This window comes from Chiloscyllium punctatum, chromosome 37 (genome assembly GCF_047496795.1).
Source record: "Chiloscyllium punctatum isolate Juve2018m chromosome 37, sChiPun1.3, whole genome shotgun sequence".
NCBI classification, from domain to species: Eukaryota; Metazoa; Chordata; class Chondrichthyes; order Orectolobiformes; family Hemiscylliidae; genus Chiloscyllium; species Chiloscyllium punctatum.
The window spans coordinates 56,101,679-56,223,574 of NC_092775.1; the positions used below are offsets into that span (position 1 = coordinate 56,101,679).

The window sequence follows — 121,896 nt, forward strand, 5'->3', positions numbered from 1 at the left end:
CAGTATCCGGTGGGGACCTATGCTCCATATCAATACCCCATCAGCACCTATGGCAAAACTGCATACTCAGTGAAGATGAATGCTACATCTCAGTATCCTCCAAGCAACTATGCTATGTCTCAATATCCTACAAGCATTTATGCTGCAACTCAGTATCCTGTGAATTCCAAGGCCACATCTCAGTATCCCATGGGGACATATGCCACACCTCAGTATCCTGTGGGGACATATGCCACACCTCAGTATCCTGTGAGCACTTATGCCACATTTCAGTATCCTGCGAATGCCTACGCCACATCTCAGTATGCCCCAGGATCCTATGCTACACCTCCGTATCCTGTAAGTTCTTACGCCACATCTCAGTATCCTGTGGGATCCTATGCTACAGCTCAATATCCTGTGAATTCCAAGGCCACATCTCAGTATCCTGTGGGGACATACGCCACACCTCAATATCCTATGAGGTCCTATGCCACATCTCAGTCTCCTGTAAGTTACTACACAGCAAATCCATATTCTATAAGGACCTACCTCCTTGGTCAATATGGCATGACTACCTACAGCTTACCTCCATATCATATACGGCGATACATTACAGATCATTATCCACTGATGACCTACATCATACGACAGTATCCTGTGAAGAGTGACCAGGATCCCACACCAACACCTGAAACTCCTAATGATTCTCAGAGAACAAACAGCATGGATCAGTATCCTAAAATAATCGTTGATACAGTGCAGGATCTTACAAGTACTAACAGTACTGACCAGGATCTTGAAACAACTGACAGTGCAGATCAGGATCTTGACAGGACCAACAGTGCAGACCAGGATCTTGACAGGATCGACAGTGCAGACCAGGATCTTGAAAGGGCCGACAGTGCAGGCCAGGATCTTGAAAGGGCTGACAGTGCAGACCAGGATCTCGAAAGGGCTGACAGTGCAGACCAGGATCTTGAAAGGGCCGACAGTGCAGACCAGGATCTTGAAAGGATTGACAGTGCAGACCAGGATGCTGAAAGTATTCTAAGTACAGACCAGGATCTTGACAGGAACGATAGTACAGATGAGGATTCTAAGAATGTCTATTGCAGGGATCCTAGTAAAGTCAATAGAAAAGATCAGGAATTTCTGAGTTCAGGCCAGGACATTTTAATGACCAACAGTACAGACAAAGATTTGGAGAATGTACAGTTCAAAGCACAGTATCTGATGGGAACATACAGAACAACACCTCAACATACAGCGGACATCTACCATAGAGGCCAGTCTCCTGCGATGGTCAGTGATGCAGGCCAATACCTTATGAGGGTTTATTCTATACCTCAATATCCCGTGAGAACCTATATTTTAAGTCCAGTTCCTCCAAGGTACTATGTGGCAGTCCAGGATCCTGAGAAGACCAGAAACTCACCTCTGAGTTTCACAAATGTCATAAGCCCATCACAAAGTCCTTCAAAGACTGGAAGTCCATCACAAAGTCCTGCAAAGACTGGAAGCCCATCACAAAGTCCTGCAAAGACTGGAAGCCCATCACAAAGTCCTGCAAAGACAAGAAGCCCATCACAGAAAACTGCAAAGGCAAGAAGCCTACCACAGAGTCCTACAAAGACCAGAAGTTCATTACAAAGTCCTGGAAAGTCCAGAAGCCTACCACAAAGCCCTGCAAATGCTAGAAGCTCATCACAGACTCCTGTGAAATCTAAAAGCCCAACTCAGAGTCCAGTAAAGATCAGAAGCTCATCCCAAAGCCCTGTGAAGAACTGTACCCCAGATCAGAACCCCGATATGGACAGAGTTCCAGAACCTGTAGACACTTTTGTCTCTTTCCAATATCCTATGGCATTCCGTTTTACAAACCTCTATCCTATTAGGAATTATGTCACAGCTCAATATCCTTTCAGCACCTACGTTACACCTCAGTATCCTATAAGAAACTGTGTCACGCCTCAACATACATTACAGACCTATGTACAACATTCCACGATGAACTATGGTTCACCACACTTTCCTGTAAGACTATACAAACTTGCTTCAAAAATCAGCAATGAACCCAAGTATCCCGTGAGGTCCATCAGTGTTTAGACGTGGCAACTATGGTCTTATGGACATACATCATACCTCAGTATTCTGTGTGTATCTACCTCACAGATCAAACAAGCAACAACCATTAATAAAATCAAAAATAAACTTACTGCAAGGTCCTGACCACTCCACCTGCATGTTTGTTTTTAATAAATGTTATGCTTATTAAAGTGAAGGATGCTAGTTCTGTGGAATAGAACACTCTCCCATTACCATTCTAAGTATCTATTGGTTCCAACTTTGGCAATTACATATTAAAGATTTCACTACATGAGTACAACATTTATTCATTTGTCCTTTAACACTACTGAATGAGCTTGTTGATTTAATGTCAAATCAGGGAATATTTTGTGTTTTACTTTAGAGAACCTAGACTGTCCAAACTTACTTCATATAGAAATCTTAGAAGCAAAGGACAGAGACTTGTATCCTCTGTTACTAGTCGGTGGCTGGATATAAGTGTTGACATTCAGAACTATCTCAATGCACTGCATCTCCTACAATCTTGTCAAATTCCCAATCCTACAGAGATTAAAAGTCTCATCTCTTTACATGTATGATAATTCTACAGACCAGATGAGCTATCTTTTCCAAAATCTTTCTTTAAAAGTGCTCGTGAAACACTTGCATAGAGGGTGACCTTTAAAGAATACCAATTTGGGAAATCTCTCATGGGTTCACTTGATTGGCTATCATATCTCTAGTGCAGTTCACTTGAAGCTTTGAATACAGAACAGAAATGGCATTTCCGCTGAACTTACATTGTCTAAGAACTGCCAAGAAAATTCAGATATTGTGGTGAACACGAGTATGTGGCATAGCAAGTGATTAAAATAACAAGGAAAATGCATGCAGAATTGGCAACAGACATATATTGATATAGTTTCAACTGGAGTACTGAGTTCAATTCTGGGCATCACATTTGGAAAGGACATGAAAGCTTTAGAAAAGATTTCCAAGATTGATTTCAGTATGAGATTTCAGCTTTGTGGATAAATTTGAGAATCTGTTCTCAGAGTCATAGAGGTGGATATTTCTGATTACAGATATTGAGTTGCAGTTTATAAATAGAATCATAGAATGGTTACACTTGACTCATTCTGTCAATCATGGATTTCACCAAAAAAAAATCAGCTAGACCCACTTCCTACACCTTCCCTGAAGTCTTGAAAGTCATAATAGACTCTGATTCCACCACATTCCTAGCTCAAAATAATGTTTCTTAATTTCACTGCTGCTTCTTTTGTCATCCATCGTGAATTAGTAACCTCTGGTTCTCAATACTTCACCAGCAGGAGCAGATTTTCCCTATTTAAACACTTCTAGAAAATCTTCCCTCAAACCTCCCTTGGGAGAGGGGCATAGTCAGGGTAGACAGGAAGGAACATTTCTCTTTGGTGCAAGGATGAACGATCAAGAGCTTAGATTTAATATAAGGGCAGGAAGTTTAGAGGAGATGTGAGGAATTTTTTTTCACCCAGAGATGGTAGTAAACTGGAACTCACTGCCTGTAAGGGTGGTAGAGGCAGAGGTTCTCATATCATTTAAGTAGCATTTAGCTGTATACTTGTGATGCCAAGACAAGCACAGCTATGGGCCAAGTGTAGGAAACTGGGATTAGAATAGTTAGGTAGTTGTTTTTGAATGGTGCAGATCTGATGAGCTGAAGGGACTTTTTCTGTGCTGCAGACCTCAATGACTCTATAAGAACAGGTTCTCAAATCTATCCACATAGCTGAAATCTCTCACTGAAATCCATCTCGGAAATCTTTTCTAAAGCTTTCATGCCCTTCCTAAAACGTGGTGCCCAGAATTGAACTCAGTACTCCAGTTGAAACTAGACCAGTATTTTATAAAGATTTATTATGATCACTTTGATTTTGTCCTCTAAGGGCACAATTTTCCATTTTTACAACCAAGTGTGGGGGTGGGCACAGTTAGTTTAAAAACTGTTTAAGGGTTTCAATCAAAGCCCCTCTGATTACCTGTTTTCACAGCAGGTGAGATAGTTGGCTAATCACCATAGATTCCCTACAGTGTGGAGATAGGCCGAATAAGTCCACACCGACCCTCCAAAGAATAACCCACCCAGAAGCATTCCCCTACTCTATTACTCTACATTTACCTCTGACTAATGCACCCTACACATCCCTGAACACCAGGGGCAATTTAGCATGGCCAATTCACCTAACCTGCACATTTTTGGACTGTGGGAGGAAACTAGAGGACCCAGTAAAAACCCACGCAGACATGGGGAGAATGTGCAAACTCCACACAGACTGAATTAGATCTGCCTATTGGGTTGATGTGATCACTGCACTCATACTATATCATCAAAATTCGGTCTGTAATCGAGAACAGGAGGGGTGATTGTGGGTGAGGCAAGTATGGGGACTAAAGACGCACCTGTTGAGGAACCTCTGTCCCTTCAATCACCCAACAATTACAAAGTTCTTACAACCTGTGTGGGTGAGAGTAGGGACTCCAGGAAGGAGAAGTGAACTGACAACGAGTCATTCAAGTTGTGGGAGGAAATAGGAATATAACAGTGCTTTGGCACAGTCTATTTAGTAAGGTAGATGTTGTTCTCTACAGCAGTGAGTGTGAGTCTGAAAATTTACTATGTCTGCCTGGTGCCAGAGTTAAGGACATCTTCTCAGCATGGAGAAGAACTTGGAATAAGAGTAAGAGGTCCTGGTATTTTCATCCACATTGTTACCAATAAAGTGAGTGGAAGGGAGATTCTTTTGAAAGATTTGAATAGTTGGAAGCTAAACTAAAAGGCAGAATCTCTAAAATGATTACTTAAGCATGAACAAACTGGGATACGGTAACTAAAATTAAGGAGTTAAATGTGTGACTTAAAAGTTGGTAGTGAGGAATGTGTTTACAGGCTTGTGTCCTGGTGAAATGAACAACTAGGGCCAAAGAGGGTACTTTAAACTAATTAGAGCAGGGAGGATTCAGGAAGGGGGCTTACCAAGCAAAATGATATGGCAATAAAAAAACTGAAAGAACCATGGATGCTGTAAATCAGAAACAAAAGCAGAAATTGCTGTAAAAGCTCAGCAGCATTTGTGAAGAGAAATCAGAGTTAACGTTTCAAGTCTGGTGACCCCTCCTCGATGTGGTGGTATTGTGGAACAATGATTTTGATAATCATATCCAGAGTGGGACAGAAAGGGACAAAGTGTTCAAGTATATGAAAAAACAACAAGAGTAATATGGATCAGTGGTAGGATAGAGAAGATAAAAAGGCAGTATTATTTTTTCTTTACTTAAATGGGCATAGTGTTCAGAACAAAATTAATGAATTAATGGCACAAAAAATAAAAATGGATATGATTATAGAGACATGGTTATAAGGAGATCAAAACTGAGAACTCAATATTCTGAAATATGTGACTTTCCAAAAGGACAGGCAGGAATGAAAGTGTGATGGGTAGCTTTGTTAGGACAAATTAGATTAGGTATAAAAGCAAGAAGTGATGTTGGATCAGAAAATGTAGCATCCATATGCGCCACATGGTGGTTAGCACTGCTGCCTCACAGCGTCAGGGACCTGGGTTTGATTCCTACCTCGGGTGACTATCTGTGTGAAGTTTGCACATTACCACCCCCCTCCCCCACACCCCCCCCCTCCCCCCCACCCTGTGTCTGTGTGGGTTTCCTCCCACAATCCAAAAGATGTGCAGGTCAGGTGAATTGGCCATGCTAAATTGCCCATAGTGCTAGGTGCATTATTCAGGGGTAAATATAGGGCAGGGGAATCAGTCTGGGTGAATTACTCTTCGGAGGGCTTGTGTGGACTTGTTGGGTCGAAGGGCCTGTTTCCATACTGTAGGTAATATAATCAATATGGGTGGAGGCAGGAAATAACAAAAGAATGCTGGTTAAAGCAATCATAGGGAAATCAGAAAATCAAAAGCCAAGTACATTAATCATTGGTGACTTTAATCTTCATGTAGATTGGGAAAATCAAATTGGCACAGGCAGCAATGAGGAAATAGGGACAGGAGTAGGATATTCAGCCCCTCAAACCTGTTCCATCATTCAGTTCAATCATGGTTGATCTATGGCTGAATTAGGTAGGTAAAAACAATAACTGCAGATGCTGGAAACCAAATACTGGATTAGTGGTGCTGGAAGAGCACAGCAGTTCAGGCAGCATCCAACGAATGGCTGAATTATATGTACAGAGGAACCTTGATCATCTGGCATTCAAGTAATCAAATTTCAGATTATCTGAACAAGATCGCAAGGTCCCAATGCTTGGCTAACTACGTTAGCCGGCAATCGATTAACTGATCGAAATACTCCTCACCCATGCCCTTTGGAGAATCGAGGTTCCTCTGTACCTGCCTTTGGCCCATTTCCCTTAATAGTTTTGCTTAAAAAACGTTTATCTATCTCAGATTTAAAATTAATAACTGATCCTCCACTGCTATTTGTGGAAGAGTTCTAAATATCTTTGACCCTTTATGTGTGGATGTGTTTCTTAACATCTCTCCTGAAAGGTCTGGTCCTAATTCTCAAACTATGCTCTCTAGTTCTAGAACCCCCAAACAGTTTATTTTTATCTATCCTGTCTCTTCCAGTTAATATCTTGAAGAAGAAATGCATAGGCTAATTTGGGATAATTTTTTTAGAACATATATGTTGCAGATCTAACCAGAGATAGGTTGGATCCGATCATGATTAAAAATGACCCAAGAATAAAAGAACCACCAGGAAACAGTGACCATAACATGATAGAATTTAGCAGGCAGTTTAAGTGTGAGAAGCTTGAGTCGGAAACAACTGTTCCAAACTTAAATAAGGGTAAAGATGTAGGAATGAGGGCAAAGTGTTTAGCAGAAAAGAACATTGAAGAACAGTGGCAAATGCTTAAGAAAGTAGTTTGTTATTCACAGCAAGGATATATTTGAGTGAGGAAGAAATATTCTAGAAAGGGGATAAATCAACCATGCTCAACTAGGAAATCAAAGGATAGGATCAAATTGAAAGAAAAATACATACAAAGTGACAAAGGTTAGTGGTGAAGCAAATTTGTTAATGCCATCAAAGATGGCCCAAAAAAGTAAGATAGAAATGGGACAGTAAGATTTTATATATATTTTATGTCTTCAATATATGAAAAGAGACGGGCCACAATGAACCTCAATTCTTCAAAGGATTAGACTCAGAAAATAACAATGGGGAATGGTGAAGTTGAGGACGGATTTAATTTGCATTAATCATCACGATACAGAACACTAATAGCACACCAAAAGGCAAAATAATCAAGAGGCTAAAGGGATAGAGGAGGACATAAACACTTCAACTGTCACCTAGAGAAAGTACTAGTGTTGCAAATGGGACTACAGGCCAATAAGTCCCTGATGGCTTATTTCTGAGAATTTTAAAGGAAGTAGTTGTCGTGATTGTGAATGCACTGGTGGTAATGACTCTAATCTTCCAAAAATTCTTAGATACAGAAAAAGTCCCAGAGGTTTGAAAAACTGCCAATGTAAAAAGTTATTCAAAAAGAGAAGACAAAATCAAGTATCATTAGAATGTTTAGCTTAATACCTGTCATTGCAAACATGACAGAGGATGTAATTGCAATTCATTTAGAAATACATAATAAAATCAATCAGACTTATCATGAAGGGGAATCCATGCCTGACAAATTTATTAGAGATCTTTGTGAAGGTAACAATCAGTATAGATTAAGGGGATGCAATATATTTAGATTTCTAAAAGGCATTCAAAAAGGTACTGCACGTAATGCTACTTAAAGCGTTAATGGTGCGTGGTGTGGGATAGTGCTTTGGCATGGGCAGAGGTTTGGTTAACTAATAAAAGATTGAGAGTTGGGCTGAAGAGGACATTTTCAAGAAGGTAACCTGTAACTAGTGGGGTTAGGGTTAGGAAGATGAGGTGCAACCTTTAATGAAACTTGCAAGATTCTTAGGGCAATTGACATGGTAGATGCTGAGAGGTTGTTACCCCTCATGGGAGAGCTTAGGACTAGAGGACATATTTACCTATTTAAATATCACCTAAGAGTCACCTATTTAAGACAAAGGGTACTGAATCCGTGGAATTCTTTACTACAGAGGGCTGTAGAGATTGGATCATTATGTATATTAAAGGCTGAGATAGACAGATCAGTATGGAGATTAAGAATTGGGGAAAATGCAGGAAAGTGAAGGTGAGTATTATCAGATCAGCCACTTCTCTACATTAAATTCCATCATGTGTCCAAACATTCCTCCAATCCGACTGTGTTATTTTGAAGTCTATTATTATCTTTATTTTAGTTCACTGCATAGTCAAAGAGATGTACAGCATGGCAACAGAAACTTCAGTCCAACTCATTCATGCCAACTAGATATCCGAGGTAACTCGAGTCCCATTTGCCAGCATTTAGCCCATATCCTTCTAAGCCCTTCCTATACTTTTCCCATCCAGATGTCTTTTATTTATTGGAATTGTCCTAGCCTCCATCACTTCCTGAGACAGCTCATTCCATACACACACCACCATCCATGTGAAAGAGAAACCCGTTAGATCCCTTTTAAATCTTTACCCTCTGATCTTAAGCCTATGCCCTCGAGATTTGAACTCCCCCACCCCAGGAAAAGACCTTATCTGTTTATTGTATCCATGCCCCTCATGATTTTATAAACCTCTGTTAGGTCACCCCCTCAGCCTCTGATGCTTCAGGGAAAATACCCCAGCTGTAGCTATCTCCCTATAGCTCAAACCCTCCAACCCTGGCAACATCCTTGTAAATCTTTTCTAAACCTTTTTGAGTTGAACAACATCCTTTCTATAGTAGAGAGATCAGAATTGCACAGTATATTCCAAAAGTGGTCTAACCAATGTCCTGTACAGCCTCAACATGACCTCCCAACTCCTAGGAGAAAATGAGGACTGCAGATGCTGGAGATCAGAGCTGAAAATGTGTTGCTGGAAAAGCGCAGCAGGTCAGGCAGCATCCAAGGAGCAGGAGAATCGACGTTTCGGGCACGAGCCCTTCTTCAGGAATGAGGAAAGTGTGTCCAGCAGGCTAAGATAAAAGGTAGGGAGGAGGGACTTGGGGGAAGGGGCGTTGGAAATGCGATAGGTGGAAGGAGGTTAAGGTGAGGGTGATAGGCCGAGTGGGGTGGGGGCGGAGAGGTCAGGAAGAAGATTGCAGGTTAGGAAGGTGGTGCTGAGTTCGAGGGTTGGGACGGAGACAAGGTGGGGGGAGGAGAAATGAGGAAACTGGAGAAAACTGAGTTCATCCCTTGTGATTGGAGGGTTTGTTTCAGAGAACACCTCTGGGATGCCCGGACCAACCAACCCAACCACCCCGTGGCTCAACACTTCAACTCACCCCCCCCACTCCACCAAGGACATGCAGGTCCTTGGACTCCTCCATCGCCAGACCATAGCTACACGACAGTTGGAGGAACAGCGCCTCATCTTCCGCCTAGGAACCCTCCAACCACAAGGGATGAACTCAGATTTCTCCAGTTTCCTCATTTCCCCTCCCCCCACCTTGTCTCAGTCAAATCCCTCGAACTCAGCACCACCTTCCTAACCAGCAATCTTCTTCCTGACCTCTCCGCCCCCCACCCCAACTCCGGCCTATCACCCTCACCTTTACCTCCATCCATCTACCGCATTTGCAACGCCCCTCCCCCAAGTCACTCCTCCCTATCTTTTATCTTAGCCTGCTGGACACACTTTCCTCATTCCTAAAGAAGGGCGCATGCCTGAAACATCGATTCTCCTGCTCCTTGGATGCTGCCTGACCTGCTGCGCTTTTCCAGCAACACATTTTCAGCTCCCAACTCCTATTCTAGATTAGTGGTGCTGGAAGAGCACAGCAGTTCAGGCAGCATCCAAGGAGCAGCGAAATTGATGTTTCGGGCAAAAGCCCTTCATCAGGAATAAAGGCAGAGAGTCTGAAGCATGGAGAGATAAGCTAGAGGGGGGTGGGGGTGGGGAGAAAGTAGCATAGAGTACAAGAGGTGAGTGGGGGAGGGGATGAAGGTGATAGGTCAGGGAGCAGAGGGTGGAGTGGATTGGTGGAAAAGGAGATAGGCAGGTAGGACAAGTCCGGACAAGTCATGGGGACAGTGCTGAGCTGGACGTTTGGAACAAGGGTGAGGTGGGGGAAGGGGAAATGAGGAAACTGTTGAAGTCGACATTGATGCCCTGGGGTTAAAGTGTTCCGAGGCGGAAGATAAGGCGTTCTTCCTCCGGGTGTCTGGTGGTGAGGGAGCGGCAGTGAAGGAGGCCCAGGACCTCTATGTCCTCGGCAGAGTGGGAGGGGGAGTTGAAATGTTGGGCCACGGGGCGGTTTGGTTGATTGGTGCGGGTGTCTCGGAGATGTTCCCTAAAGAGCTCTGCGAGGAGGCGTCCAGTCTCCCCAATGTAGAGAAGACCGCATCGGGAGCAACGGATACAATAAATGATATTAGTGGATGTGCAGGTAAAACTTTGATGGATGTGGAAGGCTCCTTTAGGACCTTGGATAGAGGTGAGGGAGGAGGTGTGGGCGCAGGTTTTACAATTCCTGTAGTGGCAGGGGAAGGTGCCAGGATGGGAGGGTGGGTTGTTTGGGGGCGTGGACCTGACCAGGTAGTCTCGGAGGGAACGGTCTTTGCGGAAGGCAGAAAGGGGTGGGGAGGGAAATATATCCCTGGTGGTGGGGTCTTTTTGGAGGTGGCGAAAATGTCGGCGGATGATTTGGTTTATGCGAAGGTTGGTAGGGTGGAAGGTGAGCACCAGGGGCGTTCTGTCCTTGTTACGGTTGGAGGGGTGGATCTGAGGGCGCAGGTGTGGGATGTGGACAAGATGCTTTGGAGGGCATCTTTAACCACGTGGGAAGGGAAGTTGCGGTCTCTAAAGAAGGAGGCCATCTGGTGTGTTCTGTGGTGGAACTGGTCCTCCTGGGAGCAGATCCGGCAGAGGCGGAGGAATTGGGAATACGGGATGGCATTTTTGCAAGAGGTAGGGTGGGAAGAGGTGTAATCCAGGTAGCTGTGGGAGTCGGTGGGTTTGTAAAAAATGTCAGTGTCAAGTCGGTCGTCATTAATGGAGATAGAGAGGTCCAGGAAGGGGAGGGAGGTGTCAGAGATGGTCCAGATAAATTTAAGGTCAGGGTGGAATGTGTTGGTGAAGTTGATGAATTGCTCAACCTCCTCACGGGAGCACGAGGTGGCGCCAATGCAGTCACCAATGTAGCGGAGGAAGAGGTGGGGAGTGGTGCCGGTGTAATTATGGAAGATCAACTGTTCTACGTAGCCAACAAAGAGACAGGCCTAGCTGGGGCACATACGTGCGCCCATGGCTACGCTTTTGTCTGGAGAAAGTGGGAGGATTCAAAGGAGAAATTGTTAACCCTGACTACCTGGTCAGGTCCACACCCCCCTACAACCACCCTCCCATCCTGGCACCTTCCCCTGCCACCGCAGGAACTGTAAAATCTGCGCCCACACCTCCTCTCACACCTCTTTCCAAGACCCTAAAGGAGCCTTCCACATCCCTCAAAGTTTTACCTGCACATCCACTAATATCATTTATTGTATCCGTTGCTCCCGATGCGGTCTCCTCTACATTGGGGAGACTGGGCGCCTCCTAGCAGAGCGCTTTAGGGAACATCTCCGGGACACCCGCAACAATCAACTACACCGCCCCATGGCCCAACATTTCAACTCCCCCTCCCACTCTGCCGAAGACATGGAGGTCCTGGGCCTCTTTCACTGCCGCTCCCTCACCACAAGACGCCTGGAGGAAGAACGCCTCATCTTCCGCCTCGGAACACTTCAACCCCAGGGCATCAATGTAGACTTCAACAGTTTCCTCATTTCCCCTTCCCCCACCTCACCCTAGTTCCAAACTTCCAGCTCAGCACTGTCCCCATGACTTGTCCGGACTTGTCCTACCTGCCTATCTCCTTTTCCACCTATCCACTTCACCCTCTCCTCCCTGACCTATCACCTTCATCCCCTCCCCCACTCACCTTTTGTACACTATGCTACTTTCTCCCCACCCTCACCCTCCTCTAGCTTATCTCTCCATGCTTCAGGCTCTCTGCCTTTATTCCTGATGAAGGGCTTTTGCCTGAAACGTCAATTTCGCTGCTCCTTGGATGCTGTCTAAACTGCTGTGCTCTTCCAGCACCACTAATCCAGAATCTGGTTTCCAGCATCTGCAGTCATTGTTTTTACCTCCCAACTCCTATACTCGATGTTCTGACCAATAAAGGAAAGTATACCAAATGCCTTCTTCACTATTCTATTTACTAGAAACTCCACTTTCAAGGGATTATGAACCTGCACTCCAAGGTCCCTTTGTTCAGTAACACTGCCCAGGACCTTACCATTAACTGTATATGTCCTGCTCTGATTTGCCTTTCCAAACTGCAACACTTCACCTATATCCAAACTAAACTCCATCTGCCACTCCTCAGCCCATTGGTTCATCTGATCAAGATCCCATTGCACTCTGAGGTAAACTGCACACGGCATGCTTTCCTTCATCAGACAGGGCATTGAGTACTAGTGTTGGAAGGTCATGTTACAATTGTATAAGACTTTGGTTCAGCCACATTTGGAATGCTGTGTACATTTCAGGTCACCACATTACCAGAAGGATATGGATGCTTTGGAGAGGGTGCAGATGGGGTCAACCAGGATGTTACCTGATATAGAGGGTGCTAGCTGTGAAGAGAAGTTGAGTAGATTAGGATTATTTTCATTGGAAAGAAGGCAGTTGAGGGGGGGGCCTGATCTGAGGCCTACAAATCATGACAGGTATAGACAGGATGCATAACAATAAGCTTTTTCCCAGAGTGGAGGACTCAATTACCTGGGGTCTCAAAGTGAGAGGGAAAAGTTTAGGGGAGATATACGGGGAAAGTTAAATACGCAGAGAGTGGTGGGTGCCTGGAATGCATTACCTGAAGTGGCAGGGGTGGGAATGTTAGCATCATTTAGAATATAGAACATAGAAAAATACAGTGCAGTACAGGCTCTTTGGCCCTCGATGTTGCGCCGGTCCAAGCCCACCTAACCTACACTAGCCCACTATCCTCCATATGCCTATCCAATGCCCGTTTAAATGCCCATAAAGAGGGAGAGTCCACCACTAGACCGATACATGATTAGGCAGGGAGCAAAGGGATACAGATCCTTAGAAAATAGGCGACAGGTTTACATAGAGGAGGACTGAAGCACCTGTTCCTGTGCTGTAATGTTCTTTGTCCTTGGCTGTCCACTGCAGCTCCAATTTTGTTGTTATCTGAAAACTTATTAACCATATCTCCTATGCTCACATCCAAATCCAATATAAATGACAAAAAGCAGTGGACTCAGCACCAATCCTCACGGCACCCGACAGGCCACAGGCCTCCAGTCTGAAAAGCAACCCTCCACCACCACCCTCTAACTTCTACCATTGAGCCAGTTCTGTATCCAAATGACTAGTTCTCCCTGTATTCCATGTGATCTAACCTCGCTAAACAGTCTACCATGAGAAGCCTTGTCGAACACCTTAGTAAAGTCCATATAGATCACTTCCGCCACTCTTCCCTCACTAATCCTCTCAGTTACTTCTTCAAAAAACTCAATCAAGTTAGTGAGACACAATACCTCAAAATTTTATACTCTCCGTACATTTTGAAATTGTGCCCTGTGTGCCTGTGTTTAGGTCATCAGTCTAGATCAAGAAAAGCAATGCTCCAAGTAGTGAATCCTGGGCAACGCCATTGAATAACTTACTCCTGTCTGTAGGCCAGACCAGGTAAGGATTGCAGTTTCCTTCCCTAAAGGACATAGTGAACTAGATGGGTTTTTCACCAATAAACAACAGATTTGTAGTCATCATTAGATTCTTAATTCAAGGATTCTGGGTAATCCAAGATGGAGGATGGGAACGATTTCTGGCTGTAAGAGCTGGTCCTTTTTGTTTGAGGTATTTTAGGTGTTGGAGGTGATTTCCTCAAATTCCAGGAGCAGCAATTACTGTTGCATTGTTTTGGAACTTAGGGAAAAAAAAAGTCAAAACAACAGCAGACATGGTGAGGTCAGTGCAGGAGAGAGAGAGAGAGAGAGAGAGAGAGAAAACCTGCACAGTTACTGCCTTTGCTGTTTGAATTGGTGTATCGCTGGACATCAGAGTGCATCTGGGAAAATTAACAAACAGTGAAATTCACAACTAATCTTGGAGGAACTGTTGGGCGAAGTTCACAGCACAGAATCAGATAAGTTAATTGTTGTTTTAAGTCTGTCCAAGAGAAAGGCTGCAGTAGTGAGTACAGTGGGTTCTTTCTTGATTATATGTTTTTGGAGATAGGTTTCTTGATTAAACTTAATATATAAGCCATAGCTATTAATTTAACCTGGGGCAGTGTTTGTAGAGGAATAAGACGGTGTTATTTTCTGGGTCTGTAGATTGTGAAGGAGCAAAAATGGCCTTTGCAGTGATATGTACTTCTTATCAGATGTGGGAGTTTAAAGAGAGTTTAAGGGTTACTGCGGATTATATCTGCCATAAATGCTGTTGGATGCGAATCTTATCAGATTGAGTGAATCGGTTGGAGAGACAGATAGAAGTGATGAGGAATTTGCAACAGCAACAGTATGTGATGGATGGCAGTTATAGGAAGGGGGGAAAAGTCTCAGATGCAGTCACATAGATGGGTTAACTCCAGGAGGGTGAGAGAAGTCGGCACCTATGGCATTTGTGTATATACCCATTTCAAACAGGTATGCTGTTTTGGAAAATGTAGGGGGTGATGGATTCTCAGGGGAACATAGCGCAAACAGCCAAGTTTCTGGTATTGAGACTAGCTTTAATGCAATGAGGGGTACGTCGGCTTCCAAGAGATCAATTGTGTTAGGGGATTGTGTAGTCAGAGGTACAGACAGACGTGTCTGTGGCCAGCAGAGAAAAATCAGAATGGTGTGTCGTTTCCCTGTTGCCAGGATCAAGGATGTCTCAGAGAGGGTGCAGAATGTTCTCACGGGGGAGAGGGGCCAGCAGGAGGTCATTGTCCACATTGGAACCAACGACATTGGAAGGGAAAAGGTTGAGATTCTGAAGGGAGATTACTGAGAGTTAGGCAGGAATTTAAAAAGGAGGTCCTCAAGGGTAGTAATATCTGATTACTCCCAGTGCTACGAGCTAGTGAGGGCAGGAATAGGAGGATAGAGCAGATGAATGCATGGCTGAGGAGCTGGTGTATGGGAGAAGGATTCATATTTTTGGATCATTGGAATCTCTTTTGGGATAGAAGTGACCTGTACAAGAAGGAAGGATTGCACCTAAATTTGAAGGGGACTAATATACTGGCAGGGAAATTTGCTAGAACTGCTTGGGAGGATTTAAACTAGTAAGGTGGGGGGGGGGGGGGGGGGGGGACCCAGTGAGATAGTGAGGAAAGAGATCGATCTGAGATGGATACAGCTGAGAACAAGTGAGTCAAACATTCAGGGCAGGCAGGGACAAGGTAGGACTAATAAATTAAATTGCATTTATTTCAATGCAAGGGGCAGATGAACTCAGGGCATGGTTAGGAACATGGGACTGGGATATCATAGCAATTATGGAAACATGGCTCAGGAATCGGCAGGACTGGCAGCTTAATGTTCCAGGATACAAATGCTACAGGAAGGATAGAAAGGGAGGCAAGAGAGGAGGGGGAGTGGCAGTTTTGATAAGGGATAGTATTACAGCTGAGCTGAGGGAGGATATTCCCAGAAATACATCCAGGGAAGTTATTTGGGTGGAACTGAGGAATAAGAAAGGGATGATCACCTTATTGAGATTGTATTATAGACCCCCTAATAGTCAGTGGGAAATTGAGAAACAAACTTGTAAGGAGATCTCAGCTATCTGTAAGAATAATAGGGTAGTTATGGTAGGGGATTTTAACTTTCCAAACATCAACTGAGACTGCCATAGTGTTAAAGGTTTAGATGATGTTAAAGGTTTAGATGATTTCTTATGTACAAGGCAATTTTCTGATTCAGTATGTGGATGTACCGACTAGAGAAGGTGCAAAACTTGACGTACTCTTGGGAAATAAGGCAGGGCAGGTGACTGAGGCGTCAGTGGGGGAGCACTTTGGGGCCAGCGACCATAATTCTATTTATTTTAAAATAGTGATGGAAAAGGATAGACCAGATCTAAAAGTTGAAGTCCTAAACTGGAGAAAGGCCAGTTTTGATGGTATTAGGCAAGAACTTTCAAAAGCTGATTGGAGGCAGATGTTCGCAGGTAAAGGGATGGCTGGAAAATGGGAAGCCTTCAGAAATGAGATAACAAGAATCCAGAGGAAGTACATTCCTGTCAGAGTGAAAGGAAAGGCTGGTAGGTATAGGGAATGCTGGATGACTGAAGAAATTGAGGGTTTGGTTAAGAAAAAGAAGAAAGGCATTTGTCAGGTACAGAGAGGATAGATCGAGTGAATCCTTCGAAGAGTATAAAGAAAGTAGGAGTATACTTAAGAGGGAAATAATGAGAGCAAAACGGGGACATGAGATAGCTTTGGCAAATACAATTAGGGAGAATCCAAAGGTTATTACAAATATATTAAGGACAAAAGGGTAACTAGGGAGAGAATAGGACCCCTCAAAGATCAGCAAGGTGGCCTTTGTGTAGAGCCACAGAAAATTGGGGAGATACTAAATGAATATTTTGCATCAGTATTTACTATGAAAAAGGATATGGAAGATATAGACTGTAGGGAAATAGATGGTGACATCTTGCAAAATGTCCAGATTACAGAGGAGGAAATGCTGGATGTCTTGAAATGGGTAAAGGTGGATAAATCCCCAGGACCTGATCAAGTGTACCCGAGAACTCTGTGGGAAGCTAGAGAAGTGATTGCTGGGCGTCTTGCTGAGATATTTGTATCATCGATAGTCAAAGGTGAGGTGCCAGAAGACCGGGGGTTGGCAAATGTGGTGCCACTGTTTAAGAAGGGCGGTAAAGACAAGCCAGGGAACTATAGACCGGTGAGCCTGACCTCGGTGGTGGGCAAGTTTTTGGAGGGAATCTTGAGGGACAAGATGTACATGTATTTGGAAAGGCAAGGACTGATTAGGGATAGTCAACATGGCTTTGTGCATGGGAAATCATGTCTCACAAACTTGATTGAGTTTTTTGAAGAAGTAACAAAGAAGATTGATGAGGGCAGAGCAGTAGATGTGATCTATATGGACTTCAGTAAGGCATTCGACAAGGTTCCCTATGGGAGACTGATTAGCAAGGTTAGATCTCATAGAGTACAGGGAGAACTAGCCATTTGGATACAGAACTGGCTCAAAGGTAGAAGACAGAGGGTGGTGGTGGAGGGTTGTTTTTCAAACTGGAGGCCTGTGACCAGTGGAGTGCCACAAGGATCAGTGCTGGGTCCACTACTTTTTGTCATTTACATAAATGATTTGGATGCGAGCATAAGAGGTACAGTTAGTAAGTTTGCAGATGACATCAAAATTGGAGGTGTAGTGGACAGCGAAGAGAGTTACCTCAGATTACAACATGATCTGGACCAGATGGGCCAATGGGCTGAGAAGTGGCAGATGGAATTTAATTCAGATAAATGCGAGGTGCTGCATTTTGGGAAAACAAATCTTAGCAGGATTTATACACTTAATGGTAATGTCCTAGGGAGTGTTGCTGAACAAAGAGACCTTGGAGTGCAGGTTCATAGCTCCTTGAAAGTGGAGTGGCAGGTAGATAGGATAGTGAAGGCGTTTGGTATGCTTTTGTTTATTGGTCAGAGTATTGAGTACAGGAGTTGGGAGGTCATGTTGCGGCTGTACAGGACATTGATTAGGCCACTGCTGGAATATAGCATGCAATTCTGGTCTCCTTCCTATCGGAAAGATGTTGTGAAACTTGAAAGGGTTCAGAAAACATTTACAAGGACGTTGCTAGGGTTGGAGGATTTGAGCTACAGGGAGAGGCTGAACAGGCTGGGGCTGTTTTCCCTGAAGTGTCAGAGGCTGAGAGGTGACCTTATAGAGGTTTACAAAATTATGAGGGGCATGGATAGGGTAAATAGACAAAGTCTTTTCCCTGGGTTTGGGGAGTCCAGAACTGGAGGGCATAGGTTTAGGGTGAGAGGGGAAAGATATAAAAGAGACCTAAGGGGCAACGTTTTCACACAGTATACGTGTATGGAATGAGCTGCCAGAGGAAGTGGTAGAGGCTGATACAATTGCACCATTTAAGAGGCATTTGGACGGGTATATGAATAGGAAGGGTTTGGAGGGATATGGGCCGGGTGCTGGCAGGTGGGACTAGATTGGGTTGGGATATCTGGTCGGCATGGACGGGTTGGACCGAAGGGTCTGTTTCCATGCTATACACCTCTATGACTCTAAGTTTCAAATGATTTCGAATTCCACCATCTGCCAAGGTGGGATTTGAACTTTAGAACATTACTTGGGTCTCTGGATTAACTTAAAATGTGTTGCTGGAAAAGCGCAGCAGGTCAGGCAACATCAAAGGAGAAGGAGAATTGATGTTTCGGGCATAAGCCTACAATGCGATAGGTGGAAGGAGGTTAAGGTGAGGGTGATAGGCCGGAGAGGAGGTGGGGGTGGAGAGGTCAGGAAGAAGATTGCAGATCAAGAAGGCGGTGCTGAGTCTGAGGGCTGAGTCCCACCCCCTCTCCGGCCTATCACCCTCACCTTAACCTCCTTGCACCTATTGCATTTCCAATGCCCCTCCCTCAAGTCCCTCCTCCCTACCTTTTATCTTAGCCTGCTTGGCACACCCTCCTCATTCCTGAAGAAGGGCTTATGCCCGAAACGTCGATTCTCCTGCTCCTTGGTTGCTGCCTGACCTGCTGCGCTTTTCCAGCAACACATTTTTAAGCTTGGATCTCCAGCATCTACAGCTCAAGACTTCATAACAGGCATTTTAAGAGAGTAATAGGGGCATGGAACAGTAGTAGACTCACCAACTTTAAGGGCATTTAAATGGTTAAAGGATAAACATATGGATGAAAGTGGAATCTGTAGGATAGACAGGTTTCACAGGTCAGCGCGACATCAAGGGCCGAAGGGCCGGTACTGTGCTGACACAGATGAGGTGCCGGAAGACTGGAGGTTGGTTAATGTGGTGCCACTATTTAAGAAAGGTGGTAAGGAAAAGCCGGGGAACTATAGATCGGTGAGCCTGACATCAGTGGTGGGCAAGTGGTTGGAAGGAATCCTGAGGGACAGGATTTACATGTATTTGGAAAGACAGGGACTGATTAGGGATAGGTAACATGGCTATATGCGTGGGAAATCATGTCTCACAAACTTGACTGAGTTTTTGGAAGAAGTAACAAAGAGGATTGATGAAGGCAGTGTGGCAGACGTGATTTATAAAGTTAAATCTCATGGAGTACAGGGAGAACTAGCCATTTGGATACAAAACTGGCCCGAAGGTAGAAGACAGAGGGTATTGATGGACAGTTGCTTTTCAGACTGGAGACATGTCACCAGTGGAGTGCCACAAAGATCGGTGCTGGGTCCACTATCTTTTGTCATTTGCATAAATGATTCGGATGTGGACATAGGAGGTGTGGTTAGTAAGTTTGCAGATGATACCAAAATTGGAGGTGCAGTGGACAGCGAAGAAGGTTACCTCAGAATATAACAGGACCTTGAACAGATGGACCAATGCGCTGAGGAGTGGCAGATGGAGTTTAATTTAGATAAATGTGAGATGCTGCATTTTGGGAAAGCAAATCTTAGCAGGACTTATAGACTTAATGGTAAGGTCCTAGGGAGTGTTGCTGAACAAAGAGACCTTGGAGTGCAGGTTCATATTTCCTTGAAAGTAGAGTCACGGGTAGATAGGATAGTGAAGAAGGCGTTTGGTGTGGTTTCCTTTATTGGTCAGAGTATTGAGTACAGGGGTTGGGAGGTCATATTACAGCTGTACAGGACACTGGTTAGACCACTTTTGGAATATTGTGTGCAATTCTGGGCTTCCTCGTGTAGGAAGGATGTTGTGAAACTTGAAAGGTTTCAGAAAACATTTGCAAGGATGTTGCCAGGGTCGGAGGGTTGGAGCTATAGGGAGAGGCTGAACAGGCTGGGGCTGTTTTCCCTGGAATGTCGGAAGCTGAGGGGTGACCATGTGGAGGTTTATAAAATCATGAGGGGCATGGATAGGAGAACTAGACAAAGTCTCTTCCTTGGGGAGGGGGTGTCCAGAACTAGAGGGCATAGGCTTAGGGTGAGAGGGGAAAGATGTAAAAGAGACCTAAGGGACAACTTTTTCACACAGAGTATCTTGCATGTATGGAATGAGCTGCCAGATGAAGTGTTAGAGGCTGGTACAATTACAGTATTTAAAAGGCATTCGGATGGGTATAGGAAGGGTTTTGAGAGATATGGGCCAAGTGCTCATAATTGGGACTAGATTAGGTTAGGATATTTGGTCAGCATGGATGAGTTGAACCGAAGGATCTGTTTCCTTGCTGTACATCTCTATGATTCTATAGGTGGCACACTGCTGTCCTCTTTAAGTAACCCTAGCAGGGGTTCGTGGTCTGTTACTATCTATACATGCGTAAAGATATCGGTGGAACTTTCTCACAATGAAAATGACTGCCAAAGTTTCCTTCTCTATCTGGGCATATCTTCGCTCAACATCAGCCAAAATCAGAAAAGCAGTCGCTATCAGGCATTCGTCCCCACTGGGCCACCAATGAGCCAAACTATCCCAATATCATATGGAGAGGCAATCTATGTCAGCACCACATCTCACTTGGGATCACAGTATGCCAATACGTTTAACAAGGATAGCTGCTTCTTCACTCCCCTTTTTCATTAGGAAATGGAAGGTTGCCAGGCTGGAGGCCAGGTTAGGTGTGAATTAACTGTACTAATTCACCAACCCAAGGAAAGACATATGTTCCAGTACTAATGTGGAATCAGGGTATCTTTGATTACCCTCGTCTTCCAACGGGTGTAACCTGGCCTTGTCAACTCTGGAGCCCAAGTAGGTGACTTAAGGTGCCTTTAACTCACAATTCTCCCTCCTAAGGTGTATCCTCCCCTTGGAGAAACATTTAAGCATAATATCCAAGTTCTCTAAGTACTTCTTATTGGTCTTCCCAGTTATTAGTACGTCATCTAGACGATTGGCAACATGGGGTAGACCTTGTAAAATGTTGTCCATTGTTCCCTGGAAAATGGCACAGGCTAACAATACCCAAAAGGCAGTCTTGTATACTAGTACAAACCTTTACAAGTATTAATTGTAGCATACCTCCTGGAATCCTCATTTAATCACAATTGCAGGTATGCATAGCTCATGTCCAGCTTCATGAAGGACAAACCCCGTCCAGTTTTGTTTTTAAGTCCCCTGTGCAAAGGATTGGGTACTTATCCAGCTGCAAAAAGCAGTTCACCATTTATTTGAAATCCCCATGAAGGCAAACCAACCTGTCGGGCTTCACAATTGGTACAACTGGTGCTGACTGTTATGCTATCTGGACGGGTTTGATGATTCCTTTGCCTTCCAAACTCCTTAATCCTCCGTCTTTTGCACATTAGGCAAATGGCACTCGGCGGGCCTTGCAGAATCGTGGAATTGCTTCTTGGTCAATATGTAATATGGCCCCTTTGATAATCCCTGGACCTCCCTGAAAATCTTTCGGGTATTCAGTTAGAACTTCACTCAGGCAGCCATTTTCTAATCGAAAGTTGTTGAGCCCAATCAAGTTGAATTTTTCTCAACCAATTTTGCCCCATCAGGTTAGGCATGAGGCTTCTACTACATTCAGTGGTAATTCAACCAGCTGTTTCTCATAAGAGACCAGAACTGAAGTTGTACCCTTAATCAAGAGGAGCTCCCTGGTATAGGTTCTCAGCTTGTGCATTTGGTGTGTGATCTTGCAAGGTGAAGCCCAACTGGACTTCAAGCATACACTAGAAAATGTAGCAAACTTAAGGGTTGAAGTCCAGAGTGAATTTTGGTAAAGACCGGTTCTACAGTCACTGATAGAGCTGCACCTGTATCAACCTCTATTCAAACTGGGTGATCACTTAACCAGACATTTACATTGATTGGTTCTGCTTTGGATGTTCCTAAGCAATGTAACTGTTCTAAACCAGCTGAAGGTGGACTTTACAATGTGCGCACTCTCCTGAATACCGACCGATGAGTTCTTTTACTCAATTTGGGCTGAGTGGGACTCTTTTTCTGTCTCAAGTCTGCATATTAGTAGCAACCACAATGGCCTGCCGACCTAGATCCTCAACAAAATTTTAACCATTTGGCCAAGATTTGGCTTTGTTTCGGGATTTTGCTGTAAGCTGACTTAGAGTCCCTCTGTTCAGGATTTGTCCTGTGTGAGGCTATACAATTGCCTTCATTCAAGTGGCGTTTCATCAAGCTCAGTTAGCCTGGCGAAGGTGTCCTCTTCCATCAGCACACCCAGTAAATCATAAGCTCGACTGGACACATTTTCTAGTGCCTGTTTGAAATCCAGTTGGGCTTCACCTTGCAAGGTCACATACCAAATGGTCTCTTAGCATCTTATTTAGATTAAACCAAATTCATATTCATCTGCCAGTCATCTTAACCTCATCAAAAGTCCTGATACCGATTCCCCTGGCTCTTGAATTGTTAGTAAAACTGATAATGTCTCAGAATTAGCGGAGGATTGGGGTCACAATGTTCCTTAGTTAAGTCTGCCTACTTTTGAGAAGTTTAATTATCTGGTGCTTTTGGGCAAGTTAGGCTTCTACTAATCAAAAATGCTGTGGGTCCACGTGCTATCAGAGGCTTTGTCTGACCCAATGTCATTTGCCCAGAAGAAATAACACATTATTTCCATATATTGGGCCCAGTCTCCAATGGCAGGATTAAACAAGTCATCCTTCCCAAATAGCAGTATGATGCCCAAAATGGTCACCCCAATTCAAAGACGTCTGTTGCGAGTGAATCACTTCAGGGCATGTTTTTCTCTCATCGCCACTGAAATAACTCCAAGAAGGCCAGTACCGCGTCAGCAAGTCACACTTTATTTACACATGCATAATATATGACACTGACCCAATTTGTACAGAGTTGGCTCCTAGAGTGAGCAATACCCCTGACACTCCTGCTTATATCTGTCAGCTAGGACTCCCTGATTGGACCAGATTAACAGCCCCAATCAGGGAACCCATATTCTATGAGATCCACCTAGCTGATGTTCCAATTACGGCAACCATGTCTGTGTAATCGTTAAATATTTTTATGCCACTAGTTCATTAATCTTATTCAGATGCTTTCTGTATTCAGATAAAGAACCTTTAATTTTTACTACTATTCCTTGTCTGAACCTCGCTCACTGATGCATGAGGACTACAGAAACAGGATTAGGCCATTTGGCCCTTTGAGTCTATTCTATCATTCAATAAGATCATGATTGATCAAGTTTTGGTCTAATTTGCACTTTGCTATGGCCCTTGACTCCCTTGACAATCATAATCTATATAACTCGACCTTGAATATATTAAAGACACAGCCTCCACTACCTTCTGGGAAAAGGAATTGCACACTTTTTACAACTCTCAGAGAAAAAAGTCTCCTCCTCTCTGTCTTAAAGGGTGACCTCTATTCTTAAACTACACTTCCAAGTTCTAGTCTTCACGACAAGAAGACACATTCTTATGGTATCCAGTCTCCTCATCCCCCCAAAATTTTATATGTTTCAATAAGATTACCTCTCATCAGTCTATAATCTAATGGGTAAAGCTTAAATATGTTTAGTCTTTCTTCCTAAGATAAGGACATCAAGAGACAGACAATAAATACTGACTAGCCAATGTCACCCACAGCCCACAAATGAATTTTAAAAACTTCATCCCAGGAATGAGTCGAGTAAACTTTCTCTGAATTTCTTCTTCCATATTTACAGACGCCTTTGAATTGGGGTGACCATTTTGGGCATCATACTGCTATTTGGGAAGGATGACTTGTTTGATCCTGCCATTAAAGACTGGGCCCAACATATTTACATATTTTATTAAGAAAGGTAGCCAAAATGGTACAGCAATACGGTCTCACCAATTCCTACTTTAAGTTCCATTCCACTTGCCTTCCTAATCCCTTACTGTATCTGCATAGTCAATTTCTGTGATTCACATACTGGACCCCAAAACCCTCTATGCCTCTCTTTTAGTTTCTTTTAACCTATGTTTCTAATAACCTGTTCAGAGATGTTATTACAAATCTTTGGAGTGTATGAAACTTGAACCTAGCCCCCCCCCCCTCCCATCCCAAGTCTGGGGTTAGGGACATTACCACTGTGGCACAAGAGGGCCCTGTACCTCCTTCTTATGATTATTGCTGTTGAACTCCATGTGTCTACCCAAATCATTACACTGTTCTACTGTCTGACTTTTTATCTTTAGATTTATACATTTCCCTTCATCTGAACCCTCTCTTCTCTTTTCTCAGTTAAGTTCCAAGCCCTTTGAACAGTCCTAGTTATACAATTCACCAGTTTAACCGGAGCCCATCCAAAACAAAACTCTTTTCTTTCCTGTGTATTGGCAACAATGCCCATGATCGAAATTCATTTGACTCAAACAAATGTACTACCCATGCCTTTAATTCTCTAATCTGCTTGACTTTTTTAAAAATGGTAATTGGAGTATACAGTTCCAACAACCAACAGGAAGCCCAACACCATCAGACAAAGCAGCCTGCTTGTTTGGTACACCACCTTAAAACTTCAGTCTCTCCACGCACTGTGGCCACAGTGAGTATGATATACAAAATGTACAGATTGCAGCCACTCACTGTGTCCCGACTGACAGTATTTTATTTGGCTGCAACCTACACCAGCTGAAGAACAAGGCTGGAAAGCTGAACACTTGAGTCCACACACCAACTTGACATGAAACTATTAGATTCCATACAGTAAGGAAACAGGCCCTTCGGCCCAACAAGTCCACACCAACCCTCTGAAGAGTAACCCACCCAGACTCATTTCCCTTTGACTAAGGCACCTAACACTATGGCCAATTCACCAAAACCTGCACATCTTTGGACTGTGGGAGGAAACCCACACAGACACAGAGAGAATGTGCATAACTCCACACAGGCAGTCACCCAAGGCCAGAATCGAACCTGGGACCCTGGTGCTATGAGGGAGCAGTGCTAACCACTGTGCCGTCCCCAATATTCGCTGTCACTGGGTCAAACACCTAGAACTGTCTCCTAACAGCAAAAAGTGGCAGTTCACCATCACCTTCTCAAAGGCAATTAGGAATCAGTAAGAAATTCTGGCCTTGGCAGTAATGCTCACATCACATGAATGGACTGTGAATGGTAACTTGTCACTCTACGTAGCGCATGCAGATGAGGGTAACAAGAGGAGTGGTTAACAATGTACCTGTGTAAAAAGGGAAGGTCACCCTTTTGTTATCTTACTTTTGCTCATCAGAACATTAAAACTAGGAGGCAAATCCAGGGGAACATAGCACAGCGACCTTCTTGAATTTGTGATTCTAGGGGTAGATGTGGTAGTCATAGGTAGGATGATATGGACATTGTCTAAAGGAAGATAATCCTTTGATCGATGACAGAATTTATTCTAAGAAAGAGTGTTGAGATAGTCACTTGAATAAAAATCACAAATGTTGGTGCTTCACTTAGTCCAGATCCTAGGCCCTAACCCAAGCAGAGCAGTCTTAGAGTCATAGAGATGTACAGCACGGAAACAGACCCTTCAGTCCAACTCGTCCATGCCGACCAGATATCCCAACCCAATCTAGTCCCACCTGCCAGTGCCCAGCCCATATCCCTCCAAACACTTCCTATTCATATACCCATCCAAAAGCCTTTTAAATTGCCTTTTGTCAAGGATAATAGTGGGAAGTTGCGTGTGGAGGCTGAAGAGATTGGGGAGACACTGAATGAATACTTTTTGTCAGTATTCACTCAGGAACAGGACATTGTTGCCGATGTGAATACGGAGTTACAATTAATTAGAATGGACTGCTTTGAGGTATGTAGGGAAGAGGTGTTGGAAATTCTGGAAAGGGTGAAAATAGATAAGTACTCTGGGCCTGATGGCATTTATCCCAGGATTCTCTGGGAAGCAAGGGAGGAGATTGCAGAGCCATTGGCCTTGATTTTTATGTCCTCATTGTCTACTGGAATAGTGCCAGAAGACTGGAGGATAGCAAATGTGGTTCCCTTGTTCAAGAAGGGGAGTAGGGATAACCCCAGTAACTATAGGCCAGTGAGTCTCACTTCTGTTGTGGGCAAAGTTTTAGAGAGAATTGTAAGGGATAGGATTTATGAACATCTGGATAGGAATAATGTGATCAAGGATAGTCAGCATGGTTTTGTGAAGGGCAGATCGTGCCTCACAAACCTTATTGAATTCTTTGAGAAGGTGACTAAAGAGGTGGACGAGGGTAAAGTGGTAGATGTGGTGTATATGGATTTTAGTAAGGCGTTTGATAAGGTTCCCCATGGTAGGCTACTGCAAAAAATACGGAGGTATGGCATTGAGGGTGAGTTGGAGGTTTGGATTAGGAATTGGCTGGCTGGAAGAAGACAGAGGGTAGTAGTTGATGGTAAACGTACATCTTGGAGTGCAGTTACTAGCGGTGTTCCGCAAGGATCTGTTTTGGGACCATTGCTGTTTGTCATTTTTATAAATGACCTGGAGGAGGGGCTAGAAGGTTAGGCGAGCAGGTTTGCGGATGATACGAAAGTCAGTGGAGTTGTTGACAGTGAGGAAGGATGTGGAAGGTTACAGCAGGATATAGATAAGCTGCAGAGCTAGGCAGAAAGGTGGCAAATGGAGTTCAATGTGGGTAAGTGTGAGGTGATTCACTTTGGTAAGAGTAACAAAAAGATGGGGTACTGGGCTAATGGTCGGATACTTGGTAGTGTGGATGAGCAGAGGGATCTTGGTGTCCTTGTACACAGATCTCTGAAAGTTGCCACCCAGGTAAATAGTGCAGTGAAGAAGGCATATGGCGTACTGACTTTTATTGGTGGAGGAATTGAGTTCCGGAGTCCTGAGGTCATGCTGCAGTTGTATAAGACTCTGGTGCGGCCGCATCTGGAGTATTGTGTGCAGTTTTGGTCGCCATACTATAGGAAGGATGTGGAGGCACTGGAACAGGTGCAGAGGAGGTTTACCAGGATGTTGCCTGGTATGGTAGGAAGATCGTATGAGGAAAGGCTGAGGCACTTGGGACTTTTCTCATTGGAAAAAAGAAGGTTTAGGGGTGACTTGATAGAGGTGTACAAGATGATTAGGGGTTTAGATAGGGTTGACAGTGAGAACCTTTTTCCACGAATGGAGTCAGCTACTACAAGGGGGCATAGCTTTAAATTAAGGGGGGGTAGATATAGGACAGATGTTAGGGGTAGATTTTTTACTCAGCGGGTTGTGAGTTCATGGAATGCCCTGCCAGTAGCAGTGGTGAACTCTCCCTCTTTATGGGCATTTAAACGGGCATTGGATAGGCATATGGAGGATAGTGGGTTAGTGTAGGTTAGGTGGGCTTGGATCGGCGCAACATCGAGGGCCAAAGGGCCTGTACTGCGCTGTATTTTTCTATGTTCTATGTTCTAAATGCTGTAATTGTACCAGCCTCCACCACTTCCTCTGGCAGTTCATTCCGTACACACACCAGCCTCTGAGTGAAAATGTTATCCCTTAGGTCTCTTTTATATCTTTCCCCTCTCACCCTAAATCTATGCCCTCTAGTTCTGGACTCGCTCACCCCAGGGAAAAGACTTTGCCTATTTACCCTATTCATGCTCCTCATGATTTTGTAAACCTCTATAAGGTCACCCCTCAGCCTCTGACACTCCAGGGAAAACATTCCTAGCGTATTCAGCCTCTCCATGTAGCTCAGATCCTCCAACCCTGGCAAAACCCTTGTAAATCTTTTCTGAACCCTTACAAGTTTTACAACATCTTTCCAATAGGAAGGAGAACAGAATTGCACGCAACATTCCAAAAGTGGCCTAACCAATGTCCTGTACAGCCGCAACATGACCTCCCAACTCCTGTACTCAATTCTCTGACCAATAAAGGAAAGCATACCAAACGCCTTCTTCACTATCCTATCTATCTGCGACTCCACTTTCAAGGAGCTATGAACCTGCACTCCAAGGTCTCTTTGTTCAGCAACACTCCCTAGGACCTTACCATTAAGTGTATAAGTCCTGCTAAGATTTGCTTTCCCAAAATGCAGCACCTTGCATTTATCTGAATTAAATTCCATCTGCCACTTCTCAGCCCATTGGCCCATCTGGTCCAGATCCCAATCAAGATTTGAGAGGGAGTGGGTACAATCTGAAGTGACAATATTTCAGTTGAATAAAGGGAAATATGGAGCTATGAGGGAGCAACTGGCCAAAGTTCAATGGTATAATACCTTAACAGGGAAGACCGTGGAGGAACAATGGCAGATATTTCTGTGTATAATGCAGAAGATGCAGGATCAGTTCATTCCTAAAAGGAAGAAAGATCCCAGGAGGAGACATGGGCGGCCGTGGCTGACAAGGGAAGTAAAGAAGCATATAAGGTTAAAAGAGAAAAAGTATAACTTAGCGAAGATAAGCGGGAAAACGGAGGACTGGGAAGCTTTTAAAGAACAACAGAGGATTAGTAAGAAGGAAATACGCAGAGAAAAAATGAGGTACGAAGGTAAACTGGCCAAGAATATAAAGGAGGATAGTAAAAGCTTTTTTAGGTATGTCCAAGGCAAAAAAATGGTTAGGACAAAAATTGGGCCCTTGAAGACAGAAGCAGGGGAATATATTACTGGGAACGAAGAAATGGCAGAGGAATTAAATGAGTACTTCAGATCTGTGTTCACTGGGGAAGACACAAGCAATCTCCCTGAGGTAACAGTGGCTGAAGGACCTGAACTTAAGGGAATTTCTATTTGCCAGGATTTGGTGTTGGAGAGACTGTTAGGTCTGAAGGTTGATAAGTCTCCGGGACCTGATGGCCTGCATCCCAGGGTACTGAAGGAGGTGGCTCGGGAAATCGTGGATGCGCTGGTGATTATTTTCCAGAGTTCAATAGAATCGGGGTTGGTTCCTGAGGATTGGAGGGCGGCTAATGTTGTGCCACTTTTTAAGAAGGGTGGGCGGGAGAAAGCAGGAAATTATAGACCAGTTAGTCTGACCTCAGTGGTGGGAAAGATGCTGGAGTCTATTATAAAGGATGAAATTACGGCACATCTGGATAATAGTAACAGGATAGGACAGAGTCAGCATGGATTTATGAAGGGGAAATCATGCTTGACTAATCTTCTTGAATTTTTTGAGGATGTAACTCGGAAGATGGACGAGGGAGATCCAGTGGATGTAGTGTACCTGGACTTTCAGAAAGCTTTTGATAAAGTCCCACACAAGAGGTTAGTGAGTAAAATTAGGGCGCACGGGATTGGGGGCAAAGTACTAGATTGGATAGAGAATTGGTTGGCTAATAGGAAACAAAGGGTAGTGATTAACGGCTCCATTTCGAAATGGCAGGCAGTGACCAGTGGGGTACCGCAGGGATCCGTGCTGGGACCGCAGCTTTTTACAATATATGTAAATGATATAGAAGATGGTATCAGCAATAACATTAGCAAATTTGCTGATGACACAAAGCTAGGTGGTAGGGTAAAATGTGATGAGGATGTTAGGGGATTACAGGGTGACCTGGACAAGTTAGGTGAGTGGGCAGATGCATGGCAGATGCAGTTTAATGTGGATAAATGTCTGGTTATCCACTTTGGTGGCAAGAACAGGAAGGCAGATTACTACCTCAATGGTATCAAATTAGGTAAAGGGGCTGTTCAGAGAGATCTGGGTGTTCTTGTCCACCAGTCAATGAAGGCAAGCATGCAGGTACAGCAGGTCGTGAAGAAGGCTAATAGCATGCTGGCCTTCATAACAAGAGGGATTGAGTATAGAAGCAAAGAGGTGCTTCTGCAGCTGTACAGGGCCCTGGTGAGACCACACCTGGAGTACTGTGTACAGTTCTGGTCTCCAAATTTGAGGAAAGACATTCTGGCTATTGAGGGAGTGCAGCGTAGGTTCACGAGGTCAATTCCTGGAATGGCAGGATTGCCTTACACGGAAAGACTGAAGCGACTGGGCTTGTATACCCTTGAGTTTAGAAGACTGAGAGGGGATCTGATTGAAACGTATAGGCTTATGAAAGGATTGGACACTCTGGCAGGAGGGAACATATTTCCGTTGATGGGGGAGTGCCGAACCAGAGGACACAACTTAAAAATACGGGGTAGACCATTTAGGACAGAGATGAGGAGAAGCTACTTCACCCAGAGAGTGGTGGCTGTGTGGAATGCTCTGCCCCAGAGGGCAGTGGAGGCCCAGTCTCTGGATTCTTTTAAGAAAGAATTGGATAGAGCTCTTAAAGATAGTGGAGTCAAGGGGTACGGAGATAAGGCTGGAACAGGATACTAATTAGGAATGATCAGCCATGATCATATTGAATGGCGGTGCAGGCTCGAAGGGCAGAATGGCCTACTCCTGCATCTATTGTCTATTGTCTATTGTCTATTGTCTATAAGATTGGGATACTGGGTAATCCAAGAAGGAGGATGAGAAAAATTTCTGGCTGTCACTGCTGCTCCTTTTTTGAGGTGTTTTATGTGTTGGAGGTGATTTCCTCGAATTCTAGGAGCAGAAATTACTGTTTTGTATGCTGTTGCATTGTTTTGGAAAAAAAATCAGTTTTGCCCAATCCCAAGGATAGCAGTCCCCACAGAACCCTGGAGACCTGGCTACTGGCACTGATATATATACCCTGTGACTCAGGCCCTGGGAGGAGAGTATTCCCAGTATTCGAGGTGATGATCCTGTCGGGTGCATATAATCCCAGCGGACTGGTAGAGTGTACAATTCTAGACGGAGCAGATGGGAATGTTTTAGAATTGGAAGATGGAGGTGAACTCGGTGAGGATTCGTTAGGAAATTTATGAAGTGGGTACTGGAAGTTATTTTGGGGCAGAGTTGAATCCAATGGTATCTGTAAAGCAGTCGGTAATCCGACGGAAAGGAAGGTGGAGATGAGATTCCAAGAAGAAGGTGAAGGTGAGGATACACTGAAGGTGATCTCATGGATGTGATCTCGAATTGGTTTTCATGGATGTAATCCATGATGGATAGAATGAAGTTAAAAATTGGGGAAGGAAGGCAATACCAATGGGCATGGGAATGAAATTATTCTTGGAGGAGGAACATGGAAGAATCCATGGAAGTAAATGGGGACTGGATTTGAAGATGACCAAGAAGGAAGAAATTACATAAACATTGGGAAAAAGAAGCAGTTATGGACCTATCTTTGCTTCATAGTGTGGCCATAATTTTGCTTCACAGGCCAACATTAACTTCCCTCCCCTGCAGTGGTTAGATCACTGTTGGTCGTCCCTTTCTTATACCTTATACAGTCAAAGGCTATCTTTCTTCTGTCTGTATCATCTCCTGATATTCCCTGGACTGATTTGTGGAAGGTTCAATATGCACAAATCACGGTTTTGGCTGTATGTGAGAACATGTTTGGTGCTCCAAGATTACTACAGCTCCAGTCTGCATCTGAATCAGGGCTCATTCATTCAACAAAAATATATTCAAAGAAGGTGGAATTGCATAATGCAAACAACAAAACTTTGGTAGAAGTACTGATGTTTCCATGATGGATTTAGATAGAGAATTCCAGAATTTTGACTGTGCAGAGATAGAGAAACCATGTTATAGGTCTAAGTCGAAATGTATAAAGTACACACAGACATTATGAGGCTGGAATCCAATCCGGGTCTCTGATGCTATGAGCCACCATGCCACACTAACTGCTTTACTAAGTGCTCTCTTCAATTGTTTCTTGCTGTCCCTTCAGGCTAACGTTTTGTGATTTGATGTATGAAGACATCAGGCTACTACTGCAGGCTCGTCCGGTCTGTGTTCATTTAAATAGAGCTCTTCATTTCTATTCTTCCCATTAATATATTTTCCCATCTTATATTTCCATCTATTGAATGACTTCATCTAGGTATACCCCTACTTGCCCTTGAATTGAGTGGCTTACTATGTCCAGTGGACAGTTAAGAGCCAATTACATTGCTGTGCATCTGGTCAGATTGGCCAAGCTTGGTAAGGATTGCATATTTCCTGACCTAAATGAAATTAATGGGTCAGATTGGTTTTCACCAAAGTCAATGGCAATTTAATCCTTGTGTTTACTGAAACTAGCTTTATATTTGAGAATCATTGATTTAATTTATGTGGCCTCCTCTATATTGGGGAGAGAGGCCGCCTACTTGCGGAACGTTTCAGAGAACACCTCTGGGACACCCGGACCAACCAACCCAACCACCCCGTGGCTCAACACTTCAACTCCCCCTCCCACTCCACCAAGGACATGCAGGCCCTTGGACTCCTCCATTGCCAGACCATAGCAACACGACGGCTGGAGGAAGAGCGCCTCATCTTCCGCCTAGGAACCCTCCAACCACAAGGGATGAACTCAGATTTCTCCAGTTTCCTCATTTTCCCTCCCCCCATCTTGTCTCAGTCAAATCCTTCGAACTCAGCACCACCTTCCTAACCTGCAATCTTCTTCCTGACCTCTCCGCCCCCACCCCCACTCCAGCCTATCACCCTCACCTTATCACCCTCACCTTAACCTACTTCCACCTATCGCATTTCCAATGCCCCTCCCCCAAGTCCCTCCTCCCTACCTTTTATCTTAGCCTGCTTGGCACACTTTCCTCATTCCTGAAGAAGGGCTCATGCCAGAAACGTCGATCATCCTGTTCCTTGGATGCTGCCTGACCTGCTGCGCTTTTCCAGCAACACATTTTTCAGCTCTGATCTCCAGCATCTGCAGTCCTCACTTTCTCCTTAATTTAAATTCCACCAGTTTTTGTGGTGAGATTTGAATTTGTGACCCAGAACATTAGTCTGGGCTATCATTACTAGTCAAGTGATACGACCACCACAACACCAGCCCATAAGTTATAGTTTGACAAGCTAAGAAAGACCAATTTATTTTGATTCTCTTCTCTGTATCCTATCAGTTAGCCAATCTTATAACCAAGCTAATGAATCATCCAGCCTTTCAACTGTATAAGATGTTATCTTGTAGGGTTGAGTAACCTTTGTAGGGTTCTGGCTTGTGATCAGTTATTTTCATGATCTTTAAGTGGTTTGAATCACCCCCAGAATTCTCATTTTAGACATTGGACTTATTTATGGCGATATGAATGAATATACAACAGACAGGTGTTTAAGGGCAAAGAATCTCTATTTATTTAAGTGACAACACGTAATTATAATACAAGAATGCAATGAATAAACAGGAACACACTAATATAGAAAAATACACTCTTACTTAAATTTCCACTATTAGACACTATCTTACTGACACATAGAAAACGACAATGTTTAATTTTAGATTCTTAATCAGAATTCCTAACAATAGGGTCCCAATGCACTGTCACCACCCACTTTCCACTCCCTGCTAGCTAAGTTGGAACTTTGGGATCTCAGGAGTTTTATGCTCACCATTCAGAACGTGGTTTTGAAGTGTGCCTGTCTGTTCTGGCATACCGCACCTAGAGCCTGAATGAAGACTTTGGATTGCATAGGTTTTTTGGTTTGGGATGAGTCTGCTAATGTGGTAATTTGGACACCTGGATAGTTACCAATTTTCTTCACTATGGTGCGTTTTGTGAGCATGTTTTCACCTCAGGTTGTCACTGAGGACTTGCAGCTTTGGTAGACTTGGTGATTGATTGGATTTGTCGGTGTCTGGTTCAGATGATCGGGTTGGTCGTTAAGGGTCTTGCCATCGGTGTCTTGGTTCGGAAAAGAACGTGTTCGGATTTCAACAGTTGGCTTCTCCCTCTTGGATATCGTTTGTTTCGATGAGGCCCTTGGCTTGGCTTCCCTGTTCTTGATTTTCAGTTCAAGAAAAAAAAACTGCAGATGCTGGAATCCAAATTAGACAAGCAGGAGGCTGGAAGAACATAGCAAGCCAGGCCGCATCAGGAGGTGGAGATGTTTCGGGTATAACCCTTCCTCAGAAATGGAGATAGGGTTGGGGGGAGCTGCAAATAAAGGTGGGGGGGGGGGGCAGATTTGGGTGGGGAGAGGGGCGGAATAGTGAGGTAGTGATAGGTGAACATAGGTGATGGGTACAACCTGGTTAGTTGATGGCAGGAATGAATCCAGTTTGTGGCTGGAAGGAAGGGTCAGTAGGTGGAATGGAAGGGAGAGGCGGGGCTGGAAAGGGTGCCGGGGGATGGGTGGGAGGATTATTTGAAATTGGATAATTCAATGTTGAGTTGAAAAGTGTGTTGCTGGAAAAGTGCAGCAGGCCAGGCAGCATCCGAGGAGCAGGAGAATCGACGTTTCGGGCATAAGCCCCTCTTCAGGAATGAGGCTGGTGTGCCAAGTGGGCTGAGATAAAAGGTGAGGGGGGGGAGGAATTTGGGGAAGGGGCGCTGGGAATACGATAGGTGGAAGGAGGTGAGGGTAAGGGTGATAGGCTGGAGAGGGGGTGGGGGCAGAGAGGTCAGGAAGAAGATTGCAGCTCAAGAAGGCGGTGCTCAATCCGGGGGTTGGGACTGAGATAAGGTGGGGGGAGGGGAAGGAGGAAGCTGGAGAAATCTACATTCATCCCGTGTGGTTGGAGGGTTCCTAGGCGGAAGATGAGGCGCTCTTCCTCCAGGTGTTGTGTGGCCAAGGACCTGCATGTCCTTGGCGGAGAGGGAGGGGGAGTTAAAGTGCTCAGCCACGGAGTGGTTGGGTTGGTTGGTCCGGGTGTCCCAGAGGTGTTCTCTGAAACGTTCCATAAGTAGGCAGCCTGTCTCCCCAATATAGAGGAGACCACATCGGGTGTAGCAGATAGAGTAAATATTGTGTGTGGAGGTGCAGGTGAATTTGTGATGGATATGGAAGGATCCCGTGGGGCCTTGGAGGGAGGTGAGGGGGAAGGTGTGGGCACAAGTTTTGCATTTCTTGCGGTTGCAGGGGAAGGTGCCGGGAATGGAGGTTGGGTTGGTGGGGGGTGTGGACCTGACGAGGGAGTTGCAGAGAGTGGTCTCTCCAGAACACTGATAGGGGTGGGGAGGGAAATATATCCCTGGTGGTGGGGTCTGTCTGGAGGTGGCTTCTCTGCCTGTAGAGAAGTTCTTCACACAGAAGCTTGTTGTTGAAAAAGGCCACACCTCAGGTGAGATCGGGCTGGCAGTTTTCGGCACTCCCATGCTCCCACCCCACAATCTCCGTGCCAAATCTGTCGTTGTTTTTTGCTCGATGTTTTCTTCTGAGGTTAATTGTGTGAATGGGTTTTGATTTAGCTTGAATATCAAGTAGCTCTATAGATAAGGGCGGCATGGTGGCACAGTGGTTAGCACTGCTGCCTCACAGCACCAGAGTCCCAGGTTCAATTCCGCCTCAGGCAACTGTCTGTGTGGAGTTTGCACATTCTCCCCGTGTCTGCGTGGGTTTCCTCCGGGTGCTCTGGTTTCCTCCCACAGTCCAAAAAAAATGTGCAGGTTAGGTGAACTGGCCGTGCTAAATTGCCCGTAGTGTTAGATGTAGGGGAATGGGTCTGGGTGGGTTACTCTTCAGAGGGTCGGTGTGGACCTGTTGGGCCGAAGGGCCTGTTTCCACACTGTAAGTAATCTAATCCCATACTGTGTAGCCCAAGGTGTAAAAATTATGTTGGGCTGGGATCTGTTGGTTTCAGTTGATTATTTTTTTAGAGAGGAGGGGTAAATTGGGATTCCAGTTGAACATTAGTCCCAGACGCAATTTCCATTCTGCTGGTTTTGCTGCGTATTTTCCACAGAACTCAGTGCAGCTGTCCTTTTTCTTTTAAAAGTTTTGAAAGTCCAAGGCGCTGCCCAAAATCCAAGATTTTGTCCTTATGCTTTAATATTGGGGATTTTTGCTGGATCTTATTCCGTGTATGTGGCACCGAATGAATGCCTTCTGGAAATCCAAATATACTTCATCCACTAATTCCCTTTTATTTACATGCATACTACATGCTCAAAAACTCCATTAATTTGTCAAACATGATTTCCCTTTCATAAAACCACGTTGACTCTGCTTGATCATATCATTGTTTCTTAAAGTTCTGTTATTGTTATGACACCATGGTTAAACCAAACACCCAGAAAAACTCAGCTCACCTCTTAATCTGTTAAAGAAATGAGTGACAGAGAACTTACAAATTCCACTACTTAAAGAAAATAACATCAGTTTATTTTTTAACTCTAAAAGTGAACATTAAACAATAATTGTGGGCGGCACGGTGGCACAGTGGTTAGCACTGCTGCCTCACAGCGCCTGAGACCCGGGTTCAATTCCCACCTCAGGCGACTGACTGTGTGGAGTTTGCACGTTCTCCCCGTGTCTGCGTGGGTTTCCTCCGGGTGCTCCGGTTTCCTCCCACAGTCCAAAGATGTGCAGGCCAGGTGAATTGGCCATGCTAAATTGCCCATAGTGTTAGGTAAGGGGTAAATGTAGATGTAGGGGTATGGGTGGGTTACACTTCGGTGGGGCGGTGTGGACTTGTTGGGCTGAAGGGCCTGTTCCCACACTGTAAGTAATCTAATCTAACTATTCACAATCTAAGCCCCCCTTTCTCATAACTGCTTTTTATCTGCCTCTAACACTAGAACAATATGCTGTTCCAATAAAACACTTATTAAAATTACATCAACTTAATTTCAAAACCACACAGCCACTGTTGTCTTCAGTGTCTTTCTTCTTCCAGTTGAGGATCTCCCTGGGTCATCTTCTTTCTTTTTTATTGTGAGGACCTTTCATATGAAAATGTACCTTTGATAAAGAGTGTTTCCTAATTTCTTCAAGAGCAAGATGTTATATTTCCAGGCATTTCTATCTTGATGGCAGCTGCTCTCTCTTAAAGGTACAGTACACACCTTCAACTTCATAACTCCTCCCCCCTTAAAAATAATGAGCCATCATAATGAAAAGATGGCTTCGTTTTTTTCTAATTCTTAATACCACTATTATGAAATACATAGGTTATTAATCTAAGTTATACTTTTCATGTTAATTTCTGCACACCGATATAACATTGGAAGCTGTCAAATCTCATCTACACTTTTTCCTTTAAATCCGCGATAAGGCATCTACTATCATATTTTTATGATCCACAACATGTACAATTTGTAAATTAAAAGTCTCCAACACAAGACTCCAACAAAATTGTCTCTAAATTTGTCTTTAAGTCTTTCCAAAAATGTAAGAGGATTGTGGTCAGTGTACACAAATGTCTCTGACACATTGTTCCTCACATGAACATTAATATGTTTTAAGACCAGTAACAGACTCAGTAATTCTTTTTCGACGGTAGAGTATTTTCTCTGGTGGGTTTCTTTGTAAAATAGCCAACTGGCTGTTCAATTCCATCATCACCTTCTATGTCAAATAGCATCGAATGCAACTTTGAAGCATTTCAAAACATTTGGTGTAGCTAAAACTGGTGCAGTGGATAATACTGCTTTAAAATTCTCAAATGCCTCCTGGCATTGTTCAGTCCAGCAAACGTTTGTGTTCTTCTCTCGTAAATCTGTTAACAGTGCCACCATGCTGCTGAAGTTTGGAACAAACTTCCGATAGAATCCGCTTAGTCCCAAAAATAGAAGCACTCTCTTCGAGGATGGACGTGGAAATTCCTCGATGGCCTTCATCTTCGCATTCTTTGGGGTCAACTTTCCATGACCGATGTTATGCACCAGGAACATTACCTCTGCCTTCACAAATTCTGTTTTCTTTAAGTTTATTACCAGTTTGTTTCTCGTAATTGTTCAAAGAGCTCTGCCAACTGTACCAGGTGATCTTTCCATGACTCACTAAAGATCACAACAGCATTGAGATAAACTGCATAATTTGTTAATCCGGCCACAACTATGAGCCTTTGGAATGTGGCTGGAGCATTCTTCATTCCAGTGGAGAAGGACATGGAAGATATAGAATGTGGAAAATACATGGTGATATCTCAAAAAATGTCCATATTACAGAGGAGGAAGTGCTGGATGTCTTGAAACACATAAAAGTAGATAAATCCCCAGGACCTGATCAGGTGCACCTTAGAACTCTGTGGGAAGCTAGAGAAGTGATTGCTGGGCCTCTTGCTGAGATATTTGTATCATCGATAGTCACAGGTTAGGTGTCGGAAGACTGGAGGTTGGCAAACGTGGTGCCACTGTTTAAGAGAGGTGGTAAAGACAAGCTAGGGAACTACAGACCAGTGAGCCTGACATCGATGGTGGGAAAGTTGTTGGAGGGAATCCTGACGGACTGAATGTACATGTATTTGGAAAGGCAAGGACTGATTATGGATATTCAACATGGCTTTATGTGTGGAAAATCATGTCTCACAAACTTGATTGAGTTTTTTGATGAAGTAACAAAGAGGATTGATGAGGGCAGAGCGGTAGATGTGATCTATATGGACTTCAGTAAGGCGTTCGACAAGGTTCCCCATGGGAGACTGATTAGCAAGATTAGATCTCTTGGAATACAGAGAGAACTAGCCATTTGGATACAGAACTGGCTCAAAGGTAGGAGTCAGAGGGAGTGGTGGAGATTTTTCATATTCGAGGCCAGTGACAAGTGGAGTGCCACAAGAATCAGTGCTGGATCCACTACTTTCATCATTTATAGAAATGATTTGGATGTGAGCATAAGAGGTATAGTTAGTAAGTTTGCAGATGATGCCAAAATTGGAAGAGTAGAGTCATAGAGATGGACAGCACCTTCGGTCCAACCTGTCCATGCCAACCAGATATCCCAACCCAATCTAGTCCCACCTGCCAGCACCCGGCCCATATCCCTCCAAACCCTTCCTATTCATATACCCATCCAAATGCCTTTTCAATGTTGCAATTGTACCAGCCTCCACCACTTCCTCTGGCAGCTCATTCCATACACCCTCTGCATGAAAACGTTGCCCCTTAGGTCTCTTTTATATCTTTCCCCTCTCACCCTAAACCTAATCCCTATAGTTCTGGACTCCCCAACCCCAGGGAAAAGACTTTGCCTATTTATCCTATCCATGCCCCTCATAATTTTGTAAACCTCTATAAGGTCACCCCTCAGCCTCCGACGCTCCAGGGAAACCAGGCCCAGCCTGTTCAACCTCTCCCTGTAGCTCAGATCCTCAACCCTGGCAACATCCTTGTAATCTTTTCTGAACCCTTTCAAGTTTTGCAACATCTTTCCGATAGGAAGGAGACCAGAATTGCATGCAATATTCCAACAGTGGCCTAGCCAATGTCCTGTACAGCCGCAACATGACCTCCCAACTCCTGTACTCAATACTCTGACCAATAAATGAAAGCATACCAAATGCCTTCTTCACTATCCTATCTCCCTGCGACTCCACTTTCAAGAGCTATGAACTTGCACTCCAAGGTCTCTTTGTTCAGCAACACTCCCTAGGACCTTACCATTAAGTGTATAAGTCCTGCTAAGATTTGCTTTCCCAAAATGATGCACCTCGCATTTATCTGAATTAAACTCCATCTGCCACTTCTCAGCCCATTGACCCATCTGGTCCAGATCATGTTGTAATCTGAGGTAACCCTCTTCGCTGTCCACTACACCTCCAATTTTGGTGTCACCTGCAAACTTACTAACTGTACCTCTTATGCTCGCATCCAAATCATTTATGTAAATGACAAAAAGTAGAGGGCCCAGCACCGATCCTTGTGGCACTCCACTGGTTCCAGGCCTCCAGTCTGAAAAAATACCCTCCACCACCATCCTCTGTCTTTTACCTTTGAGCCAGTTCTGTATCCAAATGGCTAGTTCTCCCTGTATTCTATGAGATCTAACCTTGCTAACCAGTCTCCCATGGGGAACTTTGTCGAACGCCGTACTGAAGTCCATATAGATCACATCTACTGCTCTGCCCTCATCAATCTTCTTTGTTACTTCATCAAAAAACTCAATCACGTTTGTGAGACATGATTTCCTATGCACAAAACCATGTTGACTATCCCTAATCATTCCTTGCCTTTCCAATTACATGTACATCCTGTTCCTCAGGATTCCCTCCAACACCTTGCCCACCACCAAGGTCAGGCTCACTGGTCTATAGTTCCCTGGCTTGTCCTTACCACCCTTCTTAAACAGTGGCACCACGTTTGCCAACCTCCAGTCTTCCAGCACCTCACCTGTGACTATCGATGATACAAATATCTCAGCAAGAGGCCCAACAATCATTTCTCTAGCTTCCCACAGAGTTCTCGGGTACACCTGATCAGGTCCTGGGAATTTATCCACCTTTTCCCATTTCAAGACATCCAGTACTTCCTCCTCTGTAATCTGGACATTGGACAGCGAAGAAGGTTACCTCAGATGACAACAAGATCTTGATCAGATGGGCCAATGGGCTGAGAAGTGGCAGATGGAGCATAATTTAGATAAACGTGAGGTGCTGCATTTTTGGAAAGTAAACCTTAGCAGGACTTATACACTTAATGGTAAGGTCCTAGGGAGTGTTATCAAGCAAAGAGACCTTGGAGTGCAGGTTCATAGATCCTTGAAAGTGGAGTTGCAGGTAGATAGGATAGTGAAAAAGGCATTTGGTATGCTTTCTTTTATTGGTCAGAGTATTGAGTACAGGAGTTGGGAGGTCATGTTGTGGCTGTACAGGACATTGGTTAGGCCACTGTTGGAATATTGTGTGCAATTCTCATCTCCTTCCTATCGGAAAGATGTTGCAAAACTTGAAAGGGTTCAGAAAAGATTACAAGGATGTTGCCAGGGTTGGAGGATTTGAGCTAAGGGGAGAGGTTGAATAGGCTGGGGCTGTTTTCCCTGCAGTGTCGGAAGCTGAGGGGTGACCTTATAGAGGTTTATAAAATCATGTGGGGTGTGGATAGGGTAAATAGACAAAGTCTTTCCCTGGAGTCGGGGAGTCCAGAACTACAGGACCTAGGTTTAGGATGAGAGGGGAAAGATATAAAAGAGACCTAAGCAGCAACTTTTTCACACAGAGAGTGGTACGTGTATGGAATGAGCTGCCAGAGGAAGTGGTGGAGGCTGGTACAATTGCAACATTTAAAAGGCATTTGGATGGGTATATGAATAGGAAGGGTTTGGAGGGATATGGCCCGGTGCTGGCAGGTGGGACTAGATTGGGTTGGAATATCTGGTCGGCATTGACGAGTTGGACCTAAGGGTCTATTTCCGTGCTGTACATCTCTATGACTCTAAAGGGCATCAATTTGAATTGATATCACCATTTGGGGTTACAAACGCTTTCTCTAATAAAGGTACCTAATAATAACCACACAGTAAGTCCAACTTTGTGATGGAAGTCCTTGTCCAACATTCTCTATACAGTCTTCCAATCTTGGTTTTGGATAGGAGTTTGTTTTTTTCTGGCGTTGACCTTCCAATCGTCCACAAAAAAATCATTGAGTCCCATTAGGCTTGGGAACTAACACAATCAATGAACTCCACTCGCTCTGACTCAGTTTGTTGATATTTTCATTGAGCATCACATCCACTTCCTTCTGAACCTATGTTGCTTTAAGAGAATTAAGCATGTAGGGGTGTTGTTTTATTGGAACAGCATTCCCTACTTCCACCTCATGCACAATAGTATTAATCCTCCCCATCTTATTCCTGTATGTGTCCTCATATTGCTGCGACAAACCTTTCAACTCAGTTCTTTGCTCCTGAGACAGATCGCTCACTAACCTTTCCCACTCCTCAAGGATTTCCTCATTATTTAATATATTTTGAGGCACATCAAACTTCACAACATTTGGATTTGATTCCTCACTCTACAGGGCAGTTCCCTGTCTCTATTATAATAAGGTTTCAACATATTCACATAACATTCCTGATATCGTTTCTTTTCTATCTGGCATCCTTACCTCACTCAACTTTTTTTCAATTTGATAGGGACCACTAAAACTGGCTTTGAAGGGATCTCCTATCACTGGGAACAATACTAATACATCATCCCCATGGAAAAATGACCGGATTTTAGAGATTTTATCTGCCACTTTCATCATTCTACACTGTGTCCTCTTCAGGTGCTGGGTTAGCTAACTCACCTACTCAATTTAATTTCTCCCTCACTTCAGACACATAATCCAAGTGTGAGTTCTCCGACTTCAGTCCTATCAATTTTTCTTTAACTAATTTCAAAGGCCCTCTCACTTCATGTCTGAATATTAACACAAAGGGAGTAAACTGAGTGGGGCATCTCTAATGGCAAACAGTACAAATGGGAAACCTTTATCTCAATCATTTGGGTAATCCAGACAGTATCCTCTTAACAGGGTCTTCCAGGGTCTGATGCCACCTTTCCAAAGGCCCCTGGGATTCAGGATGATATGCACCTGATGTAAAGTGCTGTATGCCTAAGCTCTCTAATTGCCTAGCAGTAAAATTAGACCCTTGGTCTGACTGAATCTCCCTGCTCCGACCCCACTCCCAGCTCCACACCCACACCAGATCCCAGCTCCCGGCCCTGCCGAGTTTTCACCATCCCTCCAGACCTCCCACTCACTGAGGATGAACGGTCAGTCCTCAGCAAAGGACTCACCTTCATCCCCCTCCGTCCACGCATCAATGAATTTAATACACGACGTGACGTCGAACAATTCTTCCGTCGCCTCCGCCTCCGAGCTTACTTTCACAATCAGGACATCCGCCCACCTTCCGAGGACCCCTTCGCCCACCTCCAACACACTGCATCCACCTGGACACCCCGAGCTGGCCTATTACCTGCCTTCGACCTCTTCATTTCCAACTGCCGCCGGGACATTAACCGCCTCAACCTGTCGTCCCCCCTCCCCCACTCCAACCTCTCACCCTCACAACGCGCAGCCCTCCAATCCCTCTGCTCCAATCCCAACCTCACCATCAAGCCAGCGGATAAAGGGGGCGCAGTGGTAGTCTGGCGCACTGACCTCTACACCGCTGAAGCCAAACGCCAACTCGAGGACACCTCTTCCTACTGCTCCCTCGACCATGACCCCACCCCCCATCACCAAACCATCATCTCCCAGACCATACAGAACCTCATCACCTCAGGAGATCTCCCACCCACAGCTTCCAACCTCATAGTCCGGGAATCCCGCACTGCCCGGTTCTACCTCCTTCCCAAGATCCACAAGCCTGACCACCCTGGCCGACCCATTGTCTCAGCATGCTCCTGCCCCACTGAACTCATCTCTACCTACCTTGACACTGTCCTATCCCCCCTAGTCCAGGAACTCCCCACATACGTTCGAGACACCACCCACGCCCTCCACCTCCTCCAAGACTTCCGTTTCCCTGGCCCCCAACGCCTTATCTTCACCATGGATATCCAATCCCTCTACACCTCCATTCACCATGACCAGGGCCTCCAAGCCCTCCGTTTTTTCCTCTCCAGACGTCCCCAACAGTACCCTTCCACTGACACTCTCATTCGTTTGGCCGAACTGGTCCTCACCCTTAACAATTTCTCCTTTGAATCCTCCCACTTCCTCCAGACCAAAGGTGTAGCCATGGGCACACGTATGGGCCCCAGCTATGCCTGTCTCTTTGTTGGCTATGTAGAACAGTTGATCTTCCGTAATTACACCGGCACCACTCCCCACCTCTTCCTCCGCTACATTGATGACTGCATTGGCGCCACCTCGTGCTCCCGTGAGGAGGTTGAGCAATTCATCAACTTCACCAACACATTCCACCCTGACCTTAAATTTACCTGGACTATCTCTGACACCTCGCTCCCCTTCCTGGACCTCTCCATCTCCATTAGTGACGACCGACTTGACACTGACATTTTTTACAAACCCACTGACTCCCATAGCTACCTGGATTACACCTCTTCCCACCCTATCTCTTGCAAAAATGCCATCCCGTATTCCCAATTTCTCCGCCTCCGCCGTATCTGCTCCCAGGAGGACAAGTTCCACCATAGGACACACCAGATGGCCTCCTTCTTTAGAGACCGCAATTTCCCTTCCCACGTGGTTAAAGATGCCCTCCAACGCATCTCGTCCACATCCCGCACCTCCGCCCTCAGACCCCACCCCTCCAACCGTAACAAGGACAGAACGCCCCTGGTGCTCACCTTCCACCCTACCAACCTTCGCATCAACCAAATCATCCGTCGGCATTTCCGCCACCTCCAATAAGACCCCACCACCAGGGATATATTTCCCTCCCCACCCCTTTCCGCCTTCCGCAAAGACCGTTCCCTCCGTGACTACCTGGTCAGGTCCACACCCCCCTACGACCCACCCTCCCATTCTGGCACTTTCCCCTGCAACTGTAAAACCTGTGCCCACACCTCCTCCCTCACCTCTATCCAAGGCCCTAAAGGAGCCTTCCACATCCATCAAAGTTTCACCTGCACATCCACCAATATCATTTATTGTATCCGTTGCTCCCGATGTGGTCTCCTCTACATTGGGGAGACTGGGCGCCTCCTAGCAGAGCGCTTTAGGGAACATCTCCGAGACACCCGCACCAATCAACCAAACCGGCCCGTGGCCCAACATTTCAACTCCCCCTCCCACTCTGCCGAGGTCATGGAGGTCCTGGGCCTCCTTCACCGCCGCTCCCTCACCACCAGACGACTGGAGGAAGAACGCCTCATCTTCCGCCTCGGAACACTTCAACCCCAGGGCATCAATGTGGACTTCAACAGCTTCCTCATTTCCCCTTCCCCCACCTCATCCTAGTTTCAAACTTGCAGCTCAGTTACTGTCTCCTTGACTTGTCCGACCTGCCTATCTTCTTTTCCACCTATCCACTCCACCCTCTCCTCCTTGACCTATCACCTTCATCTCCTCCCCCACTCACCCATTGTACTCTATGCTACTCTCTCCCCACCCCCACCCTCCTCTAGCTTATCTCTCCATGCTTCAGGCTCACTGCCTTTATTCCTGATCAAGGGCTTTTGCCCGAAACGTTGATTTCGCTGCTCGTTGGATGCTGCCTGAACTGCTGTGCTCTTCCAGCACCACTAATCCAGTATATGAATCTCCCTGGGTAGCCCATACCGGGTAAAGAAAGCTACCAACTCCTCTACTACCCTTTTTGCCTTAATTTTCTATAATGGAATTGCCTCCAGAAATCTGATAGACACATCCATTATGGTTAGCAAGTACTGGTTCCCACTTTTAGTTTTCAGGAGGGGACCTACACAATCAATTATAACTCCCATGAAAGGTTCTTCCAGTGCAGGAATTGGCAAGAAATTTACTGGTTTTATTACAGCTGACCTAACATTTGGCATGCATGATAAATATGGCAAAATTTAACTACACCTTTGCGCATGCCGGGTCAATGGAAGTGCTTTTGTACCCCTAGGTGACGTCCTACTGGTAGTTCATATTCTACACTTCCTGTCTGTATGCTACCGGCAACACATTCTGGTGCACTTCTGCCCATGTCTTCTCTGCACTAACCTGCCGTGGCGTCCATTTTCATCTTAGGATTCTATTTTGAAGATAATAATACTCAGGAATACATTCTGATTCCTTTTCTGAGTATTGGCCTTTCAGGGCTAAACCCTTCTGTCTGACCCTCTGCCTGTTCAGTTTTTTTTCCTGCACCATTACATCAAATGGGGTGACAGCTAACTCAACCTCAACTCCCTCATCTTTCTCTTTAGTTTTTGCTTCTTGCTGTGACTTAGGACAGTGGGATCTTGTTACTACATAGTGTGGAAAAATTCCACGGTATTTGTCTTTTAACTCCTCAGTTCCCTGGTCTTCCTTTGGCTTCTCTACAACAAGGGGCATCACTCCCACCTTGGATCCTGCTAAATTGTTTGAAAACAGAACAAACTGTATTCCTGGAACTGACATGCTATCAATCACTCCCATTGTTACTTCCCCAGTCTTGATGTGGCTCTGCAACCTCATCTTACATAGGGGAATGCTAAATTTCTGTCCATCTACTCTACAAATTATCACCCTCTCGAGTAACATGTCAGAAAGAGCATAAATATGTTCATCTCTTACTATTAGAGACTGATTAGCTCCTATATCCCTTTTCCCTCTGTTCTTCCTGAGTAAACTTTACCCACAGAGGTGAAGTCTTTATAGAGATCAGGCACTAACTCAATACTCAGCCCTTGCCCAGGCTGCACACTCTCCTGAAGCTTGACTTTTCTTGGGGTTTCCTTTACTACTTTCACTGATGCCACAGGTTTAGCCTCTTTTACCACATCTTTTCCCACAATGCCCTCCTTCAATGTCCAGCACTTTGGTCTTGTGTGTCCCAACTTCTGACAGTGAAAACACCTTTTCCCAGCACCCTTCTTAAAACCAGCTTTTGCCAACACCGTTCTGTAAACCAGCTTTTCACAGCATCCTTCTGAAAGCACTTGGCACTGTAATTTTCTGTGTCCCACTCCATTACAATGAGAACACCTGAGGCCTTTCACCTCCTTTCCACCCTCTTGGGCTTCTTCTTTGACCTGTGGTAAACTATTCCCAGCGTGATCTACTCTTTGTTTTATACTGAAGGATCTCCCAGTCTCCCAATGTCTTTCCCTCACAGGATGAAATTCCTGCTGGAAGCTAAATTTTGCCTTATGCACCAATGTATATTCATCTGTCATCTCAGCCACTCTGCTCACTTCTTAAACTTTCTGTTCACCCACATGAATTCTTATCATCTCTGGAAATGAGTTTTTAAATTATTCCAGCAGAATGATTTCTCTTAGAGCTTCATAGGTTTTATCTATTTTTAATGCCTGCACCCATCTATCAAAATTACTATGTTTAATTCTTTTGAACTGTACATAAGTCTGATCTGTTTCCTTCTTTTTGTCTCTGAACTGCTGTCTATACGCTTCTGGTACCAATTCTTAAGCACTCAGAATAGCGTTTTTGACCTCTGCACAATCGCTTGATCTCTCATCTGACAGCACTTGCGAATATCTCACTAGGTCTGCCTACCAGCTTGGTCTGAACTAGCATTACCCACAAGTTCTCTGCCCACTCCATCTGCCTAGCCAACTTTTCAAATGATATAAAGAAGACTTCAAGATCTTTCTCATCAAAATGTGGCAGAGTTTTAACATAGTTGTATATGTCACTACCTTCACTCTTCATCTCCTGTTGACTTGACTTTCCTGACTAATTTGTAAATTCTGAAGGTCAAGTTCTCTCGCCTTTTCTCTTTCTTCTCTCTCTGTTCACTCAGCTAAGAACCTTCTCTCCCTTTCTTTTTCCTCTAACATGGCTCTTCTTTCCCTTTTTCCTCCAACTCCACTTACCTCAATTGCAATTTAGGTTTTTCTAACTCTACTGCACTTGGCTGTTTCTCTGATACACCTAAGTGCTTGACCAACTCCATTACAGTTTCAGCTGTTCTTTTGTCCCCGGTTAAACTCAATTCTAACCTGTTTGCTAATTCTAAAAGTATATCCTTCCTCTCTCTTTCTAAACTTTCTTGGCAAATTTGGGAAGCACCTTCAAACTCCAGAACCTCTTTGGCAATGTTAAGAGGCATTTCCCTCGCTTTTAATTTAACCAAATCACATATAACCGAAATTAAACACCTACGTTTTATTTAAGATCTAGGATACTAATAGTCAAGTGTTTATATCTGTGGAGACCTATTGTACCCCAAATCTGGTTAAATCTGTCCAAATCTCAGACCCAAGCCCCCAAACTGTTACGACACAGAGGTGAACCCCTCTGTTAATTAAAGCAAATACCCAGAAAAACTCACCTCACTTCTTAATCTGTTAAAAAAATGAGTGACAGAGAACTCACAAATTCCATTATTTAAAGAAAATAACATCAGTTTATTTTTTATCTTTAAAAGTGAACATTAAACAACTATTCACAATTTTCATAACTGCTTTTTATCTGCCTCTAATTCTAGAACAATATGCTGTTCCAATAAGACACTTATTAGAATTACATCAACTTAATTTCAAAACCACACAGCCACTGTCACCTTCTGTGTCTTTCTTCTTCCAGCTGAGGATCTTTCTGGGTCGTCTTCTTTCTTTTTTACTGCGAGGATCTTTCACATGAAAAGATCCCTTTAACCCCAAGAATTGTATCTAACTTCTTGAAAATATTCAGTTTTTTTGGCCTCAGCTGCTTCCTGTGGCAGAGAATTTCCACAGGCCCACCCACCATTATCTGCATGAACAAATTCTTCCTCATTTCAGTTCTAAATGAACTACCATTTATCCGTAAACTGGGATCCAATTTTCCTGATTCTTTAGTCATCAGGAGCACCCTTCTTTCATTTACTCTGTCTAGTTCTATTTTAATTTTATAGTTTTCTATGAGATCCCACCTCCTATTCCACCACCATTCTTTTAAACTCCAGTAAATATAATCTTAATTGGTCCAGTCTCTCTCCATAATTTCAGGAATCAGTCCAGTAAACATTAATGGTACTCCCTCCACAGCCAGAACATCCTTCCTCAGAAAAGGAGATTAAAACTGCACACAATACTCCAGGTGTAGTTTCACCAAGGCCCTGTACAATTGCAGCAAGGTATCTCAGCTCCTATACTCAAATCATCTCACTATGGGAAGGTGATGGCCTAGTGATTTCATCAATAGACTACTAATCCAGAGACCCAGATAATGATCTCTCTTCCTACTTTTCCATCAAAGTAGGTAACCTCATTATCTGCATTGTATATTATCTGCCATGCACCTGCCCACTCACTCAACTTGTCCAAACCACACTGAAACACCTCTGCATCCACCACACAGCTCATTCCCCCACCCAAATTTGTCATTTGTAAACCTGGAAATATTATATTTAGTTCCATTATCTAAATCATTAATATATGCTGTGAATAGCTGAGATCCAAGCACCCACCAGTCACTGCCTGTTCCTTGGAAAAAGACCTATCCATTCCTAATCTTTGTTTCCTAAATGCCAACAAATTTCCTATCTGACAGCAAATCAACACAATCACGATACAGAAGCTGGGAGGGGAGGTGGCATTGCAACCAAAACAGAGGAGTGTTAAGTCCTGAAAGTTGTATACAGCCAAAGCAAAAGATGAGGTGCTGTTCTTCCTATTCTACCAGGCTCAATACCAATGGTTGTTTGTAGCTCATATTTATTCTCTCTCCATCCGTATCCTGTCTCTCTTTCTCCCTTTCAACTCTGGGTTTCCCTTTCTTTCTTGCTTTCAATTTTGAGTCTTGGTCTTCTTTTCAATTTTGGTCTCTTTCAATTCTGGGTTTCTCTGTCTTTTTATCTCTGAGTTTCTCTTTCACCTCTTTCAAATCAGGTTCCCTTGACAAATGACAAAACACCTGAGCATAATGACATGAAATGCATCATAAGGTGCATGATTACATAATGGCATAATCAGATGACAATGCAGAATGCCAATGTCGAAACAGTGACAGGTGACATTCCAGGGCAAAAAACAATAAAATAATGGAATGTCAGTCAAGGAAGTGTTAAATGAGGGCAACCTGAGCAACTTCTGTTACAGTCACGCCCATTTTTCCCTGCACCACAAATTAAACCTGAATTACAAAGACTAGAATATGTGACTGCCTCCTGAAACAACATATTCTGATAATTTACCTCTTCCCCTGTGCATCACAATAGACAAATTTTAGAATCCAACTCCTCCACTCTGAGTCAAAGTTTCCCAAGCGACAGACACATCAAGAACAGATTTTCCCTGCTGTATTTGATTGATGAATGAACTCTCTAACTTCAAATATTGCTGATCCAACTTGTCCAAGCTGACCAGATATCCTAACTTAATCTAGTCGCATTTGCCAGTACCCGGCTCATATCCCTCTAAACCCTTCCTATTCATTTACCCATCCAGGTCCCTTTTAAAACATTGTAATTGTACCATCCTCCACCAGTTCCTCTGGCAGCTCATTCCATACACGTACCACCCTCTGCGTGAAAACGTTGCCCTTAGGTCTCTTTTATATCTTTCCCCTCTCACCCTCAACCCATGCCCTCTAGTTCTGGAGTCCACCACCCTAGGCAGGAGGCGGGGTCAGGACAGGAGGCAGGGTCAGGACAGGAGGCAGGGTCAGGTCAGGAGGCGGGGTCAGGGCAGGAGGTGGGGTCAGGGCAGGAGGCGGGGTCAGGGCAGGAGGTGGGGTCAGGGCAGGAGGCGGGGTAAGGGCAGGAGGCAGGGTCAGGGCAGGAGGCGGGGTCAGGGCAGGAGGCGGGGTCAGGACAGGAGGCAGGGTCAGGGCAGGAGGCGGGGTCAGGGCAAGAGGCGGGGTCAGGGCAGGAGGCGGGATGATGACAGGGGTCGTGGTTTGAATAGAGGTGGGGTCAGGACAGTGGGCGGGATTTGAATAGGGGCGGGGTCAGGACAGGAGGCGGGGTTTGAATAGGGGCGGGGTCAGGACAGTGGGCGGGGTTTGAATAGGGGCGGGGTCAGGACAGGAGGCGGGGTTTGAATAGGGGCGGGGTCAGGACAGTGGGCGGGGTTTGAATAGGGGCGGGGTCAGGACAAGAGGCGGGGTTAGAACAGGACAAGAGTTAAAAGTGTGTTACAGGACAAGCACAGCAGGTCAGGCAGCATCCGAGGAGACGTTTCAGGCAAAAGCCCTTATAATAGAAGATGGGGTCCGGATGAGAGCGGGACCGGGATCGGGACAGAAGGCTGTGCTAGGACCGGGGGGGGCGGGACATCCGGGCAGGAACGTCCGTTCTTACGTAATATGTCGGCGCCACCAGGAGCTCTTGGCGTCGCGGGTTAGTGACGGCAGCATCAATAACCCGGATTGGAGTGAGGCCTCGGAGAGGAGTAGGCCCAGCCGAGGGCTCCAGACATGAACGTTCAGGAGCAGGATGACCCGTACCTGGTGGAGGAGCCGAGTGACCAGGAGGATCTGAGTTCCAGGTGAGTGATGGAGAAGGCCGATTCCCGGGGAGGATCTCCCGAAGCGGGGACGGCCGCAGGGAGTCAGAGCTAACAGGCCTCAGGGGTTATCATGGGCAATGGGGAGGGGGGAGAGGGGAGAGGAGGGGAGGAGGGGGAGAGGGGGGGGAGAGGGGGGGGAGAGGGGGGGGAGGAGGGGAGGGGGGGAGAGGGGGGGGAGGGGGGGAGGAGAGAGGGGGAGGGAGAGGAGGGGGAGAGGGGGAGGGAGAGGAGGGGGAGAGGGGGAGGGAGAGGAGGGGGGAGAGGGGGAGGGAGAGGAGGGGGAAGAGGGGGGGGGAGAGGGGGGGGGAGAGGGGGAGGGAGAGGAGGGGGGGGGAGAGGGGGAGGGAGAGGGAGGAGGGGGAGGGGGAGAGGGGGGAGAGAGAGGGGAGCGAATCCCGAGCAAAATTACTGCAGACACTGGAACTCTGAAATGGTAGGACTGGTAACATTTGTGAACAACAACAGATTTATCACCACAGGTCAGGGTAACTTTGGGCCGGAGCTGAGAAAACAGAAATGTAACAACTGGCTTGAAACTAAACACAGACCTGGGTGAACCTGCACTCCAAGGTCTCTTTGTTCAGCAACACTCCCTAGGACCTTACCATTAAGTGTATAAGTCCTGCTAAGATTTGCTTTCCCAAAATGCAGCCCCTCACATTTATCTGAATTAAATTCCATCTGTCACTTCTCAGCCCATTGGCCCATCTGGTCCAGATCCTGTTGTAATCTGAGGTAACCCTCTTCGCTGTCCACTACATCTCCAATTTTGGTGTCATCTGCAAACTTACTAACTGTGCCTCTTATGCTCACATCCGAATTTTCCAAATTTTTTATTCTAGATGTTGTCCCAGTATTTAAGGGAGTAAGAGTGAAAACAGTGAACCATGGATCTGTTAACCTTGCATCTGATTAGATTAGATTACTTACAGTGTGGAAACAGGCCCTTCGGCCCAACAAGTCCACACCGCCCCGCCGAAGCGTAACCCACCCATACCCCTACATCTACATCTACCCCTTACCTAACACTACGGGCAATTTAGCATGGCCAATTCACCTGACCTGCACATCTTTGGACTGTGGGAGGAAACCGGAGCACCTGGAGGAAACCCACGCAGACACTGGGAGAACATGCAAACTCCACACAGTCAGTCGCCTGGTTGTGCATTAGGCTGGTTAGAAAAGGTAAAGCACTTGGGGTGGGAGGTAACCTACTGACATAGGTTAATGATTAACAGACAGAAAATAGAGGATGAGTAAATAAGTCATTCTCGTATTGGCAGTGTGTGAATAGTCAAGAAGAATCAATATTTGGACCTCAGTTCACAATATATATCAATGATGTAGAATTGGTGATCAAAGTTAATAGTTCCAATTTGTAGATGGTACAAAGTTAATGTTTAGTATGAAGTGGCTTCAGGAGGATTTGGCACACGTTTAGTGAATGGGCTCAATGTGGCAGGTGGAATATAATGTGGAAAAATGTGAGGTTTTCCATTTTAGTAGGAGTAACAGATGTGTACAGTATTTCTTAAATGGTAAGAGGTTGAAAAGTGTAGATTTACAAAGAGACCTAGGAATCCTTGTTGATAAGTCAGTGAAAGCTAACATGTTGATGCATCACCATATTAGCAAGGCTAATGAACTGTATGGGAGTGCAGGAGTGGTAAGGTCTTGTTTTAATTGTGTAGGAATGTGGTTAGACCAAACCTAGAGCACTGGGTGCAGTTTTGGACTCCTTATCTCAGGAAAGATTTTATTGCCATAGAAAGTGTGCATCAAAAAGTTCACCAGGACTTGTTTGTGGGATGATAACTCAATCTATTTACAATATATATTGATGATTTAGAGAGGAATCTGTCAAACCTCCAAGTTTATTGAGGTACTGGAGAGTATGATGAGAGGAGCATGCAGAGAAGCTTTATGGTTTGGACAAGTAAAGTAAGCAAATGCAGTAGAATATGGATCAATAAGTTATCACTTTGGCAGCAAAAACAGGAAAAGTAGATGAAGGGCTTATGTTCAAAACATCAATTCTCCTGCTCCTCATATGCTGCCTGACTGGCTGTGGTTTTCCAGCACCACACCTTTTGACTCTGATCTCCAGCATCTGCAGAGTCTTCACTTTCTCCTCCATTATAGCAGGTAGAGTCAAGTACAGGAGCAGAGATGTCTTGCTACAATTGTACAATTCATTGGTAAGACTGCACCAAGAATATTATATGCAGTTTTAGTCTCCTTATCTGAGGAAGGGATGTTTTGACTGTTAAGGGGTGCAAAGAAGGCTTATTAATTCTTGGGGTGGCAGGATTGATGGCAGGGAGAGACTGGATCAGTTAGGAGTAAGTTCACTGGAATTTATAAGAATAAGGGGTATGTCATAGAAGAATATTAAAGTCTAACAGGATTATACAGGGCAGATGCAGGAAGGATATTCTTGATGACTGGGGAGTCATTGGTTAAGGGTGCAGGTAGGCTGTTTAGGGCAGACAAGAAGGAATGCTTTTATCCAGAGAGCAGAGTAATGTTTTTATTTGTCATTTCTACCATATACATCTGATACAGGAAAAGCGAGACCGAGTTCCTCCAGGACCAAAGGTGCTACATGACAGCACGAGCTACACAATCATACACTGCATAAAGTGCACCAGAAGTGCAAATCACACAAGTTACAGTGTAATGGAAGAATGATAAATAATAGACATGTTTCTAGTAGCAATTCAAAGTCATGCAAAGAATTTCAGATGGGAAAGAGTCCTATCATACTGTGTTAAGGAGCCTGATGGCTATATGAAAGAGCTGAAAATGTGTTGCTGGAAAAGCGCAGCAGGTCAGGCAGCATCCAAGGAACAGGAGAATCGACGTTTCGGGCATAAGCCCTTCTTCAGGAAGCCCTTCCTGAAGAAGGGCTTATGCCCGAAACGTCGATTCTCCTGTTCCTTGGATGCTGCCTGACCTGCTGCGCTTTTCCAGCAACACATTTTCAGCTCTGATCTCCAGCATCTGCAGTCCTCACTTTCTCCTGGCTATAGGAAAGAAGCTGTTACACACTGACCGTGAGAGACTGAATGTTCCAGTATCTTCTGCCGATGGCAGGAGAGAGAAGAGTTTGAGTGAGGGGTGTGTGGGTTCTTCCACAATGCTCTTAGCCTTTCAGATGCAACATGTGGTGTAAATGCCTGTCTGTAATATAGGGAAGAGAGAGACCCGGTGATCATCTCAGCTGTCCTCACTATCCGTTGTAAGGTCTTGCGATCTGAGACAGTACAGTTCCCAAACCAACCAGAGAGTGGTGAGTCTGTGGAATTCTCAGGAAACAGTTAAGACCAAAACATTTAAAACTGTCAAGGCAGATGTAGGTATAGTTCATAAGATTAAAGAGTGCAAGAAGTGGGAACGAGGTACTGACTTAGATGATTGCCTATGATTATATTGAATGGTGGAGTAAATTTGAAGGCTGAATGGGCTACTCCTATATTTTTGCTTCTGTGAAGTTGAGATTGGTAAACTGAATGTATTTCAGGCTAGGGTAGACTGACTCCAGCGTTATGGGTAGTGGATAGAAAGTAAGCTTGAGTAGAAAGTAAGTCATAATCATATTGAATGGGTCAGCAGGCTCGAGGGTCATATACTCCTTTTCTCTGGTTTATTGCATTCACCTGTTCTTCCATAAGGAAGGATAATAAATGTATGACCCTGTATATACTGGAATTTTTTTTGGAGTTGTTATCTAGTTCCCTTTGCAATATTAAAGAGTTAGTTTGCTCTGCTGACCGGCAACAAAATGAATGCCTCGAGGGTAGGGTGGTGTGTCTTTGTCTTGTAGGTGAAATGTGGGAGGTTTACATTCCCATCCCTTGCCATTCCGGGATGATTTACATTTTCATCCCCTACTCAGAAATCAATACGAACTTTTATAGTTGGAATGCTGACTACTCCCTGTAGTTACAATAAAAATACAATTCACACCAGATCTGACCATTAAGGGATGATTTGCATTACATTTTTTCTGGAGATGAGGTGGTCACTGCATTGTATCTTGAGTGGTAGGTGACTATGAAAGAGTGACTGTGTTTGTCTTGTGGGCATTACTAACTGATGTAAAGATTTTGTATAAAGGAAGGAGTGTTTCCTTTGTTCAGGGAGCATGGCAAGGAGTGTTCAGAGTTCCTACAAAGCTTGTACTGTACTGCGCTTCATAAATTTGGTTGCTTGTTCACAGAAGGTGGTGTGTTGCAGTTGCATCAAGGACTGTAGGAAAAATGAACTTAACACTTTTGGAAAATTACCACTGAAACTTCTTCCAGCGGCCTCTGTGCAATCACTGTGCTTTGGGGGAAGGAAATTACTTGTTATCTCTGATTCTTCATTTTTAAAGTTGAGCTTCCTGCCAAAAATAGCTTCTATGTATTTCCACTTTTCAAAATCCTTGAATTTGATCACCTCCCTTAAACAACATTGCACTGTGGAGGGAATCTACACTCCCCAGTTGGGCCATGTAACTAAAGTCTCTCATCCCCGGAACTACTCCTGAAAATCTCCACCACTGCTCTAAGGTTTTAATGTCCTTCCTGAAGAGTGGTGTCGATATGTGCACACTGTTTCCTGCCTGTAGCCTAATGGGTGCTTTATAAAGGTTCAGCATAATGTCCTTTTGTTCTTTATTCCTGTGAAAATAATCAAGGATCTAATTTGCTTTTAACATCACACATTGCTTTTCTGGCCACTTTCAAAGATTGGTATACAAACATCCCAAGTTTGTTTGATCCACAACCTTGGTCCAAACATTGACAAAACAGCTAAATTCCACGAAGTTGTGGCTTTTGACATCAAAGCAACCTTTAACTGAGTCTGACATCAAAAAGCCCAGGAAAACTGGAGTCAATAAGAAATGGGATGAAGCTGTGCACTGGTTGGAGTCATATCTAGCAAAAGGAAAACGGTTGTGGTGGTTGGAGGTCAGTCGGCTCTGCACCAGGAGTAGTTTCACTGGCCCAGCCATCTTGAGTTGCTTCATCAATGACCTTCCCTCATCATAAGGTCAGAATTGGGGATGTGTCATCATAAGTGAATAATGTTCAGCACCATTTGCGACTACTTGGGTACTGAAGCAGTCCATGCCAAATTGCAGCAAGACCAGAAAAATATTGCTTTTAAAGTTTGTGAGAAGATTTGTAGCTCGGGTGCTCGTTGTTGTGGTTCTGTTCACCGAGCTGGGAATTTGTGTTGCAGACATATCGTCCCCTATCTAGGTGACATCCTCAGTGCTTGGGAGCCTCCTGTGAAGCGCTTCTGTGCTGTTTCCTCCGGCATTTATAGTGGTTTGTCTCTGCCGCTTTCAGTTGTCAGTTCCGGCTGTCCGTTGCAGTGGTCGGTATATTGGGTCCACGTCAATGTGCTTATTGATTGAATCTGTGGATGAGTGCCATGCCTCGAGGAATTCCCTGGCTGTTCTCTGTTTGGCTTGTTCTATAATAATAGTGTTGTCCCAGTCGAACTCATGTTGCTTGTCATCTGCATGTGTGGCTACTAAGGATAGCTGGTCGTGTCGTTTCGTGGCTAGTTGGTGTTCATGGATACGGATCGTCAGCTGTCTTCCTGTTTGTCCTATGTAGTGTTTTGTGCAGTCCTTGCATGGGATTCTGTACGCTACATTGGTTTTGCTCATGCTGGGTATCGGGTCCTTCGTTCTAGTGAGTTGTTGTCTGAGGGTGGCTGTTGGTTTGTGTGCTGTTATGAGTCCTAGTGGTCGCAGTAGTCTGGCGGTCAGTTCGGAAATGCTCTTGATGTATGGTAGTGTGGCTAGTCCTTTGGGTTGCGGCATATCCTCGTTCCATTGTCTTTCCCTTAGGTATGTGTTGATGAAATTGCGGGGGTATCCGTTTTTGGCCAATACATTGTAGAGGTGTTCTTCCTCTTTTTGCAGTTCTGGTGTACTGCAGTGTGTTGTGGCCCTTTTGAATAGTGTCTTGATGCAACTTCTTTTGTGTGTGTTGGGGTGGTTCCTTTCGTAGTTCAGGACTTGGTCTGTGTGTGTGGCTTTCCTGTATACCTTTGTGGTGAATTCTCCGTTCGGTGTTCTCTGTGCCATCACGTCTAGGAATGGGAGTTGGTTGTCCTTTTCTTCCTCTCTAGTGAATCGGATTCCTGTGAGTGTGGCGTTGATGATCCGGTGTGTGTTCTCTGTTTCTGTGTTTTTAATGATTACAAAGGTGTCATCCACATATCTGACCCAGAGTTTGGGTTGAATTTGCGGTAAGACTGTTTGCTCTAACCTTTGCATTACCGCTTCTGCTATGAGTCCAGAGATGGGTGAGCCCATGGGAGTGCTGTTGATTTGTTCATATATTTGGTTGTTGAATGTGAAGTGTGTTGTGAGGCACAGGTCCAGTGGTTTGAGCATGCTGTCTTTGTTGATAGGTTCACCGTCCTGTTGTCTGTTCTGTACGTCCAGCAGGTTGGCTATTGTTTCACGGGCTAGGGTTTTGTCGATTAAAGGAGAACAGTGCCGTTACATCGAATGAGACCATAGTTTCTTCCTTGTCCCCACCCCACAGCTCACCAATAGGATAAACACACCTGAGGAACCTACAAAAAAACAGACAGATAACCAGGTCTGACCTACAAAGAATGAAACCTAAAAGCAACAACACCCCCAGATTCTATGGACTACCTAAAGTGCACAAACCAAACATCCCACTCTGACCCATAGTATCACTACCAGGGGCACCATCACACAAACATGCTAAAGAACTACAGCAGAAACTGAAACACCTGATCAGCGGATCCAGACACTCTACACAGTCAACACAGGAATTCTTGGACATCGTCATTAATGTACAAATAGACAAGGAAGAAACTATGGTATAGAGGAAAGCCACACACACAGACCAAGTCCTGAACTACGAAAGGAACCACCCCAACACACACAAAAGAAGTTGCATCAAGACACTGTTCAAAAGGGCCACAACACACTGCAGTACACCAGAACTGCAAAAAGAGGAAGAAGAACACCTCTACAATGTATTGGCCAAAAACGGATACCCCCGCAATTTCATCAACACGTACCTAAGGGAAAGACAACGGAACGAGGACATGCCGCAACCCAAAGGACTAGCCACACTACCATACATCAAGAGCATTTCCGAACTGACAGCCAGACTACTGCGACCACTAGGACTCATAACAGCACACAAACCAACAGCCACTCTCAGACAACAACTCACCAGAACGAAGGACCTGAAACCCAACATGAGCAAAACCAATGTAGTGTACAAAATCCCATGCAAGGACTGCACAAAACACTACATAGGACAAACAGGAAGACAGCTAACGATCCGTATCCATGAACACCAACTAGCCACGAAACGACACAACCAGCTATCCTTAGTAGCCACACACACAGATGACAAGCAACATGAGTTCGACTGGGACAACACTATTATTATAGGACATGCCAAACAGAACAGCCAGGGAATTCCTAGAGGCATGGCACTCCTCCACAGATTCAATCAATAAGCACATCGACCTGGACCCAATATACCGACCACTGCAACGGACAGCTAGAACTGACAACTGAAAGCGGCAGAGACAAACCACTATAAATGCCGGAGGAAACAGCACAGAAGCGCTTCACAGGAGGCTCCCAAGCACTGAGGATGTCACCTAGACAGGGGACGAAACGTCTGCAACACAAATTCCCAGCTTGGCGAACAGAGCCACGACACATTGCTTTTAAGTTATGGCAGTTGAACACATGCCATTTGCTGATGAATTGTTTTATGGTTCCGAAGCCGCTGCTATGTATCAACCTCTAAGGTCCATGCAATTGGCAAGAAATTGGGAAATTGGGAACTTGATACCTGAATAATATCCAGGCCTGGCCTGATAAATGACAATAATATCACACAAAGTGCCAGGCAGTGGCCACTTCCAAAAGCACAGAATCTAACCATCTCTCTTAACACTCATTGTCATTACAATTGCATAGTCCCCCACTATTCAAAAGGTTCCAGAATAATGCAATAGCATCTAAAACGTTATTTAAGAATGGTGGTAAGGACAAGCCAGAGAACTATAGACCAGTGAGTCTGATGTCGGTGCTGGGCAAGTTGTTGGAAAGAATCCTGAGGGACAGATATACATGTATTTGGAAAAGCACGGACTGATTAGGGATAGTCAACATGGCTTTGTGCGTGGGAAATCAGGTCTCTCAAACTTGATTTGAGTCTTTTGAAGAAGTAATAAAGAGGATAGATGAGGGCAGAGCGGTAGATGTGATCTATATGGACTTCAGTAAGGCATTCAACAAGATTCCCCATGGGAGACTGGTTAGCAAGGTTAGATCTCTCTGAATACAGGGAGAACTAGCCATTTGGATACAGAATTGACTCAAAGGTAGAAGGCAGAGGGGTGGTGTTGGAGGGTTGTTTTTCAGACTGGAGGCCTGTGACCAATGGAGTGCTACCAGGATCGGTGCTATGTCCACTACTTTTTGTCATTTACATAAATAACTTGGATGTGAGCATAGAGATATAGTTAGTAAGTTTACAGATGCTACCAAAATTATAGGTGTAGTGAACAGCGAAGAGGGTTACTTTGGATTACAACAGGATCTTGATTAGATGGGCCAGTGGGCTGAGGAGTGGCAGGTGGAGTTTAATTTAGATAAATGCATTTTGGGAAAGCAAATTTTAGCAGGACTTATACACTTAATGGTAAGGTCCTAGGGAGTGTTGCTGAACAAAGAGACCTTGGAGTGCAGGTTCATAGCTCCTTGAAAGTAGAGTTGAAGGTAGATAGGATAGTGAAGAAGGCGTTTTGGTATGCTTTCCTTTATTGGTCAGAGTATTGAGTACAGGAGTTGGGAGGTCATGTTGCAGCTGTACAGGACATTGGTTATGCCACTCTTGGAATATTATGTGCAATTCTGGTTTCCTTCCTATCGGAAGGATGTTGTGAAACTTGGGAGGGTTTGGAAAAGATTTACAAGGATGTTGCCAGGGTTGGAGGATCTGAAATACAGGGAGAGGCTGAACAGGCTGGGGCTGTTTTCCCTGGAGCGTCGGAGGCTGAGGGGTGACCTTATAGAGGTTTATAAAATAATGAGGGACATGGATAGGGAAAAGACTTTTTCTAATTACCCTGGGGCCGGGGAGTCCAGAACTAGAGGGCATAGGTTTAGGGTGAGGGAGGGAAAATAAAAGTGACCTAAGGGGCAACATTTTCACAGAGGGTGGTGCGTGTATGGAATAGGCTACCAGAGGAAGTGGTGGAGGCTGGAACAATAACATCATTTAAAAGGCATTTGGATGGTTAGATGAATAGGAAGTGTTTGGAGGGATATGGGCCGGGTGCTGGCAAGTGGGACTAGATTGGGTTGGGATATCTGGTCGGCATTGACAAATTGGACCAAAGGGTCTGTTTCCGTGCTGTACATCTGAGTATCAACATTTCTGTTGACCAGAAAATGGACTGCACCCGCATGTAATATTGTGGCTACAAAAGCAGGTCTAAAACAATTAATTATCATCTGACACCCTGAAAACCTGTCCACCATCTACAAGATACAAGTCAGGAAACTCCCCACTTACCTCAATGAGTGCAGTTCCAACACCATCAGACAAAGAACCCAATTTAATCAGCATCCCATTCACTAATATAAGCATTTGTTGCCAAAATACAATGCTGCATCTCATCCAAGCTCCTTTGACAACTTCTGAGTTCGAAGATCTACCATGTAGAGGGGCAAAGAGAGCAGATGATTGGGTTCCACACCACCAGTAAGTTCCCTTCCAAGCCACACACCATCCTGACTTGGAACTTGGATCATAATTTAGAGTAGGAGTGGGCCATTTCCCCTTCCGTCATTAATATAATCACAGTTGATCCTCTATCTCAACATCATTTCACTTTTTCTCTCAATGCCTTTAATATCTCAAAAATATAGTCTTGTTCTTGAACATACTCAGTAACCCAGCCTCCGTGGTATAGCCTTTATCCTGAGGCTGACACAACCAGGGGAAACAACATCCCTACATCTAATCTAACCGCCATGTTAAAATTGTGTCGATCAGACACCCAATTCTATGAATGCAAGCCCTGTGGAACCAATTCCTCATAAATATCAGTTGAGTGAACTCTTGGTGTATTCCTTCAAATGCAGGTATATCTTTTTTTTTAATTAGCGAGATCAAGACTGCACACACTATTCCAGCTGCAATCTCACCAAGGCCTTGTATAACTGCAGGATGGCACCCTTACTTCTAAACCCAACAAAACTAGATCATCATTCCTTCACTTTGTCATAGGCTCAAAATCCTGGAACTCATTTCCTAATAGAAGGTTTATCTGTAGCATGTTGACTCCAGTGGTTTAAGAAGACAGCTCACTACCACCACCATTTCTGAGATTGGTTGGTATTGACATGTCTTACTGTTTCTAATCATTTTTTGACTAAGATTGCCAATTATCAGATATTTCCAGAATTGGTAGAATAAGTTTCTGGGTTCTGTACAGTGTATTTGTTCCTTTTGTATATTTTGAGTATGGATAGGCCTTAATTTGGAAGCTTTGAATATATTTTGTTCCTCCCAGTTCTGAAGATGAGTTGGACATCCTTCTCCATGGTACGCCTGAACGTAAACGTAAACTGATCAAGGAGTACTTAACAGGAGAGAGTGAGTCCAGCGATGATGAATTTGAAAAAGAGATGGCAGCAGAACTGGATTCCACCATGAAAATTATTGAGAAGAGCTGGGAATTATCGGCTGAAGGTGTGTTCAGAGGGTTTTCAATGTGTCTCCTGAAATTAAATGTATTTTGTATCATTCCTTTGTCTTATTTTAGGAAATTAAACTCTAAACTTGGTGATGTCCTTGACTATTCAGTAAATTTCAAATTCTAGATCATACTAATGGATGCAAATGTAAAACAATCTCCTGACTCAGTTTCTTTTAAACACTCATCCATTAAACAAAGCTGCCAATTCCCAACTGCGTGTGATTTAATGATCTAAGTTAACTGCATTCATTAACTTGGACAATTCAAATATTAAATTTTAATTAAACTTCTAATCTTCACAGGTTAACGCAAATGCACACTGTTAGCTTTACTTTGTAATGAAGCTAACGTAATTCTGAAAAAGAGTCACTTTAGACGTGATGTTAATTCTGTTTCTCTGTCCATAGATATTGCCACTTACTGAGTTTCTGCAGCATCTTGTTTTATTTAATGAAGGTAACTGTCTTATGGATTATATGGAAAGACTGTTGGCTCCAAAGAAACACATCCCAGTAATTTTATCCTCTTCAGAAGGGCATGAGACAATCACAGGGTTGTTACAGATCAGAAGGAGGCCATTCAGCCCAGCATGTCTTCTGACCTTCTGAAGGAGCAGTTCTGTAATGCTGTTTACTGCTCCTGTCTATATAAGATGAGGCAACAGCCTAGTGATATTATTACTGGACTGAAAATCCAGAGACCCCAGGTAATGTTCTGGTGACCTGAGTTTGAATCGCACCATGGAGAATGGTGGAATTTGAATTCAATAAAAATCTGGAATTGAGAGTCCTAATGATGACCGTGAAACCATTGTCAATTGTTGGAAAAACTCAGTTGATACACTGATGTTCTTTAGGAAAGAAAACAGCCATCCTCACCTGGTCTGGCCTACACATGAGTCCAGACTCTGAACAATGTGGTTGACTCTTAACTGTGACAATTTAGGAATGGAAAATAAATGCTTGCCCTGCGAGCAAAATCCACATTCTGTGAATGAATAACAAAAGAATGCACATTTGTGTCCTGTCTGAGGAGTGTTTGTTGGGGTGGTGCCAAAACAGTCTTATTTGGTATCTGACCCCATGCTGTAACTGTCCTGGGAATGATTGTGGGATCATTGAATGTAAAGGTGGCTTTACTCTCAGTTTGAAAGAGGAGAGGAAAATTTTCCTTCATTTTAATAGTAGAGTGAACTTTATTGTATGCCTGACCCCTTTCCTGTACCTGTTCTGGAAGTTTTTGATGTAGATAATGCAGATAACATTACTTTTTAATCTAACCCTATGATGTCTTTGTTCTGGGAATGTTTGATCGAGACTGTACAGGAAGCTTTACCTTCAGTTTGAAAGTAGTTGGAGCAATTATTTTCTGTTTTAAAAGAGGGAGCTTTATTCTGTATCTAACCTTGTGCTAAATCTGTCCTTAGAGTGTTTGATGCTGACAGTGTTGGGGGACCTTTTTTACTTGTGGTTTACTCTCAGTTTAAAAAAGGAGAATGAGCATTACTCTGTATCTAACCTCATGCTGTTGTTGTCCCAAGAGTGTTTCATGGTGGCCAGGGTTTCATCCTTAATGGGTATAATTTTCTCACACAAGCAATTTTAATTGAAGAGTTGATCATCCTCATTCTTTATCACTAGGTGCTTCCTCCAGCATCGGAAGTTGTTGCTCCAGAGCTGTTCCTGGACCACAGTACTATGATGAAGTCTACTTCGACTCAGACTCTGAGGCTGAAGATGATCAAAGTAAGATTCCACCCATCCTGCTTTCCTACTTGCTTACTAATGTGAGCATTGTTACAGGACCAAATATTATGCCTGAATTAGACCTCTGGTCCGTGCAGATAGATTGAGGCAAACTTGAGCATGTTATTTTGATTCCTTGAGTTATCCTCTTCCGAAAGAGAGGGGAAAATCAAAGAATTGTTACGGAGCAGAAGAAGACCATTCAGCTCATTGTGTCTGTGATGGCTTTCTGAATGAGTGGTTTTAGCCAGTGCCATTTACCATCTTCTCCATGTACCCCTGCACATTCTTCTAGTTCAATTGGTGATGTAATTCCTATTTTAAAATATCTCGATTGACTCTGTCTCCATCACACTCTGACAGTGCATTCCAAATCCCAACTAATGAAGTTGGAGGTCTTGCCCGAAAATTAATTTAAAGGCCAGCAACTGAATTGACACTGCAGTTCCTACTGGTCACAGTGAGCTAGGCTCACCTTTAAAATTGATGCTAGTAGGTGAGAACGTCACCTCAGCATAAAACTCAGTACTGTCCTGGGGTTTTTCACCCAGGCCTCTGAATTGCTAGTACAGTAATTAGGATCACCTGCAGACGCATCAGTTATCTGCAAAACCAGAACCTCAATTCTGTCTCTTAGTATTAAGAATTGAATAGGGTTTGTAACTGCCGAGGAGAGAGTCGGTTTCCCACTTCTCGGTGAGGGTGGGGTCAGGTATCAGGGTCCCTCTTCAAGATGCAGTGTGTTGATGCTGAAGGATTGCGTCTGAATCAGGGAGTTGATTCAATCTGCTATTTTGTTACCACTGCCAGTGCTGCTGTGAACATTTGATATGGAGCAAGGAATTAGCGAAATTACCTACCCTTTTGATCCCCATAATGTGAACAGTGGTTCTCTATTTACTTCTGCTTAGGAGGTATATTGTTGGCAAGGCTAATATTTATTGCCTCACCCCAATTTCCTGTGAGGTGGGCCATTTTCTTGAAAAGCTGTAGCTTGTTTGGTGTAGCAACACCTACCGTGCTATCGGGAAGGGAGGTCCAGGTTTTTGACTGAGCAGCAGGGCGATGGTAAGATTTGACTTCAAGATGATGTATGGTTTAGAAGGGTGGTGGTGTCCTTCTCGATGGTAGAGGTCACAGTTTAGAAGATCATAGAATCCCCCGACAGTGTGGAAACAGGCTATTTAGCCCAACAAGTCCACACTGACCCTCCGAAGAGTAAACCACCCAAACTGATATCCCCCTACCCTTTTACTCTACGTTTACCCCTGACTAATGCACCTAACATACATATTCCTGAGCACTAATGTCCTGTCAAAGGGGTCTTGCTGACTTACTGCAGTGTGTTTTGTAGATGGTAGACACTGCAGCTACTGTGCCTGCTGGTATAGGATGTTGAAAGGTGGGATTGCCTTATCCTGAAGTTAATTCCAAGCCTTTCCTGAGGACACTAATTCCATGTCCCTAACTGGTTAAGCAGTCCAGCCACTGTAACCTTTCTTCAAACTTTCAGATAATCTACTTTTGTTAGACAACAGAAATTGGCAGACAGGTACCCTCTTATCTTTGCAATTGCTGCTTCAGCTGCATCTCATAGAGAACGTACAGTAGTGATTCAACAGAAACTGGACAATGAGGTCAAGAAGAACCATATAGCCAAAGGCACTGACAGGTTACATGTTTAGCCTTCCTAATGGAGCATGAGGTGATTGAAGGGGAAGGAATTTCTCATACACCAGAGTTGACCTCTGTGTGGGAGACATTATCCACATGTTAGTATAGGTAGTTATTGGCTAATAATAAAATGAAATATAAAAAGTCTCAATAGTTTGAGAATTTGAATTAGATATAAAAATCAGGAAGCAAAAAAACATGTCACGCTTGCCCATTTGGCCAGCACCTCATACAAGTCACAGCGACAAAGGGTTGATTTTGAACACTATCTGAAGAATCTCCCAGAGCCACTGAGCTCAGTTATGTCAAAACAATACAAAGAAGACATTCCACAGCATTCTCTGGCAACTAAAATGGCAATAAATACAAGTCTTGATGTTGACACCCACATCCTATGTCTGATGGCAGAAATATGAACTGAAACTTCTGATTTAGAATAGAAAAAAAATTTGTCAGAGGATTGGAGTGAGGGGAGACCCATAACTTTCCCTTCCATTCAAGAGTTCTTTTGTTGACATTTCAACACTAAACATAGCCCTGATCCTTGCAGAAGAATGTGATTCAAAGAAGAAACACAAGAGGCGGAAGGTTCTGACAAATGATGAGCTGTTGTATGATCCAGATCAAGATGACCGTGATCAGGCCTGGGTTGACAGGCAGAGGAGAGGGTAAGTGAACCTTTTGCTGTGTGCTTGTGTTGAATGAAGGGATGTACTGATGAGTTGGTGGTAGGTGTTCTCTGAGCATGAGACTGATGTGAATTCTGAAACAGCCTGCTGCTCTGACTTTATGATCAGACCATTGTTTGAGACTAATGTACAAAAAGGGCTGAGGATCTTGTGTTAGCAAACTTAATTTTTGAAAGAACAACAGTAACTACTTTGGAGGACGCTAGATGATATGGAAGAAACACTGGATTAATGACCTTGGGTACAATGAAAGCAGCAAATTGGATCATGATGTGAAGAAAACCTGAGGTTAAAATTTCCTGAAATATAATGTATTGGTGAATTTAATAAAATCCGGCTCCCAATATTCTTCCTTTGCAGGTATCGTGGGCTTTATAACCAGTCAAACCAGTCCAAAGTAATGCCAGTTCCAACCAGTGATGCTGTTCTAAACTGCCCATCGTGTATGACAACTCTGTGCTTGGACTGTCAGCGGTAAGCAGCATGAGCAATTAGTTCCTGTGCAGATGCCAAGCTTGAAGCTAATCAAATGTTCCAGATTCAGTTCCCAGTTAATAAGTTTGGTCATTGTCAGGATACTCAGGGACTGGGCTAGGGAGGGAAGACGAGCCACAGTTATCACACTTCACTGGTGTACAGAAGCTGCAGCACGTTTTTGGATAACAAGAGATTAGCCTGAGCTGGCAGTGATGCTCCCATCTACCCACAGCCTCAGATGTAACATTAACGAAAAGCTGGAGCAGCATTAATCTGTTACCCAAGCAACAGTTGGTACCTTCAGGCAGATGAGTGGATATTTAGATCCTTTAAATATGCAGATAAACATCTGTTAAAAGGCCCTGTTCTTAATTTATTTGCAAAGCAAGTATTGATAATGTGATCAACATCCGTGCCACAGCTTCTTTCCCTGTTGTGGGTAGGAGATAATAAGAGAAAGGTATGTTACATCTGTTTCTTTCCTAAAACCTAAAAGTCTTCACTTAGAGAGGAAGACCTGTGACCTCCGCATGCCCTAAAATATATCACATCAATTTAAATACATTAGAAACAAAAAGGAAATGCTGGCAATATTCAGTTGGTCAGAGGCCATATCAGTGGAGATGGCAAAAAGAGTGTCTGGAAGTACAAGGTACTTCTGTTAGTGAGGAGAAGGCTGTGATGCTTGATAAACAATAAATTTGCCACTACATTAATTCCTAATTTCATGCTCACAGTCGGCAAATCAGCTCTCACAAGTGCAAATTTGGAAATGAAGTATCATTTGTGTGGGGGCACCACCCCACCTACACAGTTCCAAACTGGCATGCATCTGACGTGCAACTTGTTTTGCTCAAACTTCAGAGTCCATCAGTGTAATTTTGTTCTCTCCTTTTATATTTCCAGGCATGAATTGTACAAAGAGCAATATAGGGCTATGTTTGTGATGAATTGTATTATTAACAGAGGAGAAGTTCTCAAATACAAGGAGGCAAGAAACCGCAAACGAAGGAACAAATACAAAAAAGTAAAAGGCCCAACAGCAGAGATCTTGCCTGGCTCACCACAGAACAGTGAGGAGGAAATGTATCATCCAGTGCGCTGTGCAGAGTGCTCAGTGGAAGTGGCAGTGTTTGACAAAGATGAAGTGTATCATTTCTTTAATGTTCTTGCCAGTCATTGTTAGAAAATCAATCAAATTTTAAAAACATTTTAAGAACAGCTGAGTCTACTTTTTATAAAGTGAACATAGCAAAAGGTGGTTCAGGTAATCCTGTTAGGGGATCAAATGCTGCTGTTAATTAATACGGTCAGTAGGTAACTGTCATAGATAACAGAAATCCCATTTGTGACTGCTGCCACTTGGCCAACCTGGCATCGAAAGCACATTGAATAAGATATTCCAACTCTCTTCCCTTCTTGTAATCTAATATTAATTTTGAGTGATTATTGTGCTGCTTGGATTCTGTTTAAATAATTCATTCAATGGGGTGGATGGAGCACACCTTCAGAAAATAAAACTTTACCCATTACATTTAAAAGTAACCCATTTCATTGTTTAAAAGAAACTTCATTGAAAGTTTCAGTAGTGTTTTGAATGCCAGCTGTTTGTAGTAATAACATATTTAGCAGAAGACAGGTGTGGTCATTGGTCATATGTTTGTAGATAACTGCTTTGCACAAAGCCCTGTGGACCTGTCTTTTGTAACACTGTAAAGTTAGTTAAAACTAATCAACTTACATAGACCTATACTTAGGCATTTCTGACCAAAGCAAACAGATGGGATTCTATTACAATTTGAAGCTACACATATTTGACAATTAGGTCTCTGATGTAACTATGTTCTCTCCATATGTAATTCTGGCTTCCGTCTACTGCCTAGGTTAAATTCTAGAATTTTGTCCGCATCACTCCCCTTTTGTTTGAATCATGAGGAGCATGAACAGGGAGACTAGACAAGGTCTTTTCCCTGGGATAGGGGGAGTCAAAATTAGAGGGTACAGGATTAAAGTGAGAGGGGAAAGATTTAAAAAGGAATCTAATGGGCAACTTTTTCATGCAGAGGGTGGTAGATGTATGAAATGACTACCAGAGGAATTGGTAGGGGCTGGTACAATTACAAGCATTTAAAAAGCATCTGGATGAGTAAATGTACAGGAAGAGTTTAGAGGGATATGTGGCAAATGGGTCTAGATATATTTAGGGTATCTGGTCAACTTGGACAAGTTTGTTTCCATTCTGTACAGCACTAACTCTGCTTCATTTGAAATTTAAGGATAGTCTCATGCCATCTGCTGATACTAATCCAAAATGCTGGTTAAGTGCCAGAAAGTGCAGCTTAAAAAAGTGGTGCAATTAAACTTATTTATCCAAAAGCCTTTGGGCAAAATGCTAATCATGTAAATAGATTAGCACATGGTTCAAAGAGATTGGAATGTTTCAATTGTGAACAATTTTAAAATGGAATGGAAAAAAAGCAGATTAAGTAGGTAATTATTTTGACAGTCATGGAGAGCTTCAGTAGAGACAGATCCTTTCTCCCACATTGGTCCATGCTGACCAAAATGTCCATTCACACTAATCCAAGTGGCCACATCAGCTCTGAGGGACTTATTCGCCTGCTCATGTTCCTGTGGAAGGATCTTAAATGATCTAATTGAAAATGACTTGATCCAAGACAATCCTGAGGAACTCCTGAAGAATATCCAATGCTAAGATCTTTGTTAGGCAGCAGCCACAATTATTTTTATTGCACTTGAATAGGAATCCAACTGGTGACAAAATTTTGCCCAGATTCAAATTGATTTCATGTTGAATATTTAATGAATTTGGATTTTAAAAATGTCATGGTAAGAGTAAGCATTAAAAGAACAGTTTGTCATTGGAAAGCATTTGTTAACTAATCTGATCCCTTACCTGGACTTTCCTACATATGATACCAGGTCAAGATTGAGAAAACACAGCCAGACTTCTTCAGCTTCAAGAGGAAAACATCGCTAGATCTGGTTTAGTCAGGAGAAGGATGTCTTGAGAATTCAATACTGCTCTGAAGGAATGAAGGGCAGATAATATAATATGGATGGGGTTAGCTTCAGTGCCAAATCACCAAGAGTAACTCAGCATGACTACTGACTATGCAGAGCCAGAGAGTGAGCCTTGTCAGGGAACAACCAGGAGGAAAACCTATGATTCAATCTCATAGCCAACTCACATTGAGGGGGGCAGTACAGTTGCTTAGTGGTTAGCACTGCTGCCTCACAGCACCAGGTCCCAAGTTTGATTCCAGCCTTGGGTGACTGTCTGTGTGGAGTTTGCACATTCTCCCCGTGTCTGCGTGGGTTTCCTCTGGGTGCTCCAGCTTCCTCCCACAGTCCAAAGATGTGCAGGTCAGGTGAATTGGCCATGTTAAATTGCCCATAGTGCTAGGTGCATTAGTCAGAGGAGGGTGGGTTACTCTTCGGAGGGTCAGTGTGGACTGGTTGGGTTGAAGGGCCTGTTTCCACACTGTATGGAATCTAATCGAAACACACATTAAGGAACTTACTGTAGTGGCTTTTGTCCCTCTTCAACCTTTCCTAGCCATGTACTGTCTACCTGTCTTTTAGGTAGTGCTAAGTGTGCCTTCCTCTATAACATCCTCTGGCAGTTCATTCCATCTACACACCAAAGGTTGCATGAGAAAGTTGCCACCTAGATCCTTTTTAAATCTTTCCTTTCACCACCTGGCCATACTAGTCTGAAAACGTCTGATCTCGGAAATGAAGCAGACTCAGGCCTGGTTAGTACTTGGATGGGAGACCACCTGGGAATACCAGGTGCAGTAGGCTTTATGGGCAGCACAGTGGCACTGCTGCTTCACAGCACTAGAGACCTGGGTTCAATCCCTGCCTCAGGCAACTGTCTGTCTAGAGTTTGCACATTTTCCCAGTGTCTGTGTGGGTTTCCTCCCACAGTCCAAAAATGTGCAGGTTAGGTGTATTAGCTATGCTAAATTGCCCATAGTGTTAGGTGATGGGGGAAATGTAGGGGAATGGGTGTGGGCAGGTTGCTCTTCAGAGGGTTGGTGTGGACTTGTTGGGCCAAAGGGCCTATTTCCACACTAAGTAATCTAAGCCTTCTACTTTTGATTCATTTATCTTGAGGGGGAAAAAGACCTGGCCTATTCACTTCATTTATGCCCCTCATGATTTTATAACTCCAATCAAAGGTCATCCCTCAGCCTCCTACACTGCTGGGGAAGAAGCCTATCCAGTCTTTGCTGATAAGGACGTTACGTTACCAAAACTGGAAGATTCATAAGTCTTTTCTGCACCTAGTTGTTTGATGAAATCCTTTCTATAGCAGGACAATGAGAATTGTACACAATACTTCATAGATGATCTTGTACTACCATAACATAGCATCACAACTCCTACACTCAAAACTCTGACTAACGTAGCCAAGTGTGCAAACATCTTTACATTCTTAGCAGCACTTGGTAGACTCAATGGTAATGTCCTAGGAAGTGTTGCTGAACAAAGAGACCTTGGAGTGCAGGTTCATACCTCCTTGAAAGTAGAGTCACAGGTAAATAGGTGAAGACGACATTTGGTATGCTTTCCTTTATTGGTCAGAGTATTGAGTACAGGAGTTGGGATGTCATGTTGCGGCCGTACAGGAGATTGGTTAGGCCATTGTTGGAATAGTGCGTGCAATTCTGGTCTTCCTATTGGAAAGATGTTGTGAAACTTGAAAGGGGTCAGAAAAGATTTACAAGGATATTGCTAGGGTTGGTGTATCTGAGCTACAGGGAAAGTGAACAGGCTGGGGCTGTTTTCCCTGGAGCGTCGGAGGCTGAGGGGTGACCTTATAGAGGTTTACAAAATTATGAGGGGCATGGATAGGATAAATAGGCAAAGTCTTTTCCCTGGGTTTGGGGAGTCCAGAACTAGAGGGTATAGGTTTAGGGTGAGAGGGAAAAGATATAAAAGAGACCTAAGGGGTTACATTTTCACACAGAAGGTGGTACATGAATGGAATGAGCAGCCAGAGGAAGGGGTAGAGGCTGATCCAAATGCCTCTTAAATGGTGCAATTGTATGGGTATATGAATAGGAAAGGTTTGGAAGCACTTCCACAGACAAAAAAGGATGGTAGATGTTTCCTCAAGTGGCACTGTTAACTTTAAATCTAAGATAGAGAGATATGGGCCAAAGGCAAATATACAGAATTAGGTCACAGGGACAAAACTCTCCTCTTTAATAGCAGGAACACACCGACTGTGGCCTAGCCAACACAGTCAGTTCCCTAAACTCCTAGTTATAATACCCCACCCCACCCAACAGCAGTTGTTTATTTTTTCCCCAGCACCCATGTTGAGAGTCCAGGTATAAGAGACAGTGCAAGACAACAGGTGTACAAATCTTTATTTAATTTCCATCACCAGGAGGAAAGAAAACACCTGAGTGACCAGTGACAAGCAGTATCCTTCTCAAAAGGGCAATGCTGCATGATCAAACAGTGAAGGGGAGGGGAGGGCAGGGATTCAACCATAATCTAGTCTCGTGGCCATCATATCAGTCAGTCTACCATCAAACCAGGGGCTGGTCTAGCTTCAAAGAATATACCAGGTGCTGATTTTGGCATATCTCAAAAGGTGACAACCTAGTGAGGTTTAACACTAGAAAACCCTGTGGAACAAAGGGACCTTAGTGTGTTCATCCATTAGATCTCTGAAGGCAGAAGGGCATGTTAATAGGGTGGTGAAAAAGCCAAATGCGCCACTAGCAGTTTTCAAAACAGCACAGATTTCAAAAGCAGAGAAGTAATGTTGGAGTTACACGGAACTTAGTTTCTGGGCAGCAGTAAGCCTCAAGTGTTAAAGGGAATTCAAACCTGAAGTGGACAAGCTACACAAATAATCTGGCTACAAGACCAGGTTAGATGCTGAGCACTTTCCTGGATAAGTGTAGCACAAACACCACTCAAGTGAACACCATCCACAACAAAGCAGTCTTAATCAGTACCCCATGTACCAACTGAAAAATAAAGCTTTTTGTCTTTTACTCAAGATGAAGAAACATCAAAATTCAAAGGAAAACAATTTATACTACGTGAAACAAAAGTGAAAAGTGCTGAACAATTGCTAATAGTATTGTAATAGGAAACAGTTCTCCATGCTATTTCAAAAATGATTAAATGCCCCAATAATGTACTCTCTGCAGAATACAGTGCCCTGTATATGAATCATGAATACACAGTGAACAACAACTAATTGCTCTTGCTTTCTAGGAGGTTCAAGCAGGGATTTGCTTTGATCACCTTCAAAAAGGGGAATTATTAAGTGCTCAAAGCTCATCTTTTAGTCCACATTCATAACAGGCTAGAGTGTACTTACTGGTGAGACAAGATAGCTACATATAGAGCATTATTCTATGTTAAATGCATTTCTCTTAGAATTGTTACCAGTAGTTTAGTTATTTCACAAATCTAGACATTTATGTGCTGTATTGCTCCAATGCCATACTGGAAGACCACTTTCATCTGGTTACCAAATTCACAATTTTCATGTTGAAGTTTAACAAGCTAAGAAAAAAAAACAAGGACAACTTTCAAAATATTTTATAATATTTATAACTGTGATTAAAATGCCTACCTTTATTGAGTGAAACAAAAAGTTACAAAAATTAGCGGATTATGAACCAAATACAACAGCTATGGCAATAATCCTGAAATCAAGTTAGTAACATTACAGACAGCTACAAACCCTCCAAAGTGATTCTGACCATAATACTGAAGATAAAGTAAGTTACATCACAGCCTGAATCTATCTGAAAAATGTGGAGTATGTGGAACTGTAAGTTGCTGCTCACTGGGTTTGATTTCCACTTTCTTGTAATGTCGAACAGGATTTGCTTTATGTACCTGCAAAACAAAAAAAGGTCGAGACTCAATTCTTTTTTCCCCCATTTAAATTGTTCAGATGACCTGAAACCTGCAAACTCCACTAACATGAGGACATTGAAGTACCTCTGTTCAAAACAGATTGTGCCATAGCAAGCCTCACAGGAGTACGCCACTATAAATCCAAACCTAGAATGTTGTTTCTTTCCCCCTCCCCAAAATACAGAACTCTGTACAGAGAGGCTCTTTCGACAAAAGAACTAAGCAAAGTAAAATTCATTTTCTTTTTAAAATCACTAAACAATATCAAAGTACCTTATCTTGTTTTCAAGGATGAAATTTATTAATCCATGTTTAAGCAGCAAATGCCCAGGATTAGAAATAACTAGCACTAAACTTTTAAATCTGATACTCTTGTTATAGTTGATAATGATGGGCAATTAACCTGAAAATTCAAACAAACAAATACCTCTCACCCATTAATAATACTGGCAAGATACTTGCTGGCCTCGAAGACTGAAAGTAGTACTAAAAGACTGATGGGAGCTGATAAAATGAAGGCCACATGAGATAGCTGAAATGTCTAACACCTATGGGTTTGCCGGTTACAGAAGCCATGCCATTTTAAACAAAAGCCCTGTTACTCTCAGTACTGCAAGTCAGAATCAGTTCAGACAAATAGCAACAGGAATCATTTTTCCATCTCTTGCCCAAAACACAAACTAAAGTTCAAATGAATATTGGAATGCAGCTGGAAGATATGGCAAGACATGACAGGCACTCCCAAACCACTAACCCCACTGAGCAGTTAGTTCACAGACCTGCTGGGAGATAGTAAATTGGATGTGTACGCTCCACAGGTGGATCGGAATGAAGAAACACTTTAACGAGTCTCTGATTTGAGCATTTGGAACCAACCATTTAACCAACTCCGCTAAACAGACCCCAAATAACCAGCTACTCACTAGCTCCTGCCGAAGTCGAGCAGTTTCTTCTCTTTCTCTTTCTTCATTTTCTTTTCGTTTCTTCTCTTCAAACTGTTCCCTCATGATTTCTTTTTCGGCTTTACGCATTTCAAATTCTGCACGCTCTTTTGCGCGCTTCTCTGTAGCCAGTTCAAATGTCTGCTGAACTGTGGAATCAACATTTTCTAAGTTTGAAAAGCAAGGGTTCAAACAAAACATTAATCATTTGCTACAAAAGGAAAACACACTTTAGGGGGAAAGAGAAAAGCAAAACAAAAAAAGAGACAATGAAGCCAACAAAAGAAGAACCTCCTTCTGCAGTTCTCAGAATCATAGAATCCTTACAGTGTGAAAAGAGGCCATTTGGCCCATCAGGTCCATACCTACCCTCCAAAGAGCATCTCACCCAGACCCAGTTCTCTCCACCTTATCGGTGACTCAGCCTTTACCATGGCCAATCCACCTAACCTGCACATCTTTGGACTGTGGGAGGAAACTGGAGAAATCCCACAGACACAGGAAGAACATGCAAACTCCACACAGACAGTCACAAGAGGCTGGAATCAAACCCAGGTCCCTGCCATGCCACCCTACAGCAAGTTAGATCTTCCTTGCCCAAATCTAATTTAGACCAAGCCAACAGTTCCTCTGGATTAAACTGTAAATCAAGAATCGTCCCCTTCTCTCTCACTCAATTTGTATTTGAGCAGAATAATCTTGTTTCCACCATATCTCAAAAGGGACTCTTCGGTCTGGCGGAGCTTCTGAACAGTTTTAGCACTGTTGTTTCATATCAATGCACATGCTCTTCAACTTTGTTTCCTCTGTCCAACTGTCAAATGCTTTTTTCGAATATAGGGATGCTCAAACACCCCATACTTTTGGCCATAATACCCCACACAAAAACTTGCCGATAGTTGTCTAAGATCCAAGACAGTACTTATGGTCATGCTCATCTCAACTTGCTCCTGACTTTCAGGGACACTCACCAAGTTACTTTACAGTGAAAGCCAATACTCAGCACCTGCTTACATTATTTTCTCAGTGACCTCAGCTCCAGGGACCTGAGTTCGGTTCCAGCCTTTGGTGACTGTATGTGGAGTTTGCACATTTTCCGTGTCCGAATGGGTTTCCCCCCAGTCCAAAGATGTGTAGGTTAGGGTGAATTGGCCAGGCTAAATTACCCACAGTATGCAGGGATGTGTAGGTTAAAGTGCATCAGTCAGGTGAAATGTAGAGTTATACAGTAGGGGAATGGGTCTGAGTGGGTTACTCTTCAAAAAGGGTCGACCTGGACTTGTTGGGCCAAATGGCCTGTTTCCGCACTGTAGGGATTCTACGATTCTCCAGGGCCTCAAATTTCCACTCATTTGAAACCCAAACCTTGGCCTTTACTTATATAGTAACAGTAAAATGACGACAAGTGCTAGTGCTGAAGAAACTAAACAGATCTGGCAAGAGAAATCAGACAGGCACCAGACTTGCTATTGTGCTATAGTGCCTCATTAAACATGTCAATACCTCATTAGAAGACTCCTTTCAGCAACAGCAATGACAATATAATTGAACTTTGCAGTCAGTTTAAGGGCGAAAGAATAGGCCGAAGACTAGACTTGAATAAAGGCAACTATGAAGGCATAACATCTGAGCTAGCTAAAGAGACCCAGGAGACCAGCTTAAAGAAGAGAGATGCAGTGGCAAACATTTAAGGAAATATTTCAGAAATGACGTTCTAATGAGAACCACAGACTTTAATTAAAAGTTAAAGATTTCTGTCAAACTTTAAAGTGTATAATTATGCAAAGACCAACAGCTGCTCAGTAGATTGGACAGAATATAAAACGTAAAGAATGACTAAAATGTTAAGGGGGGGTGAAATTAGAGTACAATCTGCCAGAAATTTTTAAAAAAAGACAAATTTAAAAAAAGGTTTCTATACTTTGTTAACACCTGTTTGATAAATTTTAGGTGTTGGCCCTATAGATAGAAACTAAATGTAACAAAATGGCAGAAGATTTGAACAGACAATTTACACCAGTCTTTACTACAGGAGAGAGAAAAGTAACAACCCAGAAATGTCTGTAAAAGTCAAGAAATGGAAGGAGGGAGGATCTCGGGGAAAAGATAATATCAATCACCAAGGAAATGATATTGAGCAATTTGTAGCAGCTACAGATTGATAAGTTACTAGGTCCTGATGGAATCTATCCTACGGTCTTCAAAGTGGCTGACAATATAAATGACACATCAATTTTGATTTTCTAAAATCCCTTTGACTCAATGTTCCACGGATTAGAAGGTAGCAACCAAACTCCATTTTTCAAGAGGAGGAGACAAAACAAGGTAATAGGCCAGTTCGCTTAACATTTGTCTTAGGAAAGATGTTAGAATTTATTAGTAAAGACTTTCTAGCAAGACATTTAAAAGTTAAGGTAAATAGACAGAATCAAGCTAGAAAAATGGAAATCATGTTTAATCAATCTATTGTGGGTAGGTTTACTACAAGCAAATAACCCTTCAAAAGACTTTCATGAACCATAGCAACCTCTAGAAAAGACAGCATTCAGCAACTAAAGATTTCAGATGGGAAAGACTTTGGGGTTAACGAAGTGGAAATTCCCATAATCAGACTACAGGACCCTCTGTCTTGTGACCACTGGTAGTCAGTTTACTACATTTTATAACATTTCACTGTAGAGTTTCCTGCGCACCGTCGCCTTTCCAAAAAAAAAGATAATAGATTACCTATTAATGACCGGTCTGCCTTCTTTGGGAGAAATGGTTCACGATAAATGACAGAATTGGGGTTAGCTTTAAAGCATGCTGCTTCTTTTTGTTGTCTCAGCTCTTCTTTCATCTGTAGAAAGAAATTACATCTTCTTAAACCTTACTGTTCACAAGCAGGACTTGGACCGTTCAAAGTAACACCTACCATTTCCCCATCTTGCTTGAGCACCCACTGCCACCCCCACACATCTAATTCCCAGCAGGAATAACCAAATGGGATTATGAAGCCCTAATTTATCTGATATCCAGTGTCTTTTGTTTAATCCAGTTAAGGGCAGAGATATTCAACTCAGCACGAGTGGCCAGGGTTCTTTTATTTGGGGTGCGGGGGGCAGGCAGAAAAGAGGAGGGGGGGGGGGGGGGTTGCGTAGTGGCTTCATCCTCTCCCTCCACTTCCTCCTCCCTCAATAATGGTACAAATCCATACTCATGGTCAAGGAGGGGGCCAAAAGAATCATCCATTGACAGGAGATTCAATTACCTGGAAGACACAGACAAAAACAAAATGTAAAAAAAGCCATGGTAGCCAAAAAAAAAACACCATCATAACCGCTTACCATCTGTGCCCAGCGTTGATCTCTGATAGCACCACGTTCCTCTAAACACAGATGGAATGGCTGCACTTTAGTTGGAGACTTTACCATCTTTTCTGGTAACCGAGTAGAGTTAAAGTCAGGGAGCAGTTGAGCTTTAAAGCTAGGGAACTGTACAAGGAACAATATAGATATTAATAAGTAACAATCTGGAAATAAGTTCAGACACGTATAACTTGAACTAAAAGAAACTTTTGTCCAATTCAATCCCACACACTGACTACTTCTTCCAGATTTCCATAATCCCACTGCAAAAAAAAAATTTCTCCCTTTGCGAACGGTTTTAAAATAATGACTTGTGGTTGCTGACCTACTTCTCGAAAATCTTCAACTATAACTGCTCAAATGAAAACAATTCCAGTTTCTCCGTGTATCTGAGCTCCCATCTCTCTCGTAAAGATCCTCTCATCTCCCTAGAGACTTGATAGTCTTTCAAGAAAAAGCCGGACAGCTAAAGTTCACAAAATACCCTGGATGACATCTTATGTTTGTGAAGAATTACCGTGACTTCCTTGTTTTCATAGAATCCCTAAAGAATCCATAGTGAAGAAAGAGGCCATTCAGTCCATAAAGTGTGCACTGACCCTCCAAAGAGCATCCCACCCACTCCCACAACCCCATCCTATCCCTGTAAGCCCACATTTATCATGGCTAATCCATCTTACCTGCACATCTTTGGACTATGGGAGCAAATTGGAGCACCTGATAGAAACACAGATATGGGGAGAACGTGCAAACTCCACACAGACATGGTCACCCATGGTTGGAATCAAACCCAGGTCCCCTACACTGATGCAGCTAACCACTCATTCAGACATCATGCTGCCATTTTCAGATTTAAACATGCCCTGTAACCCAACCATATTGTTAACTTGTCTGGCTAACTTCCAAGATATAAGAATTTGTGTAACCTCTCAAATTGGATTCTGAAGAGTGGCCATTTTTTAAATCAATTAAATGTTTAAATGAATTTTACCTCAGTCAACTCTTTGCGCAATTCTTGTATTTTTTTCTCCTTTAATGCTTCCCTCTGTTTGTCCCGTGCTTCAAATGAGAATGGCTGAACTTCGACAAGCTTGTCTTCCAAAGATTTTGGCTTGAATGGGATAGCAGAATGTGGCATGGGATTTGCTTTTATTACACGTTTCTCCTCCTACAAGTTTGAACAGGCAAGAGACTAGAGTGAGTCTTCATTCACCATACTAAACTCAGACAAGTACCACTAAACAAAACATCAGCTGTTCTCGCAGTCGACATGCAAGTGAAAAACAACCATACAATCTCTTGGAAGATGCCCATTGCACGCAGTATAAAAAACCTGAAATACACTTGCTCCAGCAATGGCAAGCAATTGGCCCCAGGAGTCCCAGAACATTCTCAAACCAGTAGCATAACTGTCTGTGCAAGCATTACCCAGTACAAAGAGCTCAGCCATCTGGATCAAGATTGTGGGATCAAAAGGGACACCACAGGACTTGGATCAGGTCTGGCACTGGCACAAAAACTAGACAGATATCAGGACCTGACATGGCCATACAAATAGATTAGAGTGTGCTGGAAAAGCACAGCAGGTCAGGCAGCATCCGAGGAGCAGGAAAATCGATGTTTCAGGCAAAAGCCCTTCATCAGGAATAGAGGAAGGGTGCCTGCAGAATGGAGAGTGTTGTATCTGTTGCTCCAGATACGGTCCCCTCTACACTGAGGAGACGGGACGCCTCCTAGCAGAGCACTTTAAAAGAACTTCACCGGGACACCCACACCAGTCAACCCCAACGTCCTGTGGCCCAACATTTCAACATCCCCTTCCATTCTGCTGAAGACATGCAGGTCCTGGGCTGCCTCCACCGCCGCTCCCTCACCACCTGAGGTCTGGAGGAAGAACGCATCTTCCACCTCAGAGCACTTCAACTCCATGGCATCAATGTGGATTTCACCAGTTTCCTCATTTCCCCTTCCCCCACCTCAAGCCTTCCAGCTCAGCACTGCCCTCATGACCTGTCTTACTTGCCCATCTTCCTTTCCACCTATCCACTCCACCCTCCTCTCTGACCTATCACCTCCATCCCCACACCCGTTCACCTATTGCACTCTATGCTACTTTCTCCCCACCTCCATCTCATTTATCTCTCCATTCTGCAGGCTCCCTGCCTCATTCCCGATGATGGGCTTTTGTCCGATACAGATTTTCCTGCTCCTCGGATGCTGCCTGACCTGCTGTGCTTTTCCAGCACCACTCTAATCTAGACTCTGGTCTCCAGCATATGCAGTCCTTGTTTTTACCATGGCCATACAAATAAACCACCCAACAAATTAAGGCTGTTGAGAAAAGAAATTCCACTTGAGTAAAATGATGCAGCTGCAACAAGATCCAAACAGTTAGGGTTCAGAAGTGCCCTGGGAGCCAGTATGTCAAAGTCCGATGCATACCAAAAAAACAGATTCTGCAGTCCAACTCGTCTGTGCCGAGTCCCATTTGGCTCATATCCCTCTAAACACTTCCTATTCATATACCCATCCAGATGCCTTTTAAATATTGCAGTTGTACTAGTCTCCACCACTTCCACTGACAGTTCATTCTATATACTCACCACTCTGAAAAAGTTGCCCCAGAGGTCTTTTATATCTTTCCCCTCTCACCCTAAACCTATGCCCTCTAGTTTGGGACTCCTCCACCCAGGGGAAAAGACCTTGCCTATTCACCCTATCTATTCCTTTCACAATTTTATAAATCTCTAAGTTCACCATGCAGCCTCTGATGCTCGAGGGAAAATAGCTCCAGCCTATTCAGCCACTCCCTACAACTCAAACCCTCCTTCCTGGCAACATACTTATAAAAAGGTAGGTAAAAACAATGACTGCAGATGGTGGAAACCAGATTTTGGATTAGTGGTGCTGGAAGAGCACAGCAGTTCAGGCAGCATCCGAGGAGCAGCAACAGCATACTTATAAATCTTTTCTGAACTCTGTCAAGTTTCACAACATCTTTCCTGCAGAAAGGAGACCAGAACTGAACGCAGTAATTCAAGATGCACCCATGTCTTGTTATTGGAGTTCAACAAAAAACCCCAAAGCTATCCAGACCCTTCAGTGCTCAGACAAAAAATAAACACTGGGGAGCCATTAATAGTGTGGCTGAGAATAGGGAGGAAGCCAATTAGCAGTGTTTGCTTGGTGCAGAAACCGGGGGTAGTGTAAGCTTAGGGTAACAGATCAAACGCTCAAGACTTAAGCAATCAAGGTGCTGCATGACAAATCATCTGAGGGAGTCCCAGGGCTATAATCTTTGAAAAAGTGAAGAATTAGCCCTGTTTATATAAGAAAGGGCTTTAACAAAATAGCAAAACTGTCACAATACCAGTATCACTGACTTGGGGTTATTGAAGAGAAAGCCATGGGATGCATCTTGATGGCATTTCAATTCATGGGCATTGCATCACTCAGCAAGACAGCATTCATTGCCCTTAAGAGGGTGGTGAACAGCCTTCAAATGTCAAAGTCCTTGGGGTGTAAGGTATAGCCACAGTTGCTAATAGGTATACTGTGAGGGGTTTCATGATAGTTTGTCTATTACTGGCTATTGACTTCACACTCTTAACACTAAAATACAAATTCAAATAGATGAGTGAAAGACTATTTTTTAGGACATAATTATCAATGAAACTGTATTATAACCAAGGCTGCAGGAGTGTACTGTCTCTACAATGGTCCACTACACACATGAAATAAACACTTTTTCCAGCTACCAAAATGACAAATTAAATGTCTATTCTATAATAAAGTTTTAAAACATGGATCTAGCAATCAAGTTTCTCAAAACAAAAACTTATTGAATAATTAGTTAACAGAGAATCAGTACTGTAGCAAATATGGTTATCCAATATCCCCAAAAACACATTCTTCAAAGAAAAAAAACCAAAAGAGGCTGGCCTTCTGCAGAAAAAAACAATTCAGCAAGTGAGCTGTTCTTGAAGTCAAAAAAAAAGAGGATGTTCTCAAGTAATAGACTCTGATATGCTATCATATGGTAAAGTCACTAATCATACACAGTTGCAGACAGTTTCCTTGTTTTCATCATGAATCAAGAGGTGTTACTTTTCAGGAAGCAGTGTGGCAAGGTAGCTTCTTTCCTCCAACTGAATCAGATAAAAAGAACAACCTCTTAAGCTAGTCACTATGCAAAACAGCCTTGTCACAGTCAGCACCAAAGCAAACTATTATCACAGCTTTGGATGCTGGTGATATTTTTAATAAGATCTACCAAGCATAGTGAATTTTCAGTGACCTGGAGTGGCTTCTTTAAGGTATCTGCACAAACATTTAAATTCCTTTTACAACATTCCTTCAGAACTCCAGTCCTCCAAGTAATACTAAGTACATTCACAACATAACAAAAAGGTAACTATGAATTAGCTTTCTCCTAGTCAATACCCAAGAGCCACAGATGGGAAAATGGCCGTTTCCAGAATGTTAATTTTGCCTTCAGAGATCACCTAGTAACCAGTTTTTCAATTTTTAATTAGCAACGGGTTAAAAAGGTTATGGGGGAGCAGCAGGACAGTGGAAAGGAGATCAGTCACAATCATATTAAAATGATGGAGCAGGTTTGAATTGCACCATAGAATTCCTATAGGGTGGAAACAGGCCATTAGGCCCAACAAGTCCACACTGACCCTCCAAAGAATACCCCACGCAGACCATTCCACTACCCCTATTACTTTACATTTCCCATGGCTAACACACCTAACCCAAATATCCCTGAACACTATGGGCAATTTAGCATGGCCAATTCACCTAACCTGCACATCCCTGAACACTAATGGGTAATTGACCATGCTCAATTCACCCTAACCTATGCATCTTTGGACTGGGAGGAAACTAGAGCACCCGGGAGGAAATCCACGTAGACACGGGAAGAACGGGCAAACTCCACAGTCGACAGAAGCAGGAATTGAACACAGGTTCCTGGCGCTGTGACGCAGCAGTGCTAACTACTCCTCGTCCTTCGATGACACCAGGCATCTTCCCATGCCCACCAAGATAAAAAGACATGCTACCTAGACAAAGACTTTAAACCAAGTAAAAGTTCTCTCCAGAGAAAAAGCAGAAGAAAATAAAAGGGACATCTTGAAACAGCTATATTTGCTGTAAAGTAACACTGGGCTGTTAACAGCACTACACCCACAGAATCAGAAGCTGGAACCTTTGAGCTCTCAAACCTGTCCTGCTGAGTTCACCTGCATAACAAAACAACAGAATCAGCTGGATCAGACTTGAAGGATTAAACTCTTCACTACAAGAAACCCAAGCATCCCAAATTTTAAATCCTCTACTGTTGGCGTCCTTCAGTTTGTGGGATATAGGTTAAGAAGTGTTACTTCTGCATCCATAATTGTTTATGCAAGGTAAATGAACTAACACCAGTGTATAATTGTTTCCATTCTTGGCTGAAACAATGTGAAAGAAATACACAATTGCTTTTCATTAGCTAAAAATGTGCCTGTGAACAATGTTACAGACAAACAGATAAGGTGCAAAAGAACATAGAGTTATGCCAAACTCGGCATATCGCCCTCATGTAGGCACTGAAACGAGCCAAGCTAGTTACAAATAAGGAAGTGGGTAAATAAGAGTCAGGATCGTCCAGTTTGGAGGGGGGGGGGTGTAAACAAGGGCGGAGTGCAACTGGGCAGGGGCAGAACACAAGAAGGAATATTAATAGGTTTGAAGGCCAATGAGGTAAACAGGGAAGTACCGAAAGAGACTCAATTAAACTGTATAAATTGTGGAGTAATTTTTGGATCGGGGTGCCTACTTGTTAGACACCAGTCTTGCAAGAATGTTTCAATAAAATTCGCTACTTCAGAATTTGACTAGGACTGAAATTTATTATATTCTGAGCTCTGTTTCTCAAGTTCATTTACCCATCAAGCTCAAAGAATCTCTCCACAGCTCTCCAGCTAATTCTCCTCCTGCCTCCACAAGACAAGGTAGCCTTTAAACCTTCCCTCTTTGACCACAATTTTGATTATCTGACCTGAAGTTTCCTTGAGACTCAGTATCAGTTTTTGCTTTACAATGCTCCTGTGAAAGACCTTGGGATATTCCATTACAAGAAAAAATTGTTCTTAAACAAGTTACTGATGTGGTTATGGCCTGGCAGTGGCCATTGGGCCAAATGGCTTTCTTTCATGCTGAACATTTCTACAATTATATGGTGGCAGTTGGCTGCTTTTTCACTTTCAAATGAAGCATGAAGCAATAAATTGATTTGTTTTGGTAATGATCAGAATAGAGCTTGAGCTTTTATTTGACATCTATCATTAATTATAATCTAAGTTCTTACCTTCTCCTCCTTGCGTGGAATTCTCACTCTGTTCTTCATTGTGAAAGCTGGGGATTTAGGCATAGTTATAGGTAGCAGTCTTTTCTCTGGAACTCCCTGCAAGAAAGTATTCATACATTGTGAAACAACCCACACACAATGGAAAATTATTTTGCTAAAAATGGATTGACAGGTTAGTAACTGATCGAATATTGCTTCAGCTCAACTAACAGCAACCTGAAAATGGGGGAAAAGAAAAAAAGTGTCGCCTTCAATGAGACAATAAACCAATCATCATTAAAAACAAGCAAAAAATTACAACCTTAAATAGTTCAGAGTCTGAATTTCATGTTGCATTGAATCTAGGAATTAATTCTGATATTACAATAAATGCCTGAAACTCTATTTTTCTTTCAGAGTAAAGAAACAGAAGAATGCTTACCACTACATCTTCTAGTATCTTAGTAGGACAGGGACGGGAATGGAAAACGTGATCCTCTGCCTCTTCCGGCTTTTTATTTTCCTCTCTCTCACGGATGCGCTTCTCTATCTCCAGATCAAAACCTATAGCTTTTGTTGGTTCCTTAACCTGTGGCTTCTTTGGAAGAATTGGGCCACCCTCAAGGAGTCGGGGATTTACTTCCTGGGCTTTGAATTTGTACCTGTAAAAGCAAGAATCAGGTCTGAATCAATTTCCAGTTCAATCTCTCTCAACATCACTAATTTGGGTCCCTAACACCTCAACATGAAATTGTAGTTGTTACTTAACTTCATTCAAGTATTCATGGAGAAAAGTCCGAATAGACCAGTGTTCTCTATTCTCGCCATCTACTCAAAGCCTCAATTCTGAAGCCTTATCAGTGTAATTCAGAGAGGTAGTCAACAGTGTTATCAAGCTGCACTTGCTTGGCAACAGCATGCTAATAGATGCCCAAATCAGGTTCCACCAGGGCTACTTAGTTCCTGGCTTCATGTTTGATCCAAGATTACAATTGTCTTTTACAGAGAGAGCGAAAGCCTTTGACATCAAAGCAGCATTTACCATATCAAGCAAACTGCATGCAGTAGGAGTCGAGGTGGGGGCACAATTCAGTGGTTGGAGTCAAATGGAGGACAAAAGGAAGACACTTATGCTTGTTGACAATCAATTGTCTTAGATCCAGGACATCATAGCACAGTGGTGCCTTGGACGCAAACATCTAGAGCTGCTGCAATCACCTTGACTCAAATCACAAGATCAAAAGTGGGCTTGATCACTGAAAGGAGCAGGAGTAGACCATTCAGCTGAAGCTGCATGGAGATCATGGCAGTTCTGTGGAATACCTTCATGTACCTTAATTACTGAACAAACATTTATCGGAGTTACCTCAGAGTTAAAATTAACTGAGGTATACACAATAATCAGCATGTTTTATGACTCCTCAGGTAAGAGAAACTATACGCCATGTCCATATGCAACAAAACCTGATCATCAGCTGGTTTGGGTGGATTAATGGTATAAAGTGCCAGGCAATGGCTACCTCCAATGTGAGGCTTTAAGTCATTCCTCCTTGACATGACCATCACTCGATCTACCACTTTGCAGGACTAGTTAACCGTAAATCTTAGAGTCAGGCAAATTGACTTAAATTGCTTTTCCACGACCAGAGATTGGCAGTCTTGATAACCCTTCTTTGCCCCCCTCAATATTTATTCCTTTTGACTACATAAAGCAGGATCCTGTGTTAACATATGAAGCTCCTAGCATGCATGAATGGGACATGACCGATAATCTTTAGTTGGTTTCAGTGTAATTCTTAGCAAACATAATAGTAACATACAGGATCCTATCCTATTCATGCAAAAGTTTTGCACATAAATTTCAACATTTAATTTTAGTGACAATACGGTCAGAGACAATTTACCTCTGCTAGCAACACCCTTAACAGTCTGCTTACTCCGAGAAAAAAGATGGACAATTGCTAGTTTCATTTGATACTGTTTAAATGTGTCCTTCTTTTTCAAGCATTTTAGCCCTGACGCCTTTGAACAATGCTTAAAAACTACATCTGTTAACAACACACAATTTGCAGAGACATGATACTGTATTCCAACAGGTCTGATACTTAGACTTAGAAAGCCAACTGGCTGATTGCACAGTTCTAAAAGCTCAAAAACCTGAGCAACCATTTGTAGCTTCAGTCAGGACGAGTCGCATACAAGGGCAAGCTTTACATGAAGCGATGAAAGCCACCCAGAGATTGACAAAATTCAAGTGGACATTCAGACTAGATTGTAAATAAGTAACAATCTTACATTCAAATAAATCTGGCCAGTGCTGTGTAAATAAATAATTTCAGGCTCTAACAGTTCCACTGTTGCAACTTACAAACTAATTCTTCACATATATTCCATCAACCACGAAGAGAAAATCCCACATTGTAATACTGACAAAATACTGGTTGAGGGGAAACTTTATGCACCAACTCTAAAAATAAGCATTTAAATATCAAAAGATGTCGGGAAACATTTTAGGCTTTTGAAACCTCACACTTACGATTGTATTTTCTCCAGTTCTTCAGCTTCTATTTCAGCTGCACTCTTGCAAGTTGTTGGTCGAGCACGGGTCTTAGTTGCTAGCATGGGAGTATGTGGTTTAGTTAGCTTGATCTTTTCAGACACCTTGCAAGGACCTGAAAGAGAATACAGTAAATCTACATATTTCAAATCAGTGATTTTATGCAACCCTGATTAGATTTTAATCAGTAAGTTTTAATTCTGGTCCTCCATGTTGCAATTAAGTGATCCACAAAAGTAATGAGACTTGATTGGTTAAAACTATACTCACACCTTAAAAACTGAGGGAAGGTGTCAAAGATGTACAGCACAGAAACAGGCCCTTCGGCCCAACTCTTCCATGCTGACCAGACATCCTAATCTAATCTAGTCCCATTTGCCAATATTTCGCCCATATCCCTCTAAACCCCTTCCTATTCATTTGGTACTCTGTAAACAAACTGTTTTGCTTAATACAAAATGGGTATCCACTGGAATGTCCGCTTAAAACAACTAAAAAAAAAGTGTTAGGGTCTTGGCATCTTCCTTGAAATGTTTTGAGGGGGTCTAGCCCGGTCCATAATATAACAGAAGCAGACAAGGTAAATGCAGGAAGGATGTTCCCAATAACAGGGGGAGTCCAGAACCAGAGGTCACTTTCTGAGGATATGGTATAGACCATCTAGGACTGAGGAGAGGAATGTTTTCACCCAAAGAGAGTTGGAGAACCTGTGGAATTCTCTGCTCCACGAAGTGGTTGAGATCAAACGCTGAATTGTCCAAAAATAAGTTAGATCAAGTTTTTCAGTAAAAGGGACGAAAGGGTAACAGAGAACTAAGTAGGATAAATCAGCCACAATTATATGGAATGGCAGAGCAGGCTCAGAAGGACCAAAAGGCCTACTCCTGTCTCCAACATAATGTTATATTTTACTGCAAGTGGAATTGAATGAAAGAATACAGATGTTATTCTGCAGTTATATTAGGCATTATGGACACTACATCTGGAGTAGTGTCGACAGTACTAGTCATCATACTTACAGAAGGATGTTGATGGGCTGGAGATAGTTCAGAGAAGATTTACTCAACTAATACATGGATGTAGGAGTGTACCATACATGCTTATACCAAAACAGCCCATATCTACTCACACAAGTAGCAAATAAGACAGAGCAGCCTATCCAGCACCAGAAGACTAAGTGGCTGGAAAGATAAACATGACAAACAGCCTATTCCAGAAGTTTTGATAAGAACATGCATACAAATCAGACAAATGATTAATCCTAGTTTCATAAATGAAAGGATAATTGTCCTCTTAAATAAACAGACTTGAGGTGTGAGATAAAGCCCATTAACTCATTAAGCAGTTACCAGAACAACAGCTAAAGTCTTTTATAGTAATTAGTTTTTAGGACTATCATAAAAAAAATTACAAGTGTTATACCAAGTAGTTAAAAATAACTGTCTCTTGTATTTTTCATAAAGAATTAGAAAAGTGGAAAATATAAAGAACAATAACAATCTGATAAATGCAGCACATATAAATAAGCCAGCCGGAGACAGATCTAAAAGGAGTATTGCTAGTAACTTTGGAATGTGAATGAATAGGAGGCATAGCAAGATCCAAAGATTGCGATGATAGTGTCTGTTAAACCCCAAAAGATCATGGGAACCTGGGGGGTGTCCATAGGAATGCCCAGCACTGATTAGGTTCTCTCATAGGACTAGATATACAGAGTAGAGGGAAAAGACATAGTGACCATGTTGTATGCGATCATTGTAACTCAATGTATAAAATACTGCTTTTCACTGTAAAATCTGTGTCATTAAATCTTTCTATCAGATTGGAAGATAGATCAAAGGGAAAAATTGCTTTCTCATTTATAGACCAGATTTGAGGAAGATCCTTTGGCCCTCTCCCTCCATTAACTGGTTCCTGCTTAAATAAAAATCTTCCACTTGGAATCATGCCTGCCTCCTGAACCTTCACTCCTGATTGGGGGTTACCCTCCTACAATGGAGGACAAGTTACTTAAGGAGGAAAGACTAGGCCCGCATCGTCTGGGAGTTTGGAAGGATTAGAGTTGACTTAATGAAGCACAAGATCCTGAGAATGTGACCGGGTAGAAGAAGAAAAGATGCTTTCTCTTAGGGGAGCACAAAGAACCAGAGGTCATAGTTTTAAAAGTAAAAAAGGGCCACCATTTAAGACAAATCAGTATCTGTGCAGGTTAGGTGGAGTGGCCATGTTAAATTACCCCGTAGTGTTCAAGGACCTTTAGATTAGGTGGATTAGCTATGGGGTTCACAAGGTTCCAGAGACACAGTACAGGGACAGATCTGGGTGGGATATAGTTTGAAGGGTTGGTGCAGACTTGATGGCCAAATGGCCCGTTTCCACACTCTAGGGATTCTAAGATTAGAACAAAGAACAAAACACCATCTGCATTTTTTTTGCTCATGCCTCCAACTGATTATATAATTCTTCAAAAGGCAGTGGATGCAGAATCTTTAAGTATTTTTTAAGGCAGAGAGAGAGATATATTCTTGATTACCAAGGAGATAAAAAAAATTTAAAATGGGGGTGGGGAAAGACACGCAGGAATGTACAGTTGAGATAAAATCAGATCAGTCAGGATCTTATTGAATGGCAGAGCAGGCTCGATGGCTGAGTGACTGACTCTTGTTCTTTGTTTATTTGTCGCAGTTAGAGACTCAAAAAAAGGATCAGGTGGAGGCCAAAATCTAGTGTAAACCATGTCACATGAGACTCCGTTATCTTTTTGAAATTAGGCAACATGAATTTGAGGCAATGTGGCTCTTAATATGAAAGAATTAGGTATTGCTTTATATACTCTGCTAACACAGGCAAAGAGCTTAGGATGAATGAATAGATATGTTCAGTTAAATAAACTTAAATCTAGCTTAGATATTTGAAGGTCTTTTTCCTCAGACATCTTTTGAATATGATCCCAGTTTGTGCAAGTCTGCACATCCTGCAAAACATTTTAAAAACAAACAACTTCAAAACTCCTAAAAAGAAGCAAATACAAGTCTGGCAGGATGCATTGCAGTCATCCTTTATCAAGAGCTTGATCTGATAACATGGGGGAGGTTAGGACGTTCATTTGCAACATGACTTAGTGAGGTAGGCTCAATGTGCCAGCTGATCTTTGTTTCTTTCTATGTTATAGTCACTGATACATAAAACAAGGAAACAGACCCTTCGGTCCAATTCAACTGGATCAACCAGACATCCCAATCTGACCCAAGTCCATTTGTCAGCATTTGACTCATATCCCTCTATTCATGTGCCCATCAGAAGCCTTTTAAACAGCCATCTCCATCACTTCCTCTAGCAGCTCATTCCATACACACACCCCCCAGAAAGGGCTAGGACCCCTCAGGTTCCTTTTAAATCTTTCCCCTCTCACCTTAAACCTATGCACTCTAATTTTGGACTCCCTCATCCTAGCATGACAACTTGGCTATTCACCCTACCCATGCCCCTTATGATTCTATGAGATCACCCCTCAGCCTCCACCTCTCCAAGGAAAAAAGCTCCAGTCTCTCCCTATAACTCAAACCCTCCAAGCTGGTAATACCTTTGTAAATCATGAATATGTGCAGCACTCAATCCAATTTTCAAATATTCAAAGCAGATCTTCTGTGTCAGTGCCAAAGGAAATATAATTTATTGCTTATGTTAGATTTCAAACATACCTAACATGACCCGATTGGCAAATTAGTGGAAACTTAGAATGCTTTGCAAAAGGTGTAGCTGAGGCAGAGTCCACTGGACAAGAGAAAATTGCATAAAATGTTTGAAGGTAAAGTGTTATGGAAAACAAGAGAGAGAGTGAGTAGAATAGTTTAGTTTGGGTCTATACTGATTCATTCTGCACACAAACGTGGTCATCCATAGACTAGAATCCCTACAGTGTGCACACACACACACACACACGCACACACACACACACAGTCGCCTGAGGTCAGAATTGAATCTGGGTCCCTGGTACTGTGAGGCAGCAATGCTAACCACTGAGCCACCATGCTTAGATACTGTTCAGACCTCTGAACCATACAAGTTCCTCAGACAGACAATCAGAAGGGGAACAATAATGAAAAAGGGATCGGGTTCAGTCAACCAGTTATTCTACAGTGGAAATTCAGTTGAATTTCTCTCATTGAAGGGCTGACAGAGGTCTATTAACTGAATCCTTAACTAGCTGGAATTTTGAGATGGGCAGAACAAGGAATTGGGTTGAAGTGAGAAAAGGTTAATATGAAGTAAAAGAAACATGGCAACACAAATTGCAGGTCTGTTTTAATTTCTGACAATGACATATTTCACATGTACACAACATTCTACACTATAGCTTTACATCTGACATGAAAATGTCACTTGCAACTTCAACAATAACAGCAAGATGAAGAAGGAGGAGGAGAAAAATAAAGCACATGGGAAATCTTTTGGGGATAAATGCAAAACCCACTAAAATGCGTTCACAGAGTTCAGAATAACTACAGCAACCCATTAAGGACACTGGCAGGTTTGTAGTTTCCACTTGCAGGAATATACAAAAAAAAGATTTTTAAAAGAAAATAAAATTAACACCAGTTTACACAGTAAGCCATAGACTAACTGTGTCTAGTATACGGTGGAAACCAAACCTTCAAAACAGCCAATAAATACCCCTGCACTGGAGATAAATAAAACTTCTTAAAGCGTTGTAAACCAGTCAGCTTACTAATCAAAGGATTTTGAAAATCGACTATTCAACTGGCAAAATCAACTCTACCAGCACAATCCAACAATGACCACAAAACTTCTGTTCTTCACATGACTTTGTTTTACTTTTGGGATAACTCATTTCTAATTATGTGGATGTGTGCTATTAATTCAAAAAACCTGGCTATGTTTGCTTTAAAAACAGAGCCAAAGTCCATTTGGTCTGGAAGAAAATGGGATTCTTTAAATTAAACTCCCAGAAGGAGTAGGTGAAGAAACACAGAGCCAGGATATTAAGAGTTTGGGGTTATCCAGTCTAGAAAATTGTCCAGGATCTGGGAATGACAGGTACAAGGTGTTATGGTCAGGATAGTTTTCTAGCCTCCCTTTCAATACAGTTATCATGCTCTCATTCAGATATCAATTTCAGAGAGCAAAAGCTTTTTTTAAATTCCCTATTGGATGTGTTAGCCACTATTTACATTGATAACTTCTAGTTATATTCTTCCCCATGAGACTGCATTTACTCCACCAAAACTTCATATTGTTTTAAAAACACCTCTGTTTGGTCACTTTTGAGCAGCACTCCATCCAATTTTCTTTCTGGCTGCACAGTCATCCAAGGTCACAACAGTGGCTTCCAATCATGGTTCCTTGGATCGATTGCATGCGGTTCAGCAGGAGCTTTGCTCCTGCGCCTACCCTTCCCCCAGGGAAGTGAAGCAGGTCTTTCCTGGATAGGTTTATATTTCTGGCATTATTAATGCAAATCTTCTTTACACCCTCACCAGTGCCTCAATATCCTTTAGATAATACTGCATACCATCCTGGTTGTCATTATTGAAATGTGGGATCTAACAATGGTAAAAATACAATTTTTTGACGTTTTGCCTTCTTTCCAAATCTCTTTCTCTGGGAATAAAAGCATAGTGCTTGGTTAGCTGTGTTATGGTCTTGCCCAGCTGGGTGCTATTAATGGATGTGCCCTTTCAAGATCTTTATTCCTATACTTCACTGTACTGGCATCTGAGCAACAAAATTGCAATTTGACCTAACAAGAATGCACAATTTCATATTTGTGTTCAACTTCATGTGCCAATTATTGCCTATTTTGCCAATTTTATAAACAAACACAGCTATAATTTGCTGTTGGTCTCTTAAAGATCATGCCCCACTTCATCCATTTGTGCCATCCACAAATCTTGGGATCAAAAATATAATGTAAGATATTAAATGGTCAATTATGAGTAGCAGTGGCTCCAGCATGGACTCTTGTAGGGCAAGCATCCTAACTTCAGCCACTCTGTACAATTTCCTTTTATTCCCACTTTGTTTTCTATCTCAAAAGTCAGCTAGCAATCCATTCTCCACATTCCTGGACCTCATTTATTAGTCTATCACAGGGTAAAATACCAATATATTGACAATCCAGATAATGCATTGGATGTAATTTATCACTGTCTACTGTTCTCAGTCACTAAAAAAAATCACTGATGCTGTGTTGTTAAATCTGAAGTGCAAGGAAAACAGTTCAAATAGAAGCTAAAGTGCTCTTTTAGTGCAGTCACTCAATACAGAAAGATCTCATAGAGAATTAAATTCTAAGATGGATGATCTACCAAGCAGGTTTCAAAGAATCTGAAGATATGGCTGATAGGCACATTAATCTTTACAGCAGGGTAAAGATGGATTATTTTAGGATTTGGTCATCTGTTTAAACTCCAGCGGAATTTCAGATTACCTTCTTCCACCTGATGACTGCTCCTCAGCTGGTAGCGTGATGGAGTGCGACACTGAAATGCTTCTACCTGCTGTGCCAGAGAAACGTATTCTTGGGAGTTTGTAGCCTCATGCTTTCTTTTGTTCCCACTTGATAGGTTGAAAGGCTTTGGTACTGTAGCTCCTTTGTGTCCACGTGTCTGTACAGCAAGTAGCCAGTATTATCAAAAGCAGACAATACACATTGCAAATAAAGCAAATTAACAAACATTAACATGGTTGGTTGTCAACACTTTAAAATGGTTCAAATATGGGTCAAAACGGAAAGAAAAAAAAATGTTGTATTTAAATAACACCATTCACAGCCACAGGACATTCCCATGCATTTTACAATGAAGTAGCACTTTTAAAGTGTTGTCTGTAATATAGGAAATGGCTAATTTGCACACAGCCAGCTTCAATCAGCAATGTGAAAAATTACCAAAACATCATTCATTGGGATGTCAACTGAGGGATAAATGTTGGCCAGATACAGGGGATAACTCTCTGCTCTTCAAAACACTGCTATTTGGGGGAATGGAAAGGGCATTGGTTAAGTGCAACTCATCTAAAATGATGGCACTTCAAGACAGTACAAAGTAAATGTTGTGCTCTCTGGAGTGTCAACTTTGGTTTTCATATTGGAAGTTCCAGAGTGGGACTTATACCACAATCTTCAGACTCTGTTATGATTGCTACCAACTGAGCCACAGTTGACAACAGATCATGCCAACTTCCAGAACAGAATGTACCAAGACCAATCTGAAAGTCAGCCAAACATAGCCAAGAACTAGAACCTTCCCAAGATATTATTTATACTTTAACACTGCTTCCCAAACTTCCAGGGCACATCACAGCACTGAAAAAGCAGCAGCACAATGCAGGACCTAACAGACAATGAATGTTATCTGCATAAACCAGTCAATAATGAAGAGATATATCAACTTGACTGAAATTCCCAAGATCCTAAGCCCAACTCCATGATCGCAACATAAAGTGAATTGAAAAATAGTAGTTAGTCATTTATTGCTCAGGAAGTACCTATTTTATACATCAAACCATCTTAGACTCTTCTTGGAGCTTCTAGTCAGTCCCAACCTCCTACTCGATTCCCATAACCCTACAAATTTGTTTCCTTCAAGTCACAATTCAATTTCCTTGCTCAAATTCAGAGATAATTTGCCTTCACTACAGATCATTACCACTTGTCACACAAATACAAAAACAGAAGAGTCCCCAGTTCAAAATGGCACAGAAATATTCAATCGTGCTTTGACATTCAACTGTGGGGAAAGATACTTTGATCCCATTCGACGTCTTGTGGTGCAGTGCTAGTGCCCCTACCTCTGGGCCAGAATGCCTATTCTCAAGTGCCACGTTCCCCACAGGTCACAACACATCTGAACAGGTTGATTTTTTTTAAAAAATTTATCTACTTTATTTACATGCCAGAAGAAGATTTTTGTGTTCCCTTCAATTTTCACAACCATTCTACTCTCACACTTAGAAGAAAATAAGACTGGTCAAGTGTATTTAACATGCAAGGACCATGTATTTTTATTCTGAGTTTTTAAAAAGCTGTGGACTGAAAGAAGAAACAGTGATTTTAAAAATCAGTTTTGCTCAAAACAGTGATTACAGTTTTGAAAGGAGGTCCTCTGACACCCAGACATTACAAAAACAACAGTGAAGAAACAGTAATTGAAGTTAGAGCTGCAAACATATTGGAGACAAAAGAGCATACAGATGTTTTTATTTGACAACGAAAAGTTGATTGAAGTATGTATCCATGAATTAGTGAACAGTTATCAATGACAGATCTGCTTGCATGCCAACTACTGTGCAGCCAGTTTCTTTCCTGCAATAGTTGCTTTGTGCTGTGACTTTTCACTGACAAATCAAACTTTTTAATAACCCTGTCACCTTTGCTTCCACTGGTTGATGAAAGACAGATGACGACTGAAGCAATGTGCAAGCCTGCCTGAAAAGAGTCAAAGAAACCATGACAACGGTACCTGGGAACAAGACTATTGAGCTGTATTTCCTATTTGACCTTAATCTATTTTACCCTGTCTGTGCCTTTGCAGGGGAATTAGAGCTTCATTAACTCTAAATGTAGTATTAGATCAGTAGCATTATGGTAAATATGGTTCTACAGTCAGCCCTGCCTCAGCTGAGGGCCACACTCTCTCAGAATTGCAAAGGACCCACTCTGTACGACATCCTCAAGAGAATTCATACTCTTAACAAACAGTATTTCAATTCCATCTCAAACATCAAAACCTGTAAGTACAACAAACTTTTATCCACCCACCTCCATAACCAGCGCTCCTCAAACATTCCAGAAGATTCCCCTGGCCTCGGAACCTATTCCACCATTAGCCATGCAGCTACCACCCCCACGCTGATTGATGATGTCACTTCCGCCCGCATCATGGCCACTTCCACCCCTCAATTCCTCATGCATCACAACTGACATCACTTCTACCCTTCACATCATCGCTAATGCCACATGCTCAGTGACTTCCGCCACCCCTACTGCCATGGGGTCACCACCACTTCCGCCCCCACCAGCGCCACTCACCTGCATTCTGCTGACATGCCCCCCACAGACCCCACTGTCACTATCCCCACCCCCCCGGAACCCCCAAGGGGAACACTACCCCTGCTCATGACTCCCCCCCCATTCCCCCCCACCATCACACCCACTCCAGTTACAGGTTCCACCCCCACTCCCAGATCTACACCCACACCAGATCCCAGCTCCCAGCTCCCAGCCCTGCCGAGTTTTCGCCATCCCCCCAGACCTCCCCTTCACGGAGGACGAACGATCAGTCTTGGGCAAAGGACTCACCTTCATCCCCCTCCGTCCACGCATCAATGAATTTAATACAAGCCATGAACAATTCTTCCGTCGCCTCAGAGCTTACTTTCACAATCAGGACTCCCGCCCACCTTCCAAGGACCCCTTCGCCCACCTCCAACACACTTCATCCACTTGGACACCCCGCACTGGCCTATTACCTGCCCTGGACCTCTTCATTGCCAACTGGCGCCGGGACATTAACCGGCTCAACCCGTCTACCTCCCTCACCACTCCAACCTCTCACCCTCAACGCGCAGCCCTCCAATCCCTCTGTTCGAATCCCAACTTCACCATCAAGCCAGCGGATAAAGGGGGCACAGTGGTAGTCTGGCGCACTGACCCCTACACCGCTGAAGCCAAACGTTAACTCGAGGACACCTCTTCCTACTGCCCCCTTGACCGTGACCCCACCCCCCCATCACTAAACCATCATCTCCCAGACCATACAGAACCTCAGGAAATCTCCCACCCACAGCTTCCAACCTCACAGTCCGGGAACCCTGCACTGCCGGTTCTACCTCCTTCCCAAGATCCACAAGCCTGACGACCCTGGCCGACCCATTGTCTCAGCATGCTCCTGCCCCAAACTCATCTCTACCTACCCCGACACTGTCCTATCCCCCCCTAGTCCAGGAACTCCCTACATACGTTCAAGACACCAGCCACGCCCTCCACCTCCTCCAAGATTTCCGTTTCCCTGGCCCCTAACGCCTCATCTTCACCATGGATATCCAATCCCTCTACACCTCTATCCGCCATGACCAGGGCCTCCAAACCCTCCATTTTTTCCTCTCCCGACGTTCCCAACAGTACCCTTCCACAGACACCCTCATTCGTTTGGCCGACCTGGTCCTCACGCTTAACAATTTCTCCTTTGAATTCTCCCACTTCCTCCAGACCAACAGGGTAGCCATTGGCACACGTCTGGGCCCCAGCTATGCCTGTCTCTTTGTTGGCTACGTAGAGCAGTTGATCTTCCGTAATTACACCGGCACCACTCCCCACCTCTTCCTCCGCTACATTGATGACTGCATTGGCACCACCTCGTGCGCCCGCGAGGAGGTTGAGCAATTCATCAACTTCACCAACACATTCCACCCTGACCTTAAATTTACCTGGACTATCTCTGACACCTCCCTCCCCTTCCTGGACCTCTCCATCTCCATTAATGACGACCGACTTGACACTGACATTTTTTTTTTTTTACAAACCCACCGACTCCCATAGCTACCTGGATTACACCTCTTCCCACCCTACCTCTTGCAAAAATGCCATCCCGTATTCCCAAGTCCTCTGCCTCCGCCGGATCTGCTCCCAGGAGGACCAGTTCCACCACAGAACACACCAGATGGCCTCCTTCTTTAGAGACCGCAATTTCCCTTCCCATGTGGTTAAAGATGCCCTCCAACGCATCTAGTCTACATCCCGCACCTCCGCCCTCAGACCCCACCCCTCCAACCGTAACAAGGACAGAACGCCCCTGGTGCTCACCTTCCACCCTACCAACCTTCGCATAAACCAAATCATCTGCCAACATTTCCGCCACCTCCAAATAGACCCCACCACCAGGGATATATTTACCACCCCACCCCTTTCTGCCTTCCGCGACTACCTGGTCAGGTCCACACCCACAAACAACCCACCCTCCAATCCTGGCACTTTCCCCTGCCACCGTAGGAACTGTAAAACCTGCGCCCACACCTCCTCCCTCACCTCTATCAAAGGCCCTAAAGGAGCCTTCCACATCCATCAAAGTTTTACTTGCACATCCACTAATATCATTTATTGTATCCGTTGCTCCCGATGCGGTCTCCTCTACATTGGGGAGACTGGGCACCTCCTAGCAGAGCGCTTTAGGGAACGTCTCCAGGACACACACACCAACCAACCACACCGCCTCGTGGCCCAACGTTTCAACTCCCCCTCCCACTCTGCCGAGGACATGGAGGTCCTGGGCCTCCTTCACCGCTGCTCCCTCACCACCAGATGCCTGGAAGAAGAATGCCTCATCTTCCGCCTCGGAACACTTCAACCCCAGGGCATCAATGTGGACTTCAACAGTTTCCTCATTTCCCCTTCCCCCACCTCATCCTAGTTCTAAACTTCCAGCTCAGTAACTGTCCCCATGACTTGTCCTACGTGCCTATCTCCTTTTCTACCGATCCACTCCACCCTCTCCTCCCTGACCTATCACCTTCACCCCCTCCCCCACTCACCCATTGTGCTCCGTGCTACTTTTTCCCCACCCCCACCCTCCTCTAGCTTATCTCTCCACGCTTCAGACTCACTGCCTTTATTCCTGATGAAGGGCTTTTGCCCGAAACGTCGATTTCGAAGCTACTTGGATGCTGCCTGAACTGCTGTGCTCTTCCAGCACCACTAATCCAGAACAGTAGCATTATGCGTCAACATTGCATAAAAACAGTTTAGAGAGCGACAGAGGAAGATTCTTGTTCAATACAGAAACCTTGTCTGTGTTTTCTTTTGATCTGGGTCTGAAAGCTAGGCAAATTGGGGAACTTTGTAAACTTTATAAGATATTTAACTTGCGTGGCCACTCCAGGAACACAGGGATTTAACTTCTTGTGCGATACCTCGGAGTCATAACAAAGCAGAGAATCATTTGTTGCTATAGGACTCTGGTGGGTATCGTAAGTTATAGAGAAGATTACTTCTTTAGGAAAGTCCCAAACAAGGAATGATAAACACAAGCTTGGTATTGATAACAAAAGCCAGACAAATCCAAGAAGATTCTGGAGGATGGCTGCTATCAGAAATCTTTATAGAGACAGATAAACCAAAATAATAATTATGACAACATTGCACCAAACACCCAACTGGAATAAAAGCAAAAAAAAACAAAAGTCACAAGTTGCTTATGGAATGGTTTATCTGCTTATGATCACAACTGAAGCTTAACAAATATTTCTATTTTTAAAGTTTGCCCCACAACTACCAGGGAAAAAGTGGAACAGAATTTATACAATACATCTCACCTAATCATAATACAATGTACAATTCATAGATCTAGTGATAATAACAAATCTACTCACAGAAAATTGCTGATGTTTACGTAGTTCACTGGTGAAGTCGACTTCCTTGTATACTGTGTCCACTTGGCTTTCACTGTGCGTTTTAATGCGTTCATCTGTGTGAAACTTGATATCCATTGGTTTGGTAGGTGGGATGTGTGTTCTTTTCTTGCTCTGACCTGAAAAGCAAAAATCAAAAAAAGCTGGAAGCAATACATTAAACAGTAATCTTCTTAGTAGTGTATACAGGGTATTGGATGCTACATTTTAAAAAGTTTATCTTAATCCTTTAGTTTAGAAGAACCTAAGCAGTTATTCCAGGGGATTAATGGAAGGTATTGTTATTCATGGTGAAGTGAAAAAAAAAGTTATTAAATATGCACTTAATGTCTCTCAAGCTGGTGAGACTGGGCATTTTATTAATCTGCTACAATGGTGTACAATAAATTGTTACATCTCATTTTCTTCAGACCACATATTTGGATAACATTCCAAAGAAGATCTCTCAGGTTTTGCACAAGTCAGCCTTGAAAAAAAATGCATATGTAGCCAAACAAATTTAACAAGGTGCCAGGCACACTTTCACAACTTAAGCAATATTAAATGTGATGCAGCTGCAGAAAGGCCACATGAAACTTTAGTTAAGACAGAAAAAAAGTGTATTCTTCACAAACGCTACAACATTTGCTTTGGTAGTTACAAATAGCTTTAAAGAGTTGGTAGCACAAATCTGTTCTCAAATTGCCCAATTTGAGACAGCATATTCAGGGATTATCTTACAACATCTAAATGAAATTGTGCAGGTTTATAATAAAAAAAAGTCTCCTAATGATAACTATAACAGCCCAAAAGCGCTCAGTGTCATGTCCTTGCAACGTTTATTTCAATCTGATATATTCAAGTACAAATAATAAGGCAGAGTATAGCTCCCATATTGCAAATCAAAACTGAAATTGAAAAAGTGTACCTTTTAACATGCACTAACTTCAGTCATTTTCTGCACGACCATAAAACTTAAACTTTAGCTTTTTCCTGTCATTCAGTTGGTAAACCAGTGTGCAAATAAAGGTTCCTCAAAACTTCATGGCATGGGGCATCATGAGTTATGCAGACTTAGAAGATAAACTATACTAAACTACATGATTTCTGTTAGCAAGTGGAAAAGATTGATGCTTGCTATTAAAAACCACTATAACAGTTCATGTAATACTAGATCACTGTATCTAGCTTGCATTAAAAAAAAAGGGAAAATACAATTCTCCTTCCAACCTTAGCTTGGTTAGTGTACCTGCACCAGATATGGCCAGTTTCAGTGATTCCTCATTAAGTTTTCTCTGGTCTGCTACTTCTTTCTGAAATAGAGCAATTTTTTCCATTTCCAACTCTTCTGTGCTTTTTCCTTTTGACCCCATATGTTGCTTCCTCCTGTCAGATAAAAGTTGATGAATTAATCTATAAAATCTCAGCTACAAATGTGGAAACACGTTGTCAAATCGTACCATTTAAAATTTACTTTTACATGGATGTGGGTATCACTGACTCGGTGAGAATTTATTGCAAACTCCCAATTGGACTACATAAGGTTAACTGTTTGAAACACAGGTGGCTATGATGAGTTCAACCCCCAACACTGTTAGGAAGGGAGTTCCAGAATTTTGACCCAGCGACAGTGAAAGAAGGGCGATTACAATTCCAAGGCAGCATGTTACACGTCTCAAACACCTTGCCAGTACTGTTCCAATGTATCTGCTGCCCTTGTCCTTTAAAAATGTGACAAAGTTATGGGTCTGGAAAATGCTTCCAAAACAAGCTTGACAAGTTTCTGTTATGCATCTTGTTGATGGTACACACTGTTGGCACCATACATCTATGAAGGACAGACTGAATCTTGAAGGTGGTGGAATGGGTGCTGGATGGTATCAAACTGGAGTATTATTGTAGCTACACCTATCCAAGCAAGTGAGGACTATTCCATCACATTTCTGACTTGTCAGTCCGGGTAGACTGTCAATGGGCTTTGGAAGTCAGGAGGAATTACAACTACATAAATCAAACAAGCAGTTGCCAACAAAAACATATTACATAGTATAGCCAGCTGCTCTAATAGATTGGGAAAATGGTCCATTAACAAGAGAACAAATTGGTGCAGTCACTTGGTGCTTTTATACTTCAATCTGAAACCCTAACTTGACACATTTAAAATTCACATTAAAAAAGTAGCACAAGCTAAACTCAAATCTCTCCAGAACTTGCTATTAAAAAACGCAAAGAACCAAGACAACCTAGAAGGCAGTACATTCTTTACAACAAAAGTAACACTTACTTGAGAACTGTTGGCGTGCCAGGCAAAGTCAATTTAGTTCGAGTCCTAGACATGCTCCCTGCTCTACTCCCAGAGCTCTTCCCAGTCAGAGCCCTAGATTTAAGGCAAGAGATTTTTTTTTTGCTTTATTCCTCTGCAGCAATATAGCTCCAACAAAAAGCGCTGTCAGCTGGGTACATCTGTCTTTTCAGAACAAGAAGCTTAAATGACCATCAAGCAAATTTACTTAGTGAGCGCTTCAAAATGACAGTTTAGAAAACCAATAAAACAGTAATTTTGTAACATTGCTAACCCTATTTTGCAGAGGAAGTATGATTGCAAAAACCAGCCAATTAGGAACACATCAAGCAAACTATGCATCCCTCATTGAGAACTTCCCAGAAACCCTTACATTTGACAAAGACATACACTGTGAAAACAGGCAGCCATAAAAGAACAAGAAGCCAACAATAACTTAAGATTCCACGAGACACATGCAACATTTTACAAACCCTGCTCAAAGTAGAAGAACAATGACTTGGAACCATTCTAACATTCACATTATGGCACTCTCAGGCATGGGAATACATAAGCAGGGAAACAGAAGAACAAGTTTAGTGGTCAATTAGGAGGCCAAACACTCATTCTCCTCCTGCACTTCCCAAACTCTCAATCGTGCAAATTTCTTCTTCAAAAAGGAACAAATTTAAATAAAGCAGCTCACAGTTTGGCTTTTTTGTTAACCGGAGGCTCAGAAGATTCCAACTTCTTAGATCTTCTTGTATCTCTAATTTTGCCCAACTGTTTTCTCAATTGTTCAGATGTTCGTCGAGTTGATCTAGTGAAAATTAAAATTTTAAACAAATGAAGACCTAAAAGATAGTACAATACTATAAGTAAAAATCACAGTCATGTCAATACTTAGCCATTTCAAAACATTGCTGTGGCTTGAGTGAGCAGTAATTTCTCATCGGTTGCTTTCCAAATCTTTGCATTCATTCCCACACATTGCATATTTGGAAAAAAGTAATATTTAAGCCATATGGAAAGTCACTTAAGTAAATTTCATTTTAGACACCAAAATTGGAGATATAGTGGACAATGAAGGTTACCTCAAAGTACAATGGGATCTTGATCAGATGGGCCAATGGGCCAAGGAGTGACAGATGGAGTTGAATTTAGATAAATGTACGGTGTTGCTTTTTGGAAAGGCAAATCAAGGCAGGACGTATATGCTAAAAGTGTTGCTGAACAAAAAGAAACCTTAGAGCGCAGGTTCATAATTCCTTGAAAGTTGAATCCCAGATAGACAAGAGTGAAGGTGGCATTTGGTATGCTTGCCTTTGTTGATCAGTGCTTGGAATACAGGAGTTAGGAGGTGATGTTACAGTCGTATAGGACATTGGTTAGGCCACTATTGGAACATTGCATGCAATTCTGGTCTCCCTGCTATAGGAAGAATGTTGTGAAATTTGAGATACAGAAAGGGTATGGAAAAGATTTACAAAAGGATGTTGCCAAGGTTGGAGGGTTTGATACTAGTGGGGCTGAAAAGGCCAAGGCTATTTTCCCTGGAGAGACAGAGGCTGAGGGGTGACCATGAGGGGCCAAAGTATTTTACCCAGGGTGGGAGGAGTCCAAAACTAGAGGCCACAGATTTAAGGTGAGAGGGGAAGATTTAAAAAGGCACCTTAGGGGCAACACTTTCATGCAAAGGGTGATGGGGGTACATAACATAGAACATTACAGCGGAGCATAGGCCCTTCGGCCAGATGTCGTGCCAACCTGTGGAACCAACCTGAAGCCTATCTATCCTACGCTATTCCAATTTCATCCATATGTTTATCCAGTGACCACTTCAATGCCCTTAATGTTGGAGAGTCTACTACTGTTGCAGACAGTGCGTTCCACACCCCTACTACTGAGTAAAAAAAAACTACCTCTGACATCTGTCAATTTAAAGCTATGTCCTCACGCGCTAGCCACCATCCGAGAAAAAAGGCTCTCACTGTCCACCATATCTAACCCTCTGATTATCTTATATGTCTCAATATAATCTCCTCTCGATCTTCTCTCTAATGAAAACATAGTCTCAAGTCCCTCAGCCATTCCACATAAGACTCTTTCCATACCAGGAAAGATCTTAGCAAATCTCTTCTGAACCCTTTCCAAAGCTTCTACATCCTTCCCATTAATGCAGGTGACCAGAACTGTACGCAATACTCCAAGTGTAGCCAGAGTTTTGAATAGCTGCAGCATGACCTTGTGGCTCCAACATTCAATCCCTCTACCAAATTCCTTCTTGACAACCCAATCAACCTGGGTGGCAAATTTCAGGAATCCATGTAATAGACACAGATCTCTCTGCTCATTTACACTACCTCAGTACTCAGTACTCTTTATTCCTATTACTCCTTCCAAAGTGAAACACCTCATACTTTTCCGGATTAAACTCCATTTGCCAGCTCTCAGACCCGCTGTGCAACTATGTGTCCCTCTGGAACCTGCAACTTCTCTTATCACTGTCCACAACTCCACCAAACAGTGTCATAATCAAATTTACTAACCCTCATCGAGGCCAAACAACAGTGGACACAAAACAGATCCTTGTGGTACACCACTAGTAACTGAACTCCAGGATGAACATTTCCCATCAACTACCACCTTCTGTCTTCTTTCAGCTAGACAATTTATAATCCAAACTGCTAAATCATCGCAAGGTTTGGAGCGGAGGTTGAGTTTTAGGGTGTAGGTTTGCTCGCTGAGCTGTAGGTTTGATATCTAGATGTTTCATTACCTGGTTAGGTAACATCATCAGTGGCGATCGCCAAGTGAAGCGAAGCTGTTGTCTCCTGTTTTCTATTTCTATCTTTCTCCAGGATGGGGTTTGTGGTGATGTCATTTCCTGTTTGTTTTCTGAGGGTTTGATAGATGGCATCTAGATCTAGGTGTTTGTTTATGGCAGTGGTTGGAGTGCCAGACCTCTAGGAATTCTCTGGCATGTCTTTGCTTAGCCTGTCCCAGTCAAAGTGGTGTTATTTTTCATCCGTGTGTAGGGCTATGAGGGAGAGGAGTGGTCGTGTCTTTTTGTAGCTAGCCGGTGTTCATGTATCCTGGTGGCTAACTTTCCTCCTGTTTGTCCTACGTAGTGTTTGTGCTAGTGCTTGCATGGAATTTTATAGATGACGTCGGTTTTGTCCATGGGTTGTACTGGGTCTTTTAAGTTTTAGTTTTTGTTTGAAGTGTTGGTGGGTTTGTGTGCTACTAGGATTCCGAGGGGTCTCAGTAGTCGGGCTGACATTTCTGAAACTTCTTTGATATATGGTAAGGTGGTTAGGGTTTCTGGCTGTGTGTTATCTGCTTGTCGTGGTTTGTTCTTGAGGAATCTGCGCAATGTATTTTTTGAGTATCTGTTCTTCTTGAATACGTCGTATAGGTGGTTCTCAGTTTTTCGAAGTTTGTCTGTGCTGCAGTGTTTGGTGGCTCGGTGGAATAGTGTTCTGATACAGCTTTGGTTGTGTGTGTTGGGATGGTTGCTGGTGTAGTTGAGTATTTGGTCAGTGTTTGTCGGTTTTCTGTATACGCAGGTTTGTAATTCTCCCTTGTCCTTCCTTTCTACTGTGACATCCAGGAATGCGAGTTTGTTGTTGGTTTCTTCCTCCTTGGTGAGCTTTATGCCTGTGAGGGTGTTGTTGATGATGTTGTTAAATGTCTCTTCTATCTTGTTTCGTTTTGTGATGACAAAGATGTCATCTATGTAGTGAACCCAGATTTTTGGTTTGATGGTTGGTAGGGCTGTTTGTTCTAGCCTTTGCATTACTGCTTCTGCTATGAATCCTGATAGCAGAGATCCTATGGGTGTGCCGTTGGTTTGTTTGTAGACTATGTTGTTGAAAGTGAAGTGGGTGCTGAGACACAGGTCCACTAGCTTCATGATGTTTTTGTTGGTAATGCGATTGATGGTGGTCGGTGTGTGTGGTTGCTAAATCATCCTCAATCCTATGCCTCCATATTTTGTGCAATAACCTACCATGGGGAACCTTATCAAACATCTTACTGAAATTTATATACACCACATCAACCACTTTACGCTCATCCACTTGTTTGGTCACCATCTCAAAAGAAGTCAACAAAGGGTCGTGAGACACAACCTACCCTTCACAAAACTGTGTTGACTATCTCTAATCAAATTATTCCTATTTATAATAATAATTATAAATCCTATCTCTTCTAACCTTATCCAACATCTTACCCACAACCGAAGCAAGGGTCGCTAGCCGATAATTACTCGTCTCTACTCCCTTTCTTGAACAAGACGACAACATTTGCTATCCTCCAGTCTTCTGGCACTATCCTTGTAGACAACGACAAAGATAAAAGCCAAAGGCTCTGCAATCTCATCCCTGGCTTCCCAGGGAATCCTAGGATAAATCCCATCCAGCCCAAGGGACTTATCTATTTTCACACTTTCTAGAATTGCTAACACCTCCTCCTTGCGAACCTCAATCCCATCGAGTCTAGTAGCCTGTATCTCATTACTGTCCTCAACAACATGGTCAGTATTCACAGGGAAAAATTAAAAAAAAAGAGAAAAAAAATTCATGCAGCTCTTCCCCTATCTCCTAGATTTCACGCACAACTTCCCACTACGGTCCTTAATTGACTAAAGAAAGATTTGGACCATTCTTTTATTCCTGATATACCTATACAAAGCTTCAGGGTTTTCTTTGATCTTATCTGCCAACAACTTCTCATGTCCCCTCCTGGCTCTTCTTTACATCGTTCCTGGCTAAATCTATAACTCTCAAGCACCCTAACTGAGCCTTCATGACTCATCTTAACATCAGACTTCTTCTTTCTCTTGAAAAGAGATTTAGCTTTTTTAGTAAACGATGGCTCCCTTGCTCAACCACTTCCTCTGTCTGACAGGTACATACTTATCAAGGTCACGCAGTAGCTGTTCCATGAATAAGCTCCACATTTCAAATGTGCCATTCCTGCAGTTTCCTTCCCCATCCAATGCATCCTAAATCTTGCCTAATCGCATCGTAATTGCCTTTCCCCCAGCAATAACCCGTGCCCTGCAGTATATACCGATCATTTTTTATTGCTAAAGTAAACATAACAGAATTGTGGTCACTATCACAATGGAATGAGCTGTTAGAGAAAGTGGTGGAGGCTGGTACAATTACACTTAGAAGGTTATCTGAATGGATATATGCATTGGAAGGGTTGAGAGAGAGATGGGCCAAATACTAGCAGATGGGGCTAGATTTATTGAGGATATCTGATCAGCATGGACAAGTTGATCTGAAGGATCTGTTTCCACACTGTACTGCTCTATGACTATGACTTGGACTTATTCTTGGCCATCAGTAGCAAAGCATGTATTCATTGTCTACCTATAATAGACCTCCAAAAGCAGTACATCAACTCCTGGAACAAGTGGAGTCCAAGTGTGAAAGTACACTGACATTCATTGTTGATGTCTACCACTTTAGTTGACAGCAAATTAAAACTGACATTCACTGATAGCATTACAAACAGTAAAGTCCATGAATACAAATTAGATTAGATTACTTACAGTGTGGAAACAGGCCCTTCGGCCCAACAAGTCCACACCGCCCCGCCGAAGCGTAACCCACCCATACCCCTACATCTACATCTACCCCTTACCTAACACTACGGGCAATTTAGCATAGCCAATTCACCTGACCTGCACATTTTTTTTTTGGACTGTGGGAGGAAACCAGAGCACCCGGAGGAAACCCACGCAGAGACAGGGAGAACGTGCAAACTCCACACAGTCAGTCGCCTGAGGCGGGAATTGAACCCGGGTCTCCGGCGCTGTGGGCCAATGGGCTGAGAAGTGACAGATGGAGTTTAATTTAGATAAATATGAGGTATTGCATTTTGGCAAGACAAACAAGGACAGGGCTTACAGTTAATGGTAGAGCCCTGGGGAGTGCTGTCGAACAAAGAGACTAGGGGTACAGGTCCATAGTTCCTTGAAAGTGGTATCACAATCAGACAGGGTGATGAGGACAGAGTTTGGCACACTTGTGTTCATTGGTCGTAATATTGAGTATAGGAGTTGGGACGTCACATTGTAGCTGTATAGCACATTGAGGCCACTTTTGGAATACTGCATACAATTCTGGTCACCTTGCTATAGGAAGGATATTATTAAACTGGAACCAGTGCAGAAAAGATCTGCAAGGATGTCACTGAGATAGAGTGCTTGAGTTCTAAGGAGGGCACAGAACTGCTTTCCCTGGAGCATAGGAGGTTGAGCAGTAATCTTATAGAGGTTTAAAATCATAAGCAGCATAAAGGGCATAGGCTTAAGATGAAGGGGGAAAAAAAGATTTAAAAGGGTCCTGGGGGACAATTATTTCCACACAGAGGGTGGTGCATATATGGAACAGCCAGCCAGAGGAAGTGGTAGAGGAGAGTACAATTACAACATTTAAAAGACATTTGGACAAACACATGAATAAAAAAGGTTTAGTGTGAAACGGGCCAAATGCACGCACATGGGACTAGTTCACTTTAGGAAAATCAATTTGGATGAGTTGGACCAAAGGCTCGGTTTCATACTGGATAACAATGACTAGTCACTTATTGAACAAATGCACTTACAGCTGTCTATTGCCAGCCTTATATTAGTCCAATAAATTAGCACAGCTAATCTGTAACCAACTCAAAAACAGGGAAATTTTTCTCCCCCCACAAGTCACAGGCTGTAACATAGAGCAGTCATACATTTGGACAGATCTATTCCTTACCTCCTCAGTGGCACTGCTTTGTTAGGAACAGTCTTGTTGGGGTTATCTTTCCATGCTTCCAAGGTAGTAACCAGATTATGCAGAGGTCTATTAGTGGTCTCTTCTACAGGAAGAAATAAACAAGCCTGAGTAACAAGGAATTTAGCAAGCTTGTTTTGAAGTGTTATTTCCCTGTTTGTGGAGAGTTTCCTTGGAACGAATCTTTGCTGTATCTCCCAAACCACCCCAGATACAATCAACTTTGAACAGATCTTCATCATGTCGTAATTACTTTTACTATATTGTAATACCATTACATCAGATTCCAGTTTCTCCCCCTCATACTGCCCTCTAGGTGTTCCTTCATCTTAAGCTCCCTTACACACCACCAAATTCGGACGTGCCTATCTCCTCGTCAGTTCTATCACAAGCTGCTTAAAAAAAAAAAAAAAGAGATCTCTCATCTATTGCATGAATTCCATTCCTTGAGATTTACAATCAACCTGATTTTCCCAGTTGACCTGGATATTGAAGGCTCCATGATTATTGTAAGTGCCTTTCTTAAATGCACTTGCTTTCTCCAGATTTATTTTCCTCCCCACATCCTGACGACTCTAGGGGGTCTGTACATAACTCAAAATCCCTAGAATATGCAAAGAGGCCATTCAGCCAAATCATGTCTGCATCGACCCTCTGAAGAGCATCCCACCCAGACCAATCCCACCTATCTATCCCCATAACGATGCATTTTGCATGGCTAACCCACCTAGTCCATACATCACTGGAAATAGTGATCCACCCAACCTGCACATCTTTGGACTGAAGGAGGAAACCAGAGAACCCACTGGAACCACACAAGACAAAGAGGAGAATCTGCAAACTCCACGCAGTCACCAAAGGCTAGAATCAAATCTTGGTCCCTGGTGCTGCGAAGCACCATTGTTAACCACTGAGCCATCGTGCACACAGTCAGGATCTTTATTCCTTTGCAGTTCCTCAACGTCATCCACACAGATTCTACAACTTTCAACTCTATCACTTCTTGCTATTGAGTGAATTTCAATTTTTAACTAACAAGACAACCTTGCCCCTCTGCACATCCTTTCAATGGGACACGTCTTTGTATATTTAGTTCCCAGCTTTGAATCCATTACAGCCATATCTGTGATACCTACAACATTATACCTGCCAATTTCAATCGGCACTACAAGCTCATTTACCTGGCTTTGTATACTACCTGTATTTAAGTACAACACTCAGTATGCCTTGATTGCATCCCTTCATAATTTCCATGATAAACCATCCACAATTATTTCTCTTTACTCCCCTCTCTTGAATGGTTTCCTGTACCATAATGTTATGTCAATTTGTTCATCTTCCCTATATCATCCCACTCTCACCCCAATAGGGAGCAAAAATCTCAAGTGTGTTCAAGGACTGAGCTCTTCCAGCACTGCCCCTTGTATTCTTTTTCCACTTCGTTCATGGTCATGCTCTTCTGTCCCTGACCACTCACTGTATTTGAGGTAGTTGCCTTCAATCTCAAAAGTAATCTTGCTAGATAGTCAAATTAGTACCTACCAAATCAATTACAGTTTTACCTGTGATGTCACTTTTCTCTGGACCCTTGACCCTGGGCTTCAATATATCCTATTGTAGAGTCATAGAGATGTACAACATGGAAACAGACCCTTCGGTCCAACCCATCCACACCGACCAGATATCCCAACCCAATCTAGTCCCACCTAATAGCACCCAGACCATATCCCTCCAAACCCTTCCTATTCATATACCCATCGAAATACATTTTAAATGTTGCAATTGTACCAGCCTCCACCACTTCCTCTGGCAGCTCATTCCATACACGTACCACCCTCTGTGTGAAAAAGTTGCCCCTTGGGTCTCTTTTCTAACTTTGCCCTCTCCCCCTAAACCTATGCCCTCTAGTTCTGGACTCCCCGACCCCAGGGAAAAGACTGTCTCAGAGGCCACAACAATCTCCTACTTCTGGACTCCCCATCATATAGCACAGGGAGCAATCTAAAGGTGGGCTGCTTTTTTGTGATGTCATTTGCGAGTGGTTTGTCAATCTCACCTAAATCAGTCTATCCAACCCAATCCCTCTTTTTAGTCAGGTCAATTTGATGAAGTGAAAGATTCCTGTCTATACACTGACTCCACCCAAGATCATCTGCAGCAACATCCAGTGAGGCACTGTGGCTCAGTGGTTAGCACTGCTGCTTTACAGTGCCAGGGACCTGGGTGCAATTGCAGCCCTGGGCAACTGTCTGCATGGAATTTGTACATTCTCCCCATGTCTGCGTGGGTTCCTTCAGGGTACTCCAGTTTCCTCCCACAGTCCAAAGATGTGCTCTTAGATTTCCTCTAAGGGATGAAGTCAGAGGTCAACTTTAGATAGGCAAGAGAAAAGAGGAAAGAAGGAACTGACAGACAAAGACAAGGATGTTATTGAAAAGCTACAGTACATTCTAAAGGGAGGGGGTGCACAGTCAAGAGGTCACGGCTCAAGTCGATACCAATAACTTAGGCAGAAAGAGGGGAGAGATTCTTCTAGAATTTGGGGAGCTGGGTAGATGAGTATAAAAAATGGTAGATAAACCAGATAACTCTGTGGCCGAAGTGTTGGTGCAGCAGTTTCAAGATCATTTGGTTAATTCCCAGGGAAGGTGAGACTTGGACAAGTCTGACAGGTTGTACTTGAACCACAATGGTGTGTCTGAAACAGCAAGTGTCACTTAGAAGGATAATGGGGTAATCCTCAGAGGTGCAGTGGGTGATGCATGGACAGCTGCAGAGGACAGGTCAGCCTGGCAGACAGAAAAGACACAAGGGAGCTTGAAAACTCTGGATAGCATTTATTTTGCTACAACGAGTTCTGAAAATAAGGCAGATGAGATGAGGGCACTGGTTGACATTTGAGGATGTATCCTTGCTATTAAAGATATAGTCAGAAATGTACAGCACAGAAACACACCCTTCAATCCAACTCATCCATGCCAACTAGACAGAACTAAAGTTTATTTAAGCTATTTCCCAGACTTTGACCCAAATCCCCCTTCCTATTCGTATATCCATCCAGGTGCCTTCTAAATATTGTAATTGCACCAACTTCCTCTGGCAGTTCATTTTATACATGAACCACCCTCTGCGTGAAAATGTTCACCCTTAAGTCTTTCCGCTCTCACCTTAAACCTATGCCCTCTTTTTCCTGGGATGGGGTAGTTTTGAGCTACCCCATCCCAAGAAAAAGATCTTATCAATGTACCCTATCCATGCCCATCATTATTTTATAAACCTCTATAAAAAGGTCACCTATCAGTCTCCAATACTGTAGGGAAATGATCACCAGCCTATTCAGCCGCTCCCTATAGCTCAAACCCTCCAACTCTGGCAACATTCATAAAATCTTTTCTGAACCCTTTCAAGTTTCACAACATCCCTCTATTGGAGGAAGACCAGAATTGCACAAAATTCCAAAAATGGCCTAACCAAATACTCAATTACCTGCAAGGACACGATGAGCTGAAGACCTTTCTCCATGCTGTAAAAAATCAAACTTTAAGCAGAAATCATGGGGATTTAACCAAATAAAGCTTTGGGATTTGAACAAACAACTGATTCTACTATACAATCAATTATAAAACAAAAGCTTATTTCTCTCATATTATACAGTAAACAGACAAAGAGCACACCCAAAATAGCAAACACAATCAAGAGCAATCTTATTGATTTCTCAGCAAATCGTACCCAGATGTTAAAGACATACTTCATTATATTTCACTATGGATTACAATTAATCTCTGCTAATCTGGCTTTGAAACTGCTCTCAGAATTCTATAACATCCTGTGCTTCAACAACTGCTCCCACACTCAATCATCCTGTTATTATGATTGGTTCACAAACTTTTAGAAGCTTTCAAAGTGGCCAGGACCTGATCATGTGCTCATCTCCACAGCTTTTATGAACAGTATAATAATTCCAATTCTCTGCACCACCATAATCTATGAACAACAAGAAAATTGAGTCAAGAACAGTGTGCTGGAGAGCACATCAGACCAGGCAGCATCCATGGAGAGAAAGCAAGCTAACATTTATAGTCTCTGGTTTGTTACCCATGCCACGTGATAGAGAGTAGAGGAATAGAGAGAGAACAGTTAAATGCGTGGCTACAGGGATGGTGCAGGAGGGAGGGATTCCGGTATCTGGATAACTGGGGTTCTTCCTGGGGAAAAATGGTCTACACCTGTACCTGAGGGGCACCAGTATCCTTGGAGGGAGGTTTCTTAGTGCTCTTTGGGGGGGGTTTAAACTAACTCTGCAGGGGCATGGGAACCTAGACTGTAGCTTTAGGGTGCAGGACCTCGAGTGTAGGGAGGTTAGGAACATGGCATCAATCTCAAAGGAGGGTGCCTGTAAACAGGAAAGTGGCTTGAAGTGTGTATACTTCAATGCAAGAAGTATACGAAATAAGGTAGGTGAACTTGCAGTGCGGGTTGGTACCTGGGATTGCGATGTTGTGGCTATTACGGAGACATGGGTAGAACAGGTACAGGATTGGCTGTTGCAGGTTTCAGGGTTTAAATGTTTTATTAGTGTCAGGGGTGGGGGTAAAAGAGGGGGAGGTGTGGCATTGCTCGTCAAAGATAGTATTACAGCAGTGGAAAGGAAGATGGATGAAGACTCACCATCTGAGGTAGTTTGGGCTGAGGTTAGGAATAGGAAAGGTGAGGTCACCCTGTTAGGAGTTTTCTACAGGCCTCCTAATAGTCCTAGAGATGTAGAAGAAAGGATTGCGAGGATGATTCAGGAGAAGAGTGGAAGTAGTAGGGTGGTTGTTATGGGGGACTTTAACTTTTCTGATATTGACGGGGAAATCTATAGCTTGAGTTCATTAGATGGATCAGTGTTTGTCCAATGTGTGCAGGAGGATTTCCTGACACAATATGTAGACAGGCCAACAAGGAGGTGAGGCCATACCGGATTTTGTTCTGGGTAACGAACCAGGCCAGGTGTTAGAATTGGAGGTAGGTGAGCACTTTGGGGACAGTGACCACAATTCGGTGACTTTTACTCTAGTGATGGAGAGGGATAAGTGTGCACTGCAGGGCAAGAGTTATAGCTGGGGGCAGGGAAATCATGATGCGGTGAGGCATGACTTAGGATGCGTGGCTTGGAAAAGTAGGCTTCAAGGGAAGGGCACAATTGATATGTGGAGCTTGTTCAAGGAGCAACTATTGAGTGTCCTTGAAAAGTATGTACCTGTCAGGCAGGGAGGAAAGGGTCATGTGAGGGAGCTGTGGTTTAATAAGGAATTGGAATCCCTTGTTAAAGGGAAGAGGGCGGCCTATGTACAGATGAGGGGTGAAGGTTCAATTGGGGCGATTGAGAGTTAAGGTAGCCAGGAAGGATCTGAAGAGAGAGCTAAGAGCAGCAAGGAGAGGACATGAAAACTCCTTAGTTGGTATGATTAGGGAAAACCCAAAAGGCTTTCTATAGGTATGTCAGGAATAAAAGAATGACTAGGTTGGAATAGGTCCAGTCAAGGATAGTAGTGGGAAGTTGCGCGTGGAGGCTGAAGAGATTAGGGAGACACTAAATGAATACTTTTCGTCAGTATTCACTCAGGAACAGGACATTGGTAACAATGTGAATACTGAGTCACAATTAATTAGCTTTGAGGTATATAGGGAAGAGGTGTCAGAAATACTGGCAAGGGTGAAAATAGATAAGTCCCCTGGGCCTAATGGCATTTATCCCAGGATTCTCTGGGAAGCAAGGGAGGAGATTGCAGAGCCATTGCCCTTGATTTTTATGTCCTCGTTGTCTACAGGAGTAGTGCCAGAAGACTGGAGGATAGCAAATGTGGTTCCCTTGTTCAAGAAGGGGAGTAGGGATAACCCTAGGAACTATAGGCCGGTGACTCTCACTTCTGTTGTGGACAAAGTCTTAGAGTGAATTGTAAGGGATGGGAGTTATGAACATCTAGATAGGAATAATGTGATCAAGGATAGTCAGCATGGTTTTGTGAAGGGCAGGTCGTGCCTCACAAACCTTACTGAATTCTTTGAGAAGATGACTAAGGAGGTGGACGAGGGTAAAGCGGTAGATGTGGTGTATATGGATTTTAGTAAGGCGTTTGATAAGGTTCTCCATGGTAGGCTACTGCAAAGAAAAACGGAGGTATGGCATTGAGGGAGAGTTGGAAGTTTGGATTAGGAATTGGCTGGCTGGAAGAAGACAGAGGGTAGTAGTTGATGGTAAAGGTTCATCTTGGAGTGCAGTTACTAGTGGTGTTCCGCAAGGATCTGTTTTGGGTCCATTGCTGTTTGCCATTTTTATTAATGACCTGGAGGAGGGGCGAGAAGGTTGGGTGAGCAAGTTTGCAGATGATACGAAAGTCAGTGGAGTTGTGGACAGTGAGGAAGGATGTGACAGGCTACAGCTGGATATAGCTAAGCTGCAGAGCTGGGCAGAAAGATGGCAAATGGAGTTCAATGTAGCTAAGTGTGAAATGATTCACTTTGGTAAGAGTAACAAGAAGATGGGGTACTGGGCTAATGGTCAGATACTTGGTAGTGTGGATGAGCAGAGTGATCTTGGTGTCCATGTACACAGATCTCTGAAAGTTGCCACCCAGGTAAATAGTGCAGTGAAGAAGGCATATGGCGAACTGGCTTTTATTGGTAGAGGAATTGAGTTCCAGAGTCCTGAGGTCATATTGCAGTTGTATAAGACTCTGGTGCGGCCACATCTGGAGTATTGTGTGCAGTTTTGGTCACCATACAATAGGAAGGATGTGGAGGCACTGGAACAGGTGCAGAGGAGGTTTACCAGGACGTTGCCTGGTATGGTAGGAAGATCGTATGAGGAAAGGCTGAGGCACTTGGGGCTGTTTTCATTGGAGAAAAGAAGGTTTAGGGGTAACTTGATAGAGGTGTACAAGATGATTAGGGGTTTAGATAGGGTTGACCATGAGAACCTTTTTCCACGAATGGAGTCAGCTATTACGAGGGGGCATAGCTTTAAATTAAGGGGTGGTAGGTATAGGACAGATGTTAGGGGTAGATTCTTTACTCAGCGAGTCATGAGTTCATGGAATGCCCTGCCAGTAGCAGTGGTGGCATCTCCCTCTTTATGGGCATTTAAACAGGCATTGGATAGGCATATGGAGGATAGTGGGCTAGTGTAGGTTAGGTGGGCTTGGATCGGCGCAACATCGAGGGCCAAAGGGCCTGTACTGCGCCGTATTTTTCTATGTTCTATGTTTGGAGTCTAGATGACTTCAGAGCTGAACTTCATGCAGTCATGGTGCCCATCAACTTCAGGCGCAGAGCCCATCCAATATCACCTCCTTAACTATTTTAATCACCTCATGTGTGTGAAATATCTCACCTCTCATGCAAGGTACAAGTCATTGCATGCAGATTTGTCACAAGGATAGTTAATTTTGCATAAACTTGTGTTACTAAAAAGTAAATTAAATTCTTACATGCAGATGCATTACCTTCATTGAGTTCATCCAATACAGAGCTTGGTTCATTTGTTTCACAAGAAAGCTCATTTGAAGTTTTCGTTGAAGCCTGATTGTGGATGACAGGAACTCCCAAAGGGACAGGGCTCTTTGTCATCCCAACTTGCTCAACTTGCTGATCTATTATAAAGAGGAGAAAATACAATCAACATTTTTCAAAAAGGTTTACATAAAGAGTCCATCTTTTCTGCAATACCTGCATTGAACAAGTCCTTTCAAGTCAATGCTCAAAACAAATAAGGGCAGCAGGCAGTGTCTCAGTTTACCCTGAAAAATACCTCGAGTGTAAATCTTGTTCAGCAATGTAAATAAATTCTCAACATCCTTTAGGACCAAGAGAACGCCAAATCCCGAGAGAAAAAAAAAGAAAAACGGACAGACACAGCTGAAAACTCAAACATTAAGAACTATCCTACCAAAAACAGAAGCAGCAGCCAAGATTTGGGCTGCAGTCAGTTACTAGTAGCTCAATTGAAAAAAATACGAACGTCTGAAAAAAGTCAAAAAGCAGCCAAAATGAATCTCAAGTTATGCCCTTTTAAAAAAATGTATTAAATGTCACATGGGTCTAAGTACAGTAAAAGGTTTTGTTTTGCGTGCTATACGAGCAGATATTATAGGGTGCATGAGGGAAATACTCAGCGAGGAACACAACGTACACAAAGAGCGAGATCAACATTGAATGGACCTCAAAATTTAAATTAAAAAAAATAGTTTAGATTAACAGAACCTTAACAATTACCTAAAGAATTTGAATACAGAAATGGGGACATTCTTCAAAATAAAAACAGAATTCTAGAAACTCTCAGGTCAGGCTGAGGAGGGGTGTGTGTCAAGTCTGCAGTCAAAAGGAAGATCGTTAATAGTAATTGGGATTTCTTGTGCAATGAAAGCTATTCAAACCTCTATAGCTGGAAATGTCTATCTGGAGAATTGCATTTAGAAATAGAGTGCTTTTTCGATCAAGTCATGAAGATGGTTACGTCGCCACTTGTTGAAAAGATTCGAGGGAGAGGGTGGGGTAGGGACAGAAGAGTCGATTAAACTGCTCGCCGTATCCAGAACTGACCACAACTAACCAGAATCACTTGGAGCAAAGAGAGAGAAAAAAGTTATTTTAACGGAACAAAAATACCGAGATTTAAAAATCTCTTCCAAAAATTGGTCAACAAATTGTCGCAGATAGAGATCCTACAAGAAGAAAAATAAAAGGAAATGCCACGGGGGCAGATGATTTCAGTGAAGAACAAAACTTGTGCCAAAGCGACCGGTATCCTCTGAATATTTCCATCTCTAATGTTGCAGAGGCGGCACCGACACCCCGAGGAATCACCCCGGGAACTGCACGGAGGGGCTCCAAGGGCGGACGATCAGCGATGGCCGTTTACATGTGTGTGTGTGTCTGGGAGGCTGCTAGAGGAGGAGGTGTTAGTGTTTGAAGGGGGGAGACGTGGAGAGCAGAAAGAGAGCAGCGGGTTTGAGGGTTAATCTTTGAGTGGTTAATGTTTGAGGGGGGGTGGGGGTGAATGTTTGGGATGGTGGCGGTGGGGGGAGAAGAGGCGGGATGGGAATTTAAATTGGGCCGGGTGGACAAAAGGATATGCCTGACCCCCTCAAATCAATGGGGGGAGGGGGGAATTAATCAATCAAAGGTGGGGGGAGAGAAAGGAAGATATTCCCATTTTGGAGGGGGGGGGGGGGGAAGAGTGGGAGGGGGAAGGAAGAGATTCCCCAGTTTGGGGAAGAGGGGTGTGTGTAAAGATTCCCGGGAGGGAGGGGCAGTGATCGGGGAAGGGGACACAGCGATCGGGCCGCGGGTAGGGATGAGGAGTAATCGGGATCGGCGAGGGGTTCTTACCGAACCAGCGGTCCGCGGCCGGATCATCCTGCTCCTGCAAGTTGTTGAAATCGATGTGAGTTGGTGCATCGTAACTCCAGATCACCGGAGAATCCGCCATGGCTCCGGCTCTGTACCTCACTCACACTCTCTCTCTCTCTCTCTCTCTCTCTCGTCTATCTATATATATCTATCCAGCTTGTTCTCTTTCTTTCTTTCTTTCTCTCTCTCTCTCTCTCTCTCTCTCTCTCTCTACACACACTTGTCCGTCTCTCTCGCCCTTTCCCGCTCCCTCGCTCAGAACCTTCGCCGTTTAACGGTTGAATTTTGAATTTCCCTTCGCCAATCACAGCCCGCTCGACACAGCACCGGTCCTTGATTGGCTATCCGTCTGGGTGACGTTGCCTGGCCGTTACCTTGGGAACGGTACAGGGTCTCCCGGCCGGGTTCCGTGCCCGGTGCCCCGCTACTGCCTCTCCCCCCCACACCCCGGGTCAGCCAGCCAGCAAGTGAGCCGAACCCCGGGCCTAAGGTCCAGCCAGGCTCCGGCTCCTCAGACATCGTTCCATTATACCGCAACCAATCAGCCACTGCATCCGTATTAGAGAGTCGAAGTTAGCCAATCAGCCTCCACAATGTCACCAGGCCGAAGTTTAATCTGACCAATCAGAAGTGAGAATGCGTGACCCCTCCTCCGTCAATTGTAACCAGCCCTGGACCCCGGGTTATCATCAATGACCCTGTCACCATCCAAAAGGCAGGAGTGGGATGGAATGCTCACTACTTGCCTAGGTGTAGCAGCTCCATTAACAGTTTAAGTAACTTATGATTTGGAGATGCCGATGTTGGACTGGGGTGTACAAAGTCCAACAGGTTTATTTGGAAGCACTAGCTTTCGGAGCGCTGCTCCTTCATCAGGTGGTTGTCTGCGAGAAGGCGAGTGTGGGAGTGTATCTGTGAGCATATATATGAGTGAGGGTCTGTGTGAGTGTGTGTCTGTAGGAGTGTGTATGTGCAGGAGTGTCTGTGTGTGTGTGTGTATTGTGCAATGGGGTCAACTGTAATGTGACATGTACCGAAGGTCCTGGTTGAGGCCATCTTCATGGCTACCAAACTTGGCTGTCAGCCTCTGCTCAGCCACTTTTCATTGTTCCCACCCCAAAGTCTGCCTTGGAGCACGCTCACAAACGTATACCCTTTATAAGTCTCACAGGCACTCATAACCCACACCCACATGCACACATATACACATAAGTTTGTGGGGTGAATTTGTACTTGCAGAATTACATCTTACTTTGCTCAAACACTGCATGAAACCATGTAAGATTCTGTAAATCCATTGTGGCACAGACAGTCTCACACAGGGAAGCTCACACCTTCAGTACATTATCTGGGCCGACAGGACACCAATTGTTAAAGTTCATTTGAGAATGTAACTTTTTAAAAGGTTTGTGATTTACATATGAAAGAACTGAAACCAACATGCCCATTCTAAAAGAGGAGAGACTTAACAAACAATCCAGATCTTTTTCAATATATAATTTCAGTTACGTCACACTGTAAACCTTTGCTATAAATTCTGTGTCTTACGATCTTATACTCCACAACCACCTGACGAAGGAGCAGCGCTCCGAAAGCTAGTGCTTCCAAATAAATCTGTTGGACTAAAACCTGGTGTTGTGTGATTTTTAATCAAGTAATTTAAATATTACAACATAAATATACAAAGCAGTTGGCTTGATTAGTACCACATCCGCAAATATCCACTCCTTTCACCATCAATGCTCAGCAGCAACAAGGTGTGCCATCTACAAGATGCACTGTATAAATTCATTAAGATCCTTAGTCAGTAAAAACAATCGGATCCTGTTACTGTTTTCCAAGTGCTAGTTCGTTATGAAAGATTTAATAGGCAAACAGTGACAGGATCAGACAAAAGCATACATCTGCAAATGGAAAATCATTTTACCAAAGTTTTTCAAGTAAAATAGATAAGAATAAACCAGTGAATATAACTTACTTGGACTTTCAGGAGGCTTTTGATAAAGTCCCGCAAAGAGATGAGCATGTAAAATTAAAGCATATGAGTTTGGGGTAGCGTACTGATATGAATAGAGAACTGATTGTCAGATAGAAAACAAAGTGTTGGAATAAACAAGTCTTTTTATGAATGGCCACTGACCATTGGGGTACTGCAGGGATCAATGCTTGGACCCCAGCATTAAACAATATAACTGATTTAGATGATCGAATAAAACATATTATCTAACTTTGCAGACCACATAAAGCTGGTTGGGAGATGTGAGGAAGGTGCAGAGATGCTTCAGTGTGATTTGAACAAGTTGTGTGAACAGGAAAATGTATCATAGATGAAGTATAATGTGGATAAATGTGAGGTTATCCACTTGGTAGAAAAGCAAGAAGGCAGTTTCTTATCTGAATGGCAATAAATTTGGAGAGGGAAGGTGCAATGAGACCTAGATATCTTTGTACACCAGTTGCTCAGAGTAAGCATGCAGGGGCGGCAGGCAGTGAAGAGACAAATGCATGGCAGATAAAGAACAATGCAGACAAATGTGAGACGATTCAGGTACGGGAGCCAAGGTGGTTTGCTGCAATTGTAGAGGCCTTGGTGAGACCATACCTGAAGTATTGTGTAAAGTTTTCACCTCCTTATCTAAAGAAGAATGTTTTGGTTATGGAGGGAGTGTGACAAAGATGTTCCAGAATGATTCCTCAGATGGGACCACTGATGTATAAGAGAATTGGATCAGATAAGACTATATTGACTGGAGTTTAGAAGAATGAGGGACCATCTCATAGAAACCTAGAAAATGCTAATAGGAGTAGACAGGGTAAACTTAAGAAAATATTTCCAATGACTGGGGAGTTCAGAATAAAGGACATGGGAACAAAGAAACAGGAGTGGGCTATTCAGCCTCTCGAGCTTGTTCCACTATTCATTGAGATTCTGGCTGATCTGAAGCTTAACTCTATTCCTGCCTTTGGCCCATATTCCTTAATACCTTCGCTTCACAAAAAGAATTTACCTCAGATTTAAAATTAACGACAGATCCAGTATCTACTTCTATTATGGAAGAGAGTTTCAAATCTACCACTCTTTGTGTATAGAAGTGCTTTCTAACATCTCTTCTGAATGGTCTGACCCTAATTCTCAGACAATGCCCCTTGAGAATCCCCAACCATTTGAAATATTTATCTTGATCTACCGTGTCTTGTCCTGTAAATATCTTGAAGACTTCAATCAGATCACCCCTTGACCTTTTAAATTCTAGAGAAAACATGCCTAATTAGTGTAACCCCTCATCATAACTGCTGAAAGACAGATATGCTTGGAAATCTATGTTGTACAAGTAGTTCTTCTATGACACGATGGTTGTGTTCTTGTGCAACCTTGCATTATACAAGAATCATGCTTTAGAAACAGCTCTTAAAGTGTTGGCAATGTAATCGCATTACAGTCAACACACTTTATAAAGTTCACACTTTAGAAACTGTGTCCCTAATTTGTCAATCACATTACAGCAAATTCACATTAATGAAACACGTGTTATAACAGAACAACCTGTACTTCCTCCAAGGTTAATATAACCTTCCTAAGGTGTGGTGCCCATATCTATTCACAGATTTCCAAGTGTGGTCAAACCAGGGTTTTGATATAACTTCTGTATAACTTCTGCATTATTCTACTACAGTAGTTTCAACTCTTCTAGTTGAATATCCCTTTGTAATTTTATGCTTTCATAATGGGATAGGTCATTTACAAATGAGATGAGCAGAAATGGCTTCACCGAGAGTCGTGAGTCGATGGAATTCTCTGCCACAGAAAGTGCTTAAGGTCTAAACATTGAATGTTTTCAAGAATGAGTTAGGTATAGTTCTTCAGGTTAAAGGGATCAAAGAGTACAGGGAAATAGCAGGAAAATGGTACTGAGTTGGATGATCAGCCATAATCATATTGGATGGCAAAGAAGGCCAGTTCGCGCAGATGGTTTGTGATGCCAACAGCGTGAGTTCAATTTCCACATCAGCTGAAATTACAAGAAGGACTCTCCTTCTCAACCTCTCCCCTCACTTGGGGTATGATGACCATCAAGTTAAAACACCATCAGTCATCTCTCTGTAATGAGAGAATAGCCCTGTGATCTGGAAGGACCCCATGGTAACTACATTAAAGGGTTACAAATGATGGAGCAGGCTTGGAGGGCCAAATAGCTTTACTCCTTTTCCAATTTTCTAAACTTCTATGTTTTTATGAAATAATAAAAATAGTAAGTGCTGGAGAAAAGTGCTCTCTTTTCTAAAGAGAGAAACAATTAATGTTTTGAGTTCAATATGATTCTTCTTCAGATCAGAGTTGGGGACTCATTGTGCAGGATAATTGAACAATACACACTTTGCAATTCGAATTCTCACTTTATCTTTCCCTTAAATCTCAAGTCTTTTCACCTCCATCTTCATCTTTTCTCAATTCCAATATTCTTTCCATTTCTATTTCAAGATGCTAGTTTTAATCATAACTCAATCGCAACTGTTTGAAGTGCCTGGCCTTTTTTATGCACCAATCCCAAATACTATGCTAATA

At 43.2% G+C, this 121,896-nt stretch overlaps 2 protein-coding genes across 5 annotated transcripts; one reads left to right on the plus strand and one right to left on the minus strand.

The window, feature by feature from the left end:
• The first annotated feature begins 50,797 nt into the window (after window positions 1-50,797).
• On the plus strand, window positions 50,798-67,900 carry eapp (e2f-associated phosphoprotein). Of its 2 annotated transcripts, none has more exons than XM_072556860.1 (6): window positions 50,798-50,971; window positions 61,589-61,767; window positions 63,415-63,519; window positions 65,729-65,861; window positions 66,243-66,356; window positions 67,266-67,900. In XM_072556860.1, the coding sequence occupies exons 1-6, from the start codon at window positions 50,901-50,903 to the stop codon at window positions 67,543-67,545; spliced, it is 882 nt and encodes a 293-aa protein (XP_072412961.1). In that variant the 5' UTR covers window positions 50,798-50,900; the 3' UTR covers window positions 67,546-67,900. The 2 variants fall into 2 exon arrangements, with proteins under 2 accessions (XP_072412961.1, XP_072412962.1); XM_072556861.1 differs by having other exon boundaries at window positions 65,744-65,861.
• A 5,055-nt stretch (window positions 67,901-72,955) lies between these two features.
• tpx2 (TPX2 microtubule nucleation factor) lies at window positions 72,956-117,477 on the minus strand. Of its 3 annotated transcripts, none has more exons than XM_072556859.1 (16): window positions 117,312-117,477; window positions 115,427-115,573; window positions 107,922-108,024; window positions 101,858-101,971; window positions 101,155-101,247; window positions 100,120-100,256; window positions 98,853-99,010; window positions 92,917-93,094; window positions 86,445-86,580; window positions 84,351-84,570; window positions 83,930-84,025; window positions 78,563-78,739; window positions 77,551-77,697; window positions 76,952-77,063; window positions 74,207-74,373; window positions 72,956-73,262 (listed from the first exon to the last, which is right to left on the minus strand). In XM_072556859.1, the coding sequence occupies exons 1-16, from the start codon at window positions 117,409-117,411 to the stop codon at window positions 73,152-73,154; spliced, it is 2,196 nt and encodes a 731-aa protein (XP_072412960.1). In that variant the 5' UTR covers window positions 117,412-117,477; the 3' UTR covers window positions 72,956-73,151. The 3 variants fall into 3 exon arrangements, with proteins under 3 accessions (XP_072412960.1, XP_072412957.1, XP_072412959.1); XM_072556856.1 differs by having other exon boundaries at window positions 74,207-74,391; window positions 117,312-117,476; XM_072556858.1 differs by having other exon boundaries at window positions 74,207-74,391; window positions 115,427-115,564; window positions 117,312-117,475.
• Window positions 117,478-121,896: the final 4,419 nt, after the last annotated feature.

Bases quoted from the DNA above. Each gene is read 5' to 3' on its own strand.
- eapp (XM_072556860.1), top strand. From the start codon at position 50,901: ATGAACGTTCAGGAGCAGGATGACCCGTACCTGGTGGAGGAGCCGAGT. The intron at 65,862-66,242 runs GTAAGTGAACCT...CTTCCTTTGCAG, and splicing joins GTTGACAGGCAGAGGAGAGG to GTATCGTGGGCTTTATAACC. The intron at 66,357-67,265 runs GTAAGCAGCATG...TTATATTTCCAG, and splicing joins CTGTGCTTGGACTGTCAGCG to GCATGAATTGTACAAAGAGC.
- tpx2 (XM_072556856.1), bottom strand. From the start codon at position 117,411: ATGGCGGATTCTCCGGTGATCTGGAGTTACGATGCACCAACTCACATC. The intron at 86,581-92,916 runs GTAATCTGAAAT...ATTCTCTTTCAG, and splicing joins CAGTCATCAGGTGGAAGAAG to GTCCTTGCAAGGTGTCTGAA. The intron at 84,026-84,350 runs GTAAGCATTCTT...ACTTTCTTGCAG, and splicing joins AGATACTAGAAGATGTAGTG to GGAGTTCCAGAGAAAAGACT.